Here is a 119,867-nt window from a genome sequence, read left to right as displayed (position 1 = left end):
GACACTGTTTATCATGGTGCACTGAGGTTCATAATAAATCTTAAAACCATTGTGTGTTGTATGCTCGGGTTGGATGGTTTGCTTTGTCCATCCGAAAACAAAAAAACTCTGGCATGTTTTTATTTATAAATCTATCCTGGGTCTACTTCCGTCATATCGTTATACTACATCTGTGAACAGTATGTTTGTAGCTATAGCCTATACGGTCCCAGGACTTATTCTTACTGTCTGTTCCAGTGGTACGTACTGACAGAGGTGGACAGTAACTAAGGACATTTACTCGAGGACTGCACTTAACTACACTTTTTGAGTATCTGTACTTTACTTGAGTATTATTTTTTTTCTGGAAACTTTTTACTTTAACTTCACTACAGTACATTTGAAAGACAAATATTGCACTTTTTACTCCACTACAATTCTGTCAAGATCCTTGGGTAGAATAAAGCAATAAGCCCCGCAAAGCCATGTTTTATAAATAAAATGTTTAAATGAAATAAATATGAAAATGAATATTTTTTATTTTATATTGTGTATTTTTTTATAATTTTTAGTTTATTTACCCCCTTAGCTGTTCTAAATTCACTGTAAAACACGGCTTTTACAAGGGGCTTATTGCTTTTATAAAACGGTTACTCCATAAAATAGTCATTTTAATATTTATTTTATTCATAAAATAAACACCAGCAACAAAAAATATGTAAGGGATAATGTAGAGGTTGTTATAGCGAATACAACCCCGACAGGCTGATGGACTTGGTCGCTATAACAACCGCTTATCCCCTACATTATCCCGCTTATTACTTGGCTACCTACCAAATAAATCAATAATTTGACACAAAATACTGATTTAAAAAGGAGTATATTATCATGTAATTACATGGCTTGGTTGAATTCTAATGTAGAATGCGGTCTGTTATTTCTTGATTACCCACCGTTGCCATGAAAAACAGAGCGTTGCTATGGACGCAGGATTCTAACCATAGAGACGGAACGGATTATTTTCTTTAGCGGAAGCAATACAATAGTTTTTGTAAACTCCTTTTAAAATTTTAAGTTGAAACTTAGTGAGCTGGTTTCATTGGACAGTTGGAGAATGAAACATTGGGCTGTAGATGTTTTAACTAGTTATGTATTGATATTGAAATTTTGCTTGTGTGTGTGTGTATGTTCATGTATTGATGGATGTTAGGCTATCTGTTAAACTCAAACGAGCTGTGTCGGTCAGTCTTGGCCAGAACGCTCTTGTAAAAGAGATTCTTAATCTCAATGTGCTTCTTTTCCTGGTAAATTAAAGGTTATAATGATAATAATAATATGAAAAGCTATTTGTAAAAGGTATTATTTGCATAGTAACCCCCCACACACATCCTGGAACAGAACCGGTTTGCAGGCACTGAGCAGAATAAAGGATTGCTAAACAAATGTACACAGTAAACACACAGACTGAGTCGGCTCCGGTAACAAAACACATTGTCAATCGCATGTGACGTCTGATGCCGGGATCAGGTTCTGATCCTCTATTATGAGCTTTAGCATTTATACACGCAAACACAATCCCTATTATAATTCCTCTTAATGAAGTCAAGCTATTTAAAAATTTGCCTAAACATGATTTGAGAGCTTAGTTTGTGTATGAAGGTACGAGGCGCTCCCACATGGACTTCATGGTTTGTCTTGGTCAATGCGTTGCCTAATATTAAATTAATCTAGCATAACAACTAGGTAGTTTTAAACATGACCAAAAGCATTATTTAACTATGCCCAGCATTTAGGTCATAATCTTGTAAATTAATGATTTCCCTCCTAATAAATGTTTTTTTTGTAGTTGTTTTTTTAAAGAAGAAAACTGAGGTGAAAAGACACTTAAACAACAACTGGCATTTGCCAAGCTAAACCACTCAACCCCATTGATATATATATATATATATATATATATATAGAGAGAGAGAGAGAGAGAGAGAGAGAGAGAGAGAGAGAGAGAGAGAGAGAGAGAGAGAGAGAGAGAGTTGGGGGTAATGTATGGGAAGTAACTTGAGTTATGTAATCAGATTACTTTTTCCATGTAACTAGTAAAGTAATGCATTACTTTTAAAATTACAACAAACTATATGAGATACTGTTTCAAATAAGCAATGCAAGCTACTTGTTTTCCCATGTATTGACTTAAATGATTGAGAGTAAATGCCGAGACATTGAAAGTGAGGGTTTACTGTAGTTCAAGAGTAAATGTGAGAATTTACTCCTCTCACTTGCACAAAACAGGGGTTCCTCAAAAAGAATAAAAACAGTAAAATTGAAACTCAGAATATTATGTAATACATATTACATAATACAAATATATGTATTCAGCAATGTCTTTGCTGATGACATTCGATGATCCAATTCAAAATACCAGTAAGCTAAAATGACTTTAGATGAACACTTTCTTCTTCTGTGACCCAGCACAGCTGAAAGGTATGAGATGCGTCGTCTACTGTACAGACGTGAAGTTATTAATTTCACTCCTGGATTGAAAAGGCTTTTATACAGTGAGGAGAACAAGTATTTGACACACTGCCGATTTTGCAGGATTTCCTACTTACAAAGCATGTAGAAGTCTGTAATTTGTATTATAGGTACTCTTCAACTGTGAGAGATGGAATCTAAAACAAAAATCCAGAAAATCACATTGTATGATTTTTAAATAATTAATTTGCATTTTATTGCATGACATAAGTATTTGATCACCTACCAACCAGTAAGAATTCCGGCTCTCACAGACCTGTTAGTTAATCTTTAAGAAGCCCTCCTGTTCTCCACTCATTACCTGTATTAACTGCACCTGTTTGAACTCGTTACCTGTATAAAAGACACCTGTCCACACACTCAATCAAACAGACTCCAACCTCTCCACAATGGCCAAGACCAGAGAGCTGTGTAAGGACATCAGGGATAAAATTGTAGACCTGCACAAGGCTGGGATGGGCTACAGGACAATAGGCAAGCAGCTTGTTGAGAAGGCAACAACTGTTGGCGCAATTATTAGAAAATGGAAGAAGTTCAAGATGACGGTCGATCTCCCTCGGTCTGGGGCACCATGCAAGATCTCACCTCGTGGGGCATCAATGATCATGAGGAAGGTGAGGGATCAGCCCAGAACTACATGGCAGGACCTGGTCAATGACCTGAAGAGAGCTGGGACCACAGTCTCAAAGAAAACCATTAGTAACACACTACGCCGTCATGGATCAAAATCCTGCAGCGCACGCAAGGTCCCCGTGCTCAAGCCAGCGCATGTCCAGGCCCGTCTGAAGTTTGCCAATGACCATCTAGATGATCGAGAGGAGGAATGGGAGAAGGTCATGTGATGAGACAAAAATAGAGCTTTTTGGTCTAAACTCCACTCGCTGTGTTTGGAGAAAGAAGAAGGATGAGTACAACCCTCAAGAACACCATCCCAACCGTGAAGCATGGAGGTGGAAACATCATTCTTTGGGGATGCTTTTCTGCAAAGGGGACAGGACGACTGCACCGAATTGAGGGGAGGATGGATGGGGCCATGTATCGCGAGATCTTGGCCAACAACCTCCTTCCCTCAGTAGGAGTATTGTAGATGGGTCATGGCTGGGTCTTCCAGCATGACAACGACCCGAAACACACAGCCAGGGCAACTAAGGAGTGGCTCCGTAAGAAGCATCTCAAGGTCCTGGAGTGGCCTAGCCAGTCTCCAGACCTGAACCCAATAGAAAATCTTTGGAGGGAGCTGAAAGTCCGTATTGCCCAGCGACAGCCCCGAAACCTGAAGGATCTGGAGAAGGTCTGTATGGAGGAGTGGGCCAAAATCCCTGCTGCAGAGTGTGCAAACCTGGTCAAGAACTACAGTATGATCTCTGTAATTGCAAACAAAGGTTTCTGTACCAGATATTAAGTTCTGCTTTTCTGATGTATCAAATACTTATGTCATGCAATAAAATGCAAATTAATTACTTAAAAATCATACAATGTGATTTTCTGGATTTTTGTTTTAGATTCCGTCACTCACAGTTGAAGAGTACCTGTGATAAAAATTACAGACTTCTACATGCTTTGTAAGTGGGAAAACCTGCAAAATCGGCAGTGTATCAAAAACTTGTTCTCCCCACTGTATTTGCCAAAAATAGAACTTTTATGGGATTTTTTTGTTTTTAGCCCTCTGGTACTGTTCGCGTGTCGGTCAAAAAATGATTGTTTTATTATAAAATTTTTTTTTTATTTCAATGAAATGATTGTACTATTTTATATTCTGATTGTGTTCTTATTTTATTTAATATTTAGTGTTTTTATGGTTCTTAGTTCATGTAAACTAATGTAGTTAACTAATGAACCTTATTGTAAAGTGTTAGCAACACATCTATGCATATCAACATTTGGTATTACAGTTGTTTTTACTCTTTTTAAAAAAAAAATTTGGGGGGGGGCTATTAGTTTAGTTTATTGCAAAAAAAAAAAAAACCTCAAATTGAGGGGTTTGATTTATTTAGGCCAGTTCACAAAACAGCAGTTAATATTGTATTTAGTCTGATGATCATTTACTTTTTATTGATCACTTGCTGAAAAAACAAAACATATATATATATATATATATATATCTTCTTTAAGTGTGTCACAGGTGTTTTGTACCTATTTTTTTGGAAAGAGACCATAACAAACCAGATTGCAGAGAAAAGACAAGAAAAACTGCACACAGGTGTCATTCCAGAAATAATTTATTTCACTTCCATTTTAATCTTTTTTGTTTTTCAACGATGTGGAAAGTACAACCAAAAAAAAAGAAAAAGAAAAGAAAAGGAGAAAAAAAACCCTTTGAGAACAGGAACTGAGATGACGAAATAAAGTGAAGCAACGGTCCCTTCCCCTTTACTCATGACTAACGTTTGATCGGCTTCTCTGCCACCCCAGCAGAGACAGAAGAGGCCCAAACTTCATACCACCAAACTGGAGTGCATTACATTACAATGCTCTCGGATGCGTGTGTGTGCGTGCGTGCGTGTGTGTACTAAAGCATCAGTCTCGGTGTTACAGGCTTCATCTTCTCAGAGAGCCTTCTAGACCATCCACACCAGACCGGAAGCTGTCAAGAGTGTGTGTGTGTGTGTGTGTTTCTTTCCACGCTCACACACATCCTGCCTTCCTTCCACCAGAAGCTTTGCTGGGGAAACACATGCTGAAAACCTAGAAATTAATCAACACTGTGAACCTGCCAGCTAGTTCATTTACGTGTCTCTCTCTAGTTCTGTGTTTGGACACTTGTGCCATTTTCCCTCCATTTCAACTGAAGAGACCGATTCCATTCGGGATTCTCATGGGTTGTCTCTTGGATCATGTGACGCTCCTCTCAATTTATATGCTCATAACGTACAATTGGGGACACACTCGTACACACAAACACACATTAAACGGCTTTCAAATAACGCCTTGACCTTGGACAAACATCCTAATTTCATGTTTGGCATTAATCTTTCTAACCCCTCTTATTCTGCATAATCCTATCATTTCCTCACACAAAATAAAACACCAAACAAACAGGAACCATCTACCTCATCTCATGGACAACGCAAATATTAAGGAAAAACAGAAAATACTCAAGTTTTTTTTTTTCTTTTCTTTTTTTCTAATTCAAGGCACAATGTCTCTCCGTCTTGCCCTTAAACTCAGAGTACCACAGACTCAGCTGTCAATCACTCGCGAGAGGCTCCGCCTTCAACCCGTCGCCTCTCCGCTAGCTCCGCCCTCGTTTAGCTAACACTGTTTCAGAGATGCGTCTGTTCGGGAGTGTTTTCACAGTCCCACACCAGTGAGTACAAACAAAACAAAAACAAATAATGACAGCAACGACAACAGAAAAAAAAAAAGAAAAAAAAAAGAGAAAAAAAAGAAAAGAAAAGAAAAAAAATCTAAAATAAAACCCAAATAGTCACGTCCTGTTTTCTGTGTTATGTCAGAAATTTAAGTCATATCCATCAGCTCATTTTTGGCAAGCTTGTCTTAAATATGCACTAAGTACTGATAGATAGGATAAACATACACCGTTATGTGTGGTTTTAAGTAGATGCGTTCGTCATTTTTTTTGTATCATTTTCTTCTCATAGACTTGTATGAATTCAAGGATTTTAGTCGATTTTCATTCGTCAGTTTAAAGGTTTACGTGAATGCAAGCAGGAACAGAGTTTGCCGTGGTGTCTTGCTTTAGACGTGGGCGAGATGAGTTTTACGAGACGCCGTTCACCAGGGCCACGGCCCCCCCGGCCGATGCCACGCCGTTACTCGGGGAGCGCTTGGAGGGAGTCAGCTCTTCCTTATTCACGCTAGTCCCGTTTTCCTGATGGAGAGACAATGAGATGCAGTTGAAGACTCTGTTCTGTACATAATCCTCATGAAATTGTCCTTTTACGGACGTTTACATAACGTTTCATGATGGTGGTACAGCTGCTCTACACACACACTCTTGTACATCTGTCTTTATGAGGACATTCATTGACACAATGCAATCTCTAGCCGCTTACCCTAACCTTACCCATCACAACTAAGTGCCCAACCCGACCCCTGACCCTAAACCTCATTATAACCTTATCCCTAAAACCAAGTCTTGACCCTCAAACAGGCCTTTAAAGGGTCTCAGAAAGTGAGGACCGGCCAAAATGTCTAAACCTCAAACTGGTCCTCACAAAGATAGTCTCACACACACACACACACACACACACACACACACACACACACACACACACACACACACACACACACACACACACACACACACACACACACACACACACACACACACACACACACACACACACACAGTTACTTTAAAATAAAGCTGTTATTATTATATTTTTTCTTAAATACTCCAATACTACAACAGTAATATTTTACATTTTTAAAAACATTGTTTTGTTTTTTGATATTTAGGTTCTATTATTTAGAATAAGCTTATTAAATTTTAGGTCAAATAAATTTTTTTTTACTACTTTTTTTTAATCAATTAATTGCGATTAATCACATCTAACAAAAAAGCTTCATTAACAGTAATGTTTTTAATAGTTTTAGTTAATAACCCCGATAATAACCATAATAATCATCATCACTGCTAAATTGTGCAGCCATACAACAGCCATACCTGTAACTTTTCTTTAAATAATAATAATATTAATAACAACAATATGCTGAGGGGTGTGTTTAGTGTTGTAGTTTTGTCAGACCTTGGGATGGGACACGAGCTGCGTCGCCGCCTCCTTCCCTGGGAGATTCTGTCTGCTCTGGGAATCGGCACGAGAGATGAAGTCAGCAACAGAAACTATATCAACACAGAGAGAAATAGATGGGGGGAAAAACAGAAAGAGATCAAACAAGTGGAGCAAATCCAAAACCTACAGCGTGAAAACTGATCTCACATGTTGACCATGACTGAGAAATTAACATCAGCAAAATCCACAATCTAAAGATGACCATAGTGATGTGGTGAGACCCAGGCAGACTCTAAAGATGACCATAGTGATGTGGTGAGACCCAGGCAGACTCTAAAGATGACCATAGTGATGTGGTGAGACCCAGGCAGACTCTAAAGATGACCATAGTGATGTGGTGAGACCCAGGCAGACTCTAAAGATGACCATAGTGATGTGGTGAGACCCAGGCAGACTCTAAAGATGACCATAGTGATGTGGTGAGACCCAGGCAGACTCTAAAGATGACCATAGTGATGTGGTGAGACCCAGGCAGACTCTAAAGATGACCATAGTGATGTGGTGAGACCCAGGCAGACTCTAAAGATGACCATAGTGATGTGGTGAGACCCAGGCAGACTCTAAAGATGACCATAGTGATGTGGTGAGACCCAGGCAGACTCTAAAGATGACCATAGTGATGTGGTGAGACCCAGGCAGACTCTAAAGATGACCATAGTGATGTGGTGAGACCCAGGCAGACGGGCAGAGATTATGGCAGAGATCAAATTTTAATAAGGAATAAATTTGATTAAAATTTTTAATTATAGAGACAAACAAATGAACTGAATAAATATAAAAATTGTAAATGGCAAATAAGTTTCAAGATAACATAAAAAAAAAAATCTAAGATTAAAATCTAAAGTAGCGTATGTAACGAATGAAGTTTGTGAAGATCAGAGTACAGAGAAAGAAAGGCCCAAAAGAAGATGCTAGCAGAGTATCAGTATCAGTAACAGGGAGGGACTGGGAAAAGTAAATTTCTCTTGTAACCATTTAATGACGCACTCAAGACAACACATCCTCCAGCAGCTCTGACTAGTTCACCACGGTCTTCACAAGCAGCCGCGCTTCTGGCTCATCTGGTGCCCTAGGCCTAGCCCAAACAACACGAGCGCTCTCAGAATAACTAAATTGTGGTTTCAACACCTTTAAAGGAGAAGTTCACTTTTAAAAAAACTTTTGCTGATAATTTACTCACCCCCATGTCATCCAAGATGTCCATGTCTTTCTTTCTTCAGTCGAAAAGAAATTAAGGTTTTTGATGAAAACATTCCAGGATTTTTTCACATATTATGGATTCCATTGGGACCCAAACGGTTCAAGGTCCAAATGACAGTTTCATTGCCGCTTCAAAGGGCTTTAAACGATACCAGACGATGAATAAGGGTCTTATCTAGCGAAACGATCGGTCATTTCAAAAATAAAATAAAAAGTTGACGTTTTATAAGCACAAATGTTCGGCTTGCTCTGTTCTGTGATGCGCGTTCGTGACGTCACGTAATACGCAATTACGTTGAAAAGGTCACGCTTGAAAAATTGAAGAAAATGTTCTTTTTGGCTTTTTAATATTAAAACACTCAGAAATGGGCATTTTAAACGATAAACTGACACAAATACATTTGAAAATGTTTATATGGTCCTCCTTCCGCACATTTGTAAACACATCAAACTTGACCTTTTCAACGTAATTGCGTATTACGTGACGTCACGAACGCGCATCACAGAACAGAGCAAGCCGAACATTTGTGCTTATAAAACGTCAACTTTTTATTTTATTTTTGAAATGACCGATCGTTTCGCTAGATAAGACCCTTATTCATCGTCTGGTATCGTTTAAAGCCCTTTGAAGCGGCAATGAAACTGTCATTTGGACCTTGAACCGTTTGGGTCCCAATGGAATCCATAATATGTGGAAAAATCCTGGAATGTTTTCATCAAAAACCTTAATTTCTTTTCGACTGAAGAAAGAAAGACATGGACATCTTGGATGACATGGGGGTGAGTAAATTATCAGCAAAAGTTTTTTCAAAAGTGAACTTCTCCTTTAAGAGAATAATTCTCTCATCTCATGGAAACATATTTTGATACCAGGGTACATCCACGTTATCAACTCTGATGGAAAATACACCCACAGAAATCAATGACATGTTCAGGATGTAAAACAAAAAGGCATAAAAAGGATCTAGAATTCATAAAGAAAAGATTCTAGTGCTGTTGTTAAATCGATTAACCACATCCAACATAAAAGTTTGTAAATATAAAATAAAAAGTTTGTGTATGTATATGTATTTGTGTATGTATCTGTCTGTCTGTCTGTCTGTCTGTGTATATATATATATATATATATATATATACACACACACACAGTCAAGCGATAAACTTTTCAATCTAAATAATTGCACGATGTAATTTAACACATATGCAAGTTGAGTGAATCAATCCGGTGAACCAATGATTCAATGGTTTATTCATAGAGAGCCATTTACTTCATTCCTGAATGACTCAATAATTTACTCATTTAGACATTTACCACCACCTACTCGCAGTTTTCCTTTAGCGTATCATTTCATAAAAAACAAAACAAATCTGATGCTCATCCAAAAATGAAAATTGTCATCTACTCGCCCTCATGGCTGTTGAAGACTAAACGTTTGTATTCAATTCTATGTTGAATCAAATAAAATGTTTTTTTTTTTGTTTTTTTTGCTGTAAAGCTACTTTAATATCTATTTGATGCTTTTCTCATTTAACATAATGAATGACTTTAAATGATCTTTTGGGGGTAATTTCTCAAATGTTAATTGAAAAGTTAATTTTTTTTATTTTAATCTTTTATTAAAACTCAAGTTTGCACGAGTGCAAATGTGAAATTGATTTTAACTTCTTATTTATTGAACTGTTGTATAAAATCAATATCACATTTGCACTCGTGCTATTCGGGACAAAGTCAGCACTCATGATTGCGCTCATTATTCGTGTGATATTGCTTCACTATATGACATAAATATGGGACAAAACAGGCATTTTTGCCCTGATATCTTGAATTTTAGAGTCATTCTAACTGCTTTAGGCTTCATCACACAGCGAGTTGTTGCTCTGCTTCATGTTCGACACCAGTCAACTTTATGAAATGTAAGATGATCTACGTCGGTCTGGGGCGGGTGCGTAAGGGCACGATTAATCGCAATTTACATGTAATCGCACTTAAATCGAGTTGGCTTTTTATCGCGATTTTGAAAACAAACATCTTTCCAATCATCAGAAGCATTTAATATAAGCGTGTGTTATCTACTTCTGGGGCGGGTCATATTTGGTGTGGGTGGGTGTGTGTGTGTGTGTGTGTGTGTGTGTGTGTGTGTGTGTGAGACGCTCTCTGGTGTTCAGAGGGATATGTGGTGTGTGTGACGCCCTCTGGTGTTCAGATGAAGCATATACTACCGATCAGCTGCTGCACTGACAAACTGCACATATGCGTGCGTGCACACATATACACACACATATATATGGGATGTGACGAGATCTCGACTAAAACGTGATGAGATTTCCTCATCTGTCTCATTAAAGCTGTCTCTTGATATCGCCATGACGGAGCGTGAGGGTGAAATAAGCAGAATATGCCACCGCTTCACTCACATTCACCTCAACTATCGTTTTTCTGTTTTTATAAAAAATAAAAACCATTATAAACGAATGTAAAAGTCTGCTCTGCTCATTCAGCACGAGCTGCAGGCGCAATCAGTGCAGCAGAAATCACAGTTCACTGATCGCGTGACGATGGTGTATGATTTGTTGCGCAACAGAGCCTAAACATCGTATAATGTCCTATCTTGTAGAATTCGCGCTTGGCACCGCTGCTCCCTGTACACAGAGTACGATACGTGCGATCGCGCATTTGAAAGTGAAAATAATTCACTACTGCTGCGCATAAATAAATTAATAATAAAAAAAAAAAAAATATATATATATATATATATATATATATATATATATATATATATATATATATATATATATATATGTATGTATATACACATATACACACACACATACATATATATATATATATATATATATATATATATGTGTGTGTGTGTGTGTGTGTGTGTGTATATGTGTATATACATACATATATATATATATATATATATATATATATATATGTATGTGTGTGTGTGTGTGTGTGTGTGTGTATATGTGTATATACATACATATATATATATATATATATATATATGTATACACACACAAACAAACATGTTCGATGCAATTCATCGATTTGACAGCACTACAAGATTCATAAAGAGGAAAAATTAATAAAAGAAATTAATTCAACTCCAATAACAAGAACAAAATTGAATATACAAATTTTTCATACAGCACATATCATACCAGCAAATACTTTAACAGGCCTGTTAAAAAAAGAAGCTTGAATACTATAAAACAACCAAAATATGAGTCCTGGTGCAAGATTGAATCTGGTCAGCAACACAATCCCACCCAGTCCTCCTCTCGACCATCCTGTCACTAAATCTGCATAATAGAGGAAAATAACCCTAAAAGTTTGATGAAATGTTCAGTCTGACGATTCTCTTTATTTAGTCCTTTCCTCCTGCATCTTGACCCCTTGACCATCTCTCTCACCTGTGTCACCCGGCTGTCTGTCCCGGCTGGTGGATCCTCCCTCGGGACGGTTGCCACGGTTACGGCGCCGGCGGCTCCTGTTGCGGCGCTGGGGCCGGCCTTCCTCTTCTGGGAGAAATGAGGAGACAGAGAGCATGAGACGCAAGGGGGCCAATCTTCTGAGGCTGTTCTACGAAATTAAATCAAGCAAATTTCCCAAAGGCTTTCCTAATGTGGATTCTTTTTTAATATAACAGTTTTTGCGAGAGTGCAGAATTCAGTGAGTTTGAGCTTTAGAGTTTGACAGTCTTAGTGATTGCAAAGGGAGGCTCTTCTCTTGCCACTTGTTTATTACTAATTCACAATCTGAACACAAGTTTAGTTTTTCATGCTAAGTACAACACAAAGTTTCTGGATTGACAACAGGGTTTAAATGCGCGACTAAATGAGTAGGGAACTCCTGCAATACAAAAAAAAAAAAAAAAAAAGGGACAACATTTTTAAAGTTCTAATTCAATAATAAATAAATAATTATGAAGTTAAAATCAAGCAAATTTCCTTTGATTCTTTATGACCCAATGTAGGGTCATAAAGATGTTTTAATATAACAGGAGTTTTCGTGAGAGTGCAGAATTCAGTGAGTTTGCGCTTTAGAGATTGACAGAAGCCTTAAACATGGATTATAATCAGAAATGTTTCTTGAGCAGCAAATCATCATATGAGAATGATTTCTGAAGGATCATGTGACACTGAAGACTGGAGTAATGATGCTGAAAATTCAGCTTTGATCACAGGAATAAATTACATTTTACTAGGGATGCACGCTGATATCGGCACAACATCGTATCGGCCGATAAAAGCTTTAAATTACCATCATCGGCAGATATGAATATTTCTGCCGATGAGTCTTGCCGATAGGGTGGCCTGTTTCCTATGTGCACGTGACGACCGTGAACGTAGCATGAGCACCAGCAACTTAAACTTCCAACATGTGGAGGCATTTCGAGCATGGGCGTCAGTTTGGTTTGAGATGTGCTGGGGACAGAGACGCATTCACAAGTGCATTTTCAGAAGTGCTGGGTACAAGGACGCAGTAATTTTTTTTTCTCTTTCGTGCAGGTCATGTTTTGAAAGACGATGTCCTGTAGCTTACTAATGTAAGCTCTCCAAGCTACTATGCTCTCCACAGAGCATAAAATATTGATTTTATTTTATTTTTCGTGTTCGCATTTATGAGGAAAAACAGTGACAGTTCTCGGTTACGGACGTGAGCGCTCTGAAAGCGGCACTAAAAGACTGCTTTAAAACTTTTACAGAGACCTCAAACAGAAAGCACAAAGCCTTTCTAAATGAATTTCGTTTTGTATTAATTGTGGATGTTTCATCAACCAATTGCCTGGATTTAATAAATAATAAGTAAAGCAGATAATAGATATCACGACATGGAGGCGTCGGCGCGTGAACTGGAGCTAGTCTCATAAATGAAACGAAACTCAGCATAGCCTACTTGCCTCACAGACCTGAGAAATATATCTATTATCTACAGAACGCTTGAAATCATATTTTTAAACAGAATTCAAAAAGAAAGAAAACTATGTAATCCGAAATGTGCATTTCTCTCCGCTGCGTTCACTACTGCGAAGATCGCGAGTCAGCATCATCAACTTCATCTTTGCAGCCGACACAGAAAACACTATTAATAAACAATTAAAATGTCTCCTTGCTATATTTGACATATTCATAATCATTACTTTTGCGGTTCTTTGTGACAGCTTTTAGTTGCTTTATTGGCAGCGCCACCCTTACATGTTACATGAACGGCTCACCACTGCATCAGCACCGAAAACAGGGGAGCATTTGGTAGACCTGTTCAAGTAGGAGAAGATTTGAAAATTTATTTTTATTTATTTTACTCCTAAGGACTGAAGTTTGAAGTCTGAATTTAAAAATAAAATGTGGCACTGGCATATCATTTATTCTCCAAGTTAAATAATTTACCTATTTTTCAGGGGTGAATGTCTGTCTACATTTGTAAAATTATACATTTATGGTGGAGTCAAATGTTGTTTTGTTTGTCTTATGTATTGCCTTATCTACAACACATGAGTGTAATACGGTAAAGGTAGTACAGGAGAGAGACTTGGACATAAAGTGTAAAGATATCAGGGGGAAAATGTGTATATACAGTCGGCATTGGACAAAATGAGTTTGAAAATATCGGTAAAATGCAATATCATGCATCCCTACATTTTACAATATAAAATAGTTATATTACAATGTAATAATATTTCACAATATTACCATTTTTACTGTATTTTTTATCAAATAAATCCAGCCTCTGTGACTTATTTCTACACAAAAAAAGGAAACCCTAAAAAAATAAAAAAAATAAACTACATGAACTAAGAATGAAAAATACCACTAAAACATTTACTTATCTTACAATTTTTCTTGATCGCTTAAACACTATAAACAGGCTTTTGAACTAAAATTTCAAAACCATAACGCCATTTATCAAAAACGCGATATATGCAAAGTTCGCCAAACATTACCATGATTTTGAGGTGGAGAACGACGAAAAGTGGCATCATTGCAGCCTGTGCATATGCTACAGTTATTGTGTGCAAGAGAGATCTCAGGACTGGTGGGAGCATATTCTGTTTAAATATTGGCTTTAACGAGGAGCAGTGGGTCCGAAATTTTAGGATGAGCAAGCCAACCTTTGATATGTTGTGTCAACATTTGTCCACATTCCTGTCCTATGAAGACACAACGTTTCGTCGAGCCATCCGTCCCTTTGCAGATATGCGTCGGGGTTTCTTTCGTCATTCTTTCGCAACCGCGGACACGTTGCCTAATACCTCAGAAAATCCGATCTGCCTGTTTACATGACAGTCGCATTGGCACATATCTGATTCATATCTGATTTATTTCTACATATGAATGAGGCCTGAGACCGATCTCGAAAAATCCGAATGCATGCGTTTTCCTGTTTACAAGTTCATAGAACACATCCAATATGTCAAAAATGAGCAATTGGATCGGAATTGGGTCACATTTCACTGAGAGTGTCAACGAGGCCTAACTGCACTTTTCAGCACTTCATGTTAACACAAACAATGATAAAAGTGAGGAGTTAAGAGTCAGACATTGCTGTGTGTGTGTGTGTGTGTGTGTGTGTGTGTGTGTGTGTGTGTGTGTGTGTGTGTGTGTGTGTGTGTGTGTGTGTGTGTGTGTGTGTGTGTGTGTGTGTGTGTGTGTGTGTGTGTGTGTGTGTGTGTGTGTGTGTGTGTGTGTGTGTGTGTGTGTGTGTGAGTGAGTGAGTGAGTGAGTGAGTGAGTGAGAGAGAGTGTTTTCGCCATTGGGTAAGTTGTGTCAAAAGGGAGTCTGTCTTAGACTTTGAAAACCCCTGCTTCAATAGATAGATAAAAGGGCCAGAGTCAGTTCATTGGGTTTTGGAACAATGGATCCAGAAAGACATTAAGAAAGAGGATGAGGACACTGGAGTGGAGGAGGAGGAAGAGGTGAGGGAAGAGGAAGAGCAGTAGGGAGTGGAGGAAGAGGATGAGGACACTGGAGTGGAGGAGGAGGAAGAGGTGAAGGAAGAGGATGAGGACAGTGGAGTGGAGGAGGAGGAAGAGGAAGAGCAGTAGAGAGTGGAGGAAGAGGTGAAGGAAGAGGTTGAGGACACTAGAGTGGAGGAGGAGGAGGAGGATTAGATGGGAGTGGAGGAAGAGGTGAAGGAAGAGGATGAGGACACTGGAGTGGAGGAGGAGGAAGAGGTGAAGGAAGAGGTTGAGGACACTGGAGTGGAGGAGGAGGAAGAGGTGAAGGAAGAGGAAGAGCAGTAGAGAGTGGAGGAAGAGGTGAAGGAAGAGGACACTCGAGTGGAGGAGGAGGAAGAGGTGAAGGAAGAGGTTGAGGACACTGGAGTGGAGGAGGAGGAAGAGGTGAAGGAAGAGGTTGAGGACACTCGAGTGGAGGAGGAGGAAGAGGTGAAGGTAGATGTTGAGGACACTCGAGTGGAGGAGGAGGAAGAGGTGAAGGAAGAGGTAGAGGACAGTGGAGTGGAGGAAGAGGTGAAGGAAGAAGTTGAGGACACTGGAGTGGAGGAGGAGGAAGAAAAGGTGAAGGAAGAGGTGAAGGAAGAGGTTGAGGACACTGGGGTGGAGGAGGAGGAAGAGGTGAAGGAAGAGGAAGAGCAGTAGAGAGTGGAGGAAGAGGTGAAGGAAGAGGATGAGGACACTCGAGTGGAGGAGGAGGAAGAGGTGAAGGTAGAGGTTGAGGACACTCGAGTGGAGGAGGAGGAAGAGGTGAAGGAAGAGGTAGAGGACAGTGGAGTGGAGGAAGAGGTGAAGGAAGAAGTTGAGGACACTGGAGTGGAGGAGGAGGAAGAAAAGGTGAAGGAAGAGGTGAAGGAAGAGGTTGAGGACACTCGAGTGGAGGAGGAGGAAGAGGTGAAGGAAGAGGTTGAGGACACTGGAGTGGAGGAGGAGGAAGAGGTGAAGGAAGAGGATGAGGAAGGTGAAGGGGAAGGGCCAGGCCAAAGAGACAAGCAGTGCCACTCTAGTTGCCCATGTCTTTGTCCATGGTATGACTATGAGGGAGTCTAAGCAACGATTACAGCCACACTTGAGTCGCTTCACCGTAGCTTCGATCATAAGAACCTTCATGGAGAAGAACAGGTACAGTTGATGTTCATCATGTGAAAAGGTCTGTGAGCGGGCGAACCACAAGCAACATAACTTACCAGTTTTGGAAATGTTGTTTTGAATTTATTGCACCAGTGTGTAAGACTATGTTGTAGTGTGTGTGTTTGTGAGGGCTTGTGTGTCCTGTCTGAGGGCAAAGTTTGTTTTTTTCAGCAAGAGTGAATGTTTATGAGTGTAGAGCTTCATTTTGACATGAAAATAGGATGTTTGGGGAATTAGGTGAGACGTTATGGATTTGCGTTTACTTCAACATTTACATTATTATAATCAGAAAAGAGATCTACCAGAGAAGTTGAATCAGTTGGATTTTGACCACATGAGCTACACATCACCTCACGCTTCAAAAAAAACAACCCTAAAACAAAAATACAGATGAGAAAAAAAAAACTAGCGAGGTGATGGTGAATAACCACAAGAGAACAAATATAATGAGATTCACAGAAAACACTGTTTTGCTGCTGCATATATCACTGACATTCGGAGTGTGACGACGTGCCACGAGATATAAAGATATTTAAAGTGCATGATATCAGCATGACTGAGTTTGGCAAAACCTTTTACAATGCTGGCATTATATTGTTCTGTCTTTTACTGCATATGATAAATCATACTCAGAAAGTAGAGCCAAAGTGGCATTCATTACAAGATGATTAGTGTATCGCTGTGACAATTCCTCAAATTAAATTAAATACCGGAAGTGGCAAAGACGAGAATCCATGAACCGCATTATTAGAACCGTATCGTCTTGTGAGCTAAGCGTATCGTCACACCATAACTGACATCATTAGACTAAAGATGGGAAAGGGGAAACCAATAAGAAAAGTTAATACTGCTATGCAAACACAGGATCAGATTATGAAAGCTCAAATGTTCTTCTTAACTCAACCTGTGCGCATCAAGATAACCTGGAATTGTGTCATACCCAGTCCGTTCTCACTGGTGGCTGCTTGATTGTCTGATTCGTTAGCGGCTGCATCCATAAGGCTGGGTTCCTGGTCATTGCGGCGACGGCGTGAGCGTCTCCTGCGGTCGATGCCGCCCATGTTCTCACTGGTGTCTGTATCGCCGCCCAGTTCACCGTCTCCCTCCAGCAGAGAGAACGGGTTGCTGTCTGGATCTCGGAGCACTGGAAACACACAGAAGATCAGCAGGGCACAAAATAACAAATGATAGGCAGGAGATTTGCATGAGAATCTTTCGCACCGGAGGAACGTTTTCATAGTTCCTATAATTATTGGCAGTAGTCGTGGCTTTTTGGCGTGTTCGCACCGCAGGAACTGGGAATGATTTTAGTTATAGGAACACCTTTTTGAGGGGGGACTAAGTTAGCTCCTACTTCAGAGTAGTGTCTAATCCAGCACAAGTTGTCAGTGTGACGCAAGTGTACGTTGGAAAAACACTGGTTTTCACTGTTATACGGTAGGGGGCGCTATTACGCATCTTCTGAAATAGTACAGAATCTTCACATCATAACACAGGAGGAGGAGAAACACATGATAGAAGCATTGCTTATGCACATGTAAAATAACACAATCCACAACTTTAAACAGCATATAAATCAAAACTGCCTAATGTTACTGAATGAAATGTCGTGTCAGAACGAGCCTCAGGACTGTGAAGTTTTAGGGGTGTTGATGGACTCGATCTACTCCATCTGTGTTTTGATCATCGTTCTGAATCCCATCTGAATGTAGACTGACAAAAAAAGCGATTTTCTAAGCTTTTTTTGTTCAAAATGTTGCTTTTTTATGAAACTTACCCACAATTCATGTGTAGATAAAAATGTATGCATAGAACTAGAATAAATGCCTTTTTGTCGTTGTTTAAAAGCAGAGGGTCTGTTCTTTCTTTTGATATATTGCATGTTCAGATATTTATACAGCAGAAAATTCTGGGGGGGCCAAGAAAGTTGTCCAAAATGCTGGCGGGGAAAGAGTTAAATATTTTGAATACTTCTTTTTATTTTTATTATATATTCTCTAGGGCTGCCACTAACAACTATTTTTGTATCGATTAATCTATCGACTAATTTATCGATTAATCTAATTCTAAACGATTAAGTTTCCGCCAAAAATCAACAACTTGGACTTAAGAACAATATCAATTGTATTGATTTCTCTAGAAACTATAGTTCCCACAACTTTTGCTAATTTAATTTTCATGATACTTTCAGTTGTTTTACTAGATGACAATTTATTATTATTACTAATAGAAAGAGAGATTTCACTCACGAGTCACAACTGAGCAACTTCTACCAGACTACATATTTTACAGCATTACTACAAAAAAAGAATATGCGCAATAAAAGGTTCCAAGACTTTATTTAATTCTGTATTAATTACAAGCGTGATGTACCAGAGCTGATGGTGTTCGTGTTTCGGGGCCCCGGTCCTCCTCGGCCCCTGCCAGCGCTGGAGCCACGGCCTCGACCTCCACGCTTGGAGCCCCGATCATCGGATCCGACCCCCTTGGGCCTGAGCTCCCGCTCCCCCATCTCTTCGGTCTCTGACGCATTCGACAGCTCAGAGTTTGTTCCTGCGAGGATGAATAAAGAAAAAAGTGTTGAGCAGCTGGCTGCCACAGAGATTATGAACAGATTAAAATTAAACGTTACACGCATTTAGCTGATAAACACCCCGCTATTACATTTGCTTCTGACAATTGTGTGAAAAGCAGGTTGTTGTATTTGAAGCCATTCAGGGTCATGGTTATCGATGGATTTTTTTTTTTTTTTGTGCTTTTCACAAAAATATTGTAGGACAGATACTAAGTTGGCATTTGATTTTGAGTATTCATAAATTACAATATACATTATATTAATAGTAGGGGTGGGAATCTTTAGGCGCCTCACGATCCGATTCCAAAACGATTCTTGATCTAAAAATTTTTTTCGGTTGTTTACTGACCTGAACATTTTAAAATCTTTTTTTTTTATTATGTAATTATAAGTACTACAAATGAAAAAATTGAATCAAACAATTGTATGTTAAGGAATCGCATGCACAAGCGCTCTTCACAAAGCAGACGTCAGCTTTTGAAATGAAATTATCTGTGTACGACTTTTTTTTATAGGACATTAATGAAGCAACAAATTTTGTTGTGAAAAATTATTATAAGTGGTTTGATTTGTTTAAAAAAAAATATATAAATAGTGCAAGAAAAAAAGTCCTCATTTAAAGCCCATTGGCATGAAGTAAAAGGCCACCTGAAGTAATATCCAAGAGAACGCTTGTTCAAAATAACCACTTCATAACATAAAATAAAAATAAATAACATTGGATCAACTTGCCACAGAATCTACACTGTGTTGTTGCTAGCGATCGTGTCAAGCATCAGACAAACGTCCAGGTGAAGGGTGAAAGGCAGCGGTGGAGGGTTTTTGTGCCATCTAGTGGTTTAGAGGAAATTAAAAGCAAATATGCCTTTTACACAGGAGTGCCTTAACCCTGTTGTACATCTTATTATACATGATACAGATATGATTGACATGTTTCCGCTTGTAGTCGTGTTGTAAGGGTACAAGCCTCCACTTGTTTCAAGTGAGAACGACAGTTGTTTTTGAGCACCATTTAATCATGTTACACATTTAGGGTAAACTTTTATAAACTGCTGATGTATACACTACAGTCTCTGGACTCAAGGCGTCCCGGACACCAATATTATTAATGATTCATTAAAGATGAATCACTGTCTGGACATCTGGGATTTTAGTAGGGGTGACCCCGAATAGTCGAAGATTCGATGCTTCGATAGGAGGAGCCTGATTCGACTACCGATCTCACGGTCGAATCTTCGCAGAGGTTATGAAACGAGGATCATGCCACTTTGGCTATATGAGGGCGCTCAATGTCTGATTTCACATAGAACTAGCTTTTATGTCAATACGTTAATATTCAGCCTATTATGATAATGCTGTAGGCCTATTTAAAAATGTGCAAAGAAAGAAGCTTTTAATAAATATTTTTTAACGTGCGTGAATAAATCCAAACACCCCGTGACAGAGGCAAGGATTTAAATCTTTAACAATGTCTGGGATAAGAAAATCTAAAGTGTGGATGTACACCATCAGAAAGGATATTCTCCAAGGCTGGATTTAGCATCAGGAAAACCATGATCGCACTTCTGCCGGCCAACGTTAACATGTTTCACGCATAGACTGGGTTTCACGTTAGAATGTATTTTATCCGCGCGCACAATTTGAAAAGACTCCAACGGACAGACAGAGTGAAAGACGTTCAGGATTTGTTCTCTCGATCAGGTACAAGTGATTTCAAAACTTTTCAGCCGGTTCTAATTTTATTTTTGGATGCTGTGAACATGTTTAGCTAAAGACTGCCTCTCCAGTTTAGCATTTATTGTTGTTTCTGCAGTTAAAAAGACAAAGTTGAAAATTCTGGCTACTATCGTTATTTTAATAATTTCTTTATTTTTATTTTATTTATTAATCTGTCAGGGTTATCTAATCTAACTATTTGTGGCTTGTGTTTTGAATATATGTTCCCCTGCACTTTAGGCATTTTGCACACATTTGCTCCTCATCCTGTGACTTGATTCTGATTTATTTCGTTTTGTATTTTTATTTATTAGAAAGGTATATTCTGTTCTAATTTAATTTAGTAAATTAATTGTTTATTTTTTCGGTGCATCGATGTTGTGCTGTAGGCTGGCCTGCTCGCACAGGTAATTTAGCCGATTTAATTTGATTTGCATGTGAAATGCAAATCTGCAGTGTGGCCTTTCTGGAGTTATTTATGTTATTTCTTAGTTTTATTGATCAAAATTGTTTTTATACATTTTCTTCTATATCTTTGTGTGATTTTCTGTACATCGCGGCTTTGAAACGTTAAAGCCCCGCCCCCAGCCCCACACACATGATTCGACTATTAGTCGACTATAGGCAAGACATGACGATTCTGATTCGACTATGAAAATCCATAGTCGGGGACAGCCCTAGATTTTAGTAAGTGTAGATTAAGGTTAAGATCATGATTCTTCTGTAGTTTTAAAGCGAGTGTGTATTAGTATCCTTAGTTTGCTTATGTAATCTGATAGAGCGTTTGGACCCGGAAACAGTGACGCTTGACGTCAGACTTAAGGATCGGATAGACTGTTCAAGACAGAGGAGCATCAGCATCATGGGAGTTGTAGTCTCACCATAGCCAGAGTACGCATTGTTAGGTTTGCGTCCACGTCCTCTTCCTCCGTAGGTGCGTGTGGTTTGCACAGAGTTAGTGCTCTCGTCCGTGAGGTATCCCCGCTCACGCTCACCGGCGACCCCTGACCCCGAGCGGCTGGGGGCTGCGCGATATCCCACCCCAATCTGACGGAGCTGCTCATCGATCTGTAGACGCTCCAGACGCAACTGCTCCACCTCCTGTCAATCACAGAGAAACAGAGGCGTCAGGCACTGTGGTTCATCTACATATGCAGAGAACACACACACAAATCTGTCACAAAAGACAATAGATTATAGACTGGGCGTCATTGTTTAATAGCAAAAGGGGAAAAAAACAATACAAGCTATTAATATTGGTGACAAAATATGATAATATAAGAAAATATGCAATATAAGAAAATCTAATATATTGCCATATATAATATAACAAACATAATGGTTAGATAAATTAATCACTTGACAGCCCTAATTATAATATATTATAATATTTTTTATATAATTACTGGTTTTCATTTTTTTTTTTAAGCAAATGGGGGAAAATATTAAATATGCTATTTATATTGTTGACAATATAATATATGATAATATAATACAGAGGCTGATGAAATGATTGCCGGTTCTTCGTGGGATCCGGCTAGCAGGATTTTCTGCACAGACAGCATTTATCTCGGTGGGTTTTCACTAGATGCAACATGTCTGTAAACGTGTGCGGGTGTCAAATCAGAATGTGACAGCTGGCGGTTTGAAACAGCAGCTGAGCGCTGGTAGAGCTGGGACAGGACGGAGAGGGGAAATGTCTATTTTGAGAGGAGTAGATGGCATGTAATCCACACTTTGCCCCCTCCCCAACCATATCTACCCCCAGTGGGGGTATTTTTAGCGTCAGTTCGTGGTTAAGGGTGACCAATAGCTTTCCATGGAAGCGGAGATCAGCTGACCAGTCAAGATACCAAAGTTAATTTAAAACATCTTTAGTGGTACAATGAATCTGTGCAATTTTATGTTGCAAATAATGAATCGACATAAACAATAACAGAACAAACGCATGGGAGTTCCAGACACCCTTAAGCAACTGCAATCAGTTCAGAGGCTGAACACCCTTAAGGTGAAATGCATGTGCTAAAAAGGACAAACCTCAGTTTTTATGACTGGTGACTAACCTGAAGGTAGGCCACATGGTATTCGAGCAAAGCCTGGGCGTTACTGATGTTCTCTTTGGTTCCAACAAAGATAAAGGGAACCATTCCCTGAAAAACAAAAGTAGTGTTTATGGAATCTGATCCTTTCAATAGCAGTTGTGGTGTTAGTAAAATCAGAAGCAATTTCAGATGTTTAAGGTTAAAAACAAGTCACAATGTGTGTCCCCTTTCATGAGAATAAACAGCTTGTTACTAATAATGTGTTGTTTTCCTCACTGAGGTTTTATTTAGCTGTATTTGTTGTATCAGGTGGGCGGCTCATTCACCTCTTGGCTGCTGACAGTGTTGTCTCTGCCAGCCCCCTGCCTGCCTACCTCCTCCCTGGGCAGCTTTTTATCATTGTCCCCTTCGATCCGGACCCGAACCACACCTGATTTGTCTACTATTTCCTGGATAATTTTGCCGTTTTTGCCAATAACCTTGCCTGTTGTAAAAGAGAATCATTGGGTAAGAACATTTTCAGAATTTGTGTCGGTCCACAAATAAACTGAATTCCAAATGAAATGTGTCTGAGAAGCCGAAAACCAACTCACCTACGAGATTCCTGGGAACCGGGAAGGAATCCTCTTTAAACTCCAGAAAAGTTCTGGCCTGCTTTACTGCCTCTGGGGTCTTGAGTCAGAAAGAGAAAAAACCCATCAAAAACACTGCTGTAACTCACCTTACATCTTTATAAAACCGCACAAGATGAACTAGGGGTTTAAACGGTACACAAAAGTGAAGGTTTTAGATGCAAAATATGCTAGCAAACTTGGGTTAGAATTATTGCGCTCCCATTCTAATCCGCTCCGTCTATTTGACGCTCATCCGTAGACGCTGCCACTTGTGCATTGAAGTCTGCAAAGTTAAACGTAGACTTGTTTGCTGTCAGGATAATCCTTTATGTGAAATGTACAACGAAAGGTGTAAGTTGCTTTCTAAGGACAACGCATCGCATTAAACAACATGCATCTGACTCTAGTTCAAGCCATGTAGGCTTAATGTTTCAAGCGCTTAATATAAAACATGTCGCGTTTAAGAATAAAAATAAAGATTGTTTTTAAAAAAGATATCAACTTCAGGATTCCGCGATTAAAGAGAAAGACGAGAGGAGTGAGATTTAATTATGGGAAACAGGTGAGGTGAATCTCACAAAAAATTAAGTTGCATGGTCATTGCCAAAGGTGAACAGCAGATTAGAAAAATGTATAATAGTGCCCTGGCCAGAGACAAATTCAGATGCGGTGACTGTCATCTCGACTTTGTTGCTTTGCTCAATTAAGTCTTATTTTTACTTCCTCTTGAGCTTCATTTGCAAGAAAGGGAAGACTTTTCTCCAACACAACATCGACTAGTCGCTGATCATGGCCTATACAGGGCACAACAGGATAATAAATCTTTGAAGTCCACTTTTAGAGGCCGTTCACATATCACGTCTAAAAACGTTCTCCTCCTTTCCACAAGCACTTGCGCTGTCGTTGCTATGCAACCATGAACTGCGCTCTCCATGATGACGAGGAAGTATCAGCAAAGGATTCATTGATTTGTAGCCCTTGCATTAGCTTTACTACTAGACATATTTATGGAGATGAGAAATAAAAACCCGCCAGCTATGATCAGCTGTTCGGCCGAGCTTTCGATGTTGTTGCAGAAAGGCCAAAGCTGATCGGTTGGTTTGTCACATGACCTGCGGTGCGCTTGCGACAGAGGCGTGCCTGGAAAAAGTGGGTGCCGCACCGCATCGTTTCCATTATGAAATAACGATCTTGAGCGTGCAAAATACGCGATGCGTGAACGGCCCCTCACGCTCCGTTTCCAACAGGCAAAATGAGAAATGCATTCTCCGAGAGCGCTTCACAAGATGTGTTTGATTATACCATCTGGATACTAAAAACTGGATCAGGTGAATGAGTGTTTTAAAAAGTTAATCGCCGTTCTAAACTAATGCACTGCTGCTTTGTAACACACACACACGGGCAGTAGCTTGCACATCACGTGCAGATCGCGCGCGCACAGAAACATTCAGTAGCGTCGAAATGTATTGTCAACTCTGTTCTGTGATTTATCAATAAAATAGCTTAGAAACTGCATAGTTCTAGCATATATTTCTTAGTAACTAAAACCTACAGGTTCACTATTAGTAGAGAGACGCTGCCAGGTAGAAGTATTTCACACGCAATCGCTCTCTCACTAATGCATTCATATAAATGTAATCTTTACTGTGCTACTGTATCTGTATCTGATTTAGAACGAGCGGAAATCTGTGAGAAATATAACGACCCAAAGACGCAAGAACTAAAGGAGCTGTTAAGTATGAGCGCTGTGTCAATATGCCATAGCTGTGCACAAGAAAACACGCGTTCGAGTCTCAGCTCGAGGTCCAGGCTTATTTGTTCATTAATGATGTCATCAGACTCAACTTTAAATCACAAATGTTGACTTAAAAAAAAAAAAATCTGAAGTCGTTCAACCTCTAACGTGCAGGGGTCAAAACAACACTGCATTCGTTTAGTACACATGCACACCGAACCGAAAGACTCGCACTGAACTTTTTTGGTACGAATGCATGCATCGTTACACCCCTAAAAAAAGCTCTTAAAAAAAGAGATGAAGACCTCTCCGTAGATCCTGAATGTGCAGCTCTCTTCTTCCAGCTCAATGGCTGTGACGCCGGGAACTTTGCGGGCCTGCTGGATGTTGGCGCCGTGAGAACCGATGGCCAAACCCATCAGATCCTCACGCACCCGCACTTCCTCCTGATACGCAGACGCCAGCTGTTTACTCGTCTGCGGCACACACAAGAACACACACACACATGTTGAGCTGGATGTCTGTTTAATTAATCCACATGGGGATTCTAGCATGACCAGGATCACTTTTACAGGAACATGCATTTAATGACCAAAAGAAAAACTGCACTAACAATCAACAGGGGAATAAAGTTTGAACTGCAGAGGAATTCTTTCCACAAATTGTGGCGCTTCAGGGGGAAAAAATCTGCTATACCCAAATAAAAAAAGCACAGGCAGCTCTTCAGTGTTTGTTTACTTAATCAATTGGTATTTGTGGTAAAACATTGTTGTACAAGAACTAAATCAAGTTAACTATTGCTCAACTTACATAGGTTTATGCCTATACTGATATCCACAGACCAAGCTGCCAAAAATAATAGCAATATATACATGATACAATTTAATGACAGCAAAAGAGAAACAAATATTTATCAAAATGTACTCAATTGAATGAAAACTATTTTACAAATTCCATTATCAAGCCTGCAACTGACACCAGGGGGAGCTACTATTTCTGTTAATCGCTTAAGTTGATATTAACAATCAATGCAATAATCTCAACCAGCTATTATATCTTCTTCATGTTCATTGTGTTGTTTAGGACAGGCTAACCTATTTAAAAGCTAAACGAATAACAAATGGTAGTTAAAAAATAAATAAAAAAAATAAATAAAAAAAAAGCACATATTTGCTAACCTCTAAGTGTTTGGTGGCCTCCTCGTTACGGGACATCAGCATGAGTTTGGTGCGAATACTCCGGAAGTGCATGTCACTCAGTAGAGATGCTCGTTTCACCGTGGACTCGTTTGTGGACTGTGGAGAAACAGACAAACACCTTCAGACACAACAGAGCATATTTCAGGCTCATAAAACGAGAATAAATAAGCATTAAACACCGACCAGGACAATTAGTTGGTGTGTAGAGGTGTTGTAGAAGATGCAGTTTGCTCCGATTGCTTTCCTGAAGTCTTTGTGGATGTTCTCAGTTAAACAGCTGCAACATAATCAAAATAAATAAATAAACAATTCTTCCAAAATTCCAAACTACAAAATCAATAAAGCAATGGTTCTGCTGGTCTGTCTTGATATAGTTAATATAACCTGGGTCGTATTTTATTTTATTCAAAGATTTTCTTTTTTTCATGGCTTTTAAGCATCATCGCACCATCTGTTCACATTGGCTTAATTTGGTTAGCCTGAGATAAATTGACAGACAAATTTAAACCATAATACTGCTTAGAGGAAGCAAGATGGATGTGGAGAGAACAGAAAATGTGCAGATATACACTACTATTCAAAAGGTTTGAGGTCGTAAGTCTCTTCAGTTCACTAAGGCAGCATTTGATGATACAGTAAAACTGTTCAATATTACAATTTAAAATATTCCTGTGATCAAAGCTGAATTTTCAGCATCATTACTCCAGACTTCAGGGTCACATGATCCTTCAGAAATCATTCTAATATGATGATTTGATGCTCAAGAAACATTGATGATTATCATCAATGTTGAAAACAGTTGTGCTGCATCATATTTTTATGGAAATAGCCAGATTTTTTTCAGGGTTCTTTGATGAATGGAAAGTTCAAAAGAATATCATTTATTTGAAACAGAAATCTTTTATAAATGTTAATAATAAATGGTCATATACAATTATATAAATGATCATTTGAATGCATCATTATTGAATAAAAGTATTAATTTATTTTCTTTTTTTAATACTGACCCCAAACTTTTGGACTGTAGTGTAATATAAATATTTCAAAAGTTATAAAAAGACCATTTATTTTTCCACCCCAACTATGCATGATTGTATAATTAGTTGCATTTAGAATATTCCCCCCTGCTGTAGGAAGAGTTGGGAATCAAATATCACAGAATGTTTTGCAAAAAAGCACACAGGATAATATGTTTGACTTTTTCTCTTTTTTTTACCATATTGGAATCGAAACTGGGAATCGATAAGCGGAATCCAAATCGCTAAAATGTTAACGTTACCCAACCTTAGCTGTGTGCCACCCCATCAGAATAGACCCCACAGAACCACTGCAATAAAGAGTTGTAAACATTAAAAAGTGGACCATCAGAACATGTGACTTACATTTCTCTGAGATCCTCAGGTACAGCAATAGGGATTTTGTAGAAGGAGTTTTCAGAGGAGGGGCTGTTGGGATTGACTGGCCGGATTCTTTCCGATGTGACGATTTCGTTGTATGTGGCGTCGCAGGCTGCATACTCGATCACATAGAACTGAATCGGGATGAAATAATAAAAACAGATATCACAAAGCCCACCACACACACACACATGATAATGTCTGCATGCTAACCTATGCTTGTTACTCATTTAAGGTAATTAAATTGTATTATTATATCAATTGTTGCTCTGTGGACTCATTTTGATTGGTTTAAACACATTCTAGAACCAAATATTTTGGTATAAATACTGTTTAGATGCATATTTGTCCATTTAATAAAATCATTTCAACTCAAAAACAATTCTGAATGCCCTCGTATTTACTTATTTGGCAATTATCCATGCAATAAGCGAGATAAAGGTAGTCATCTTTGATTCTGGCTCCTGTTGGGTTTATTTTTCAGTAATGACCAGCTGACTGTTTATCACACAAGTCACAATGGCCTCTTTCACAGCCTCACCACTTTAAAGACACAGCAAACAGACTGAAGCTGCTCAAAGACGGGTTTGTTGTGCTAGACCACTAGCTCAAACTGACAGTAATAAATCACTCTGATGAGACGCGTTAGCAAGTCAAGTCACCTTCATTTATATAGTGCTTTTAACAATAAAGATGGTTTCAAAGCAGCTTTACAGTGATAATAGGAAATTGCAGTAACAGAGATTGTTTTGGCTTTACAGCAGCTCTAGAATAAAGTTATTGTCCAGCTAAATTTTATTGCACAACCTAATATTGTGCATTTGAATATACATGTACGCAGACGTGTAGTCCTTCTTTACAAACCAACCTCAACTAACTACTTATCTACGATTAAGTATCTACGGTCTGTAACGCAATAAAAGCAGTGAGGAAGAAAATCGATTTGAAGATAATCGGGGAACAGACCTTCCTGCCCAAAAACAAACCCTATAATAAGCAGCTACATCTCATATCAGCGTAACACTCAATGACCTAGAATGCAGTCAAAAGTCAAGTCTAAATTCGTCCTATTATTCGACTGCCCCAGTATCAGGAGTAAAGTGTGCAGGAGGGAGAAGACAGGGTCCCAGTGCTTCACTATGAGAAGTCTGCCTGTCACCCATGTGCTGCCTTAACCTAATTAGCCAAAATGTGTGTCCAGAGGCAGGTTTGAACCGGAACATGTGACAATAAACAGTGGCAGACACAAGCTCTGAGGAGATTAAGCAGTGTTAGTATTAAAGAGGTTCAACTTCCTTTAGTGTGTAATGTTGCTTTTTGAGCATGAAAAAGGTCTGCAAAGTCCCTCCAGCGGGAGTTATTCTCTATATCAGTGTCACTGTATGAACTCCCTGAAACGCCTCCATTGTAGTCTTGAGTTTTCTTCCAGTAACGAACATTTCACAATATTCCTCATTTAAATAATTCCTGCCCAAGGCATACGCAGAATAAAGGGATGAGGCCTGGATGAGTTGGTTAGTAGTGTGTTGAAACTCGCGATTATGGTAAGAGGCGGGACATTTCCCAAACACGCCCGAAGAGCTTGACCAATCACAACACAACACACTGGAACAGCCGACCAATCAGAGCACAGTGCTTTTCAGAAGGAGGGGCTTCAGAGACAGGAACTAAACAGAGCGTTACTGACAGACTGGGAAGAGAGGAGCAGCAACAATGGAGAATATGTGAAAAATATTGTGCATTCAAGAATGAAAACCTATTGTAGTAGATCACAAAATCAAGACTTTGTAAAAGGGCATAATAAGTCAATAATCTTTAATTGATGAACCCAGAACATTCCTTTAATCTGATGCCTTAAGTGGGATCCATATAGAAGATTCCAGATGTCTTTAAATGGACTTACATTTTGCGGTTGTTTATCTTGCTCATGCAAACTGAACACATATTCCAGAGCTTAAGGCGATCTGCTATTAGATCACCAGGGGCTTCAGTCTGACTCAATAAATGAGATCACTCTAGTGGTTGTGGGTAACTGGGTCAGTGCTGCAGATGTGCAAGTTAAAGGCCTACTGGAGCAGCAAGTCCCAAAAAGACCCGAAACACCCTTCATCAATATTCATACATTCACTTTGGACTCAACTTCGGTGGCGTGAATAATGAGACAGAACCCTTGAAATGCAGACCCAGTAACCCACATCTGTTCAAGCACATGCTCACCTGGGCCCGACTTACCTCTCCCTTCATCATCCTCACCCTCGCCATCCACCAGCCGCAGGGCTCCTGCTCATTGGCTCTGGAGTAAACCTGCAGGAGAAAGACCAGCTCAGGTGAGTGTGTAGAAGGAAAGCACTGAAAAAAATGGACATTGTGAGTGTGTGTGAATAGACTGATAGAGAGGGAGAAGAAAAACGATGTCTTAAATGAAGACACCAATACCTAGATAAGGATGCCCAATCTACATTATAAAATAATTTAATGATAGCAATTAAGATGTACATACATTTGAAGAAAAACGTATTTTACACAATATTTACCAAATAACTTAGTACGAAATTTTTTTTTTTTTTAAATGCATTACTCATTGAGAACGTTGTTGGTAGATGTTGGACCTGTTAATCAGTCAAATTGGCCATTTCAAAGTAATAATTTAAATTTTCTTATGACCAATAACAGAAATAGTAGATATTGAAATTCTATATTATTTTATAATAATATATATTTAATAAAACTTTAAAAGCTACAAGGCATCACTAATTTCAGCCAATACCAGATATTGGAACAAATATAAAATGGGCAATATCAAATGGTCGATCATGTTTGGCAAGTTAAAGGGGTCATGACATGGATCTTTATTATTAATTTTATTTTTATTACTTATTTTAACATTTTCCTTGAGGTTCACTTACAATGTTATTAAAGGTTTTTGCACACACATAAAAAACAAATATACATGCAGAAAAGCGATTATTTTCAACATTCAGTCTGATCTTGTCTGCATGATCCGTTTCTAAGGGGCGGCTCCTTTAAGGCTTGTTAGAGAACGGCCACGGTTATGATTGGCTAACGTCATTCCATAGGAAACAGTATCAACGCCAAAGTGGTTTGAAAACATTTTGTTAATAACATTACAAATGTATTTGTCCGTGTGACGTCACAGATCCCGCAATATCAAAACTAACCGTTTTTTGAGCTTGACTGAATAAATGCTTTGTTTATAATGAGGACGACATAAGCCATGAAACTTGCATGAAGATTTAATGGTTCAAAGACCTTCTTACATGTCAAAAGCAATTGATTGTGTCATGACCCCTTTAAGTTATACAGGTGTTGCAGTGAAAATATTTTGTATATAGTGATAAAGACCGGAGAGGTATAAATCAACCTGAACAACGTTAACACTCTTACAGACAACATGAAATCAAAACTGATAAATGTATTATTTAGCACAACCATTCTAAAGAAAAAATATTGATCATTATAGTCAAAATATCTTGTAGTCAAAATATAACAACTTTTGTCACTGAAATTACTTTTTTGCTCACAAAGAGCATGGGCATCCAATCAAATCCCATGGATAAAATCTCAAAAGTAAAACCCCTTTATACATAATTTCCTGCGTTTCACTCCCAAGTACGTCATATTACTAAAAGTTAAATGTGTTGTAAAGGCATTTCATGTTGTCTTTAAAGAATGACCTGTGTTTAGGGCAAAGGAAAGTAAATGTAAGATGAGAGTCTGATACATGTTTTGTAAGCAGAGCATTTCAAAGGGCTATTTCTCCAGTGATGATTCATATGTGGGGGCTTTTTTTCAGGGTGATGATTTGAGAAGTGCTCCTGGGGTTTCAGAAGTGAACGTATCCCTACCTCCACCTCATCTCCCTCACAAATGTCCTTGTGGTAATCGGTCGGGGGCGGCAACCTCACGTCACTGAACGGCAGCTGTCTCTCCGGTTGCCAACTTGTGGAAAGAAGCCACACAACACACACACACACACACACAGAGGGAGCTGTCAGTCAGCTTTCTAACGACAGGTACAATTTTAGTTTCACTTCTTTGACACCCCACCTCCAAAAACCCTGCGCTCACGGACCCAACGCAGAGAGAAACAGCACAGTTTAATGTTATACGTTTCCTCTGGCAGATGTCAGTGTCAATTTAGTATCACTCTAAATCACACTATTTAGTGGAGTAAATGTATGAGGAGGAGGGGGGGGGGGTCGACACCGACATTTGAGGGTTTATTATGGTTCTGCTGAAATGAGCAAAACATATGCTCTTAGATGCACATGTAAAGTTCACAACTCTGAATAAGTCACTCTTAAATTAAAGCAAAAGTGTCCTGAAAACTAGCAGTTTACTGGAAAAAAACCTCACTGTCTTAATCTGTTTGACCATAACAGCTAAACTCAGGTTAGTTAGACACCATTATACACAAATCTAATAAAATCCACAGCACGTGATATTAGAGAGATGATAGCGCTCCTGGTTGTCCATGGGTCAGCAGAACCATCCCAAGAATGGCAGGGCTACCGTCCCCCACTCCCCTGCCTGCATACCTCACCAGGCTATTTACGGATCTCAGCCCGCCCGAAACGGGGGAGTGAGAGAAGAAGAAAAAAGACAGATAAAGATGGGAGGAGTAGGGTGACATGGGGGGTGAAAGAGGGGGAGAGGAGAACTATAAAGAGCTGTCTGACAGATCCCCGAGAGAGGTAGCACAGGTGCTGAGAGAGACTTGCTGGAGCACATGGCTGAAGGAAAAGTGGAAGTGATCTATCAGTTAAGCGTTTAAGAAAACAAGCTGATAGTGAGATGTGCCAAATCAGATAAGACCCTATCTTACATGCATTTAAATAGATGGATATCCTTGTACGTTCATACTAGAATGAATTGAATCAATAAAATAACGGATACAACCATGTTTTTTTTGTTTTTTTAAGATGTCTACACTACAAGTTCGGGGTTCTTTTTTTAAATGCTTTTGAAAGAAGCCTCTTATGCTCACCAAGGTTGCATTTATTGGATCAAAAATAATAGTATCAGTAATATTGAAAATATGAAAAATATTATTACAATTTGAAATTTTTCTATTTAAATTTATTTTAAAATGTAAATCAAAGCTGATTTTCAGCCTCATTACTCCAGTCTCACGTGGCCCATCAGAAATCATATGATGATTTGCTGCTCAATTAACATTTCTTATTATATCAATGTTGAAAACAGTTGTTCTGCTTAATAAAGTTAAAATGAACAGCACTTATTTAAAACTGAGATCTTTTATAACATTACAAATGTTTTTTACTGTCACTTTTTGATCATTTTAACACAACCTTGCTGAATATTTTTTTTTTTTAAATCATAACGACCCCAAACTTTTGGACGGTAGTGTGCGTTTATATATCTGATATAAATATTTCAAGATAACTGGTGGTAACAGGCCAGCCTGCAGTACCATTGCTAAGCCACTTTTAAAGACCCCAGAGATACACACACTGCATTTAAACAGGGTCAAGCTCTTCTCGGCTAACTTTATATTTGTGTTGGTTGTGTAGGTGGCAGAGAGTGAACACTCGACAAGCAAATCCTCGTCAAAGGCTTTGGGAAAGAGCATGGAAAAACTCGGCCAACTTACTTGTTTTCAAAGACTATTGTGAGGGAGTCTTCGTGTACATCTTTGATGAAACCCTAAAAAAAACAAGAGAAAATATGATCAGCACAACTGTTCTCCATGGTACCAAGTTAGTTCCTGTTGTTTAGGGAGTAACATTTGCTAACAAAACCTGCGTGAGACACAAACGTGATGCAAACAGTGTGCTATTACACATTAATGGATTAGATCACTTCAGAATGAAAATTCTGTCATCATTTACTCACCCTCAAGATGTTTAAAACCTGTATTTATTTCTTCTGTTGAAAACAAAGGAAGATATTTTGAAGAATGTCAGAAACCAAACAGTTGATGGACCTTATTGACTTCCATAATATTTTTTTTCCTACTATTAAAGTCCATGGGGTCCATCAACTGTCTGGTTACCGACATTCTTCAAAATATCTTCTTTTGTGTTCAACAGAAGAAATAAATACATGTTTGAAACATCTTGAGTGCGAGTAAATGATGACAGAATTTTAATTTTGAAGTGATATAATTCTTGAAGTTGATAAAGAAACATGTGCCACAAACGTGGCCACAAGCACGTCACAGGTGTATCATGTGAGAGCTTGTGAATGCGAGACGTAATAGGGGAGTTGGAGGGAGGCACCCAGAGTCCCCTCCTCAAAACCTGTTCCTCATCCATCACTCCTCCTACCTCCACAAATCTACCCGAGCTGCCATAAAACGATTTACTCCAGTCGCCACCCCCATCATAGCTTAGCTACACACAGACAATGCCTAATATGGGACGGGGAGACAGTGTGTAACCTGCTTGGAAGAGACTGGCTGGTTTCAGAAAAACTAGCTCAAGTGCATATGCAGGCCTATTTAGAGTCACGAGACATGAATTCACACACAAGCGACTAATGGATGAATCTGCACTCTCATGGCTGCCAAATCCACATTATCCAACTGAGAGAGACATACAGTATTTATTTCTGTATATCAGTCTATAGGGTAAAACGGCACTGAACCAGTAAAAAACTGAATCTAAAGTCATGTACGATAACCAGCTCTATTTATGAGCTATTAAATCCCTGCTTACAAGTCAGCAAAATCTGAAAAGCAACAGGGCAGGCTTTTAATATAGACTGTCCCGTGTTGAAGCCATTCCAACATACTAGATTGTGAAGTTACATATCCCCATGTCTGCTGACCGCTTGAGAGGGACTGAGGCTTACGTTAGGGTGGTCGTTCTGGGAATGTGACACTACAGACTGCAAGGACCCAACAGGACGAGTGGCGGATGACTGATCTATGACGGAGACCTCCATTCATTCAAACATGGGGGAACCTCGTAGAAGTTAAACTGCAAGTCTAAAAGAAATGACTTTCATATTTCAAACGTATGAACAGGTCTTATAAAAACAGTGTTACTTTGGGGAAAACAAAACCCTGCTTGACAACAAACATGAAAATACATATTTCAATACAAAGTTATAATCTGCACATATCAGTTGCATTGATCAGTACTCTGAATATTAGGCCAGGCTTTCCCCAAAAGGCATTTTTTTAAGGGCATCTTAAATCCCAGAACAGAAGGGAAAGTGGCGATACTTGCTTTTTGGGATTACATGTTAAACAGTGCTAACAGCAAACATGCAGAATGTGTTTATAAACAAAACAGAGGCGGGACTAAATTGGCAGGAATTCATCTTTTACATAACAACATGATGGGTCATGGAAGGGAAAAGCAATGCCTGCTAAAGACTGTGATTTTGGCAATCCTATAAGATCATTTACAGATCACACTGTACGACATGGATCTAATAATCTCGGATACGACATGTATGTAGACTGTATGATGATGACACGTATGTAGACTGTATGATGATGACACGTATGTAGACTGATGATGACACGTATGTAGACTGTATGATGATGACACGTATGTAGACTGTATGATGATGACACGTATGTAGACTGTATGATGATGATGACACGTATGTAGACTGTATGATGATGACATGTATGTAGACTGTATGATGATGACATGTATGTAGACTGTATGATGATGACATGTATGTAGACTATATGATGATGACACGTATGTAGACTGTATGATGATGAGACGTATGTAGACTGTATGATGATGACACGTATGTAGACTGTATGATGATGACACGTATGTAGACTGTATGATGATGACACGTATGTAGACTGTATGATGATGACACGTATGTAGACTGTATGATGATGACATGTATGTAGACTGTATGATGATGACATGTATGTAGACTGTATGATGATGACATGTATGTAGACTGTATGATGATGACATGTATGTAGACTGTATGATGATGACATGTATGTAGACTATATGATGATGACATGTATGTAGACTATATGATGATGACATGTATGTAGACTGTATGATGATGACACGTATGTAGACTATGATGATGACACGTATGTAGACTGTATGATGATGACATGTATGTAGACTATATGATGATGACATGTATGTAGACTGTATGATGATGACACCTGTTGAATCGTAGGCTACGACGCAAGTTAATATAGAAGGATAAAACGTCATCAGCATGAGCTAGTGGTGAACAAACAGAGCAAGATCAATCACACTGAAGCAATTGTGGTTTTTATGTGCGCTGAAAAGAAGAGAAAGAGGAGAATATGGACGTGGTCATGGATTGGGAAAATGTCACACCAATCTTGCAAATGGAGCTGGAGGAAAACAGTTTTAAGTTTTAGCGCATCGTGTTGATCAATACGCCATTTCATGTCGCATGTTTATTGGCTAGTCAGTAGACGAGGGTCGTAGCAGCAAACACACTGACAGATGATCGTGAGAAATTGTCAGGGAATTATCGCAGGCTGTCTTTGGTCGCAAGGATGGGTGGCTCACTTTGTTTTGAGACACATGGGCCTGGATTCACAGACAGAAAGAAAAACATCCACATGGCCTTAGTCTTAATGGCATAGTTCATCCGAAAATGAAAACTCAGTCTTCAACTCAGTGACAACAGCCGTCTTTGAGCCTCTCTCACTGTATGACGTAGAACCACCGATTAGGATTCACGACCACAGAGATCAATCGCCATGATTGGTCATATTTAATTTGGGAAGACCAAAAATCATACAATGTGTACCGGGCATGAAGAGAGCAAAGGATAAGACCAGATAGGAGTGTTAGTGTTAGTAATAGTGGTGGGGGGTTGTAGAGTGTTGGGTGTCAGGAGAGAGAGAGAGAGAGAGAGAGAGAGAGAGAGAGAGAGAGAGAGAGAGAGAGAGATCACCTGTTCCTCTCACACCTGCTTCGGCCCCTCAGAGTTTTACAGCTTGAAACAGCCGTCACTGTCACCTTACCACTAAACAGTATATCCTTATATATTACCTATGGAATAATACGCCCATCAATACAACAACAAAAAAATGCTTCAATGCTTCATCCACAGAGATGGATGAAATCACTGAAACATTTGTGTGACTTCGCAGCTGCAGTTTGATCAAGCTGGAGGGTCGCAATACCTAAATGAATACCTCGTGATTGGTCATCATCTGAGACTGATCTCAACTCAACCTGAATGAATTCATAGGCAACAGCAGTTCTGGAACGAGTCTTTGGTCCAAACGGCCCATTCGGTTGACGCAACACTTTTTTCCGCCACAAAAGCTGAACTGAGTGGCTTCCCACAGCCTAACCTGAACTCAAGCGGATCAAACAAAGAGGACAGGCTTGTGAAAAACACAACCAATGGCACCAATATGCATATAAAACACACATTATAAGACCAACACTTGATCCCCCGGTTTCACAGACAAGGTTTAAGACGAGTCCCAGACTAGCCGTTTTAACTGAAAGCAACTTGCACTGATATATCTTAAAAAAAATGTCAGTGCCATTGATTTGTCTCAAGATTCACACCAGTAATGCTTTTTTCTAAGGCATGTTTATAAAAGCTAATTAGATGTCCAAATTGAACTAAGGCTTAATCTAAGCCATGTCTGTGAAACCAGGCCTATATGTATTAAAAAACAACAACCACATGGCCTTAGTCTTAATGGCATAGTTCATCCGAAAATGAAAATCTTCATCTTCATTTTGGAAGAATGATGACATCAGAATTATTCACTTTTATTGCCTAAAAAAAAAAAAGATGCAGTGACAGTGAATAACGCTGTCATACTCGAACATCTCCGTTTGTGGCCCATAGAAGAAAGAAAGGGTTTTGGTACAACATGAGGATGATAAATGATGACAAATTTCATTTTTGGGCCACCTATCCCTTCGAGCACTGATGGAGTGTCCCATCATCCCCCGGTTTCACAGACAAGGCTTAGACTAAAATGCATGTTTGAGCTGTTTCAACTGAATATCTTAAAATATGCCATTGTTGTTTCTCAATATTCACACCAGTAATGTTTATCAAAGCTACTTAAATGTCCTAATTGAACTTAATCTAAGCCCTGTCTGTGAAACCAGGCCCATGTGTCTCAAAACAAAGTGAGCCACCCATCCTCTTATGAAGCCCAGAAGTGCTGTCTAGGTAGGGCAGCTCACTAGATTTTGAGACACTACCATTGGCTCCTCATCAACAGACTCATTAGCTAACCTGCTAACAGGATCCCCTGTTTACCAGCTAAGAAATACAACAAACAAATCAATCCAAATCAGGCCGATGACTAGCGAGCGAGCAGGTCCAAAACATCACAGCACATCTCGGGCCTCTTTGAAAGTGATACACATCACTGCATCCCACCTGAGCTGTCCCGACTCGTTCGTGAATGCGTACACATGACCGTTATGGTTTCATATTGTTGTTTAAAATGAGGTTACCTTGTAGAAGGCCCCGTTGGAGCCGCGCACCTCCACAGCCAACCCGTCCATGTTGGTCGGCGAGTCCCCACGACTGAGCCTTTCTTTAGGCGCTCCTAAAGCGAGCGAGTCCGGTACCACCCCCAGCTTCACGGGCCTCTCGCCGTTCTCCGGCCGCTTGTGTGTGTCCAGTGTTTCGGGTGAAAGAGGGGGGCAAAGGTGACGGGGGAGCACAGGAGCCACAGGAAGGGGTTCAGCTCCAACACCCTTTCCAGCGGGGCAAATCAACTCAATGACTGCTGGCTAAAGCGCGAGAAAAGCTCGCGGTATTACAGTTAGAAACGGATTGGACTGATGTTGTCTGATGACGAGTGTTAGCACAACAGCTAGCGCAGCCGTTGATCAACGGTCACCGACGCCTTCTGGCACTTGAACTCACGGTTCCTTGCATATGATTTTCGTGAGAATCCTTTCTACTACGTCTGAAAACGCCGTTGATTGGGACGTTTGTTGTTTAATAAGACTGTAGTGCTGCTTCACCCTTCCCCTCCAACACACGCCGTCAGAGTGGAGCAGCAAGACTGTCTGTGAATGACCCCGAAATCCCCACCCCTCTCCACTCTAGCCACGCCCACTGTAGAGTTTGTGGTCGTGATTGGTCTACCGAGCTGCTACTCACGCGCAGTCGTGCGCCGTGATTGGTGGAATTGTCGGGGGCCGGTCGACGCGGACCCAGTGCTCGCGGATCCTCGTTCGCCGGGTTTGTCTTATTAGCGCCAGTAATGTGTAGTTAGTTGCTATATTTGGGTGGCTCAGGTTTTTGACTGATTCACAAAAACTGATATGTAGATACAGGTCATGTAAAGACCCAGTTTTAAGCCTACCTCAGGGAAAATATGATAATGTTTGTTAAACATGATGAGGCAATGCCAGATGCTTTGGGGCCTTTTATAACACCCTATCTATGCAACCACATGCACATGATAAATAACCATGAAATGTAAGCCTACTCATTTTAAAACACAATTTTAAGGCTTTGGTGCATTAGGCACTACCAATTGATTTTATATGTCAATTATTTAAAATATCCAGTGTATTTCTTTTTGAATCAGGACTCATTTAAAATGTTATCCTTGAAAATATGATAATTTTTGTTGAACATGATGAGGCGATGCCAGATGCTTTGGGGCCTGTTATAACACCCTATGCAACAGCATGATAAATAATCATGAAATGTACTAAATTTAAAACACACTTTGAAGCCTTTGGTGCATTAGGCACAACCAATTGATTTTGTATGTCAAACATTTTAAATGTCCAGTGTATTTCTTTTTGAATCAGGACTCATTGAAACTGCTGCTTTTTAAACCCAGTGCAATTCCCTGTTTGAAATACTTTATGGCAACATTAAAATACCATGAAATATGTAATCAAACGCCATGCATAACCACTGAACTATATTCTTACAATACTTTTTTTTAACTGATTTTGGATAGTGAAATCTTACAACTTCATGACTGTTGTGGACTGATATATGATACAATAATATATGTTTGGTTAACTATGATAAGTTAATATGATAAGGTTAACTAAAAAGTACATCAAATTGTCTGGGATAGGCTACTTAACACACATGGAAGGTGTGAACTGTTCCAGGATGTTGGTTGACTAATTGATGTGTGAGGAATGACACGTCAAACAGTTTGACCAAATGAGAGGGTGAGGAACTCAGGAGGGGGTTGACGGTGTAACAGCTGAAGACAGCAGATGTTGGAGGACATGTGTCGTGCATAAGAGGATATCTGAACAGATCCAAGGCACTGCAAAGGGATATAAAGTGGATTTGAAAGTTACTGACCTTTCTTCGGTGTCACATGATCCTTCAGAAATCATTCTAATATGCTGATTTGCAGATTCTTCTCACTGAGGCGCAGATTTGTCATTTTGCATGACGCCACACTCAGCTTGTTGAACAGGTGCAAGGAAAACTAATCAAGGAAAATAAGCTGTGATGGCTAGCCAAAGAAAACAACACAAAGCTCCCTTTTTATGAAAGGACTAAACACATGCATGTAATGACATTAGACAGAGGATAATGTAGAGCCACAATGTCCATATCTGTTCTCACAAGGTTTTGATTGTTGAGCCTATAGAGAAAATATCTTAATCTAAAGAAATAATTCTATTTTTACAAACATCAGTGTGATTTCTGACTTCGTAGTCGTAACATTTTAGCATGTTATTATACAGAATCATTCATCAGTCATGCAGCATATCATACACAATCAGGAACTACTGAAATGAGAATTGATGTTTATTCACTGTATTCAAAACTTGTGGTTCCAAAAAATGTTTAGGTTGCGACAAAATTTAATTTGCATTAACATTTTTATTAAATTATATATATTTTTTCAATTATAAAATATGTTTTTAAGGTACTCAATTTGATTTTTAGTATTTATTTATCTATTTTTAGCTTTTATTTAAAAAATGTTTTAGTGCCTAAAGGTAGACATTGGTTTGAAAATTGGCATTGTCTCTTGTTCCATATCCAGGTTTTTGTTCTGAGCCACTTATTTGGGCTTTAAATGGCTTAGGACCAGTGTTGGGGAAGTTATTTCAAAAGTAATGCACAACAATACTAATTGCATTGCTTACTTTTGTGGGAAGTAGTCCATTACGTTATTAAACTGCGTTACTTTTTACATCTATAGGCTGGGCTTCTTCTTTTTTTATAACAAAAAAAAAAGTTTATTTTTAACAAATGTGAAGTCCCTTTCACACCAAAAGTAAAATGATCCTCTCAACAAACATGGGGACAGGAGAGCTGTCAGTCAATACATGGGAAAACAAAGTAACTTGCCTTATTAAAAAAATAAAATTAAAATTAAAATAACTCAAATATGTTAGTTGTAAAATTGAAATGTAATGCATTACTAATAACTTGAAAAAGTAATCTGATTACATAATTTCGCGTTACTTGTGCATTCCTCCTAACACTGCATGGGAATAATCACTCTGGATGCACAGGAAAATAAATAACATCATGCCAACATTGATTATCTGATTGTCTCAGCCTTTTAATAAGTCAATAGGAACTGCTTTTGTGCAGTTATGAAATGAACGTTTATTTACAGTATGACAATTGAACCAGAAGTAGTTTCAACCACTGTTTGCTTTACAAATGATTTAATCAGACTTCAAAAAGATAACAAACAAACGAACTGTACTTGGTAAGGCCAAAGGCCATATATGAAAACAACGCAGCAGATTACTATGTATAAGTGTTTATTGATCCATACTCATACTATTTCACATTCTATTTAAAAACAGTAGGCGGCATAAACTGCACAGTAAAGCTGTACATCATTGTTTCTGAATATCCACCTTTTTTACGCCCCGTGACGCTTTGCGCGGAATGTGGGAGTAACTTTAGTTAAACTGTAAACAATCAGGGAAAGGTTCGCTCTATGAATGAACTTTTCTTTTTCCTTTTTTTTTTTTTTTACAGTGAGATGACATTATTCTATTCTCCCTTCAACCATCAAACATTACAAAGAAATTTAAAAGTGTAAAAGCATTACCAAATACAGACCATGAATAACCCCAAAAGCCTGATTATTTTCGCAGCGATAAGACTGTTGCTTTAATCACAAATGTTCATTAGCTGGAACAGTGATGTCATTTCAAAGTGATTTATTATTAATATTTTATAGGCTACATGCGCGGATAAACTGATAATGTGAGAAATGTTGAAGGTGTCTGAATACATTTTGGTTTGACTGTAGGCCTATAGCCTATAATTCTATAAAGAAACAGCAAACACTGCTAATAGGGATTAGAAGTGAAAAGGGGAAACACTTACATTTTAAAGCATCCGTGTAAACAAACGTGGAAAGAGACGAGGAATTGAGGAGAAAAATAGAGATTCAAGAGTAGGGGAGAGCCGGGACAGTTCAAACACTTTTCAGATTAACGTCGTTTTATAAGATAAGGTTACAGATAGATTTTTTATTTTTTTTTGTGATCAACAACTCACATGTGTTCTCTTAGTATCATGTGTTATTCGGTACAAATATAGAATGATTTAAGTAAAATTTGACTTTGAACGGTAGTTGTGCTATGTTTCAATCAACCGTCCCGGCTCTAGTCTCCTCTAGGCTAGACTATTCCTGTGAATTAGCCTACTTATGGGATATCGTAAATTAAATCGGGAGAGCAGACCATAAATGCGCAGTATATGTTGTCCCTTTTCAGCTACTATTACAGCGGAACACAAAGGGGGGAAAGATAAAATAATCAGGAATAGGCAATGAATGCAGCGACTGAAAAGACCCCTCGCCATAGATTATTATCGGTAATACCATCACTTTAAAATACCAAGCGTCGGGTTATTATCCTGACGTCTAAAAATAAAACATGAAGGAAATTTGACAGCTCATTCAATCAACCTGATGGATAATTAATATTTGTAGTGTGCAACCTTATTATTTGAAATGATTTGTTTCAGTCTTTTTGAGTGGAACCTTTCCAAACCGGAAGTGCCTCCCATAATCTAAAACGCAGTAGGAAAAAGGTGGATATTAGCCAGTTTCTCGCGGAAGTGAACATTGATAGTTGCAGTATGCTGGAAAATAGTATACATTTTAGCCCATAGTGTAAATGCATCCAAAGCAAGCATGCAGTCTCACTCTGTTATGTTCTCAGTGCACTGCTCAACACAGCACGTGTGTGCCTGCCTTTGCATATATCTTCCAGGAGGTGTCAGACATGATTTGGAAATCCTTAAAACCATTTTAAAAGAGCTCGACCTTTGCTCTGGTCCAGGATCTTCGGTTTATGCAGCTTTTTTTCCTTCTATAATCCTTGAGCCACTTCTATATGCTCATTTCTCACTTTGATCACTGTCAACACGATTGTGTTTCTGTTAAGACAACTAACAGAGCATAGCACAGATTTGACAGATGCTGGACAAAATACACTACCATTCAAAAGTTTGGGGTCAGGTTTGTTAAAAATTTAATTATTTTCTTCAGCAAGGGAGCATAACATATCACGGTTTCCTCCAAAATATGAAGAAGCACAACCGTTTTCAACATTGATAATAATTAATAAATGTTTCTTGAGCAGCAAATCAGCATATTAGCCTGATTTCTGAAGGATCATGTGACACTGAAGACTGGAGTAATGATGCTGAAAATACAGTTTTGCATCACAGGAATAAATTACATTTGAAAACATATTTTTTTGATCAAATGCAGTCTTGGTGAGGATAAGAGCCTTCCTTAAAAACAATAAAAACCCCAAACCTTTGAACGGTTACACCTGAACTCAGTACAGACGTAATAAAGTATTTTCAGCAATACAGAGACAGTTGTGTATTCGAGTCTCCTCAGGCTGTCTAGGAGTCTAAACACTTGACTGAAAATGCTGAAGGTGTGTATTTCCCAGTGACAGCGATCCAGAGGACGTGCAAATGTCTCATACCAGTCATATCTTAATGACATCACTACAGGTAATTAGTCAAATCTCAGCCTGAAAAGACATTTTCACGTCATGTGTGAAAGAAAAACTTGGTTTCAGCACATGCCTTACAAAGACACCAACCCCGATTAGCATCTGCACAAGACGACAGCTAAACATCTGCACGGCCCTTGGGAAAAGTCTGTACTCGCGATCCCTGGTGTGCCCTTTGACCCCGGCAGGGGCAGAAGAGAGATCTGCGAAGCTCTTGGCGAGCGTCGTTGCAAAGAAAGAAGTAGAAAAGAGGGTCTAGGAGGGTGTTGAGGCTTGTGAGCCCGTAGCAAATTCGATAGTACAGGTAGAGGGAAACTTCCACTGCACACTGGTCTTTTTCACTCTCCGTAAGAAGCAGGGTGACAAATCTGTAGCCGACCACCAGATGATAAGGTGCAAAAATGACAATGAAGATGACAGTGATGACAACCAGGGTGGCGACGATCCTGCGGCGTTCGTGATCCGGGACAGACGGGGAGTTTCGTAGAGTCAACCCGATTCGGGCCGAGGTGTACCTGAATGTGAATAAAAGGAAAGAAAGGCCAAAAGGTTAAGATGATATAGTTATGATTGTGTTTACATTCCTTTAAAGAGACAGACGTTGTATCTGTGTTTGTCATCTTTGCAATGGCATTTTGCCGGTATGCTGATTCATTCCTGGGGCTGTGTGTGTGCTGAGACAACATGTTTCTAATGTTTCTAAAAAATTTGCATGGGCAGTGACAAATAAGAGCGTCTGTGATATGGTGAGAACCAATCAGTGACATTTCACCAACTTTACAGGAGGGCCAAAACAAAATATTTCCATTGTTTGATCTGACTTTGTTTACTGATTTCAATCTTTTATTATGAAAAATGTGAACACACATGGATGACAGTATACTTATTGAACACTATTTTAACATTCATTCAGAATTTTATATATATATAAAAAAATGATAGCAAATACCACACTGTAAAAAAATATATGATCCATAAGTTACGTCAACATATGTTTTTACAATGCTTTAACTCATTTATTAAATTAGCAATTTTCAACTTTTTTAAAATAAGTTTTACAAGATTCAACACTTTTTTTGAAGTCAATTTAAAAAAAAAGTTATTTAAGTTGAAATTACTTTAAACATCCAAGTTGACTGTACTTAAAATCGAAGGCAGCTACTTTTTTTTTTTTTTTTTACAGTGCATTAACTGAATGATACTGAAGTAATGAATTGCATAACTAATTATTATTAACAACTAATTAATAACATTTTGCCACTTAACCAACTTAAAGTAGGCTCCAGAACTGTTACTAAATATTGAGGTCATGAAAACATAACAAAAACAATGTGCGTCATAAAGAACGTTTCATATGGTTTTGTTCATGAGATAGAGATAGTTCATGAGACTGCAGGACACTGTGATCTGTGTGCTTAGTGGAAGTACGTAAGTCTTTCCTTTCCACAGCAGTGATCCCAGGAGGACATCTGTATAACTTTGTAGGTTCCAAAAAAAAAAAAAAGATAAAATGATATAACCTCTGGTCTCCTGTTTTCCAACTTCAAGCATTTTAAAATGCTTGGCTAGACAGTTCATATTTGAACAGAATACCTTTTGGATCCTCTTTTGTGTAGCGCAGCCACTGTTTCTCCCTCTGCATCTTTTTGTTTTGTCCAAGTGTGATGAGAAGGATCCATAAAGCCACTGTGACTAAGTTCAAGCACCATGGTCTTCCTCGCCATCCTTACAAGAGTGTAATACCCATCTGAACTGTACAAAGGCCCATTCTCTCTGGCTGTCTCAATAGCTGCATGTCCAGATTTCCATGAATTTGTGGTCAGTAATGGATTTTTTTTTACTGCATGGAGACACAGGGCACTAGAGAGGACAGATACGATCTTCTTCACCTTCATGCCACATGTAGCAGTTTGCTCCTTTGCTGCTTTATTCATAGACTGTCAGGTTGTAGGTGCTCAAATCCCCGACTCGCTCACGTTACTCCATGGAGAGGTCAGCACTTGTTCGAGATCAAAAGTGACTGCTCTGAACGAGGACGGTTCTTGTGCACGTCTCATCATGTTTTTTTTAATGTTCTCGGACATGTGTCTTTCTGTTTTGGTTGGACATGGTTTTGGATGTTTTTATTTTCTCCATCATCATTCCAAGAAATTAGTGTAATAATCTTCAGGCTGTCTGGCTTACATGTGGTGTCAACCATTTTGACTCATGTGGTATCCAGAGGCTTTACACAACACATTTCTCAATGCCAAAAGAGCGTAAGTGCAGTTACGCCCTTTTAGCACCAATAAAAGCCACCAACTGGCTTATTATGTTTAGAGTTATGTCTTTTGGCTTATAATGAATAACTCCAAAATGATTAAGCACTGAATTGTGTCCTTTGAAAGAGCTCATAAAGAGCTTTCAGTTGATATATAGCCTCTCTCCATTTCACCTTAAATGTCACTTACCCCCCTCTGGTTCTCACCCCTCGAAATCTAGTTTAAAACACATGCCAAGTTCTTAGAAATGTACTTCATGTTGGTTTCCTTTTGTATGAAAAATGTTTATACCATTTTTGTCAAACATTTTAAATTAATTATGCTTAAAAAGTTATGTAAAGTTAGTGAAACATCATAGTAAAAATCTAAAATATAGATTTAAAATATATTAGGGCTGTCAAACTGATTAATCGCATCTAACATAAAAGTTTGTGTTTATATAATATGTGTGTTTATGTATATATACTGGTTGCACCAGGTTGCATTCCTAAGAAATGATAATTACAAAAATCTTTTAATTGTGATCTTTTTCTTTTCTTTTTCTTCATGATGTAAATATTAAATATATTTTACAAATTAGATAAAAAAACATGCTCATATTAGAAGAGGCAGTGTTAGTGTATTAGTTGTAGGCTACTATAGTTTTATTAATATTTTGGAGTTTCTTAAATTTTTTATATTTTTAGTTTTCATGTTAATTTTAGTTGCATTTTTAGTAATTTTGTTGTGTGCTTTAAATATTAGTTTTAGCACTTCAACTATAATAATAATAATATTTTTTTTCCATTTCAACTAAAACTTATTTCAGTTTGTTGCCTAGGCAACATTTCAAATGTTCGTTTAGTTTATGGTTATCAAGTAATATTTATGTTTTATTTAAATTAACATAAATGTTTTTAATAGTTTTAGTTAACAATAAAAAATCTGAAAAGAGGTGTACAGTCATGGCCAAAAGTTTTGGCAGTGTCAAACATTTTATGTTTTGCAAAGATTGCAATTTTTTTTAAGTTTTTTTTTTTTTTACATGTTTCTATGATATACTGGAAAACAGTAATAAGCATTTCATAAGTTTGAAAGGCTTTTATTGGTAAAAACTTTCAATAAATGCAAAGAGTCAACATTTACAGTGTTGACCCTTCTTCTTCATAACCTCTTAATTCACTCTGGCAGCTTCTAGGCCAAATCCTGTCTGATGGTGATCCATTCTCGCCTTATTGTGAGTAGATCACAACTTGAGGACTTCTGCTTGTCCGCAAGTTCTCTTTGGGATTAAATCCAGGGAGTTGCCTGACCACAGATCCAAAATTTCAATGTAATGATCTTCGAGCCACTTCATTTTCATTCTTGCTTTGTGACATAATGCTAGAAAATGCACAGATCTTCAACAAATTTCTCCTGGATCGCTGGGAGAAGTTGCTTTTGTGGAATTTTTGATACCTTTCTTTATTCCTGGCAGTGATGTTGGGCAGAATTGTGAGAGAACTCACTCTCTTGGATGAAAAGCAATCCCACACATGGATGGTCTCTCGTGGCAGCGTTCACCTTTTCTTCTCCGGAGTCAATCGATTTTCCAGATGTCCCAAACAGTCAGAAGAGGGCTATCAGGGAAAATAACTTCACAGTCTTCTGCTGTCAAATTCTTGTACTTTTTGGAGAATTCCAGTCTGTCCTTGGTGTTTTTCTTGGAGAGAAGTGGCTTATTTGCGGGCCTTCTTGACACCAGGCCGTTATCCAAAAGTCTTTCCCTCCCTGTGCAGATGCACTCACACCACCTCCTGCCAATATTGAGCAGCTCCTGGTGCTTGCTGGACAGTCTGAAGCCTTCTTCACTGCAGCTGAAGTTTTTGATGATCCGGTAAATGGTTATTTGTGAGGCCATTTTGAGTCAAAGCAATGCATGTTTTTCTTTGGAGGTAACCATTGCTAACACAACAACACAATGATTGGAAGCACTTCTTCTCTCCCTTTATAGGAATCAATCTGCTCTTAAAATCCAATCAGAATGATTTCACCTGACTAGTACTCGTTCACACTTTCCCCTGTGCTGATGATTTGATTAAGTCAAGTCAAGTCAAGTATATTTGTATAGCGCTTTTCACAATACAGATTGTATCAAAGCAGCTTCACAGTATTAAATTAAAATAATACAACAAGGTTTGTTTCTAGTGGAATTTATTGATTGATAAAATTAAATTCAATATCCCCAAAATATCCCCAACTGAGCAAGCCAAAGGCAACAGTTGGGGATTAGTGAAATTATGTTGGCTGGTCATTTTGGACCAAGGCCAAAAACAGTGAAATTTGGGGTTTTGTGATAAAGTAAATATTTGTTGGCCAATTGAAGCTTTTTGAAATTATTTTAAAATGCATCTGCTCACTCTACCTACAACTCACAATAATCTAGAAATCAACACCACAGTGACTGAACTAGCAAACTTTGCGAAAGACAAAATGTATGTCACTGCCAAAACTTTTGGGCTTGACTGTACTGCATGTGCAAGTTGCATTTTTAGGGCCAGATTAACTAAACAGGGCAAATTAGAGGCATGAGAGCGCAATCCCATAAAAGCGGCAATGAATGGAAAGTTCTGTGGATGATCTAGTAATGACGCACAAATTAAAGAACAGAGACGCAGCCTGACCAAAGCAATCTATCAAGAACAGCGCAAATTAGCATCTGGTAAATAATGGCACACATGCCAGTAAATGATAGCACACCTTATAAAACGGTTAGTTACAGTTCTTGATTCTGATTGGTCAATTATAGCTGTGTTTTTTTTCACGGAAAAACACGGCTATGACCGCTTCACCCAAACGGTTCTATGTATCACTACACAACACCCCCCCTAGCAACCACTCTTAGCAATGTTCTCATTGATGTTGTTCTTTGAAGGTTTTAGAGTAGAGTATTGTGAGAGATCGAGTAAGCGAGTGTACCTGCATTTAAGGCCATGTGCCACCAAAGCATTTTTAGCCAGCTGAAAACGCCTAGCATGAGAGCATTTTGGCAGCACAGCATTTTTTTCAGTTGAGATACGGAATATCCGCGAAAGTGTTACTAGTATCTCATTTCACACATCATTTTTTTCTGTGTTGATTCTATATTAAAATGTCGATACAATGTAACATATTTTCTCTGGCTCTTGTTTTAAATGATTCTGTTCCGTTATTATGCTTGCTGTTGTCATCTGGTGACGTTGTACAAGATGAATGTGGCGGTTGGTCGGTGTCGTATTAGTCCCGCCCCTCCTCCACTGTGATTGGACGGTTGCGTAAAAAGTGACAGTGATGAGCGCTGCGTTTTACCCAAAGTTGAAGATTCTTCAACTCTCGGCGACCAGTAAAAAACGCCAAACGCTCAGCGCTTCAGCGTGAAAAAGACGCTCAGCGCTTCGTTACGCCCATGGCGTTTTAAAAACGCGGTGCTCCCATTGAAAACAATTGAAAAAACACGCCAGCCGCGTGAAAAAAACGCTTTGGTGGACACACGGCCTTACAGTAGATATAGTATTTTCCTTCAGCTCAGTCCTATATTCGTAATAAAAAATCTGTTTGAATGTTCGCTGCGATATCTTGTCCTTTTAACAGTTAAGGGGCTTTCCCGTGCCCTGACACACATCGTTGTCTTGCTTCTCCGTGTTCACAAGTTTCAGTCCTTTCAATATAAAAGTCTTCTTTACTGGCTGACTCATAAAGTATTTTGCCGCCATCTAAAGGAAAAATATTGTAACTTCTGTTGCTGGTCAGGGACTGTTTTTTTTCCAGCGGAAGGAATGCATTTAGTGATTTTACTACATGAAAGTTGCCATGATACATATTTTTTGGGCTTTAATATTTGTATTGTGTGGTAACTGGTAACCGTTTAAAAAAAAAATATTGTTTACGTAAATCACCTTGCAGGATGCATTTAAATACTCTCCTCCCATTAAGTTTGCGCCTGAAATGGTCAGCCGCAAAAATAACCCTGTCCACGCCTTTTCAGCACTGTTTTTTCACTGAGTTTCTTTAGTAAAACATGACAGCAGTTTTTTAACATCAAAAGAGGGTTTGCGCTGGCGCAAGCTATTAGTAAATCCGGCCCTTAATGTGTTTTTAAATAAATGATTAGATCTGGATCCAATAAGAGCATTATTTCATTGACGCAGCTGCACTGAAACTCCAAAACATGTGCCTTTCACTTACCCTAGTATAGAGCAGGGCATCAGGAACCCTAACACAACTGTGGCAATTTTGAAGTAAGCGTATCTGGTGCTTACAGGGTACTGCTCCAGACACAGCTCTCTCTGGGGCTCGAACACAGATGGGTACAGGCCAGTCAGGCAGAACAGAAATATCAACGTCCACACTATTACACCGGAAAAGGCTGCCACACGCACTTTCCGTACGCCACGGCTGCTAAGAGGATACACGATCGCTAGACAGCGGTCCAGGGCGATGAGGCAAAGGAAAACGACGCTGGCATAGAGGTTAACGTAGAAAACGTAGCCCACTAGCTGGCAGGTCACAGACCCGTAAGGCCAGCGGTGATCTCCCTGCAGGTAAAGGATCCACAGAGGCAAGGTGAGGAGCTGGAGAAGATCTGAAAGCAGTAAGTTGAGGATATAAACCAGTTGGCATCCGCCTCCACCAGACCGGCCGAGCTGGTACAGGCCCCACAGGGACAGCAGGTTGACTGGGAGTCCAATAGAGAAGGCAAAGCTGTAGATGTAGGTCAGACCCAATCGGTCATTTGCCAGAGGAATTTGGCAGCTCCCATTGGTCAGGTCTGTGTAAAATTAGGGGGAAGAATTGCTCAAATCTGAAGTGTATATAGCTCAAATAACAATACACTCTAAAAAATGCAGGGTTGTTTTAACCCATACTTGGGTTAAATATGGACAAACCAACAGTTGGGTTAAAAATGTAATTTAAAAATGTAACCCAATCGCTGGGTTTGTCCATACTTGACCCAAGTTTGGGTTAAAACAACCCTGCATTTTTTAGAGTGTAGGAATGCACAATATATCGGCACCATATTGGTAATCCAAAGATATTAGACATTTTTGACATTCATGTGAATCAGTATTATTTGATATTGGATGTTTAATTGTGCATGCTATTTTTACATTAAAATTAACTTTGTCATCATCTTACATTCAACCTTTGAAGAAAAAAACAAACAACTTGCTTAGTAAATTACTATACCATTCAAAAGCTTGTTTTTGTTTTTTAAATGAATTAATACTTTTATCCAGCAAGGACACGTTTAATTGATCAGAATTGAGAGTAAAGACTTTTACTTTGTTACAAAATGTTTCTGTTCCAAATAAATGAACTCTCTAGAGTCCAGAAAAAAATGCATCACCGTTTCCACAAAACTATGAAGCAGAGCAACTGTTTTCAACATTGATAATAATAATAATAATAAATGTTTCTTGAGCAGCAAATCATCATATTAGAATGATTTCTGAAAGATCATGTGACACTGAAGACCGGAGTAATGATGCTGAAAATTCAGCTTTGATCACAGAAATAAATCACAATCATAAAATATAATAAAATAGAAAACATTTATTTTAAATTGTAATAATATTTAACAATTTTAATTATTTTACTGTATTTGTATCAGATAAATACAGCAAATAAATGCTATAAATGAGATTTAATTTTTAAAAAGACATCTTACCAACCCCAAACTTTTGATCGGTATGTTGCGATGCTTAATTTAACATAAAAACTTTATTTTTAATTTATTCAAACAAAACAGTACCAAAATTTAATGTCAATCATTCATAACATGAAAAATATATCAGTCTGTATCGGCCAGAATTTTAATAATGTGCATCTCTAGATGTTTTTTGTGTGTGTGTGTTTATGTAATGCAGAGGAACGATAACTTACTCAAAATCATGGTTTCTATGGTTGTGACTTGTCCATGACATTTGAATCTTCAAACTCTTCATTAAACATGTTGAACCAAACCTCTCCACTCCTCTTAGTTTTTCCAGTCACATCTGACAACGATTAAGCAACCTTGGCACAGAAACGTCACATGACATGGTTCCACTATAGAAATAATGTTTGTCATCAGATAAAACATTTCAAATATACAACAATCAACAAACTACAGTTCCAGAACCAATGCATCTAAATATCCTCACCTGGATTAGGTCTGGAGAGCGTCTTCTGCATGTCCAGCTCTATGTGCATGAACCTGTATGTGTGTGTATGAATTCAAGTGGAAAAGTGTCCAACCAGGGGCTTGTCTGGCTTTTTGATCATTTCCCCCAGCAGGAAGCCACTTCTACTGCTTTTGAGCAGCAACATCCTGAAGCCTTTCTCCTTCAGAACAAAAACACCCTCCTGCCTACAGGCCATTATGTGAGGCAGAGATATGAGAGAGTCCAGGCTGTTCTTTCAGACGGAAGGGCCACTGAGAGACAAGCTGTAACACCCTTACATTCGTTTCCATGTCCCCTGTGACACCCCTCTACCCCACGTTTACTGGACACTGTTTTGATTGGTGTATCGACACAATGTAAAAAGCAAACAATAGATGTTTTACCAGCCAATGCACATTTGAAAACAAAGTAATCCTGGGGGTGGCAATTTTGGGCATGTCCGAGTATTTCAGAAACTGAGGATCAACTGGGATTTTTATGCACAATCATCTCTAGGGTTTACAGAGAATGGGCCGAAAAAAGGAGATATCCATTGAGCGACAGTTCTGTAGGAGAACAAGCCCTGTTGATGCCAGAGATCAGAGGAGAATAATTGGTTCAAGCTGATAGGCAACAGTAACTCAAATAAGTGCTCGTTACAACCGAGACCTGAAGAAGAGCATCTCTGAACACAGAAGAGCGTCTCTGAACACAGAAGAGCGTCTCTGAACACAGAAGAGCGTCTCTGCGTCTCTGAACACAGAAGAGAAGAGCGTCTCTGAACACAGAAGAGAAGAGCGTCTCTGAACACAGAAGAGCGTCTCTGCGTCTCTGAACACAGAAGAGCGTCTCTGAACACAGAAGAGAAGAGCATCTCTGAACACAGAAGAGCGTCTCTGAACACAGAAGAGAAGAGCATCTCTGAACACAGAAGAGCGTCTCTGAACACAGAAGAGCGTCTCTGAACACAGAAGAGAAGAGCGTCTCTGAACACAGAAGAGAAGAGCGTCTCTGAACACAGAAGAGCGTCTCTGAACACAAAAGAGAAGAGCGTCTCTGAACACAGAAGAGCGTCTCTGAACACAGAAGAGAAGAGCGTCTCTGAACACAGAAGAGCGTCTCTGAACACAGAAGAGCGTCTCTGAACACAGAAGAGAAGAGCGTCTCTGAACACAGAAGAGCGTCTCTGAACACAGAAGAGCATCTCTGAACACAGAAGAGAAGAGCGTCTCTGAACACAGAAGAGAAGAGCGTCTCTGAACACAGAAAAGCATCTCTGAACACAGAAGAGCATCTCTGAACACAGAAGAGCGTCTCTGAACACAGAAAAGCATCTCTGAACACAGAAGAGCATCTCTGAACACAGAAGAGCGTCTCTGAACACAGAAGAGCGTCTCTGAACACAGAAGAGCGTCTCTGAACACAGAAGAGAAGAGCGTCTCTGAACACAGAAGAGAAGAGCGTCTCTGAACACAGAAGAGCATCTCTGAACACAGAAGAGCGTCTCTGAACATAGAAGAGCATCTCTGAACACAGAAGAGCGTCTCTGAACACAGAAGAGAAGAGCGTCTCTGAACACAGAAGAGCGTCTCTGAACACAGAAGAGCGTCTCTGAACACAGAAGAGCATCTCTGAACACAGAAGAGCATCTCTGAACACAGAAGAGCGTCTCTGAACACAGAAGAGTGTCTCTGAACACAGAAGAGCGTCTCTGAACACAGAAGAGCATCTCTGAACACAGAAGAGCATCTCTGAACACAGAAGAGCATCTCTGAACACAGAAGAGTGTCTCTGAACACAGAAGAGCGTCTCTGAACACAGAAGAGCATCTCTGAACACAGAAGAGCGTCTCTGAACACAGAAGAGAAGAGCATCTCTGAACACAGAAGAGCGTCTCTGAACACAGAAGAGCATCTCTGAACACAGAAGAGAAGAGCGTCTCTGAACACAGAAGAGCATCTCTGAACACAGAAGAGAAGAGCGTCTCTGAACACAGAAGAGCATCTCTGCGTCTCTGAACACAGAAGAGCATCTCTGCGTCTCTGAACACAGAAGAGCATCTCTGAACACAGAAGAGCGTCTCTGAACACAGAAGAGCGTCTCTGAACACAGAAGAGAAGAGCGTCTCTGAACACAGAAGAGCGTCTCTGAACACAGAAGAGAAGAGCGTCTCTGAACACAGAAGAGCGTCTCTGAACACAGAAGAGAAGAGCATCTCTGAACACAGAAGAGCGTCTCTGAACACAGAAGAGCGTCTCTGAAGACAGAAGAGCGTCTCTGAACACAGAAGAGAAGAGCGTCTCTGAACACAGAAGAGCGTCTCTGAACACAGAAGAGCGTCTCTGAACACAGAAGAGAAGAGCATCTCTAAACACAGAAGCGCGTCTCTGAACACAGAAGAGCATCTCTGAACACAGAAGAGCGTCTCTGAACACAGAAGAGCATCTCTGAACACAGAAGAGCATCTCTGAACACAGAAGAGCATCTCTGAACACAGAAGAGCGTCTCTGAACACAGAAGAGCGTCTCTGAACACAGAAGAGCTTCTCTGAACACAGAAGAGCGTCTCTGAACACAGAAGAGCATCTCTGAACACAGAAGAGCGTCTCTGAACACAGAAGAGCATCTCTGAACAGCGTCTCTGAACACAGAAGAGCATCTCTGAACACAGAAGAGCATCTCTGAACACAGAAGAGTGTCTCTGAACACAGAAGAGAAGAGCGTCTCTGAACACAGAAGAGAAGAGCGTCTCTGAACACAGAAGTGCATCTCTGAACACAGAAGAGCGTCTCTGAACACAGAAGAGCGTCTCTGAACACAGAAAAGCGTCTCTGAACACAGAAGAGCGTCTCTGAACACACAATACGTCCAATCTTGAAGCAGAGGGACTACATCAGCAGAAGACACACCGGTGACACTCCTGTCCGCTGAGAAACTGAGGCTATACGATTCACACGGGACACCAAAACTGGACAATAGAAGATTGGAAAAACGTTGCCGGGTCTGATGATTCTCTATCTCTGCTGCGACATTCAGATTGTAGGGTCAGAATTTGGCGTAAACAACATGAAACTAACCGTGCAACTAAGAACTAGAAACTAATGTACTAACCGTGTACAAGAAAGTGGCTGGCGAGTGTATATAAAATGATGCTTAAATTGTATTAATTTAAATATGACAAATTCTTAAACATGGCTGTTTGTGTAGTGTGCTATGAATGCTTTTATTCTGCAGATGTGAACATGTGGTAAATGAATGAGAGCAGGAAAGAATTCATGACCTGAGATAAGAAATACCAGGAAGTGGATTAGAACTGAAACAAGCAAAGACGTTGCCTATTGAACCTTTAATGATGATTAAAAACACATTCACAGTGGGAGAGGGAACAATATCAAGGCTGAACTGGGGATTCATCTTGTTGGCTTCTTAATAGGCACTAGAGTATGTGTTGAGGATCTGGTGAAGACATCACAGTTAGAATAGCATACACTCTTAGAAAGAAATGTCAACAATTTAGGATTAACAATACTTGGGACATCCTTGTACCTTATTTTTATTTATTTATAGTAGTACCTTAAGGTGCATTTTGCTACTAATATGTACCTTTTAAGGAAGGAAACAAATTAAAAAGATGTTCTTTTAAGGGTACTGCCCCTGTGACAAGCTGTTGTACCCCTAAAGGTACAATTTTTGCACTTTTTTTTCTGAGAGTGTAGTTTAAAGTACAAAGTATATATGCTTTATTATTCCATTTGCATTTGTTTGTTTTTTTTGTTTTTTTTGCAGTCACAACCATAAAGTCAGAACTATACTTGTTAATACTTCATCTAATACTGTAAAAACATACACACTAAAATATTCCTAAACAATATTCAGGCATTGCATGTACAACTTACATGTGGCCTACAGTTGTTTTTGTGAACAAATCCACATTGATTGCAACAGTAATGAAACAAGCATGTTCACCATGCATGAGACTATCAGAGCATGCATTCCCTGGGAATCAAACCCATGACCTTGGCCAGAATGCATTTATCAGCAGATGTTTCGCCATTTCATAACTTGGGAAATCAGATTTCATGTGAAAACAGGAAAAGATTTTTGCGAACTGCACGACATTTAATTTAGTTTCACCCAGTTTTGCAATAAGTACATCTAGAACAAGAGCATATCAAAAGCTCAGTTTAGTCCACTTTCCTTTTTTTGATTGACTTCCTGCAACACAAAAGCTTGCAGACATATACTGAGGTCAAAAGAGCGATCACAGTGAACGCCAGTAGAAATGCCAACACATCTAGGTTGTGGTACGAGTACCAAGGCAAATTATTAGCCTCAGAGCGAAGATGAGCTGCTCCTTTGTGTCTCATGACAAACTCAATCCAAAAAGTGGCACTATCAAGAGGAGACAAGGGCCGATCGCGATGCAACTCTGACAGTTTGCGGATGTTGCTTTGGTACATCGGGTTCTCCAGGACGTCTTTGAGGCCTTCGAGGAATTCTTGCGACGTGAGCGTTGCGACTTGAAGCACTCGAGCCGCACTTCGAACCTGCAGCCGCAGAACGTTGTCAAACTGGTCAAAGAGGATCGGCAAAGCTAAGACGGGGACTCCGTGGTAAATAGCTTCATAGATGCCATTGGTGCCGCCATGAGATACAAACATGCGAGTCTTCGGATGGCCCAGGAGATCATTCTGAGGAAACCACTCTAGGAGTAAAGTGTTGTTTCCCAAGGTCGAGGGTCGTTCCCCATGGTACCTCCACACGACTTTCTGAGGGATCTCAGCAAAGGCTGTAGCAATGGCTTCTGTGATCGTTTTAGGGAGAGCACCGACCACAGCTCCCAAAGACATGATAACTACTCCATGCTCTCCAGAGCTCTGCATAAACTCTTCCAGATCCTCAGGAAGGGCTTGAGCCGGCTGACATTGAAAGCCACCGATGTAGACCACGTTAGGCATGGTGGGTCGTGGAAACTCAAAAACAAAGTCCACTCTCATCAACCAAATGTCAGCAGATTGTTGCGCTGAGAGAAGACTAGTGCCAGGCGGGAAGTGGCGCTCAAGCAGTTCGCTGTAAATTGGCACGATTATCAATCGCTCCTGAAGTAGGCTGAACAGATGCCGTAGGAAATTTTCCGTCCGTTGCATGAAGCTCATTTGGTCGTGGAGCAATGAATTATACACTGGGATGTAGGATGGAGGTGATGGAGCGATTTGTATGTGAGCATCCCCAGTATTTAGCCAGCGTACATTGTAAACCAAGGGAAGTTGGAGGAAATTGGCTAAAAGGACTCCGATTGGGAACGCCGGGTCTGTTAGAAGCAAGTCAAACTTGGCCTCTCGCAAGCGTTCGACAAGCGCTGCATCATCCAAAATGGTGGAAATCATTTGAAGCGCTGCGTTGTGAAACACCTTTAGCATGTTGGTGATATCTTTCTGTTGTTCAAAGAAACGAACGAAGGGCGACATCCTTTGTAGTGCTAGCGACCTCTCTATCAACATCTTAAAGTAGTCAGGGCCGACGTCTTCGGTCTCCATTGGGCTGACGGTGACGATGTTGTAGAGGGAGGAATTCTCTTGGATGTACCAACTTTTAGACGAACGCACCACTGTGAGGCTATGGCCGCGGGTGTGGAGATTTCTCATAATGACTTGGATGTTCACCCAGTGACTGCCATCCTCAGGCAACACCAGGATATTTCCACCATGACAGCAGGACGACACAAAGAGCAGACAAGTCAGTGCAGAGAGTTGTGTCGACCTCAAATCCATCTTTTAGAAAGCTGTAAATACACAAAGAGAGAGACAGAGATAGATAGAGAGAGAGAGAGAGAGAGAGAGAGAGAGAGAGAGCAGGATGTTTACAATTTTACTGCCAGAGTATTTTCTCAGAAAATAAATAGTAAGACATTTCGCATACAATAGACATGGTTGTGATTGAAAAATGGAAATATAAACACTTGTGGAAGGCAGAGGTTGGTCTGAACTGTATAAAAACGCTCAAATTGTGCCCCAAAATGTATATAACCTTAATTTATTTTATGCATAGCTTATATAATATTGTATTACACACTGCCTGGTCGCTGTTTGGATTTAAATAGGCAAATGCTTAAGAGTCTTTGACTGGATCATTATTGCAGTGATTATTGTGTTTGAGCATGTTATATGTAGCCTATGTTTAGCAACAGTTCTTCTAACCCTAATTGATGGAGTGTGTAGCTTTTCATTTCTTAAACAGCCATGTAGGAAGAGACATCATGGCCATATTCCAGGATGACAATGATCAGTTTCACATGAAGAATCATTTTCACACATGAATTGGCATGGAAAGTCCAGAACTTAAATTCATTAAAAGTCTTTTGGATGTGCTGGAGGAGACTTTACAGAGTGCTGGACTCTTGCATTGTCAATGGAAATAAATGCTGTGATGTTATTTCCATCAAGAGGTGCATACATTTTTGGTCAAGATCTTGCATTGAGTAAAGTCTCCTCCAGCACATCCCAAAGACTTGTGAATGAATTTGTCATCCTGGAATATGGCCATAATCTTCCTAAATGGCTCCTTCCTTCCTTTCTTTGAGGTCTAGGGTTAGAAGAACTGTTGCCAAACTGCCGGTCAGTGAATAATACATGATCATATAAGCTAAATAAATTAAGGCTATATACATTTTGGGGCACAATTTGAGCACTTTTATACAATCCAGACCAACTTTAACTTCACATAAGAAATGTTTCATGTCTGAAACCACTTTAAAGTGCAACAAGTTTGCCCCTGACCATACAACTTTTCAGAATTTCATAATATTTACCAGCAAGCATCAGGAATGATATATGAGAGTGCATTAAAAGAAAACAGTCAGAACGAGAGCATTTCTGTGTTTTTGTTTGATCTGTCCTGCATCTACATCTCTACACTGGAATTACCTGTTCCTGTTTTCAGATAATAATCCATTTGTTAGCTGGAACAAATTGTATCGTAATAATCTCCAGATCTTGAGGTAACAAGCAAAAGCAAAAACCAAAACTCTGCAGCTGTTCAGTGCAAGATACTTGTCTCATCCTTGATGGCCGAATCCTTACTGTTAGGAACTTCTCTCTTTCTCTTCCTTTCCTAAATCCCACATCCCCTCCAGCTCCTCCCACTGGCTTTCTCTACCAACCTATCTGCACAGTGTAGCTCAAATATGTGCATTCAGCTCAACAACAAACCTCAAACACTCCATGCCCAAAAAAAAAATAACATACCATCAAGAGGCCTTAACAGGGTTTATCGAGCCATGTGCCCACAGATCAAGGATTTTAATATCACCTAACACATTATGAAAACATCGGCTTTTTAGCACATTAGTATTGATCTTTGTTTGAGGCATTACCAGTATACGTGCTGAACAAAAACATTCAGGGAGGTTTCCTTTATTGTATGACTCAGCCACTCCTGTCGACGCTGTGGTTGTCTTGTGCAAACACTGCCAAAACAAGCTTTGGATTTCCAAAATGTATACACACACATTAAAGATATGATCACTTCCAACCACACTGTATAAGACAGGCCAAAACATGCAAAAGGCTGTGTGTTTCTTTATTAAATGTCCTTCTCATGCTCTGTAACATGAGATCTAAAGTGGCCTCTGGTCACAGTTTTGGATTAGCTTCCAGTCAGAGAGAGAGAGCAAAATGTCCCCACTGATCCCCTGTTAGCCTTTGTGGGAATTAATGTTAAACTTTAGGTTCTAGACTGAATAACAAGGCAAAACTGGGGCGCTGCAAAGGGGCTATTAGCACTCAGCTCACACATAGTTTTGTTTGCCAAAAAACAGCTTGGATCAGTCATTCTTGGAGTGAAATGCATCTAAACATTCATTTAAGTTCTAAAGATCACTAATCTGTTCTGTGCAAAGCAAAATCCAGCACACTGAGTTTGCACTTTATATTAATGTAATGCATTTACAAAGTTTTTTGTTGTTGTTGTTGTTGTTGTTGTTACATTGAATTGCATTATGATTAGTGCTGGGCAACGATTAATCGATTAAAAGTTTGTGTTTACATAATATATGTGTGTGTACTGTGTATAATTATTTTGTATATATAAATACACACACACATGCATGTATATATTTAAGAAAAATTTGTTATTTATATATAAAATATTTATATTCATATATAAATTATATATAAATATATATACATGATATATAAATGCAAATATTTCTAATATATATATATATATATATATATATATATATACTGTATATATACAAAATAATTATACACAGTACACACACATATATTATGTAAACACAAACTTTTATTTTGAATGCGATTATTTGCGATTAATCATTGCCCAGCACTAATCATAATGTATTTTCCATTAAACACTTTTTATTTAGAATGGTCAATTTGTTTTACACCATTACAATTATAACGTGATTATAGTTGCAACCAACTGCATTATCCTTTTTATCATACTGTTTCAAAATAATAAATTCTAATGCAAAATAGCAAAATGAAATTTTTCTTTCTTGCAGGACTGGCATCTACTGCTAAAAACCCAGTCAGCAACATAGTATCGGCCCAAATCCGGCCCACGTCTGGAACCAAATGTGGGCCGGATCTGGGCTGACACCATGTTGCTGTCTGGGAAGGTTTTACTAATCAAGATCTGCTTGTACATTACAATATTAGAACAACTAATAATATGTAGTTTCAGCTTAAAAAAGTGTTCATGATGCCTTAAAATTTTAAGCTTAATCAACTTGGATTTTTGAGTCATCACAACAACAAAAATGCTAAATTTAAGTTGTGATAAATAATTGTAAAAATAATTTTATCCAGTGTAAAGAAACTTGCACAGAGAAAATACAGCTTAAATTGAACTTGCTGAGACAGTCAACAGAAGTCTTGCGTCATCCAGACTAGAAGCCACCAAATTCCTGCTGTTGTTTTGGGCAATTCCAGGAAGTGTGCCAACCTGAATTGCTAAAATGCATACAGGTTGCTGCATACTGCAAAAACATAAAAAAATAAAATAAAATAAAACATTTTCTAAAACAGTGCATTTGCTGTTTTCCAACAAAAATACCTAAACATCCTAAAAACTAGATAAATTTACCTGATAAACAAATTTGTACACATTCTGAGAATATATCTTGAATTATTTTCTTTACCCCATGCATGTCTAATAGTTTTATCTTGTTTTAAAGCAGGGTTGCCACAGAACCAAAGTTTTAGTAGTTGGTACCAGTCAAATTTTGCAGTTCTCGGTACCAAAAAACTTTTGAATTAAGTACTAAAAAAAAAAAAAAAAAAAATGCAAGCCTTCAAATATGTTTGTCAATTCAGAAACTTTGCAGAAACCAGAAAAACTGGAAGAGATTAAACATATCAGATTTAATATACTCTGTGAAACAAGTCTTGTCTTGCACAGCTTCTTCTATGGAATTTTAGATATTTTGAAGGGAAACCAAAAGCATCGATTAAAGAATTATTTTCTGCAGTTACTATTCATTTGATATTGTAACAGCTTTTCTTTTTTTACCTACAGTGTCATTTGACTATAAATGTAATTAAATAGAAACAAAAACACATAATACATTAAGCTAAAAATAATGAAAATATGTTCTCCCTAGAATTTTGTGCTGTGCATTATAGGCAGGCTTTTCCCATAATGAACACAACAAACAGAAATGACAATAGGCTTGTATTCACCAAGCAGGAAGAGGTTTAACATTTTACTTGTGTGTTAGCTATCCATTTGTTTGGCAGATTCACATACTGACACAGCAAAAAGCGCAACTAACTAACAAAATCTGTGCAAAATATGAAACTTAAAAGCTTGCGAATGTGCATAAGCTTTAAAACACAGAATGGTTTGAATTTTTTTGTGAAACTCTTACTTGTTTCTGCCAACAGGCGAGGCTTGCAGTGTTCAGCTGGTTGAGCATAAAACTGGTCCATCGGTGCAAAGTTCAAATGTTCAGTGTTAAAGTGGTGATCAGAACTAATATTTTATTTAATGTTTAAAAGAACTGGGTGCAACAGTTAATAATGGCTTTAAACTTATTTTTAGAACTGAGTGAGACATCAACAACTATTTTCGACACATGAAGAAGTCTTAAACAGTCCAACAAGCTGCAAAATCATCAATGCAAACAACTTGTAGATTACTTATCTTGAAAAAGATCCCAAACATTCAGTTTGAAAGAGGAGGCGAGCTGCCAAAAGCAACAAAGGCAGGTGTAATTGCTGACTATGACTCCAGGCTATGACTCACTTCATGGACTTTATCACAAAACCACAGCTTCCTCTTTCCTCTCTTACTTTCTATAGTTCAAATTACCTGGTACAAAACATTCGGCCTCTGGGAATACTAATGTTATATTTGGAGCTGACTGAGAATATTGTACCTTAATGTTTTCTCATATTTTGCAAGCTTCAAAGAGTGCTGCCTTGTCCTGACCAAATAGAAAATTTGCTTAAAAATGAATATAGTGAGTATGTGTGTGCGATTGTGCATAGATATGACTATGTATTTAAGCAATTGATGGTATATGGGAAACAGTACACTGTAAAAAATGTCTAACCCTCCCAAATCAAAAATTTCTAACCCTCCCAAATCAAACATTTCAAGTGACCGATAACATCTACATTTTTCAATTGGCTCAAGTGAAATTCTTGTTGCAATAGTCTGTTAACATTGGCTCAATGAGAAATAATACGTCAGACTAATTGAAAAATGTAGATGTTATCGGTCACTTGAAATTTTTGACTTGGGGAAGTAATTTTTTTTTACAGTGTATGAAAAAGGTCAAATTCAAACAGTCGATGCCAAACCCCCCTGTAGAGAAGTAACCCAGACAGTAACATAGTGTCGGCCCAGATCCAGCCCACACTGGATTCCACACAGCCCGGATGTGGGCCGACACTATGTTGCTGTCTGGGAAACCATATTTAATTGATTAAAAAGGTAAAAACATGATTGCCCCGTTATGCTATTTGAACTTATTTCTTCGCTTCCACTCAGTGAACCGTATTGGATTTTGAATTCAAGTTTATAATGTTTGAAAAATGTAAGTAATCCATTGTCTAGACCAGTGTTGGGGAAAGTTACTTTTAAAAGTATTGCGTTACAATATTGCATTAAAAGTAACTAATTACTAATAATATTCGAACATTCAAAAGACAGCTGAAAACCCATCTTTTCTGTGAGAACTTAACCTCATAACAAAAAAAATACAAAATTAAAAAAAATCTTTCCTTTTCCTTTAATCCTCCCTTATCGGGCTTATGCTACTCTGAACAATGCCTGAACTTCGTATTTTGAGCACTTCTTGCGTTGTTTTTGCCTCTTCATGATGACTCGCTTAATTAGTCCTAATTTGTAAGTCGCTTTGGACAAAAGCGTCTGCTAAATAACTAACTGTAAATGTAAACTAATGGCATTACTTTTTATGGAAAGTAAAGCATCATGTTATTTTTGCGTTACTTTTTCTTGTTTGTCTTTTAATAACAACAAAAAAAGTTATATTTTGGGCAAATGTAAAGCCTTTTAGGCTGAAGAAAATGCAAATGCATGCCTGTACAGTAAAGGGCACAAATAAAACAAACACAAAAATACTGTTAATTTAAAGTCATTTTTGCTTATTAGTATGGGTGAATTGGATCATGGAAGGTCAGCAGCAAAGACATTGGTTAATAAAGTGAGATTAAATACATAAAGTATATTTGTGTAATTTAACATTTAATTATTGCAGGTTTGTATAATATTCTGAGTTTGCATTTGACAGTTTTTTTTTCACACTCAGCGTGAATATCCAGCGTCTCGACTAAAGGAATTTTTATACTATAAAGAGTATTTTACCCCGAGTTGCAAACGCGAGTTTACGTCTGAACTGAATATGATCAAATAGAGCACATTCCAAAAAAATTATAATGATTAGAAAACGCGTATATGTATTGAGTTGTCCTTGCGACCGACATGCAAAACAAAAAACAAAAAAACTGCGCGATTCTCAACAAAAGATTCTCATGAGATTAGAATCACCCGCAAATATTCATGAACTTACGAGTAACAGTTACCTTGACGAATCTTTCACTGAATGAACTCAGAATCCCAAATGTTTCTGAAACTAAATTGAACTGCAAGTATTACTGTATGTTTAGAAATGTAGCAAGTTTTGTGCACTTCGGAAACACAAATTAGCGTAACTGATCGTTCATATGACGGCATGTTATCATAGACTGCAACTTATACTGGGTTACCATATTCACATAGCATATTATATTCAAAGAATCCTAACAACATGTCCAAATAGCAATGGTATTTGTAGGGCATGTGTCCAAAAACCCATGTTATAGACCCATGGACCTTTTTGGTACTTTTTGTCAGTTTATGATGCAACACATAGGCTTGTTGAATCAAGTTCTCACAGATGACGCAGGCACAAAGGTCAAACAGGGGCAGACATCAAATCTCCCCAAAATCTGATGCTGTGGAACCAGTAAAGCAGGTGTGGCACCATGTGGTGAAGCAGCCTGGAGAGCAGCAAATACAAAAATAGATAAATTACTGAATGAATCACTCGAAATGATGATGAGCACTTCAAACTCACAGACATGTCAGTCATCAGCATCCACAGATTCCAGTGCTCCACTGATTCGAGCTCACTGTTATCACAGCTGAGGCTATTCAAATGTCATGTTTGTTGCTATATGGTAGCCACTGCAGAGTGAACTGAGAAGATAAGAACAGAATAAAATAAGCTAAGAACTGATTTATTATTGATTCAGCTTCCAGATGAGCTCTTCTCACAGACAAAAAAATGTCTTCTGTGTTATGGCTTAACAATTCAACAGAAAGAAATCATGTGCTTATTTGAATACAAGAATGAAGAAAGTTTCCTTGTTACCCATATATTTTTGCACATGGGTTCCCCTCAGGACCTGAAAGGTAATTATGCTTCAGGAAAAGGTCATGTTGTAATTTAAAGTAGCTGATATGTAGTTCTGGAGCTTGACAGACACTGGCCTCATACGATTTAATGTAAGAAAGTCATACGCGCTCGCAACACCGTTTTTGAATGATTAATTTTCAATAAACTATGGAGGTTGGAATGTAAAGATGACTCTATATGCTGTGAATTGATGTTTATGTTTTAGTTCTGCAGCTTGACAGCCACAGGCCTAATTCGATTTCATTTAAAAAAAAAAACTATGGACAGTGCAATGTAAAGATTATCCTAGATGACTAATGCTGTTATTTCATGTTTACATATTATGCAAACATTTCATTTTTTCAACTTCCCACATTTTTATGGCAAAAAATGGACGATTTAGTGTTTGTCCAGACCTGTAAATGATTGAATTTTGTGTGTTTGCAAACAAATGTAACCTTAGAAACTTCTACACACCCTTAAGCAGCTGTTTTCCACTTTTACAAAAAAGTTGATAGTAACTGGGGCTGACAAGCTAAAAAAAAAAAAAGCACTATACAGCTAATGGTACTGATGCTAGGCCGAAATGTAGATTAATATTAATATTCACAGGCGTAAAGTTATTATGAGTTACCTGTGTCATTGTAAGCCCTTTCATCAATTAGTTTCAAGTCTGTTCCATATGCAGTTGATATCTGATATCCATCATCAGATAGCAGTTATGATGGTTCTTGGAATCCAGTCCAATATTTTAGTTTAGGCAATGGTTTTTATAAACAATATTTGTTATACTGGTTAAAACTCTCTTCACATCCTGATAGCAATCAATAATAGAAGTGGTCTAAATATTTTAAAAATGTACATATATCTTCTGTGGAAGTCTCAGGTCCAAAAAATGTTCGTCCAATAGGATGTTCTACCTGCCAGGCAACCAATAAATTTGCATACCTGTTCGCGCAAACATCACACAAAACACAAAATTTCATTTTCTAAGTGTGTTTTATGCTATGCAGAGTTGTAGACAGACGTCAGTCACTGAGTGCCGCAAACAAACCTGAGAAACCTTTTACAGTTTCTCCTGAACCAAAACAATGAGCTTATACCCGTGACTTTCAACCCAGAGCTGTTCACGTCCTTGGACTGGGATTTATGCGTTTCAATGCCAACATTACGAAATTGATCCTGCAACAGTCATGTGGTACAAGTCAGAGCCGTCTAAGTGGTTCACATTCATTATTATTGTAATGTAATGTTCTTTGAGACATGAAGTAATTTAACGGCGTCTCTCGTGACGCTTTGCAGACTCTGCTCTGGCTGCGTTTTGAAGGAGGCATGGCTTTGGAGACGCTCTGTAAGGAGAGTGGGTCTTATGCTTTAGCCTACCCTTCCTTTAATTGTGTTAATGAAAAACATATAAAACATTCATATGAAAAAAATCATGGTATTTTTTTCCTGGGACCTCTGGATATTAATGGACATTTCGGTTTAGCACCAGTTAGTTGAATGGCGCTTTGAGCTTGTCAGCCCCAGTTCTTATTCAATTTTATGTAAAAGTGGAAAACGGCAGCCAAAGGGTGTGTAGATGTTCCTAAGGATCATTTCTCCAAATTATTTTTTGTTGATAGAGCATGAAACACAAACCCTTATATTTTTAATCAGCTTTATTGACATTTTTTTAGATTCTATTAATTTCATCATTTACAGATCTGCACAAACACAGACACGCATTAAACATATTTTCCTAATATCAAACCTCCAGTGTCGCATATCAATGGCTCAATATTACAACTTTACAAGTACAGTGAAAATCTCATTAAACAGATATTTTCATAAAGATATAGAGTGTGAGATAAAAAGAAAAGAATATGCCATGTCTTTAATAATTATAACAATCTATAATAAAAAATAATGAATGTGGTGTGACACTAAACATGCTGTAACACTAAGAATCCCAAATCGGCGTTTTCCTTGAGGGAATCCATTGTTCAGAATTCTCCACTTCCTGGATTAAAGCTGTACACCAACAACATCTTAAACTCATTCCCAAACAATGCAATGCCAAAGGGCTGATCTCAGGTCAGTGTGTGTGGGAGGAAGATCAACAACTCTGATTACACCCGCAGAACAGCAAGTATTTGTGTTTTGGACTGACACGACTGTGATCCGATAAGGACAGAACGCTTTAGAGAATGTATTGTGTAAATGATAATAGAGGTGAGGAAGATGATGGTGCTCTTTAGGTTGGCCTGTTGTTGAACAGAGTGATAGGTGTTAGTCTTGCCTTCATCTCCCGTCTGATCTGGCACCATGAGCACGGTCCGCAGAAGTAAGAGTACACACAGTCATTACAGATAGAGTCCTGCGTGAAGAAAACAGGGGTTAAACATGATGAACCACAATATAAAATCCTTGACTGTTGAAGAAATTGAACATGTTCTATATATGTATGTGTGCATTTTCTTATATTTATAGTAATTAGATTAAGGTAGTAAAATGCAGGAGGATTGCATGTGGAGTCCCATGATTCTCTGCTACATTGATGGAACAAAGAACTGTTATTAACCCTTATGAATATATGTATGTGTATGACCTTGTATACGTGACTTGACAAAAAGTAATGTGTGACTGAATTTATGACCAAGAGAGAGGGGCTCCACTCAAGGTAGCATGATAAGATGGCCAAGAAGTATCTTTATTTGTCCTAACGAAGTGTTAGTTATGGCTAAAAAGTATCTTCATTTGTCCTAGAGAAATAACCTTGGTAGGGACTATAAAGAAGGAAGGATGCCTGTCTCTTATGGTCACACTTTGCAGGCACTTTGTATGACTGCTGACCTTTCCTTGCAAGGGAATAAATAATCTTTAAAGACAATTGTTACATGTTTGTCTCTTATTCAGTAATAGAAAATTGTTTGCCACCACATTGACCTATAATCAACTCTTTATTCAGTGTTCTGTTTTCTTCTGTTGCATTACAATATAGCTAATGTGATGGTGTTCAATAGTTTATAGACCTTATTCAGCGCAGCGCCATGACAGGTATGAAAGCGAGGATATGAGGGAAAGACTTACTGTGTTTTCAATGGCATCTGCTGTAACTGGCTATTTAAAGCTCCTAGATCACTTATATTTTCAACCAGAGCTCATGCTGTCTAGAGTTTGTCTACTGAAATTTCTTGGAATTATGTTTTTGCAGTGTTTGTTTCATAAGCAGAACAATCCAAAAACACATTAAATAACACTAGTACAACCCACTGAAGGGATGCATGTCTATCCCTTACAACCTCGCTTTCATTCCCATTAAAAATCAAAGATGCTCTACTCAATAGACCTTAGCTCAATAGACCTTATTCAGAGCATCGCCACAGCGAGGCTTGTGAGGGACTTGCCATGTTTTCAATGGTATCCATCCACTGTGGAAAGCTGTATAAAGCTCCTATAGATCACTTAGCTATAATTTTCCACAGCTCATATTGTCTGGGGTGTCTACTGAAATGTATTCCCTTGAGATATTCCCTTTCGAAAATTAACCACCTTTTTACTACACATTAGAAAACATTTTACTACCAAAAAACGAAACAAAAAACACATGGTTATTGTAGTTAAACCATGGAAACCAATGTTGTCTACTGAAAGTTTCGTCAGCTCAACAACGTCTGTTGTTAAACAACAACAGTAGCTTTGATCGCACTAGTTCGTTCCCTCACAGCCTCATTTTCATTCCTGTCAAAAATTAAACATGGCGCTACCCTGATTAAGGTATATTGATTCAGCTTGTAATAACACAAAATGATGCAGTTTCTTTCTAATCTATGCTTTGGTTATCATAACGTTTCTCTCGTCTTTACCGTGATGCCGTATCGTCGTCGTGTGGACACCCTCATGGAGAGAGTAACAGGAGGAATACACCCGCAGCTGTCCAGGAGAGGGAGACAGAGACATTCTCCATGATCTCTGGCTGTGATGCAGGCGAAGCAAGGGAAACACCACACAGAGAAGCAACCTACAGAAGACCGACCAATTCAAGTCATTATTCTGCCTAAACAATCCGACTGTGCACCTGCTAAACACATCAGAGAGTTTCTAGAGCACTTAGAGATTGCACCTTTCTTAAAAGCCTTAATTCACTATTTGTTTTATACACACAAACTCACATTCATTGACGTTGTCGCATTCGCAGATGCTGGTGGACCACTGGTCTGATGCTGCAGACACCACTAGTGGCCTGGGTTGTTGAATCACCATCTTGCTTGCCATGATGAATGAGTCTCAGATCCAACAACTCTGAAATCCCAGACAGAAAGAAAGAACTATAAAGAATCTAAAGCAGAATTTTAGCAATTAATAAACAGGTGACTTCTAACGTCAGACACTAAAATGTGTTACTTTGTTGCTTCCATAAAGGAAATTCTAAATTCCATATTCTAAAAACAATAACACTTGGCTCAACAGTTGCTCCAGCAGCAGATTGTGTCTTACCTGGGACAGAGGAAAGTTCAGCAGAAGACTGACACCTTGTGAGGGCGATGCTGTCATTTATTTAGGGGGAGGGAGGATGTCGGGAATGTCTACACGTAGATTCTCACTTGTATACGCACACAAAGGATGCTTATCAAAGAACAACTTTCTAGTAGTGCTTTCATCAGATCAGAGCATGGTAATAATGAGAAAAATGAGAAAAATGACATGCATGCAAGAAAAATGGACAAGAAACACGACATGGTTATCCCTATTGTATTACACTTTGTCCTCTGAAAGTACCTAAACCAGTGCAATGAGGTGAGATAAATGTCACAATCTGTATTTGGATGCAGGGCTTTAATATAGTGAAACTCAGAGTACTACAATCAATTATTGATTAATCATCAGGAACGTTTTATGAAATCATCTTCGTTCTTACAGTTTCCTACTGATTACGTAAAGATAGGCCAGACATCGACTGCCAGAGTACATCATGTCTGTAATTTCCCAGTCTTTCGGTGAGTACTTTAAGGTTACAGTAAATAGTAGTGTGCATTTGGATAAAAAGCATCCGCTAAATTGCAAATCACTAATAACAGGCTATTCAGGTGCACTGCTTTCTGCCCAGATAATCCAGAGCTCCTTGATGAAACTGTCTACTATGGACTGCATTTTGGGGGCCTGAACACACACACTTTTAAAACCAGGTTTCAAAGTGCAACTTTTTGAAAACGATCCCGACCCCGTTATCGTCTCACCGTAAACTACAAAAAATTTGAATTTGTGAAAACGGTTATGTCGTGCATGTGTGTTCAGTCTATAGACGCATAGTGTTTCTTTACAAAGTGACATCACCAACAACTGGCTTGGCATGAACGCTTTTAGTCGTTTTCGCAGATCCATGTGAACAGGGATCATTTTGACAACATTGTCGTCTCTACGCAAAAACATCTCTGTTTTCAGCACTTCTTTGTCACGTAAACGCACCCTCAACATAGTGAGCACTAACAAGATAGACACAAGCAATTTGCAAGAAACCAGCAAAGACCAGAGAAAGGAGCACAATATAAAGGGATCAGAGCACATGAGGATCAGGTGAACTCAATCAAGCAAACAAGGATTAGACAAGGACTAAATAAGGGGGCGTGGAAACGGGAAACTGGAGCACATGGCCAACACCATCTGGCCAACACAAACATAAGGTGTGTTCGACATCGGCTGCAGCTGGAAAATTTTCTTTCTTTCTTTCTTTCTTTCTTTCTTTCTTTCTTTCTTTCTTTCTTTCTTTCTTTCTTTCTTTCTTTCTTTCTTTCTTTCTTTTGACATGTTTGAAACCACAATGAGGAAATAATTTATTTACAGTCCCCCTATAGTCAATAATTGTATCCCTTAAAACTCATCTTTGATCACCAAAACGACACATTAAACGTTTTTCCTTGGAAAAAAAATGTCTTCATGCCATAGCTTGATGAATGTAACTCCACACCCTTTCCTCATTTAGTATACGCGGATCGATGAATATGCAAATGAGCCCCGCCTCCACTCACTCACACAGCTCAGAGATCCACTCGTTGACGATCACACGTTGATCTGATTGGTTACAAGGTAGTTTGTGACGTCAGAAACACCAGCGATTTCAAACCGGGTTTTTGAGACTTTGTTTCACTGCAGTTTTAAGGAGGAAATACTCAGCAATGGTGTCGACTTATGAATTTACACATGGTTTGTCTTAAAGCGTATTAAAAACACCACATAGACATATAAACAACATTAAAAGCTGGATTTTCACCAAATCGTTTGTTGACAAAAAAAAAAGAAGAAAAAAAAAGTATTGGAACAAAGAAGAAGATGAAATGTAAGGAAGTGACTTGTAAAGGTGGTTAGCAAGGAAAAACTCCCAAGGATGTTATATAGATGTAGAGAAAGAAACCTGGGAACAATGATAGATAATAAAATTAATGTAAAAAAAAATCAGTTCAACATCCCATAATGCATCCTTCACGCACCAAGCTATGTATTAAACAGCAGTAGGACCTTAATTAAAAGGCTGGTATGTCAAAAGTTTGACGTCAAGACCCTTTGTTTGCCTCTGTTACTGCTTTAAACATTTAAATTATGAAATATTGGGCTTGAGTGCTTTTTTTTTGCATTCTTTCTATTCTTTCTCACAGATAGTTCTCAGTATCAGTATCAGAGTTATTTTGTCATCACTAACCCTGGGTTAACATATTTTGTTAAGCCTGGAACAAAATTCCTCCCCGAAAATTTTATCTCAACCATATCCGTACCAATGAGTTATCCATAAAATCAGAGGGAAACGATAGGTGAATAACACTGATGTAGAAGCACCTAACCTATAAGCCTAAACTTGACAAAACTGTAAAGTTGTCCCTCAAATCAGATTGGATGATTGGAATGTTGTTCCAGGATCATGTCGGACTGTGGGGAATCAGGTTTTGCATCAGTCTCATTAAGACGAGCCATTCTCACGTCAGCAGAACTGGTAATCACCTGAAATCTATCAATAAAAAAAGAAAAGCATGTACCGGACTAACCCGCTCCGTGGAGACGTGATGTGAAGTGATGCTAATCTCGTGTCTCTACGCATGTGTTTGCTCACTGCTGGCTCTATAAAGTCTGAAAACTCAGATTCTCATCGACACTCATTGCTGATCTTCGCCATCAGTCATAACCAGAGCTCAAGTCATCATGGCAACTAAGATGGTGATCCAGCAGCCGAAGCCCCTGGTTTTGGCTCCGGGTTCTGACCAGTGGTCCACCAGCCTCTGCGAATGCGACATACTCCCAGACTGTGAGTGCATTTTCATTGAAATCCCTACAGATAGTCGGACATTTGATTGTCTTTTTCTTTGTGCGGTGACTGATCTTCCCCATCTTGTTGGGCAGGTTGCTTTGCGTTCTGGTGCGGCCCATGTTTCGCCTGCATCACAGCCCGAGATCACGGAGAGTGTCTCTGCTTGCCTCTGCTGGACAGTTTCGGCCTCATCCCACCCATCACGATGGCAATGAGAGTGTCTGTCCGACGCACGTATGGCATTGAGGTAATGACTTTTCTGGAATTCACTGCAAAAATGTTAGATGTGAAATATGTATTCTCTCTCTCTCTCAGGACTCTATTTGCAACGACTGTGTGTTGTCCTTCTGCTGCGGGCCGTGCTCTTATTGTCAGATAAGACGTGAGCTGAAGTCTCGCAACCACCCCGTCTCCCTCTTAAGCTTCCGAAAATAAAACACTCCATCATCATCAGTCACTGATTTGTAACTTCAACTCTACAATGAACTCAGTTCTGCCCCCGAGGTGTGGATTTCAGCTGTAGTCTGCTGAGGAATGAAGCCTGAAAACTCTTCTCTACATGATTCTTTCACTTAATATTCTACAATATTATTGATCTGACTGTAGTGGCACTGTTGGATGAGAACTGAACTGGTCTGGATGATGACATTGATGATCTTTACACTGAACTGACTTCAGATGAACAACAGCTGAAATGCATTATTTTCCTGTTATCTCTGTAAAGCTGCTTTGAAACGATCTGGAAGGACACTTGACTTGACTTTAGGGTAACAACTGTATTGAAGCTTCGTTAGACTTCATGGAACATGTTTGTATCAACTGAGATCATCACGTGGAATCATAAGGTCCTTGTAAATTTAGTTTTAAACTGTTATGCTTTTATAAATATTTTTAATGTATTATATCATTGTTCATGTTGAAATAAAAATAATTGTGATTAAAAACTTCACTTTTTGTATGTTTTTTTGTTTTAATACACACACGTTAGGTTTTCATTCATGTGTCCCCTAATATATGCTATTAATTAGTATAACCATTTAAATGCACAAAAGTTTGGGATCAGTAAGATAAAAAAAAGAAAGAAATTAATACTTTTATTGAGCAGGGATTAAATTGATCAAAAGATAATGTGCACCTTGAAATGCAATGTAAGTCGCTTTGGATAAAAGCGTCTGCCAAATGCATAAATGTAAATGTAAAAGGGACAGTAAAGACATTTATAATGATTTCTATTTCAAATAAATGTTCTTTTGCAGTTATCTGTCAAAGAACCCTAAAAAAATGCATCAAGGTTTCCACTAAAATATTAAGCATCACAACTGTTTTAATAAGAAATAGGCATATTAGATCATAATAAGAAAGCAGCAAATCACTATATTAGAATGATTTCTGAAGGATCATGTGACACTGAAGACTGGAGTAATGATGCTGAAAATTCACACATTTTTTACAATATATTCACATAGAAAACAGTTATTTTAAATTGTAATAATATGACTGTTTTACAGTAGGCTATAAATTAAATGCAGCCTTGAGCAAAGAGATTTTCAAAAATATTAAATAATAATAATAATAATAAATCACCCATTTACTAACAATATAGTTAAATGCATTATTAACAATGATCTAACAATGAAAAATTCTAAAGCAAATAAAAATCTTAAATGTTATTTTCAAAATTTAACAATCAAAAGTTGTATCTATATTATTAATGGACCTAACCAAAACATAAACAATGAACAGTTGTATTTTATATATATATATATATATATATATATATATATATATATATATATATATATATATATATATATATATATATAAAATTAGCAATAAACACTGATTTAACAACATAAACTGTAATATTAAACCCTAATGTACAAACCTGTAAACAAAAAACTAAGAAGATAATTAGTTAAATTAAAAGTCATGAAGTATCATTCTGGGAATGTCCTTTTATGGCTTTTCACTGTTGATTTGCTCTTTTTTTTTTTTTTTTTTTTTTTTTAAACGGTTTAACAGTATTTTACTGTAAATTAAACTAAATATAAAGCTATACAGTAAGGGAACATACTATTAACCACTACTATTAACAGGTTTACTGTTAAATAAAAATTATAATTATATATTTTTTAGTGTATGTTTGATTATTGGGCTCCCTCTAGTGGCTAACTGCAAGATGCAATGCACAATGTGTGTGTGTGTGTGTGTGTGTGTGTGTGTGTGTGTGTGTGTGTGTGTGTGTGTGTGTGTGTGTGTGTGTGTGTGTGTGTGTGTGTGTGTGTGTGATTGTGTGTGTGTGTGTGTGTGTGTGTGTGTGTGTGTGTGTGTGTGTGTGTGTGTGTGTGTGTGTGTGTGTGTGTGTGTGTGTGTTCACTTATTAATTGCCAAATAACATGTATAAATGGCTTAATTCCACTTTTGTCAAACTAAACCCAGATGACAAATAGTAGGCTTATACTATAATTGGGCCTACCGGAAATAAACGAAACTGGAGTTCTTGACTGGCCATCTTGCTATCACGTTTGACCCATCTCTCGTTTTAAGACTGTTTAAGACTGCCTTTCTTCATCTCTATCAGTGCATGTATGATCATCTACGTGTCTGCATTGTCCATTACCTTAATCTTTAGGACAATGTTAAAAAAAACCTCATCAGTCAGATTCCATCACTGCACGCTCTTCATATCTAAGTCACATAGATGTTTATTAGGATAATCTTCTATATCTTCTTCATGTGGGCTACGGCTACGGCTACCTCAAAAATAAATGTATGCCTATGCATTTATAGAAACTTTCTCTGGTCTCCTACATTCAGCGCTTTGCCAAGTGGCAGGACACACATTTAGAGTATCGGCGTACGGTAGCAGGAGGTCATTTGGCATATCTACCTTTATTCAAAGTATCATAACTAATACAATTATTACATAGGCGACTCCTGCACAGACTGTCGCCATGTGCTTTTGGTAATCTTCTATTTATGGATTACTTGTAAACTTGTGGTTTGCTGCCATCTACTGGCGGAACTAAATAATTATACAACTGATTTCTCTTTTCTTTCTTTTTTTCTAACCTTTGCTACTGCTTTTGCCTTTTAAATCATATTTTAAAATTTCACAGTGAAAAAGATTCATTTTGGAACCTTTATTTGGAAGAGTGTTTAAAGCATCAAATTAACTGCCATTTCATCTGAATGGGAACCCAGCTGCAGTATTGTATCAAGAGTGATTTTAATGATTTCCAAAAGAATACGCAAGGGGGGAAAACACACAGGATGGTAAAAAAACAGATAATTTTCCTGATATTGTGAAAAAAATATAATTACAGTTACAATACAAGTCAACTCCTATTTTCACTGTAGGAACATTTTAATGTAAAGCGATTTCAGACACCCCTATTGTGTACCGTACCATTTTTAACCACCGTGGAGAAGCAACGGAGATAGAGAATGACTTCAACTTCTCAAGCAAAGCAAGTGTCAACGTTGAATGACAAAACGCTAGTTTCATAAAGTATCATTCTTTTCAACATTCCTTATTTGCATATTCAAAAATATTTAAAATAATGTAATTTAATACAGTTATAATTTTTCAATGTAAATTATTTAATTTTATTGGTAACAGCCTAGTGTCTAATTATTTTAATTGAATATATTAATCAAATTTAGAAATTTGAAATGAAAGATGAAGCATACATTTAATAAAATTAGAGGAAAATGCACTTTATAAAGGTAAATTATTCTAAGTGTTTTCAAACAGTGATGTAATGAAACATTGACTACGTTTACATGCAGCCAATAACCCGTTCAAAACCGGGATATTAGCAATAACCCGGTCGCGCACGGCCATGTAAACACCGGCAAAAACCCGGATATGCTCATATCCCGGTTTTTAAAAACCCGGATATTATACCTGGGGTACCCCCTTTCTAACCCGAATATTTGGTCATGTAAACGCGTATCGGCATATCCCCATCAAAAGGGACATTGATTTGTGTTCTGCGCATGTTCTATTCGCAAGGAATCTTGGTCTTTTGAGGAGAGACGGCGCATATGACTACGTTTACATGCAGCCAATAACCCGTTCAAAACCGGGATATTAGCAATAACCCGGTCGCGCACGGCCATGTAAACACCGGCAAAAACCCGGATATGCTCATATCCCGGTTTTTAAAAACCCGGATATTATACCTGGGGTACCCCCTTTCTAACCCGAATATTTGGTCATGTAAACGCGTATCGGCATATCCCCATCAAAAGGGACATTGATTTGTGTTCTGCGCATGTTCTATTCGCAAGGAATCTTGGTCTTTTGAGGAGAGACGGCGCATACAGAAACCCGCGTGCAGTATACCGGAAGTAAACAAGAAGTAGAGGTAAACATGGCGAGACGCAGCACAGCACCACACTTTTGGAGCGAGGAGGAAAGCGCAAACAAAGGCGATCGCTATCTGCCCCGAACTATTCATTATCCGCATGCTGCTGCTGCTGCTGTTGTTGTCTTTGGATACAGGAAAAAGAATCGGAAATGACGCATATTGCGTCTTAAGGAAGTCCGTACGTCCAGACGCTAACCGCGCGTCGCCGTTTACATCGGGATATTGTAAATTCCATGTATACAGGAGTAACTCTCTCTGCTCACGCATGTAAACGCGTTATTCCGAATGTTTCAGAAACCCAAATAGTGACCTTAACCCGACCATAACCCGGATATTGGCTGCATGTAAACGTAGTCATTGACAATTTAAGCTTGAAGGGAGTAAAGCCTCTGTTTAGGCTATTAAGGAAATGTAATTTTGCCAAAAGAAGAACTTTTATTTTAAATAAATGTTCATTTTAAATCAGCCTACTTCAGTGTGATATGTTATTATCATGCTTAACACTAAGAATTTGAATAATTGTAATGTGATGATCAGATGCAGATATCTAAATATAGGCGGTTTGCGGGTGGATTATTAATTTTTAATAGTGGATTCGGGTTACTCAAAGTGCACCAGATTAATGAATTTATCTTTAAAATGTACAACATTTTCTTACGGGGGGGCATGCCCCCGGACCCCCCTAGAGGTACCAAGCTCCACCAACAAAAAAATGTGGGAAACACATTAGGCTATGATGATCTACAAAAAAAGACACATTTAATTATCTTATTATTAAAATACATTATTATGATTTTACCACCTCCGCCTCATTTTGAGCCAGTAAAAACCCTGAAATAGCCTGAAGTATTACTTTTACTAGTAATTAGAATGGTATTTCAGTGCACTTAACATCTAACTTTTGGGAGTTGATCAAAACAGTTCTCTTTTGGATATATAATAACAATGAGATATTCTGTAGCCTATACTGATTATCAGTTTGTCGCATGTTTAGACCTTGTACAGTATATGTGTTGCACAACACATGTTGCACTTGGCGATCACGGTGGGGATTGATATGGTAGTGGACCATGATGGTCATATAAGTGAAGGAGCAGTCTGATAGATTTCTGTCCCTCCATTGAAAGTCTGATCATTCAAAATGTTCATAAAGAGATAATTAAATAAATGAATCGAGCGGTTCAATCAAAGTCTTCTGAAGAGACACAGTTGAAGCTCAAACGTGATACGTAACACAAAAATGAACCTCATTGGTTCTTGTTGAAGCTCAAACATGATGCGTAACACAAGAATGAACCTCATTGGTTCTTGTTGAAGCTCAAATGTGATACGTAACACAAGAATGAACCTCATTGGTTCTTGTTGAAGCTCAAACATGATGTGAAACACAAGAATGAACCTCATTGGTTCTTGCTAAAGCTCAAACGTGATGCGTAACACGAGAATGAACCTCACTGTTTCAGAATCAGAATCAGAATCAGAATCAGAAAGAGCTTTATTGCCAAGTGTGCTTGCACCCACAAGGAATTTTTCTTGGTACTGAAGCTTCCAGTGCACATATACAAATACAAATACAACAAGAAACATAGTAATACAAATTCTAAGAATAAAATATATAAAAAAATAAAATAAAATAAAATAGTATAAAAAGTAAAAAAAAGGGGTCACAGTTGGGTTTAGTCTGAATAAACATTTACAGATTATGAACATATTTACAGTATTTTGAGAAGTATGAATAATATAAATATAAATATCACCTGAGTTAGAGAATATTACACTAGACAGTGGGAGTCTAGTGCATGTTACAGATTATGAACATATTTACAGTATTTTGAGTAGTATGAATAATATAAATATAAATATCACCTGAGTTAGAGAATATTGCACTAGACAGTGGGAGTATTGCACTTGCAGGCATATGCCTTGGGGGGCATGTTAAGTGTTCAGAAGGGAAATGGCCTGTGGAAAGAAACTGTTCCTGTGCCTGGATGTTCTTGTGGCCAGTGATCTGTGTCGCCGTCCTGACGGTAACAGTTCAAACAGGGGGTGTCCAGGGTGAGTGGAGTCTGTGATGATTTTACCTGCTCTCTTCCTCACTCTGGAAGAGTACAGGTCCTGGAGGGTTGGCAGGGGGGCACCAATAATCCTCTCTGCTGTCCGGACTGTCCGTTGTAGTCTCCTGATGTCCGATTTGGTAGCTGAACCAAACCAGACAGTGATGGAAGTGCTTAAAACAGACTCAATGACGGCTGAGTAGAACTGGATCACCAGCTCCTGTGGCAGATTGAACTTCTTCAGCTGGCGAAGGAAGTACAGTCTCTGCTGGGCCTTTTTCACAATGGAGTCAATGTGATTTGCCCACTTCAGGTCCTGAGAGATGGTAGAGCCCAGGAACCTGAATGACTCCACTGCTTCCACAGTGCTGTTCATGATGGTGAGAGGGGGGAGTGCTGGGGATTTTCTCCTGAAATCCACAATCATCTCCACTGTTTTGAGCGTGTTCAGCTCAAGGTTGTTATAGCTGCACCAGACAGCCAGCTGTTCAACCCCCAGTCTGTAAGCAGACTCGTCACCATTTTGGATGAGACCGATGACGGTGGTGTCGTCTGCAAATTTCAGGAGCTTGACAGAGGGGTCTTTAGAAGTGCAGTCATTAGTGTACAGGGAGAAGAGCAGTGGGGAGAGAACGCACCCTTGGGGGGCGCCAGTGCTGATGGTGAGGGTCCTGGATGTGAGCTTCCCCAGTCTCACTCGCTGCTGCCGGTCTGTCAGGAAGCTGGAGATCCACTGACAGATTGAGGATGGCATGGAGAGCTGAGTCAGTTTGGCTGTGAGAAGATCAGGGATGATGGTATTGAAGGCCGAACTGAAGTCCACAAATAAGATCCGTGCATAAGTCCCAGGTCTGTCAAGATGTTGCAGGATATAGTGCAGTCCCATGTTGACTGCATCATCCACAGACCTGTTTGCTCTGTAAGCAAACTGAAAGGGATCCAGAAGGGGTCCAGTGATGTCCTTCAGATAGGCCAACACCAGTCTTTCAAACGACTTCATGACCACAGACGTGAGAGCGACAGGTCTGTAGTCATTAAGTCCAGTGATTTTAGGTTTTTTGGGAACCGGAATGATAGTGGAGCGTTTGAAGCAGCAGGGAACTTCACACTGCTCCAATGATCTGTTGAAGATCTGCGTGAAGACTGGGGCCAGTTGGTCAGCGCAGGCTTTTAGACAAGCAGATGAGATGCCGTCTGGGCCTGAAGCTTTCCTAGTCTTCTGTTTTTTGAAGACTCGGCTCACGTCCTCCACACAGACCTTAAGCTCAGGTTGGATGGCAGAAGGGGGGAGGAGAGGGGTTGCAGGAGGTGATGGTGGATGTGTGAAGTGCACATCAGAGCGGGTGTGAGGTGTGAGTCTGGGCTTCTCAAACCTGCAATAGAATGCATTGAGAGTGTCAGCCAGTTGTTGATTCTCCACAGATCGGGGGGATGGTGATTTGTAGTTGGTGATGTTCCTCAGGCCTCTCCAGACTGATGCCGGGTCGTTGGCTGAAAACTGGTTTTTCAGCTTTTCAGAGTAGCTTCTTTTAGCAACTCTGATCTCCTTTGTCAGTCTGTTTCTGGCCTGGTTATACAAGATTTTATCCCCACTTCTGTAAGCATCCTCTTTGGCATGACGAAGCTGTTTGAGTTTCCCAGTAAACCATGGTTTATCATTAGTGAATGATAAGAATGTCCTGGTAGGAATGCATGTATCCTCACAGAAACTGATATATGATGTTACAGTATCTGTGAGCTCATCCAGATCGGTGGCTGCAGCTTCAAAAACAGTCCAATCAGTGCAATCGAAGCAGGCCTGTAGATCCTGCTCTGCTTCGTTGGTCCATCTTTTTACAGTCCTTATTACAGGTTTAGCTGATTTCAGTTTCTGCCTGTAGGTCGGTATAAGATGAACCAAACAATGATCAGAGAGCCCCAAAGCTGCCCGTGGGACGGAGTGATACGCATTCTTTATCGTGGTGTAACAGTGGTCCAATATATTACTGTCTCTGGTAGGACATGTAACATGCTGTCTGTATTTTGGCAGTTCACGGGAGAGATTTGCTTTGTTAAAATCCCCAAGAATGATTAAAAGAGAGTCTGGGGACCTTTGTTCCATTTCAGCTATATGTTCAGCCAGCTGTTGTATCGCCGCGCTCACACACGCGTCTGGAGGAATGTAAACATTCGCGAGAATGAATGAGGAAAACTCCCGCGGCGAGTAGAAAGGTTTACAGTTTATGAAATGTGCCTCTAAATTAGGAGAGCACATCTTCTTCAGTGTTGTTACATCTGAACACCAACTTTCGTTAATGTAGAAACACAATCCACCACCTCTCGTTTTCCCCGTTAGTTCCGCGATGCGATCCGCTCGGAACAGCTGAAAGCCCGGCAGATGTAGTGCGTTGTCCGGTATGGCTTCACTCAGCCAGGTTTCAGTGAAGCACAGAGCAGCGGAGTTTAAAAAATCCTTGTTAGTGCGGGTGAGGAGAAGAAGTTCGTCCATTTTGTTAGGAAGAGATCGGAGATTCGCAAGATGAATACTGGGGAGTGCAGTACGGAGGCCGCGCTCGCGGAGTTTAACCAGCGCGCCAGCGCGCTTCCCGCGTTTGCGTCTGACCGCGCGTTTGAACAACACCGCTGCCCCTCCGACGAGAATGTCCAGTAAAACGTCTGAGTAATCAAAATCTGTAAAAAAGTTGTCAGGTGTGTGTTTCCTAATGTCCAGTAGTTCGTCTTTGGTGAAACTGATAGGAAAAGAATGACTAAACGCAGAACAAACCAACAAAAACAACACAATAACTGGAGAGCTCCACACCGAGGCAGCCATCCGCGGCGCCATCTTGTTTCTTGTTGAAGCTCAAACATGCTAATTAACACGTACCGTACCGGTAATTACGAACTTTATGAAGACGTGAACGCACCTTTACCATATTTGAGTAATGTACGTGCGATGATCAAAATCAATATGCCTAAATAAAAAAATGCCTAAATTATATCGGTTCACTATATAAAGCGATTGGGTCTCTTCAGAAGACTGTGATTAAACTGCTCAATTAATTTTACAATCTCTTTATGAAAATTTTGAACCGAGTTTTAGATGAATACACTTTACATGGAGGGACAAAATATCTTCATTTGTGTTCTGAAGATGAATGAAAGACTTATGGGTTTGGAATGACATGAGGGTGAGAAATTAATGACAAAATATTATTTTTTGGGTGAACTATCCCTTTAAGTAAAGATTTTTTTAACGGATACTAAAAATATAGACATACCAGATGACCATCAGACCGTTTTTATTAAGGCAATAGATTAAGACAATAAACTAATAGACATCACCATACTTACACCAGATGATTAATCACCGTACAATAAAACAAAACAATTTCATTAAATATGCAAATGAGGCATTATATAAATAAATATGCATTAGCATACAATTCCAGAACAGAAAACTGAACGTTGGATAAAGCCAGGTTCAAAATTCTTGTTTCATTTTCTTTAACAGATCAGATTTAAAGGTTTTTACAGAGGAGATTTTGGATTTCTCTTTTCATCACTCCATAAATCAGAAAATGTCAACAAGCTGAAAAAAAAAATTTGAAAAAAAATAAAATAATATACACCATCCATTTTTAAAATGTTATATAACTCAGTTGAATATTATATGAATAAACCTTTCAGTAAAAACCTTTAGAATATAAAAAGGAGCAAACCTGTAAAGTTTGGTCTAAGAAAGTACAAATAATAATAATAATAATTTTGATAAAACAGCCTTTAAAGATAGGCTACGCATTGCAATTTAATTTTACAGATGCAAATCGATAAAAGGAAATACAATTCTACACTTAAATGTGTATTTTGCATGTTTTATTTCCACTAGTCTGAAAGAAGACTTGTTATGGAAACAAAACAGGCCAAAATCTCAAAATTGTGAATGAAAAAACTGGATTTGCCTGTAAATGGAGCAAATACAACGGTGCAGATCTAATGCCACAGAGAAGAATGAGAGTCATTTCATCTGTGTAACAGTGCAGAATACTGAGAAAAAAGTTGTAGGTTGCAAGTTAGGGCCTTCATTTTGCTCGACCGTTGATGAATGTGACATTTTGCTCTCGAACATTCATTTCTCGGGATATCTGACACCAGGAGCAGACACCGCAGAAGGTGGAGTAAAGACAGTCATTACAGATAGAATCCTTAGAGAGAGAGAAACACGATAAGTTCCCCAGATTTATAAACAGTATTAGATATAGAAGATAGCTAGAACTGGCTTTGAAACAAACCTTTATCCCATAGCGATTGCGCACGGAGACCCGCATGGCCAGTGTTATTGGAGGAACGCATGATCCGAATCCGTCGAGCAGAGGCAGACACAGACACTCGCCGTGCTTGCGAGCCGTCGAACAGGCAAAACAGGGGAAGCACCAAAATGAAAAACAACCTGCAAAAGAAAAGAACACGACCGTTATATGAGAGGAATCACGATGTGAAAGAGTTGAAAGCAGCATTGACATCTCACATTTGTTTAACCCTCTGGTGCTCTTCGCAATTTTTTTTTTTTTTTTTTTTTTTTTTTAAATGAAATGAATGTAGCCTACTATATTTTAGTTTGATAATGTTTCTTATTTCATATTTTTTTTATTTTTATTTTATACTAAATTGTATGTACGCTGTATTTATAATCCATTTATTCACTTTTTGAGCATAGACCTGAACATTTATTTTCCAACTTAAACTGTCGTAAATCTTGAATGCTTTCGAGCACAGACTTAAGTTTGATCTCTTTTCAAAGACGACACATGGCAAATAATTTCTGAAGTGAAAAATGTAACAGAATTGTACGTGTAGGGTATTATTATGAAAAATGTAGGCCTAAATAAAATTTTTTTTAAATATATATTTTCAAAAGCACGTTTTACTCTAAAACTGCAAGAAAATCAAAGCCATAAATCATAAATCAATCAACAAGCCATAAAGTTGTGTTCCATTAAGCTTGATATCAAAAAAAAAAAAAAAAAAAAAAATTAGCTTTCAGTAAGATATGGTTTCTCCCATTAATTTCAAATGCGCTCATTTTTTAATGGCGTGGAGCACAAGTGTGACTATTTTTACAGGACCATTTAACCTTTTCGAATGTCCATGATTTTAATTGTGTGTTCACATAGCAAGTGCCAAAACCAGTACCAAGTTTCGTACCATTCAAATGAAGTACAAAATTCTAAGAAAAAACAAAACAACGTTTTTTGGTAAAAAAATGACTGAAGATCCCCAGAGGGTTTAATTACACGACTCTCTGGAATACTTGATTCTGAATGATCAACCGCTGCATTCAGAAACGCCACTTCATGTCTGTCTTAACACTTGATTTCTGCTGCCTTCACATCGGGATAATCGTACATACGAGTTTCCTACTTAAAAATTGGACATGAACGCCCTCTCACGTCGTATTTATCACTGGGAAGTGATTCCATATCATAAACTTTAAACAATTTTTATTGTTAAAAATAACAATCTCTGTATAAATTAAATATAATGAATCTTTGTTAAAGCTACAAAAGTGATTTTCTCTTAGATTTTTTTTGTTTGCTTAACATTAATGACTCAGACGGCAGCAGGTTTATTAGGCTGCTGTCACTTTAAGACCGAATGCACGGATCCAATAGAATGATACGCATCCGTTTTCTTTCTCAATAGTTTATGTTCATGTAAGCCATAAGTGACTGTGTTTACGAGGATACTCGCCGAGACGGGCATGTGTGTGTGGAATAATTGGAATATTTATTATAAATGATTCATCTGTGCGTGAGTGCGGGACAATCTGTCACAGAAATAGCAAACAATAATGATCCAACAATCCAATCAGGTCCTGCCCTACGGTTTTTCTAGTTTGAGAAGCAGTTTCACTCGGATATGCATCATATAGGGAAGAAGACATTTCAGTTTCCTGCTCAGTTTATAAAGAACGACATGTAACAGTAATTACAGTAAAAACTGATTACACATTATCATTTATTCTGGCACACCTCCGGAGAACCTTTTATACACATATTTCAGTAATGATGTGTCAGCTTGATTTAGCAATACTATTGTATTGTTACAAAGTGACATTCTAGACACACCAAAAGGGGGGGGGGGGGGAGAGAGAGAGAGAGAGAGAGAGAGAGAGAGAGAGAGAGAGAGAGAGAGAGAGACACTCACACTCTGGTACATCCTGACAGCAGTCAATGATTCCAGAGCTCCACTGGTTAGAAGTCTGTGACATGACAAAGGCCCTTGGTTGTTGAGAAGTCATCCTGCTTATTACCAAATCCTTCAACAGACACAAGAACACAAAGACATATGAGTGCATACTCTGATAATAATAATAATAATAATAATAATTTTCCTACTTTTTCTGGTTTTCCATATCGAAACGTTCTTACATTCAGATATAAGTCTTGTTTTCTTAAAACCAGATCAACATTAAGAGACTTTTTGCCTAAAACTAGATTAGTTATAAGTAATTAACTAGATACATTTTTTTGGTGTAAACAAACTTGAAACCTTTCTTTTTAAACAATGCCATAAGAACCATTTTTTTAGTTCCCCAAAAGAACCTTTCAGTGAACAGTTCTGAAAAGAACCCTTTTTTCTCTCAGTATCAAGAACATTTTAAATAATCTTTTCCACTTTAAAGAACACTTTGTGGAATGGAAAGATTTCATGGATGTTGAAGTTTCTTCATGGAACCAGAACCTTTATTTTTTTTAAATTAAGAACCATCTATATTTGATCAGCATCGGCACAAAAGTGCTCATTGAAAAACATGTCATATGGTGATTTATCATTTTGAAACAACTGTTGTGTCCCAGTGTTGTTTTAAAGACAAGTTATTCTTGAAAAACTAAGCTAGATATTTAAATAAGTGCATAGTGACACACAGTGTGTAATGGATTACGTAATCAGATTCCAGAACTGATACTTGTAATTATATTACGTTTTAAAATACTCATAATCAGATTGTAGGTAAATTTTTTGTGATTACACAGTTATGTAATGTTCACAAAATGGCAGTACATTTTTCAGAATTGACTAACTCTCAGTAATTGTCTTCCAGTTTTGTGGAATTGCACAATCAGATCCACACTGCATAAAATATTTAATCTTTTTTGTTTTTGTGTTTTTACATCAATATAGTACAAGATTATCCTATTCAAATCTACACTGAAAAAAACAAAAACAATAAGTTAAATTTACTTAATTTTTTCTTTGGCAAGTTTCTTTAAGTAAAAACTTATTTTAAGTATTATTTTTTAAGTAAATTTCACATATGAAATTAAGTAAACTCTACTTAACTAAGTTAATGAAAGTAACAAAGAAAATAAGTACTTTTAACTTGGCTAGTGAAAGGTTGAGTAACATCTATTTAGTTGAATTATCCTTTGCAATAAATATAATTTCACTCAAAAAATATAACTTTGAATTAAACCACACTTATAAAGTACATGCTTTCCTTAGAAACATCGAAGTTATTAATACAATAAGATATTTGACATAATGAAAGTCCCACATAATGTGAACGCAGAGACCTCAATACTTGATAGACAATACACAATGACAGTAACATTTGATGGATCGTTTTTGTGTTTGAATGTGTCATTTTGAGTGAAAAATGAACTCCAAATGGCACAAAATGGCAAGTTACTAATCCTAACAACAAAAGCAGTGATTAAACAGTGTAAATACAGCTGGAAAACAGTGAAAAAATCAATCTCTTTAATTATTCAAGGCCCAGTGCATGATGGGAACACCAGTATCAGAAAAGTTGAGTAATTTTACCTAATTTTATAACGTTGATATTTACGCTTGAACTGAGTACTAATATAGAATTTACTTAGTTTTTTTAATTCTTGCCTTTTCATGTAAATTACATTGTTTTTTTCTGTAGTATTTACTTCACCACAAAATCATTTTTATCAGTGTATGTGATAAACTAGCGAAGGCTAAAAGTAACGTTAAAATAAATCTAAAAGTAGTCAGGTTATATCCTGACCTAAAATGTGCCATGTAATGGATTATATTACTACTACAATTTTCAACATGCAATTTGTACCAAGTAATCTGCCTAAAATTGAACAATCTCAAAAACGGCTCTTACCTGAGTGCGAGACCAGAGACGAAGGACAGACTTGTGTTCACTCACTCTCCACGAGGCAAAATGATGGAGATCTGCTGTTACAAGCAGGTGTGCGTCTCAATTAAAGCGTTTCCTCAAAGTCACTGGTCAGGTTAGTTATGCGTCACACCCGTGACCTTCCACCTGATAATCCATCATCATGTGGCTTTACCGTGGGCATGGTTTCACCTGAGAATGAAGACTCTATTGTTTATCTGTTCACATGTGTGTATGAGTAAATGTCTTTGGTTTGCTGGTTGCATTAATGTGAAGAAAAGGCATAAATTAGCTGTATAATAACAGCCATTTTCTATTCTATTCATTATAGAACAACTAGATGGACCAGTTATCAACACCTAAACATCACGTTTCCATTGTGGACTGAGGAAATATAGCTTTATCTGAGAAACAAGTTAATGATATTTAATTGTGTTACAGTACGTCTTTAAAATAAAGGATATGAATCCTTGTTACTGTTTTGTTGTTGTTCTGAGATAATACCTTGACTGTTTTTGGGTATGAATGAACACTGCCTGACTATTGTTCATCAAAGGCATGATACAGTGCTTTGTAATTGTAATTTCACTCAATAAATTGAACTTTTAGGCCTGGTTTCACAGACAGAGCTTAGATTAAGTCAGGATTAGGCCTTAGATTTTATAAACGCGCCTAAGAACAAAACATTACTGATGTGCATCTCCGGACAAAACAATGGCATTGATCACTAATCAGTGCAAATTGCTTTCAGTTGAAATAGCTCAAACATGCATTTCTATAGGCTTACGTTTCCGTGAAACAGCCCGTGCAAGTCTAACAAGGCATCCGGAGTGGTCTTATCTACATTTTAGGGGGCAGTGCCATCTTAGAAGTCAGGTCCCAAACTTAAAGTATGCAAATTATGGTTGATAATAAATCATTTGACTTGATAGAACAGGAATTGCCAGAAACCTCTTGACTATCAAATAAAATGTCTTTCTTTCTTCAGTCGAAAAGAAATTAAGGTTTCAGTGGAAAACATTCCAGGATTTTTCTCCATATAGTGGACTTCAATGGGGTCCAACGGTTTGAGGGTCCAAATGTCAGTTTCAGTGCAGCTTCAAAGGCTCGACACGATCCCAGCCGAGGAATAAGGGTCTTATCTACACAAACCATCGCTCATTTCCCCCCAAAAAATTTTAATAAATAAATAAATAATTTTTAACCACAAATGCTCGTCGTGCACTAGCTCTGTGATGCGACACACATTAAGTAATCACGTTGAAAGGTCACGCGTGATGTAGGCAGAAGTACCGCGGTGAAAAACTTCATCTCATTTTCTCCTTCAACTTCAAAATTGTCCAAAATGATTACCTTTTATTTATTTAGAAACACTCTAGGTTGGTAATTCCGCCTATGTCACGCCGCATGCCTGACCTTTTAATGTGACTACGTAAGGCGTGGCGCATCACAGAGCTGTGCAAGACGAGTATTTTTGGTTAAAAATAATTTATTTATTTATTTAAATTTTTGGGGGGAAAATGAGCGACGGTTTGTGTAGATAAGACCCTTATTCCTCGGCTGGGATCGTGTCGAGCCTTTGAAGCTGCACTGAAACTGACATTTGGACCAGTGGTGTAGTCTACGATACGCAGCCGTATACGCCGTATACCCACTAGAAAAGGCCAAGGATTTCCGTATACCCACTTAAAAAATCGTGAGGATACGTAACAACTTCGTTTTGTGTCAGGGCGTTAGATCGTTACTGAAGGCCCTGACTGAAACCCCACGGTACGCTACTGCAAACGGAGCTTGCTAAGCAGAACGTCACGGAATTTGGCTATTTTTGAATGAATAAATCAAAAGTAGGGCTGTACAATGAATCAAATCTCGATATGGACTAGTGTCTGTGAAGAGACTGCAATTGTTCTACGCGTCTCTGGGAATGTATTACAGTATACTCACTACAAAAAAAAGCTGTTTTAAGTTGAAAGCAGTGTCGTGCAAACGGCCCCTCAAATCTTATAACACTCTATTCACAGACACATCAACAAAAATAAATAAAATAAAATAAAATGAATAAAAAATGAAAAATAACACACACAAAATACAAACACAGACTCTGGTATTCACAGAATATAGAAGAAATAGAAACAACAGTATATCATACAAAAATATAAAAATGATTTATTACTATTATTACTCTTTGTTGAGATTATTATAGTTTTATGTAAAATTCATAATAATTGTTTTGATCTTAATATATTAATAAATTTTTTTTTAAAAATAAATAAATAACCAAGCAATAATGATGAGACTATAAAATAACTGAGTGGAAAGTTGCTTTAGCTTCATACATTTTTTAGATCAGTTTAGTTTGATTATTCATTTAATCTTTCCTGGTGACACAATCATAAAAGTATTGTGTGAAATGTGAAACATTTAAAAAAGGGCAATTATGAGCATGTGCTTCACGTAATTTCTTTTACAGTTTTTCTCGATTGTTTACACACATTTTCTGAAAGCATGCCTCATATTCTCATATTCTCAGAACTCTACACACAAATCCAAAAAAAACACACACACAATGGGCAAAACCCCTCAATTCTCCTGCAAAATGAAACTTTACATTCAAAACAATGTTATTTCTTCTCAAAATGGTATTTTGTTTTCAAATGACACACACAAACCATCATATGAATAGACATTTATATGAACCAGTTGAACACTGATGTGCTCAATGTAAAACACTATGATGAATGGAAAACACTTCTTCTCCATTCATCATAATGACTTAGGCCTTTTTTTTGTTCAGTGTTACACTTACTACAGACAGTACATACATAAGTGTGCTGTAAAATATTTGAGAATATTGTTTTTATATTTGTTTTACACACAAATACATGGTAAAAATATATATTTTATTTTTCCCACAAAAACAATGTACACAGTGTACATCCCAACCAACACAAAGTTGTACATACAGTGGTCTACATACAAAACAACAGAAGAATTTACTGTATACAGTTACAGTAAAACAATGTTGGCCTCCATTGCTCCATTGAAGAGCTCACCTGTTGCCCTTTATGCTAAAGCTCTGATTGCTAATTGTAAAACTGTGTGACGGGTGTTTGCCCATGTGATGAGTCAGTGTGCATATTTGAATGGCAGTGTGTTCCTTGTGAAAACAAGAGATTTTCTGCATGAAAATTGTGCCAAAAGCAGAGAATTGTGTGTAGTGTTTTGAAAAAAGCGTGTTTTAGAAGTACAATTTGAGTGTAAAGCAGGAATTGTGCTTGTAGTTTAGCAGAATTGGTTCAGGGGGTTGGTGAATGAGTTACATGTTGTGGTCACTGTGTCTCAAGTACCAGAAGTTGTGTGTAAACAATTGAGAAAAACTGTAATTGAACAGAGCAGGTCAGACTTGTTATAGTATTACAAGCTAAGCTCTTCTTTCAACAACTCGTGCTCTTTCAGTTTTCCACCCAATCCCACATCAGCCTCGACGCCTTCAATTGACAACTGCGCTTGTTCCTGTTGCATGTCCTCAATCTGGCAATCCTTGGTGAGTCTGAGGAGGAGGAGGCGGGAGAAACAACTCTCTCCTATGTTTTGAATTTGGACTGCAGTGCCCATTTCAGCCACTAGCTGTCAATATCACACACTGCACAGCAAAAAAGATGCGAGTCTTCAATATCAAGGTGAAAAAATGAAGGGCTTTGTTATTGTACTTGGACTCTCACTTTTGACTGCTCCTCATTCCATCCAGATTATTTCAATAATAAATCCAATTTAAGTTTAAGAAATCATTCAATACTTGCAGTTTGTCATAAAAATAATAATAATAAGTCCATGTCTGATATGATCGAGCTCTTTCTTTCTGCAATGTACAATTCGCAGTCACGGCGCACTGGTTTGTGTCGTGGGAGTTAGTTTCCAGAAGAACTTTCAGTTAGTTTGGTGTTGACAAAAGATGCTTATCGCACTTGGTTTTGGAGGAGGGTCATAAGGGTGGAATGTAAGTGTGTGTGTGTGGGCATCAGGTCATGTGCGTGGATGTTTGTGTGTGTGTGTGCATGTGTGGGTGCCTGTTTGTGTAAGTGTTTTGATGCTTGCATAACCATTGTAAATCCCACGTTGAATTCAAATAATGCTGAGAGAGTAATAGAGGCTTCCAAACAGAAATTTGGTGCAATATAATAGTGCCACTACCATACTAATAAAGCAGAGTGGGGCACAACCTAACACTTTTTGAATTCACTTGGGGTTCAGAGAATTTCTTTTTTTTACCACATTAATTTCACACATGCCTAGTACAATTATGTGGTTTTGTTTCATTGATACAGTGTATACTTTCTTCTTGATTTTCCCCTGGAAGTGAATGTGACAACATGCCCCATAGGTGGGACACATTGTAACAAGACAAAACAAACTATAATATTTTGTAAATAAAATACAACTATTAACTTTTTCATTTAAAATAATGGCATTTTTAATTCTTAAAAATAAACACATTTTTGAGTTTGAACACACCGGAAAACAGTTCAAAACATAATAATAATTAATCATTTCTGAACATTGACTCTCAGTCAAAGAATCTCAAATGTTAAATGACAGATATAAGATTAAAATAATATCAGATGTGTCTCATTTTAAATAAACACAAAAAACAGAGATGAAAAATTAACTTCAGTACCATTGCCAATGGTCAAATAAACGTTAAGTGATATCTTCCAAATATTTCTGAATTTTGGCGCAGTTTTTTCTCTATTTAGTGTTGATATGGCAACTAGTAAATTCACAAAGTTTCTTCATGCTGGCATGAGTGTAAAGTTTTAAACTGTGTCCCGGTGCCCCACTCACCCCTATAACCTACGAGAACATATCTGAATGCTGTTTTTGTTTCATGTCACAGTATATGAATTCCTGGAGATGTAGTTTAATATCATTTAACGTCATTGCACGAGTGATTTCATTTCACCTCAATGCCGTGACGTTCTGCTGTTCCACATTCGACACACACAGTTCAATAAGGGTAGACATGGGGATCCTCCTGTTGCCCTGTTCGTCTTAAAAACAAATAAAGGCAAGCACCATAAAGCACCTGCAAACACACAACGACAACTCAAACACAAACAAATGTAAGCAGGTTGGCCATTAGTACAGTGAATACACACTCAATATCATCCTTACCCCTGTGCAGGCTGGTGGTGGTGGTGTAATGGTGTGGGGGATGTTTTCTTGGCACACTTTAGGCCCCTTAGTGCCAATTGGGCATCGTTTAAATGCCACGGCCTACCTGAGCATTGTTTCTGACCATGTCCATCCCTTTATGACCACCATGTACCCATCCTCTGATGGCTACTTCCAGCAGGATAATGCACCATGTCACAAAGCTTGAATCATTTCAAATTGGTTTCTTGAACATGACAATGAGTTCACTGTACTAAAATGGCCCCCACAGTCACCAGATCTCAACCCAATAGAGCATCTTTGGGATGTGGTGGAACGGGAGCTTCGTGCCCTGGATGTGCATCCCACAAATCTCCATCAACTGCAAGATGCTATCCTATCAATATGGGCCAACATTTCTAAAGAATGCTTTCAGCACCTTGTTGAATCAATGCCACGTAGAATTAAGGCAGTTCTGAAGGCGAAAGGGGGTCAAACACAGTATTAGTATGGTGTTCCTAATAATCCTTTAGGTGAGTGTATACGCAACGCATTCTCATCCTTGGGCGTCATAATACTGACGCTTTTGACATTTCGTCTACATCGAACGCACATGGCACCCTTTAGCATCAATATGACACGCACAGAGCTTTGTTCGGTTATGGGTAGGTTTAGGTCTAGTGTAGGGATAGGGTTAGACCGCTAGGAGGCGCCTTCTGGCCCATTTCTATCTGCGTCAATGTCATAGGAAGTAGCTAGGTAACGCTGCTATCTCCGCCGGTACATCGAATTCATGGATGATGCCGGACTTTTGTGCTGCGTATGGATGTTCACACGAACGAAATCTAAAAACCAGACAGCAAGGGATTACATTTCACAAGTGAGAATGTGTTTTATGATATTGAATAATCTTTTTACCGATTGTACTCAAACCTTTTAATGGAGTAAAAACAGTGTGGCGCTTGTAACCTGTAAGTACAGTCCTAATAGTATGCTTGTCCTCTCCCTGTCAATCTTCAAACAGTACATCCATGATTATTATACATAGAATTCCACAAATCTTATGTATGTGTGAGTTTTGCACAAGGACACAGTGGGCTCAAGGGCTTGTTTCTTCCTTGCAAACTGGGGATGGAGGTGTGGAAGGACACTGGAATTTGTGAAAATGTCAACTGTTTAGCTATTTAAGATGTATTTACTACTTTAGTACATACTTATTTTATGGCAAAAGTATTGCGGGACAGGAATAAAGAAAAGATGAAACGGTCTTTGGCACCTCAACTATCTAACTTTCACATTATGTTCCTCTCAAATTTTTGATCTGCTTCCACCTGCAAATTGCTTTGTGTATCATATTTACAGTAATAAACCAATACAATTTAAATGTTTAAATTAACATGTATAGCCATTGTAGCCATTTTGCATGCAGTAGGCTAAGGTAAGTAGCGATAGTTTATTCTAAGTTTACTCAAGTGGAAGAATGTGACTAATAAACTTAGGCCTACTAGCACTATGCATTATATTTTGAAAAAGAAGTAGATTATCTTAATATCAAAACCTTACATGTTCTCTGGACTCAATGATAAATACATGTCTGATCGCTGGAATGAACAAAAAAAACTAGAAAATCGCATTCATGACGATTTATGGTGATTTTATTTCCGTTAGACCTTTGCCTATACATTGACGCTGATGCATTAAAGAGGAGGGGCTCCCCTGTTCCAAGATGGCGGCTCTATTGACGCATTCGTTCCAATGAACTGCCGTAGCCAAGGCGACATCTAGTGTATACATCTATGTCCCTGGGTCAGGTTGGGACTGTACCACTCTCAGGAGCAGGGGGATTCTGTTCTCTCCATAGTGAAAGCAATACCTGTACTGTTTTAATGTTAATACGCAATACCATTACAAAAATGTATTCTATTAGATTATTTGAACTGAAACTTAACAATATCCTTTTTTACTAATCTGGAATCTTAAATTCCAGAGAAAAATAGGTCTTTCAAGACACCGAATGATATTAAACGCTGTATTAATCCAGCAGCTGTGACACTGAAAATAGTATATACAACATGAATTATTACCAGCAGCCTGGATGAAAAATGATCACCTGTTGATATTTTATGTACACAACCACAGTCCATCGAATTCGTCAGATAAATCAGTTATTAAAGGTACATTATAAAAACCCAAACTGCATGTATTTTGCGGAAGAACATTGTTTTGGTTGTGCTTCGGCTCTACGTGACTGTGCGGATGAATATGATTATACTGCTCATAAAACATTCACTATAGTTTTAAGAGATATAACCAGGTTAGATGGAAAGGATCTCAAGCTGACTAGCTGAAGACGTTACTGTATCTTTACCCGTTAATACACACGGCACTTCCTTGAAAATAAATTCCAGCACAGCGATACAACAATCATAATGAAATGAGCCTTCACAATAGATAATGCTTTAAAATTAACTCTATTAGAGAGATAAGGTCATTTATCTGTTCAATAAAACAGTTTACTCCCCTGATGAGTAATAAAAACACCATCACCTCCGCCTATTAGCCTATAAACACTTATAATAGGCTTACCATAGAATCAGGGTAAGACAAAAACACATTTCAGAAGAAGGATTGATGACGTATTGACTAATTATTTAAATCTTATGGTTTGCTTTCTTTTTCTGCTACTTTGTACAGTAACCTATTAACTTCAGCTGTTGACTGAGACAAGCTACTCCCTTAGTATGCCTAAATATGCTCTAGTTCTTATGAATTTGACTAAAAGTTTAAACAAAACTGTGCATGCTCAAAAATAATTTACTGAATGCTATAATGTTTTCATTCATCAGTTTAATATATCACTATATTTTAGGTGCTCAAAATACAAAAGCACAGACAATAATATGAGTATTACAGTTTTTCTCAATTGCTTAAACACTATAACCAGGCTTTTGAACTAAAATTTCAAAACCATAATGCCATTTATCAAAAAGCACACCCATTTCACTAAACTATAAACACTATTCCCCTGTTTTGACACATGAGTCAGATTTGTTGAACTGTCACTGCAAAACTCTACACACAAATCTCTTCATTTCTCATTGCCTAGATCATGTTGTCATGTATAAAGCACTAGCATTCAATATTGTTCACTCAAGATAGACACAATTACCCAGGTGGAAACACTAAGAGTCAAAATTGAATACACATCAATCAGATCCTTCAATAGATAGATAAAAGGGCCCAAATCAGTTTATTGAGTTTTGGAACAATGGATCCAGAAAGACATGAAGGAAGAGATCGAGGAGGGATTAGGAGGAGGATGAGGAGGAGGACGAAGGGCAAGGGCAAGAAGACAAGCAGTCTCAGATGAAATTCAAGCCACTCTAGTACCCCATGTCTTTGTCAGTGGTATGACTATGAGGGAGGCTGGGCTACGAGTAAGGCCAAATTTGAGTCGCTTTACCATCGCCTCGAGAGCCTTCAGGGAGGAGTGGTGGCAAACAAAATTCTATCACTGAATAAAAGACAAATATTTCCAATAGTCTTTGATGAGGTTTATTTTCTTGCAAGAAAAGGCCAGCAGTCGTACAGTCACACAGAGTGACAGAGAGTGAGACAGTGAAGGGACGGCATCCTTCCTCCTTTATAGTCTTGACTCCCAGAATGTTATCATTCTAGGCCAATGATGGTATTTCAGCCACATGTGGAATATTCTTAGACTTGTTCATCATATTGTCTCCTTGAGTGGAGGCCCTCCTGTCACGTCCCAACACTCTTTACCATTCCAATACAATTCCATATTAGAATAAGGTTTGTGTGTGCTCTTTTACTGTCATATGATGGTCACACACATCTTACTGTAAGTAAATATAAAACATTTTTTAGAGGAGAGAATAAAAAAAATGTAAAACAGAGAAAAAAAATTTGTTTTGTTTTGTTGTGTGTGTGTTGTACTGTGTAGAACATGAATGAATAAAAATGTGCCAATGTACCCATTGGTTGTGTCTTTTGTGTTCATCATGTGAAAAGGTTTGTGAGGGGGGGAACCACAAGCAACATAACTTACCAGTTTTGGAAGTGTTGTTTTGAATTTATTGCACCAGTGTGTAAGACTATGTTGTAGTGTGTGTGATTGTGAGGGCTTGTGTGTGATGTCTGAGGGCAAAGTTTGGTTTTTCAGCAAGAGTGAATGGTTTTGAGTGTAGAGCTTCATTCTGACCTGAAAATAGGATGTTTGGGGAATTAGGTGAGACGTTATGGATTTGTGTTTACAGTTTTGAGAATACGAGGCATAGTTTCAAGAAATGTGTTTAAGCAATCGAGAAACACTGTAAATGCAATTAGTTAATCAAATGTGTCTAATTCAATTATTATTGTTCTAACCCAGCAGCAGGTTAAAAAATGATAATGATAATGTATAATAAAATATTTCCTTGCAAAATACACTTTTGAAAACAGTAATGTAATGTAGGCCTATTAATAATATATATATATATATATATATATATATATAATAAATAAAAAGAAGACTGTTGGACCGAAGTATTAAATAAACTATAAAAATGCACACTCATATAGAGGAGAATTGTGTAATGCGGCCATTTTTGGTTCCATGGAATCAAGTAATTCCAAGAAATCTTCGTAGTCATGAAAACAGATATCAGATTATCAGATTCTGTGATGATGAGGGGTGAAAATGCAGCAAATTTAAGCCTCACAAGTGTGATCTTTAGAAAGATCTTAGACCTCAAGAGATTTGCTTTACAGATACAGAGGTAAAAATGTACTTTTTGGTCCAAGTTGAACCTGAGAGGGGCGAGTGCCTTGTTGAAACATGCACGATTCTTCAAATAACGTCTAAATCTGGCCAAAGAAACCTGTAGTGGTATAAAGGCTGCTGTAAACAAAGATGACCAGTGGAGATACAGAACGCAATATCATTGTGATCATAACAAACACACAGTGATAACAGAAAAACATGTTTCAACAGTTTACATACTTTTATTGTGTTGTTTTAAGATTCACTCAAAATGATCACACTTATAGCATTGTTCGTGATTATACTGAAGTCATTTCATCATAGAGACTTTAGATGTACGTGTTGGGTGTAGATATGAAGCAAATCATCCCGAGAAACTTTACAAAGCTGAGATCACAAAGGAGTTTGAGAATATGATTTGCACATGTTCAGAAACTGTTTCTTTGAGGCTTCCTTAAAATCTGTGTAAAAGAGTAAAATGATGATTAATGGTAATATTTTCCATAACTGCAATTGTTATACTATATTATGTTTAACTTACATTTCTGGCGGTCACTGCAAATACACCCGATCATTTTGTGGTACTCCTCAAGGGTTTTGGGACTGTGTTTCTTTGTACACCGCAGACTATTTTTATGATGATGAACTAAGAAGAGAGATTTGAATATTACATTACAAAAAATGAGATACTTTCATGGTCCATATTAATACTTTGGCAAAAAGAGTTATTTCTTACTTTTGCAGCCACAAACAGCATATTGTTTCCAGGATCCCCTCTGTGAACAGACTGTGTGGAGACATGAGGTGACATTAGTCTCACATCGAATGGATAAACAACCATGATTTCAAAAACCACAACATCATATGCAAAAAATATTGTGATTTTAACGGTAAAAGACTGTAAAAAATGCTACGGTGAACAACTGTTAATAGACTAACAGAAAGTTTCTGTTCCATATACAGGTGAATAACTGTGATAGATCTAACCGTACATTTAATGTATTTTACTGTAGAATACTGTTCAATTTACAGTTTTTGGAAGTGAAAAAGAACAAGTCATTTTTTAATTTACACCACTGTGATTGGCGGTTGTCATTGTATTACAATGGTACAAAACAGATATTAGTACTATTATATATAATAGTTTGGGAAATCAACATTATATCAGATAATAAAATACAATTTAAGTAATTTAAGTAAATTTAAGTGGCTACTGTATTTTTTACGGTAAATTTACTGGCAACCCCAGCTGCAAGTTTTTTACCGTAAATTTAAAGGATTTTTTTTTTTTTTAAGTGTAATTACAGAATATTACAGATGTAACTCGTTCACTCGAAGCGGTAATGTTAAAAAAATTCCCTTGGCATTAATATTCATGTGAAAACTAGTGGTGTAAGCAATGTATACTGTTCCAGAAATTACCTGAGTTGTTGCACAGAATTGTGGTCAGAATCAGCAAGGCAAACACCAGACAGATCGGTTTGGACATCTTCAGTTCGCGCTGCTCCAGCTTGGTGAAGGACTTTCTCCTTTTATCCTCTCGTGTAATGATTATCTCCCCTTCCCACTTCACCCCCTTTTATACTCTCAACTATACATGGGGTTTAAGTTTAACAGCATAAATAAGTCTCGACATGTCCATCGTGCATACCACAATTTTACCTGAATGAGAAAGGAGATACTGTTTGTTTGCTTGTAATCTGACATTACTCAAGAGAAAACATGTTAAATCTGATAAAGTTGATCCTGTCGTGTGGGATTGAATATCTAATATATCAACACTAGAGTTGCTTCAGAGGTCAGAGCATCTCTAGTGTGAATCAGAAGTATAATGCAGACGTACAGTTTATTTGGTCTATATGGCATAGACTGTGACATTAACATCATCTAGAATTCAAAATATATTTTTTGGCCACACATAAGGGACGAATTGCAAACCTTTTCGATGCATATACTTCTTATCAGCCATGAAACATTGCACTAAGCAATATGTTGTTCATATTTTGCAGTTTCTCTCTTGTATGCAGCAAACAGAGCAGACAGTGTCTTGATGTAACACCACAAACCCACTCAAAATCATTGAGATTTTGTTGCTCAAATGGGTATTAAGTAAAACTCGGATGAAGATTTACTGTTGTTCTTACATGTATAGCACCATTTTTATTATTGTAAAGTTGCCAAACTCGCTCTCAACTGTGTTTCTTACAAAAAAAAAAACACAAGTTATATTAGTTATTTCGTAAAACAGTGATGAGTAAATATACTTACAATAACTTGAAGACACACACTGAACTCGTCTACACCAGAGACTGTACTTCTGTACTTTTATTGGGTTAACAACAAGCTGACGCTGTTGTTTTACAAAGCTGTTTTGGAAAGTATTGTATAGTATTACAGTATGGTTTGGGAACATAACTGTACAGCTTAAATCTAAACTGGTGCACCTGGTGTTGACATCATTGAAAATTGCAGGGCAAGTGGAACATCTTAACCTTCAAGATTTATCCGAGAAATGCATTGTTAATCAGGTACAGAAGATTTTGGGTGATCAATCTCACTTTTTGCATCCACAGTATGAACTATACCCTCGGGGTAGAAGATACAGATTCCCAACTACTACTACTAAAACAATACAATGTTGCAAAAAAAAAAAAAGCCAACAAAGTAGAACCGTTGCACAATGCATCTATGAACAACACACTGGTTTTTGGTTTCCGAATGATGTTCTTTTTTTCCCAGTGTTTTTTCCCCCAAGTTTTTTTCAGTTGAGTAAACGATTCAGTGATTCATAACGGATCCTGAATATTTTTTCTTTTAACGAATTGATTGCATCAGCATCTATTGATTGTAAGATTGAAAGTAGCCCCTTTCACACATATAGTCACAGATCATGGTTGAACAAGATTTTTTCAAAAAATACGGGTAAACTGGTTCCTGCAATTTACCAGTAAGGAAAGTTGTAACATAGTAAATTACCGCTCTGCATGAACGCGGAATGAAGATTACCGGTGTGATCACGTACAACATCAGAGCATGCTGACGTAATAAAGCTCTTATGGAGGTGACTTGATTACGCCGCGCTGTTTACAGTAAGCTTTTTAATTGTTTTTCTATTTAAACATGCGCAAGATGATCATCTTTGCAGGGTTCGTTCAAGGTAAAGTACATGCATTTAACCTTTTGAAATATAAGTCCTGGAAAACCCTTGAAAATAGCCATATTTATGAAAAGGTATTGAATAAAAGTGCTTGAATTATTGAAAGACAATATATGGTAAATTGTTTAATTTTATTGAAAAAACAATCTTTTCACACAAAATCAACCTGTCTGATATAGATATAGAGCCATTTTGCATGGCTATGAGCTTGATTTGCTCTTATAAATATCCAAGTATTATGATGCATCTTTCATTCTTCAGGTCAATCATATATTCATGGGAGAAAAAATCAGTTTGAATAAGCAAAGCGATATCTGTCATAGTATCCTTTCAATGGTTAAAGTTACCACAGTCATTGCTTGTGCTACACTTTATTTCTATCATTTTGTTTCATTAGTTTATTTTTGTTTATCTGTTTACCTTTTTTAGAATTTGAAAGATAATAAAGATATTGTTTGATAAGTGAGATCTCTGATTGTAGTCCCTGAAAACCCCAAAAAGTAGTGCTTGAAAAGTCCTGGAATTTCATTTTACAGCTCTGCATTTGGTTATTATGTGTGTCTCGTGTTTAAGAGCAAAAACACGTTCTGTTTAATCATCCCCTTATGCCTTTCAATCAGGGGTCAAACATTTTTTGTCAAATTGATAGTGAAACTAAAGCGATTCTCCCCAATGCGGGCGAATGAAGACAATGGCGCAGTGTTTAAAGATCACTTCCGATGACTGACATCACAGAATTTACAGGTATTTTGGAGATGATTTGTGAACGGTCTCTTAACGGTAAAAAGCCAGAACGCTGATGCTTGTGTGAACACATATTTGTGTATTTACTGGTAGTCATTCTGGCAATTTTACGGTAATTTACAGGGATTGCTGCGTGAAAGGGGATAATGATTCAACTCGCTCCTACTTATACTATGCTTTATTCTTTTTGTGATGAAAAAGTATATACTTTTGATTGTGTAGCAGAATAGGCAAGCTTTGGGACATATTGACTGTTATAGCCTCTATATTGACTGCTCTGTTGCTTAGTTATGTGCATTCTGTCATTGTTTAAACTGCATGTTAAAGGGATACTTCAGGATTTAGCATTAAGCTTTGTATTAGTAGAAAACCTGTAGTATTTTCGAATTACCGTGCTTTCCACCCTCATATCCCCCTGAGAGGAGAGATTTATGTATTTTTTGTCTGGAAAAAATCCTCCGATGACGCAAAAATCGTCATCTTGCGTCATCGGAGGATTTTCTGGCCAGAGGCTAAAGACTACAGCCAGTATAGGGGCTGTCCTGCATGTTTTCAACCCGCCCATAGAGGGTGGGATCTCACTCACAGAATGTACACAGTGTCAGCCGTCTTTCTTTGGAAGCTAAGCTAACAGGCTCTTGTTCTGTGGAGAAAGCTGAATAGTAGGAGAAAGCTGAGTAGTAGGGGTTACCATCCTCCTTTTCCCGGACTTGTCCGGCGGGCGAGATCGTTCAAAATGTCCGGGATTCAGCTTTTGCTTTCTGCAGTCACCATTCATTGTTTACATGCACACCTCTTGTTTCAATCTAACTGAATTCATTCCAATCGGTGAATCTGAATGTAGTGTTTACATGAACGCTAAACAAGTGATCGGTTGATGTGCGTTTTAACATTGCTAAGAAAATTCCCGCTCCTCCGTGAGAGATGCGAGACCGGCGCGTCTCAGTAATGACGCCACCAGCCTCGCGCCGTTCTCCCGCGGCCCTCAGCCTCGTCCTGCTCGCCACAGTAAACATAATGAATCCCAGACATTTTGGGCAATCCCGAAATCCCAGGCAGACTCGTCACGGAGACTCACTGGTAGCCTAACCTTGTTGTTTTCAACTGCGCTCTCTTACCGGTAGGCGCCGCGTGGCTTGGAAGTGGCCTCCTAGGGCAGCGAAGCAAGTGCATTCTGGGAGTTGTTGTCTTTCATCCACATAAGCCAAAAATACATTTTCTGGCTTTTCTCAGTCTAGAAAGCTCCAAATAAAAAAATGTCTTCACATTTCTTCTACATAAATGACCTATTTTAAATACACATTCATCTTTCCAGAGGTGAAGTATCCCTTTAATGATCTTGTCACAGTTAGCATCGTCCACATTTAGTTTCATTTAATTTTCTACCCTATTGGAAAGAAATGAAGAAGCATGTTGATCTGACAGTAGCAGGTCTTTCATGTGTTTGCATAATGATGCATTTCAAATTTAATGACCAACGATCTTTTTACATTTACAAAACGTTTACTATGTTGTTGCAGATTAAACAGTTTTTTTTAACACTTTTTATTTGTGTATGTAGTCCAACATGCAATGGGTTATGGGCAATATTAGCCATTAGTGTGCATGGATCTGCACTTCGAAACTATTTCACCGGAAATAGTAAACCATCCGGGTACCTTTTGGATACTCATGTAAACATGCTACGATTTGGGACACACTAATTCTAATTTGAATACCTTTTAGGACGGATAGTATGCTAATTGGGATGCAGCGTCAGTTTCGTTCATGTTTCATTGTTAAATTAATTAATCTTGTGAAAGAATCTGTTAAATGAACTATTTAACGACACAGTCATAAATAACGATCCCTTGTTGTCAACTATTGGCGTAAGATGCAACCAGCAGAAATACTCACTGAACAATACTCATCATTTATGCATAGAGTGACAGTTAGTCTGGAACAAACATAGAAAAGAGTGTAGTAATAAAAACAGTGAAAAGTTCTACTTATGTTAGACTGGTATCAACACTCTTGGAATCAAAGATTTAGTGTCAGTACTACATTAAACTATATATAATGTTGAATTTAATGTATAATAATGCAATGGGGGAATATTTGTGGGTCCGGATAAAGCCAAATGTCTTATGTTAACATTCGGCCTACATTATTTTAAAGTCGGTGAAAGAGTGCAAGCATATTCGTCTAAAATAATTCTGTATTTTCAGCTTCAGAATCATTCATATTTGTATAATTGTCCTGTTTTACCAGCACCAAGTCCAAGCCTATTCATGTATACCTACAACATTTTTTGTTAACTTTTTACCATATGTCTTGGATTATGCTATCGCAATAACATCGTATCGTGAGTTCACTATCGTGATATGTAACGAATCGTGACGTGGGTATCGTATCGTTACCTAATAAATAACAATGACACAACAAGACATCCCAACTAGCAGTCATATGAAGATACACAAAGCAACTTGCAATGCAGGTTTTTTTTCTTTCTGTTTGGACTATATTTTCAAATAAACAGGTGTTATCACATTACTCCATGTTTTTAATAGGCTATTTCACAAAGATAGCTATAGCCACATTTTTTATTTATTTTTACCAGCTTACCCAGCGCTTAGGAAACGGTTAAAATGGACACATTTCTCATGATCTGTAAAATGTGTTGACAATAAGTAGCCTACAAACTGCGTCATGCTAATAAAGTAATCTGAATCATTTTAAGACAAACCGTGAAACATTCTCTAACGTCCAGTGTGGGTTCTCACGTATATCGTATGTAGGTTATAGAGTTGGCGAGCCCACACACGGTGGGCGAACCGTCATTAAGCACCTACACACGGCTCACAGTGTGTGTGTGTGTGTGTGTGTGTATTGAAGCTTTCAGGCCCTCCCTCGCAGTGACGCATACAGAAACGATCAAGGAAATCCCCAAGTGAGAGTTACGACAGACTATCGGCAACTACCGACTCGCGTTGAACACGGCGTACAAATCGACACAGAAACCAAATACGTGTCAACTGCATCCACACTCCGGACACATCCAAGGTAAGGATACGTTTCGTTGTTTTAAATGTGTATATTAAATGTGTCGGCTACAACATAATGTAATGTAAGCGAAAGCTTTGTTGTTGACAAGCGTGAACATACTCAAGCTCATCCGGTGCACGCGAACACTTTCTTCGTCACTTGAGTGTTTACAAGGTGTATTTGTAATCCGATTGCTTGATACTAATGTTATAGATTTCATTATTTAGGGCATATAGGTTACTCGCTTTATTTTGATCGTTTTCTCCCTCCCCAGGTGTTGTCAACACTGGATCAGTTTAGGTGGATTGAGAAACATTTGTCGCCGTCGCGGAAGTGCACAGCCAAACCAGCGACTTGTGGTCGTTTTTTATGAATACACCCACCGAAGTACAACAGCAGGAGGTCATGTACGGCATGGCAGAGATGCCCGATCTCATACCACCGACAGGTGCTTTACAACCCAGTCCGGTGATCCCGTACGAGCTCGGACAGGCAGGACGAACCCGACCAGACCTCCTGTCCGCCCCGAGAAGAGGGCAGCGAGCACCCAAACTCGGCCAGATCGGCCGCTCTACGAGAGGTGTGTGTGTGTGTGTGTGTGTGTGTGTGTGTGTGTGATATTAGCCTGTGTTTTTATGTTGGCCTGACATGTAGGTACTTGAGTGAGATTTTTTTTGGTCTTTCAAAATCCTTGACCCCGAGACCAAAATATCGAAATTAAGTTTTGTTTTTAAAGGGATAGTTCACCCAAAAATGAAAATTCTGCTGTCATCAATACTCACCCTCATGTCTTTCCAAACCTGTAAGACTTTCCTTCTTAACACAAATTAAGATCTTTTTTTTTTATGAAATCTGAGAGATTTCTGTCCCTCTGTGCTCCAAAAAGTTCATAAAGCGATTGCAAAACTAATCCATATGAATTGAGCGGTTTAGTCCAAATTTTCTGTAGAGACTCGATCGCTTTATGATGAAAAGATTGAATTTAGGCTTTTATTCACATATAAACATTCATCAACTCAAACATCATTTGTGGTAAATGGAAGCTCAAACATGTTCACTTGACGTGCGAGAACCAATGAGGTTCATTCTAGACGTTTGAGCTTCTGCAAGAACCAATGAGGTTTGTTCTTGTGCATCAAGCTGGTTCGGTTGAGCTTCTGTTAATGTTCGCTGATCAATGTTTAGATGTGAATTAAAGCCTAAATTCAATCTGTTCATTATATAAAGTATTATATAAGTATAAAGTATATAAAAGTATATTATATATAAATCTGTTCAGAAAGTTTTGACTAAACCGCTCAAGTCATATGGATTAGTTTTACGATCTCTTTATGAACTTTTTGAAGCGTCAAAATGTCAGTTGCGTAGCTGTCAATGCAGGGACAGAAATCTCTCAGATTTCATCAAAAATATCTTTATTTGTGTTCTGAAGATGAACGGAAGTCTTACGGGTTTGGATTGGAACGAATTAATGACTTAATTTACATTTTTGGGCGAACTAGCCCTTTATAATGACCCACAGAGCCTCCTCAGCACTGCACATCTTGGATGTAATTCAGCTGAATGAATGAACTCAACTGGATCTTTCAAAATAAGGGAAAAATCCTAAATCTGCAGTTCTGGGGGGAGGCGGCAGGAAAAGCTTTATAAGTTATATTTATGTCCTAAAGCTCTCCAGCTACAGAATTTGGTACAAACTTTTTTTAATCTATTTTAAGATTCCTAACAAATGTTAGATTGTGCCGACATCTTTGCAGTCTACGCCAAAATGTTAGATAATGCCATATGATCTGATGCCGGATCCTGCTAGAAGATATGAGTTTTCTTTTGTCTGGAATCCAAAAGCAAGTCTTGTCTGGTTACCAAAACCAGTGTCTTGTCTTCCACCCAAAACTGTATTAACCCCCAAGAAGTTGAGTGAGAAAGCCAGGGAAGAAGAGCTTTGTAATGTAAAAAGAGCAGTAATAATAATGATAAAAAATGAGCAGTTTATTGACTAATCTTAGTTGCACGTTTCAATGCTCATCTGACCACTACAAATCCAACAGATGTAATTATACCAAAGTAAAAGCAATGGAAAATGACTTCTTCACAACATCGTCCTGTGACGTTAGACATTCTGTCATCTCTTAGTCATGAAACCACAATCATATGACATAAATGAATAATAATAATAGTTACAAAAAAGAAAACACAAGTAAATGTTGTGTATACATTCTGCTTCCTTGAAGTAACAGGTTGTTAATGAGAATCCTTAGATCATTCGCAAGCAACATGTTCCCCTTTCTAGTTATTAAAAATAACTTTGTGGGGAACTTTGTTGAACGCACATGATAGTCACCACAAAGTCGTAATTACGAGATAAAAACGGAGATGTTTCTGAGATGAGTGTGTCAGTGAGAAAACATATTGGATGCAGCGTCTGTAAATTTGTTTACAGTTATAATAAAATTATTATAATTTTTTATTTAGACTACAATAAAACAAATATATTGTACAGTTACGATACAATATACACTGCCGTTTTTTTTTTTTTTTAAAGAAGTCTCTTCTGCTCACCAAGGCTGCATTTATTTGATTACAAATACAAAAACAACAGTAATATTGTGAAATATTATGACAATTTAAAATGACTGTTTTCTATTTTAATATATTTTAAACTGTAATTTATTCCAGTGATCAAAGCTGAATTTTCAGCATCATTACTCCAGTCTTCAGTGTCACATGATCCTTCAGAAATCATTCTAATATGATGATTTGATGCTCAAGAAACATTTCTGATTATTATCAATGTTGGAAACAGCTTTTTTGATGAATTGAAAGTTCAAAAGAACAGCATTTATTTGAAATATAATATTTTGTAACATTAGACATGTCTTTTCTGTAACTTTTGATCAATTTAATTCATCCTTGATGAATAAAAGTATTGATTTATTTTATTTATTTCACCAAAAAAATCAAATAAAACTTCTTACTGACCCCAAACTTTTCAACGGTAGTGTTTAGTGTTACAAAAGCTTCCCATTTCAGCTGTTCTTTTGAACTTTCTATTCATCAAAGAATCCTGAAATAAAAATGTAAATAATAAATGTTTTCAACATTGATAATAATCATGTTTCTTAAGCACCAAATCATCATATGGGAATGATTTCTGAAGGATCATGTGACACTGAAGACTGGAGTAATGATGCTGAAAATACAGCTTTGATCTCAGGAATAAATTACACTTCACTATATATTCACATAGAAAACAGCTGTTTTAAATTGTAATAATATTTCACAATATTAGTTCTTATAAATGCAGCATTGGTGAGCAGAAGAGACTTCTTTTAAAAAACATAAAAAATCTCACCGATCCAAAAACTTTTTGACTGGTAGTGTATAACGACTCAGTTGGCAGCATCTTCAATAACTGAATAAAAACAAAGCAAAACACACACACCCGATGCGCATTCTTTATTCATCACTTTTGTGTATTTTATGTAAATACAAACTTCCCAGGAGGCCTTGAACTTGTCATATTCACTCGTTTCCACTCTGTCGTCAAATGAAACGTTTCTTCCTTTGCCTTTACAGTGGTTATTGATGACGAGGACTTGGATGATATCATAAACAACAACAGAAGCTTCCCGGCGTCTCAGAGAGTATCACCCGTTGCCTGATGCGTGACTGACTGTGCCAAAGCCAACAGCAGGCCGACACGACTGAATCCAACTCATATCTCTCTCTCACACACACACACACACACGTTCTCACTCGTCGTCACCTTCACTGTACAAGCTTTTACAGCTTTCGCCTCTTCGAGGTCAAACCGTGAGAGAACCGTGGACTTTACTTCCTGTTCACTTTACGCTTGCTCGTCACTTAACTGATGTCTGGTGTCTTCATTCATGAGGTGAAGATCTTGATGATCTCTAATGCAACAGGGCTATATTTATTACATTTGCACTTTACAGCAGAATATGAAAGCTAACCTCATCAGGTTGGATTACTCATCTCCCAAAGAGGACGTTTTCCAGTGAAACTCTGTTAACGTGTAACGTTTGGTGAGACCTGTGCTTACCTTGGTAAACGGGGTCTATTTCGATATATTTCTCTAAATGACATCAGTTAATAGTAAGGAGTTTTTGTTTAGTCACTGTTTCTATGTGCCTGTTTGAATTGAATCAAGTACAATCTTAAATGCATACTGACTGCGACAAACAATCTCATGTGTTAGTCAAAACGTCTTAGACTTGTAGATGTTTGCATGGGAATTAATGGATTTTTTGTAAATTGTTTTGGGGGAATGCGGTGGAATGAGTTATAAATAAAGTATGCATGAGTAACTTTATTGCCATTGTTTATGTTTTTTTGATTAGGGGCTAGTTGGAAAAAGGTTTGTTTTTTCTATTAAAAAATTCAACTTAAAGTCCCCCTGTAGTCAATCATTTTATCCCTTAAAACTCATCAATTACAAGGTTGTGACGTCAAACCGTGAGCGATTTCAAAGCGTGTTTTTGAGACTGTCTTTGTTTCACTGCAGTTTTAAAGAGAAAATACTCAGCAATGGTGTCGACTTATGAATTTGCACATGGTTTGTATTAAAGCATATTAAAAACACCATATAGACATATAAACAACATTAAAAGCTGGATTCACAAGGGGACTTTAAATGTCAGAACTTTGCAGGCTCGCATGATCTTTTCTTTGATTAAAATTTGCAAAAAGAGTGAAATCTTTTATTTCCAGGTTTAAGTTATATTCAAAAAATATGTGTGTAATGCCGATTCACACTGGGAATTTGATAAAGCAAACTTTATTGAAAATAAGCATGTAAAACAAATACATACAATCTAACTAACACTGACATTATCATGAAGCATTTATAAGTAAAAGATATTCAGAAGGACTCACGGGTGGTTAAAATCAACACCATGTGGCATTAACACAAGTGATGAGTTAATGTGTTAACATCAAAGCGATGTTCATGATCGTGCTCGACCATATGAACAACTGCGATTACATAAGAGTGCCTCATATGAGTATTAATAATGTTAGCATTTCAGCTGCTATAGGATAAATACTCCAAAAAAACAAGCAAATCTTGAGAATGTCCCGACTCGCACCAGCTCAGTGTGTAGGCTATAGCGCTCCCTAGTGGACACTTTTATGATCCACCATCCAAGACATTTCCTCTTCTTTCACACAGAGAAAACAACCTAGTTGTTTACTTGATTGAAAAACTGAGGAATCAAAGCAGGCTGTGAGTATTTTTACTGGCACTAGATTTCTTCAATCCTCCATTTCAAAAACTCCCAGAGATCCTGTAAATATATATATTTTTCTTTTTAAATTTGAACTTTTGGACAACTGATTGCCTTTTTTTATTACGGGACATTATTGTAAACGGCTTTGTTTCTCAGTTTGAGCTGTAGAAGTGTCTCAGTGTTGCTCACACGTACTCTTTGTTGCTGCTGCTGCTGGCAGTGCGTGCACAGTTACTTTTGGGATATTTGGACACTTGTTTGCTTCGAGTGCAGGAGGCCGCTAACATGGCTCCACCGAGAACATCGAGAAACGACCCGCCCCAAGCAATGAAAATGGCTGCTCCAAACTCAAACCTAACGTTAAAAGAGAAAGAGAAAAGGCAAGCATTATGACAATGATAAATGATTTGAAATGTGGTGAACTGATCTCTAGATGATAGTTCGTGAATATGAAGGAGAGCTGCGCGTTTCTGGATGAACTGAGAATCACGATTCTTTTGTTTTAAAGGGCTGGTTGATTATGATTTCACTTTTCTAACTTTAGTTAGTGTGTAATGTTGCTGTTTGAGCATAAACAACATCTGCAAAGTCACGATGCTCAACGTTCAAAGCAAAGGGAGATATTTGCTTTTAAAGACATTGCTTTCTAAGGACTACAACAAATGGCTGGTAGGGACTACACAACATTCCTCACGGGTTAGTGACATCACTAATCCTAAAATTTACATAAACCCCGCCCCCGGGAACGCGATTTATAGATTATCATGACAGAATATGCTAATCAATGAATTAGAACTCCACATCAGCTACATAAATTGAAACATAAACAAAAAAGTTTTTACAATTTTAAGGGCACAAGCTGTTGAAGCTCCGCCCCCGGTGCCGGGAGCAGCAGCTCATTTGCATTTATGGACACAAAAACGGTGCATTTTTGCTCACCCTTAAAAAGTAACAATTTTAACATGCTATATAAAATAATCTGTGGGGTATTTTGAGCTAAAACTTCACATACACACTCTGGGGACACGAGAGACTTATTTTACATCTTGTGAAAAGAGCATTATACCATCCCTTTAAATAGAGATCATGATTCTTTCACGATTCTGAATAAACAACTAATCAAAATAACATGTAATATACTAGAGGTTTTGTTTATTACAGCAATTTTAATTGCTGCAGTCTAATTATAAAAATATTTAATTCATTTGAAGTATTTTTTTTTAATCGGTTTGAATGAATGAATAAATGATTCAAAGACTCGCCCGTAAAGACTTCACTTGCTTTAGCAATCAGTGTTTTTGAACAAATCTCTAGAATGAATGATTCAAATACAAATACATTTTTTAACAGTCACTTATCGCCACCTACTGGTGTAACGATGTAACTGATTACGTTACTTTTCAAAAGATGATTTTCTCTATTCTACTTCTCTATGTCATCTATCTATCTATCTATCTATCTATCTATCTATCTATCTATCTATCTATCTATCTATCTATCTATCTATCTATCTATCTATCTATCTATCCCATCTATCTATCCCAATTGTGTAGATTTTAATTTTTAGAAAGCATTAAATAACCTTTAGTCCAATTTTCGCATTTGTCAGAACAAAAATGGCATACGGTAAGAATTAAAATGTAAATTCACTATCTGACAGTAGGTGGCGCTTATGGAACAGCAGAAATATAGTGGGTTAGCAAACTAGCGTTGCGCTAAAAACACTACTTTTACACTTGTATGGGCATTATACTGCGGTAATAAGTCATTGAAACACCAAAGACAGTCCCTTCAGAGATACATGGGGTCTTTCACCGTTCTTTTTATAAGAGAACAAGAAGACGACGACAGTAAGGACGATAGTAAAGACGACAGAAGAAGACAGCAAAAGAAGACAGAACAATACGACATAAACAGAGAACATTCATATCAACGTACTAATTTATCTGCACAAGTAGGCAATGACACATAGTATAAAGCAGTCAACTCATTTTTGGCACAAATGAAATCTCATATATATTTACTATATAATTGCATTCCCATCCCTGTTCCTGGATTCTGCCCGACAGACACTGCACATTTAGGATGTTTCCGTAATCCAATACACCCAATTCATCTCATAAACACTAGCAGAAGATCTCCGAGAACTGAAATGGGTGTGTCGGATAAGGGAGACTTTCAGAATGTGTGTTTCTGGGTGTCCTCCAGGAACAGAGTTGGGACACTCTGCTCCACAAATTGTGCAAAGTAAAATTCCTTGCGCTCACTTGGTGTTGACTGGAGTGAAGGGGTTGTAGAAAGCTCGGATCACATTGTGGGCGAACCACGAGCAGGCGACCACTGCGCAGAGGGCTGGAGGAACAAAACACACAAAGTGTTTCAAAGAAGAGACAGAAGATCTTTCATTCTTTCATATATCATCAAAGCATTCGCTGCCCTGTTTTCTTTGATGTTCACTGACCCACAGACTGAGCCGAGACTGATGTTATATAAGAGATGTTCTACTGTAAACTTGCTTCAGTTAGCGTGGACAGTTATACTGTCTCAGTATTCTCACTCTCTCTCACACACACGCACACTCACTCACACACTAGCCCGACCCCTAAACCTACCCATCACACACACACACACACACACACACACACACACACACACACACACACACACACACACACACACACACACACACACACACACACACACACACACACACACACACACACACACACACACACACACACACACACACAAACACTAACCCGACCCCTAAACCTACCCATCTCACACACACACACACACTCACAAACACTAACCCGACCCCTAAACCTTCCCATCACACACACACACACACACACACACACACACACACACACACACACACACACACACACACACACACACACACACACACACACACTCACTCACACACACTAACCCGACCCCTAAACCTACCCATCACACACGCACGCACACACACACACACACACACACACACACACACACACACACACACACACACACACACACACACACACACACACACACACACACACACACACACACACACACACACACACTAACCCAACCCCTAAACCTTCCCATCACACACACACACACACACACACACACACACACACACACACACACACACACACTAACCCGACCCCTAAACCTACCCATCACACACACACACACACACACACACACACACACACACACACACACACACACACACACACACACACACACACACACACACACACACACACACACACACACACACACTCACCTCCCACTAGCAGTATGATGCCTCCCGTCACGGCCGTTCGAGACTTGCGAACTTTATCATCAGCTCCACAAGTGGTGCACTTCATGCCCATGCAGGCGACGCCGAGACCGCTGATGGACACGATGATGCCCACAATCATCAGCGCGCGGGTCGCTTGCAGATCGCCTGCGGGAGACACACACGGTGACACACTACACTCCAGACAGACATGCCAATGTCAGACATGCAAATGGACAAACCACCTGACAAATACATCAGTTTAATATTACATTCTTCTTATTATTAATATTAAATATAACACAAAATAAATTAAACTGTACACAAATTGTGAGATCATCTTCACAATACCTCAACCAATTGATATTAAATAAATAAGTTTAATATTATAATAAATAAATAAATATATAAATAATAATGACAATAATAATTTATATTTTACTTTTATAAATAACAACAATAATGACAATGACGTAATGTTATACAATAAATGATACAAATCCTTAATTTTTAATTATTAATATAATTTATAAAATTAGATATAACAAAAATTGACCAAACCACTAGGAAAGAGCTAGTTTATTATAAATAATAATAGCTTAAATACATTTTACTTTACTAAATGATTACTTAATAAATATTATAAATAATAAATGACCATAATAAAAGTAGTTTAATACAATAAATTATAAAAAAGTACTTATATATAATATTTTAATACTAATAATATTACATTATTGTTATTTATAATTAAAATTGCCCAAACCACCAAAACATAGTTGCTAAATAATTCAGTTTAATAATAATATTAATGACAATAATAGCTTAAATGAATGCTAGTTTAGTATATTATTAATTGGTAAATATTATAAAAAATAATGACAATAATAACTTAATATTAAACAATAAATTGTCAAATTACTTAATATTAATTATTATTATTTATAGTATTAAATATAACAAACCAACAGGAACGAGATGTAAGTTTTTATATTTTAATATTATATATAATTATATGTAATTAATAAGTTAATATTATTTATAGTATTAAATAAAAAAATAAAAAGTCTAGAGAAAAACTGTAAAAAAAATTTTTAAATAATGATAATTTGATTAAAATAAATGAGTAAAGCAATAAATTAGGTATAAAAATGTGATTAAAATAAAAAACAATATTAGTTACAAAACTATTAAATCAATTTTAAATAATAAAATTAAAATGTATTAATATAAATGAATTTAAATTAGCTTAAAATTAAATAAACCAAAAATAAATAATACATAATAATACATTACTACAGTGAGTAGAACAAAATATATAATAATGTAACTGAAACTAATTTTAGATGTATAATATTATTTTTGAATGTGTATAAATTGGTCGTTTCTAAAAGACAGATGCCTCATCAGTTTTCGGATGGGTGTCCTGTCCTTCACACGGGGATGATCATATTTGGGGTTCGTGCAGTGACATCTAAAAGACTGAAAACCCCTGACTTGGGCAATTCAGCTGAAAGAGTGAACAAGAACCAGTCTGTGCCAGTGCATTCCTGTACATGTGCACACACAACCAACCGAGAGAGAGAGGAGGTGTGTGAGAGGCAGGGGTGCAAGCTGTAGTGAAGCGGAAGAATTATTCCTCTCCTTTATTCATTAAAACACAATAAGGCATCTCCTGCCAGGCGCAGAACACAGTGAGCTGTGGAATTCAGAGGGTCACCCTTCATCCCCCTGTTTGCTCTCTTGCTCCTCCCTCCATCCTAACTCAACCTGCTGTCAGGTGCAGTTTCGGCTGGTTTCGACTGGAAACGTCCCGCAGTTTTCTCATAAATGACCCCTGATGTTCTGCACAGAGCCCTTCAGTAAAAACATCAACTCAAGGAGCGAATCGTAAGAGCTAAATCACATTTTTTGAACAGTCTCCGTTAATCCGTAGAGTGTTTGTGCGCACTGGAACGTGAGGTTGTGGTTTTCCCATCCCAGTCCTCGGGGAATGCATCCAGGGAATGGAGAATGTTTCTGGAACAGCCCATAAACTGAAACACTCAAGTGAATGAATAAACTCATAATTCATTACTGCTAGTTCGGTGTGGAAATATAAAAAAATACTTTGGCAGCTATATAGGAACAATGGGTTACCAACTCACTCTAAAAACATCTTGGGTTATTTTTTTCAACCCAAATCCTGGGTTGAGCCTTTTTGGGGTTATTTTTTAAGTATTTGGGTAGTTTTTGTGTTACCCAGCTCCTGGGTCAGACATAACAACCCAGTGTTTGGGTAGTTTTCTCGTGTTACCCAGATCTTGGGTCAGACATTACAACCCATGATTGAGTTATTTATCGCGGGCTTTTAGTGACCTCTTCAGGAGAGAGCAGTGCAGCTCCGTCAAAATGGCGCATGTCTTCGGTAAAATACAGGTGTGTGTACATTTTATTATAATTGTGCAATTTGTGCTGTATATCATTTAATTTTATGCAAAGCAACATACAGGGTGTTATGTACAGCGCGATGTGAGTCACCTAAACGAGTTTTTTTCTCGTGATGGAAACGCCTGATGCCTTGCATAAACTTTTATGATTTTATTCAAAAAGATACAGAATATAAATAAGTATGAAGTAAAAATATGTTCTCAGATCTGTACACTGTTTGTTTATGGACCGGTTATGGAGTAAGTCGCTGCATATTTCGGCAACTTGTGAAACGGCGGTCGACGGGCGGAAGTTAAAAGTTCCCGATTACTCTTGAATTACTTATAAAAGTTTCATTTTAAAATAAATAAAAATGTCTAATATTTGTTAAACAAGCTTAAATGTTGGTAATATGTATTAAAAAGGAGATTTAACTTAATCTGTTGACATTAATTCATGAATGGAGTTTTAAAAAAAAGCAACAACAAAAAAACTAGTTTTATAGTAAAAATTAATTAACTATGCTGGGTTAAATAAACAACCCAATTTTCTGGGTAAAATGAACCCAACATGTGTTCTGTCCTATATTTACCCAGCCCTTAGGTTGAAAACAACCCAAATTGGGTTGTTTTTAACCCAGTGTATTTTAGAGTGCTGCTTTCACCATGGCTACCTGTCCTGCCTGGTTACATTACAGGAATACAGTAGATTGAAACTCCCACTGACGAGGCCAGCATCCATTAATCAAGCGCTGGCTGGGAATGACACCAGTGTTTATTTGAGTGTGTGTGTGAAGAGTTGGAAACTGGCTTTATATGCCAGAGAATTCCAATAAACACCTACTGTATAGATTTACAGTAAATAAAAGGACAGGCCTCTTGATCGGTATATAATAATAATAATATTGATTTATATAGCGCCTTTCCATTAATCAAGGACCATTATATACAGGCTATAATGAATCCCATGTGTGATATATTTTGATCACTGGAAATATATTGATATATATTCACTTTCAATCACCTGACTGATTTACATGTGGATCTACAGCCCATTATAAGTAACATACAAAACAGATATAGCCTACTATAAATAGGTCACATTGATCAACATCCTCATTTGCTCGTCCTCAAGTTGTTCCAAACCTGTATGAGTTTCTTTCTTCTGCTGAACACAAAAGAAGATATTTCGAAGAAAATGGGTAACCAAACAGTTGATGGTACCACTGACTTCCATAATAAGGGGAAAAAATACTATGGAAGTCAATGGGGTCCATCAAATGTCTAGTTACAGACATTCTTCAAAATATCTTCATAAAAAATTCTAAAAGAAATTCTAAAGAAATTCATAAAGGTTTAGAACAACTTGAGGGTGAGAGTTTAAAAATATATATATATGATAAACCTTTTTGCAACATGATTTACAAAATTTATAAAAATAATTTAAGCAAGTTCAACTCGATTTTTAAGTGTAAATGACTTGTACTGTCAAATTGAGAATAATAAAAAATGTATGGCAGCCACTGAACTTAACTTTTTTTGTTACAGTGCGTGTGAGAGACATGCGACAGACAGTGATACACGGGTGGACGGACAGAAAGATAGATAGATGCAAAGAAGAAGAAAAAATGGTATAACTCACTGTCTAACTGTAGAACGGAGTCGTATATTTTGCACTGAAGCTGTCCGGTGCTCTGAAACGCGCAGGACATCCACAGCCCCTGGTAAGTGGCGACCGCCGTGATGATACTGTCCCCCACATACGCGGACATCTTCCACTGCGGGAGGACGGTGCCCACGATCAGCCCAATGATGCCCACCAGAGACAGACCAAACCCCAGCAACTGAACGCCCGAGTTTGCCATAGTTTTCACTTAAATGGCAAGCTGAGCAACAGTTAGTAATACACTCGACTGCCTCGGATAATCCTGTCTCCTGTCCCGCACCTGTAACTCTCTGAGGAACCTCTCCGAGTAAACTCAAACTGATGAGGAAAAACAAGGCTACTCGACTCTCCAAGACGAAAACTAGCAGTCACTAACTCACTCACTCTCTCAGCGGTGTTTGTTTATACCTCGACAGAGAGATGTCAACTAAGTGTTGCGTAAAATACTGATGACGAAGTGTAATCTCGAGGGGGAATGAAGGGGAACGGGCGCGCGATGCCCGTGACTGTCGTGACGTCACGTCACACAGAATCACTCGCATCACTGAAGGTTTAAACCTTTGTTAGGCTACTCTTCCACACAAGATTTCGGGTAGCAAACTAGATGAAGTTTGTTTTCTCTAGAACATATTCTCCAATCAAGAGAAGTGTCTCTAATATGGAAGCCCGTTTCCGTCACATAGGAAAGTCATAATTATGACAAAAAAGTCATACAAAGCAAAAGTTGTGAGAAAATCCATCAAAATCGTGAAAAAAAAGTCGAAGTTATGGCATCCAAGACAGCAACATACTGTCGGCCGGATACGGGCCACATCTGGTACATTAAAAAATGTGTAGGCTACCAGATGTGGGCCGGATCTGGGCTGACACTATACGATGCTGTCTGGGATAAAAAGTCAATTATTATTTACCGAAACAAGTTGTTGTTTTTTTACATGGCGGAAATAGACCTTTCTCAGCAGCACTAGGCCTATATTTCACTTTTACCAGGAAGTGCAGGAATGAAAGCAAGGCTGTGAGAGCTCTCGGATTTCATCAAAATAATCTTAATTTGTGTTCCGAAGATGAACGGTCTTACGGATTTGGAACGACATGAGGGAGAGTAATTAATGACAGATAGTTCAATTTGGGTGAACTAAAACAACATCAACATTATTATTATTATAGCAATAGATATTTTAGCTAAATATATATGTATTAATAGTATTAATGTTTTAAATTACATTGATAGATTCCATAAACCTTTCTTTTTTTCTTTTACTTATTGGTGCCTATAAGTATTATTTTAATTTAATACTGTGAAGCTGCTTTGATACAATCTGTATTGTGAAAAGCGCTATACAAATAAACTTAACTTGACTTGACTATAAAAAAAACTTCACGTGTAGGCCTAATATTTAAACTCCCCCTGTAAGTCAATCATTTTATTACGTATTTAAACTTTTTTTCCTTGAAAAAAATGTCTTAATGCATTAAAATAGCTTGAATGTAACTCTACACCCTTGCCTCATTTAGTTCTATGAATATGCAAATGAGCCCCGCCTCCACTCACTCACTCAGCTCAGAGATCCACTCGTTGGCGATCACACGTTGATCTGATTGGTTACAAGATAGTTTGTGACGTCAGAAACACCAGCGATTTCAAACCGTTTTTGAGACTGTCTTTGGTTCACTGATATTTTAAGGAGAAAATACTCAGCAATGGCGTCGACTTATGAATTTGCACATGATTTGTCTTAAAGCATATTAAAAACACCACATAGACATATAAACAACATTAAAAGCTGGATTTTCACCACAGGGGGACTTTAATACAGTTGCTATTGCCTAATCAGTCTCTGAACCCCCAACTTAGATCTGTAAGTCCCTTTCATGAGGCACGTTTGTCACGTCTAAACACTTCATCAGGTGACCTCTGCACTTCCAGTGAAAGGCCTGGAACACTGTCAACTATTGTGTGCAGGACAAAGTTGGCGTCAATGTTACAATATTCTCACCAAAGTAAAGAGGAAATACCTTTAACCAGAGAGAAAATAGGGCTGAAGCAATAATGCTGTTGGAAGAGGAAATGGTTTTCACTCCAGAAAATGTCTGTGTAACACCCTGACATATATGAAGTTTTGCGTTTGATGGTTGTGTGAAGGTTTCTAAAGGTAACTATAAGACTTAAAGTAGGGCTATGCAACGATTAATCACATCCAAAACAAAAGTTTGTGTTTCCATAATATATATGTGTGTGTACGGTGTATAATTATTCAGTATATATAAATACACACACATGTACTGTATACATTTAAGAAAAATGTGTGATTTATATATAAAATATTTATATATAACATACGTATATACATGCAAACATTTCTTAAATATAGCCTATACATGCATATGTGTGTGTATACAGTATATATATATACAAAATAATTATACACACACATATTATGTGTAAAAAAAACTTTTATTTTGGATGCGATTAATCGTTGCACAGCCCTACTTTAAAGGGATAGTCAGCAATTTGTAATCATAATTCTGATGTGTAGGAGAAGGGGAATAAGAGTTGGAAGATAGGAGAAGGGTCAGATTTGCTTCAGTAACATCTTGAAACTAGCACACACTCCCCCGGTCACCCCTGGAAACGTGATTTATCTGTCACCCTATTGGCCAGTTCGTGAGCACTGGGCCAAATAGCCTTGACACACAAAAGAAACTTTAACGCTTTTCCAAAGTTCTAGTTCCAGTAAACAGAAAACACTCAGTAAAGGGGGAGCAGACAGTGCTAAATCAGCCCGAAGAACAACAGAAACCCCTTCATGGCTCCTCTTCTGACTGGCTCCAGGGCTTTTTTGTGTGTGAAGATTATAGACAGTGAAAAAAGCCGAGATTAAACTGGTGTAAGCCGCCTTAGACGCCCACTGAACCGTTAGCAATAAAACACACAGGCCTCTGGTTTCTCCTCAGAAGCAGTGACTCCACTAATGAGCTTTCCTTATTTCATTATTTCTTACCTCTTTCTTTTACTTCTTATGCAACTAGGCGACTTTACATGAATGTAGGTAGAGTCCAAACTGATGTAATCTAGGAATTCAATGGTGTTTAAATAAATAAAACTGAAAATAACAAACTACTTTCACAAAGGCTTTTTAACCCTTGATGCATGAATTAATAGTAAATAGTATGTTTCTTTTTTGCTTCAAAACATGTATAATGCCCATTTTGAATGTTTTTGAAAGAAGTATGTTATGCTCACCAAGGCTGAATTTATCTGATAAAAAATACAGTAAAAACAGGGAAATATTAATACAATTTAAAACAGCAGTTTTCTATATGTAAATATATTTTAAAATGTCATTTATTCCTGTGGTCAAAGCTGAATTTTCATTAGTCAGTGTCACATGATCTTCAGAAATCATTTTAAAATGCCGATGCTCAAGAAACATTTGTGATTATTATCAGCTGGAAACAGCTG

General features: G+C 38.0%; 7 protein-coding genes and 1 long non-coding RNA gene across 13 annotated transcripts; 2 read left to right on the top strand and 6 right to left on the bottom strand.

Moving 5' to 3' along the window:
* Positions 1–4,706: 4,706 nt before the first annotated feature.
* fxr2 (FMR1 autosomal homolog 2) lies at positions 4,707–38,867 on the bottom strand. Of its 4 annotated transcripts, none has more exons than XM_082159826.1 (17): positions 38,291–38,867; positions 33,472–33,524; positions 31,703–31,796; positions 30,054–30,140; positions 27,822–27,970; positions 26,623–26,716; positions 26,419–26,535; positions 25,546–25,716; positions 23,485–23,563; positions 23,266–23,375; positions 22,913–22,999; positions 21,731–21,950; positions 18,932–19,111; positions 17,499–17,702; positions 11,886–11,993; positions 7,218–7,312; positions 4,707–6,337 (listed from the first exon to the last, which is right to left on the bottom strand). In XM_082159826.1, the coding sequence occupies exons 1-17, from the start codon at positions 38,339–38,341 to the stop codon at positions 6,227–6,229; spliced, it is 2,010 nt and encodes a 669-aa protein (XP_082015952.1). In that variant the 5' UTR covers positions 38,342–38,867; the 3' UTR covers positions 4,707–6,226. The 4 variants fall into 4 exon arrangements, with proteins under 4 accessions (XP_082015952.1, XP_082015950.1, XP_082015951.1 ...); XM_082159824.1 differs by having other exon boundaries at positions 23,218–23,375; positions 38,291–38,866; XM_082159825.1 differs by having other exon boundaries at positions 23,218–23,375; positions 30,069–30,140; positions 38,291–38,866.
* LOC309490828 lies at positions 7,326–9,825 on the top strand. Its single transcript, XR_014202838.1, has 2 exons — positions 7,326–8,380; positions 9,277–9,825. It is a non-coding gene; the product is annotated as an uncharacterized lncRNA (long non-coding RNA).
* Positions 38,868–41,540: 2,673 nt separating the features above from the next.
* Positions 41,541–53,629, bottom strand: LOC309490683 (putative G-protein coupled receptor 132). The gene is given in 6 exon segments (XM_082159888.1): positions 41,541–43,963; positions 43,965–44,301; positions 50,230–50,812; positions 51,928–52,092; positions 52,188–52,938; positions 53,450–53,629. Coding segments are annotated over 4 exon segments (1,101 nt in total). The 5' UTR covers positions 51,938–52,092; positions 52,188–52,938; positions 53,450–53,629; the 3' UTR covers positions 41,541–43,792.
* Positions 53,630–55,896: 2,267 nt separating this feature from the next.
* On the bottom strand, positions 55,897–62,726 carry ugt5g1 (UDP glucuronosyltransferase 5 family, polypeptide G1). 3 transcript variants are annotated; one of them, XM_082161687.1, is made up of 3 exons: positions 62,079–62,726; positions 61,064–61,187; positions 55,897–57,968 (listed from the first exon to the last, which is right to left on the bottom strand). In XM_082161687.1, the coding sequence occupies exon 3, from the start codon at positions 57,955–57,957 to the stop codon at positions 56,371–56,373; it is 1,587 nt and encodes a 528-aa protein (XP_082017813.1). In that variant the 5' UTR covers positions 57,958–57,968; positions 61,064–61,187; positions 62,079–62,726; the 3' UTR covers positions 55,897–56,370. The 3 variants fall into 3 exon arrangements, with proteins under 3 accessions (XP_082017813.1, XP_082017812.1, XP_082017811.1); XM_082161686.1 differs by lacking the exon at positions 61,064–61,187; XM_082161685.1 differs by lacking the exons at positions 61,064–61,187; positions 62,079–62,726 and adding an exon at positions 59,110–60,138.
* A 4,031-nt stretch (positions 62,727–66,757) lies between these two features.
* ponzr4 (plac8 onzin related protein 4) lies at positions 66,758–69,732 on the bottom strand. The gene is made up of 4 exons (XM_082160053.1): positions 69,594–69,732; positions 69,269–69,398; positions 68,963–69,117; positions 66,758–67,473 (listed from the first exon to the last, which is right to left on the bottom strand). Exons 2-4 carry the CDS (start codon positions 69,369–69,371, stop codon positions 67,351–67,353), a joined length of 381 nt encoding a protein of 126 aa, XP_082016179.1. The 5' UTR covers positions 69,372–69,398; positions 69,594–69,732; the 3' UTR covers positions 66,758–67,350.
* Positions 69,733–72,229: 2,497 nt separating this feature from the next.
* On the top strand, positions 72,230–73,334 carry ponzr3 (plac8 onzin related protein 3). The gene is made up of 3 exons (XM_082160069.1): positions 72,230–72,387; positions 72,483–72,637; positions 72,706–73,334. Exons 1-3 carry the CDS (start codon positions 72,285–72,287, stop codon positions 72,823–72,825), a joined length of 378 nt encoding a protein of 125 aa, XP_082016195.1. The 5' UTR covers positions 72,230–72,284; the 3' UTR covers positions 72,826–73,334.
* Positions 73,335–82,084: 8,750 nt separating this feature from the next.
* Positions 82,085–87,111, bottom strand: ponzr5 (plac8 onzin related protein 5). The gene is made up of 4 exons (XM_082160079.1): positions 86,946–87,111; positions 85,007–85,118; positions 83,092–83,249; positions 82,085–83,004 (listed from the first exon to the last, which is right to left on the bottom strand). The coding sequence occupies exons 2-4, from the start codon at positions 85,098–85,100 to the stop codon at positions 82,882–82,884; spliced, it is 375 nt and encodes a 124-aa protein (XP_082016205.1). The 5' UTR covers positions 85,101–85,118; positions 86,946–87,111; the 3' UTR covers positions 82,085–82,881.
* A 20,288-nt stretch (positions 87,112–107,399) lies between these two features.
* cldn7a (claudin 7a) lies at positions 107,400–116,884 on the bottom strand. The gene is made up of 4 exons (XM_082159991.1): positions 116,381–116,884; positions 112,334–112,498; positions 111,312–111,396; positions 107,400–109,398 (listed from the first exon to the last, which is right to left on the bottom strand). Exons 1-4 carry the CDS (start codon positions 116,601–116,603, stop codon positions 109,230–109,232), a joined length of 642 nt encoding a protein of 213 aa, XP_082016117.1. The 5' UTR covers positions 116,604–116,884; the 3' UTR covers positions 107,400–109,229.
* Between the last annotated feature and the right edge of the window lie 2,983 nt (positions 116,885–119,867).

This window comes from Leuciscus leuciscus (genome assembly GCF_965113295.1).
Source record: "Leuciscus leuciscus genome assembly, chromosome: 2".
NCBI classification, from domain to species: domain Eukaryota; kingdom Metazoa; phylum Chordata; class Actinopteri; order Cypriniformes; family Leuciscidae; genus Leuciscus; species Leuciscus leuciscus.
Note: the sequence above shows the minus strand (reverse complement) of the source record. Positions and strands in the feature narration are given on the sequence as shown.

Bases quoted from the DNA above. Each gene is read 5' to 3' on its own strand.
- fxr2 (XM_082159824.1), bottom strand. From the start codon at position 38,341: ATGGACGGGTTGGCTGTGGAGGTGCGCGGCTCCAACGGGGCCTTCTAC. The intron at 25,717-26,418 runs GTTAGCAAATAT...TGTGTGCCGCAG, and splicing joins AGGCCACCAAACACTTAGAG to ACGAGTAAACAGCTGGCGTC. The intron at 21,951-22,912 runs GTTAGTCACCAG...TGTGATTGACAG, and splicing joins ACCATGTGGCCTACCTTCAG to GAGGTGGAGCAGTTGCGTCT.
- ugt5g1 (XM_082161687.1), bottom strand. From the start codon at position 57,957: ATGGATTTGAGGTCGACACAACTCTCTGCACTGACTTGTCTGCTCTTT.
- ponzr4 (XM_082160053.1), bottom strand. From the start codon at position 69,371: ATGGCAAGCAAGATGGTGATTCAACAACCCAGGCCACTAGTGGTGTCT. The intron at 69,118-69,268 runs GTGAGTTTGTGT...GGTCTTCTGTAG, and splicing joins ATGCGACAACGTCAATGAAT to GTTGCTTCTCTGTGTGGTGT. The intron at 67,474-68,962 runs GTAAAGACGAGA...TTCTTCACGCAG, and splicing joins GACGACGATACGGCATCACG to GACTCTATCTGTAATGACTG.
- ponzr3 (XM_082160069.1), top strand. From the start codon at position 72,285: ATGGCAACTAAGATGGTGATCCAGCAGCCGAAGCCCCTGGTTTTGGCT. The intron at 72,388-72,482 runs GTGAGTGCATTT...CTTGTTGGGCAG, and splicing joins ATGCGACATACTCCCAGACT to GTTGCTTTGCGTTCTGGTGC. The intron at 72,638-72,705 runs GTAATGACTTTT...TCTCTCTCTCAG, and splicing joins GACGCACGTATGGCATTGAG to GACTCTATTTGCAACGACTG.
- ponzr5 (XM_082160079.1), bottom strand. From the start codon at position 85,100: ATGACTTCTCAACAACCAAGGGCCTTTGTCATGTCACAGACTTCTAAC. The intron at 83,250-85,006 runs GTGAGTGTCTCT...TTTCTTTTGCAG, and splicing joins CTGTCAGGATGTACCAGAGT to GTTGTTTTTCATTTTGGTGC. The intron at 83,005-83,091 runs GTTTGTTTCAAA...TCTCTCTCTAAG, and splicing joins GCAATCGCTATGGGATAAAG to GATTCTATCTGTAATGACTG.
- cldn7a (XM_082159991.1), bottom strand. From the start codon at position 116,603: ATGGCAAACTCGGGCGTTCAGTTGCTGGGGTTTGGTCTGTCTCTGGTG. The intron at 112,499-116,380 runs GTGAGTTATACC...TGTCTCCCGCAG, and splicing joins CTCCGTTCTACAGTTAGACA to GCGATCTGCAAGCGACCCGC. The intron at 111,397-112,333 runs GTGAGTGTGTGT...TTGTTCCTCCAG, and splicing joins CATCATACTGCTAGTGGGAG to CCCTCTGCGCAGTGGTCGCC.